This window comes from Drosophila obscura, unplaced genomic scaffold (assembly GCF_018151105.1).
Source record: "Drosophila obscura isolate BZ-5 IFL unplaced genomic scaffold, ASM1815110v1 contig_96, whole genome shotgun sequence".
Taxonomy (NCBI): Eukaryota; Metazoa; Arthropoda; class Insecta; order Diptera; family Drosophilidae; genus Drosophila; species Drosophila obscura.
Window position 1 is genome coordinate 819803 of NW_024542890.1, and position 138994 is coordinate 958796.

Sequence of the window (138994 nt, forward strand, 5' to 3'; positions counted from 1 at the left end):
CACACGAACACAGACAGAGCCATGCGGTGCCAAAATCTTTTGCGCCACTTGCATATCACACACATGAACATACACAGTCGAATGCATACATATGTTCGGGAGAAGCCGCTCTGGCACGTACGCCATGTCAAGTTGTGTTGTTCTCTTTATGTTGTACCCACGGTGTGCCAGAAAGGGGGGTTAGGTAGGGTAGATGGAGCGCTCTCTTTCACAACGCGCTCTTTAAGCTGAGTGCTGCTGCCGCTACTTCCGTTTCTACAGCCACAAAGAAACGAACCGAACCGAGCCGAGCAGAGCCGAACAAGAGACGGCGAGCATCGTTTTCTCTCTTTTACTCTCTTTTTCTCTGCCTAAAATGTTGCTAGAAAATGTCCACAAGGTATGTACATACCACACAGACGTTGCACAGCAACATTCAAGCAGAATTGGAAAACATTTTAATACGCGCCCAACCGGTTTTAAAGCAACATGAGTCGGAAACATGCAAGAAATGGGCATATTGTAGCCCGGAAAAATGGTCTCACAATTGTTTTCGCCGCGGACGTGTGCACAACACAACCTTGTCGAATTTTTTTCTGAATTCAGAAATCTCCGTTGATTATATCCCACTAAAAACTATCCATATCGGCAGTGGGGAAACTCGGGGTCGCGACAACAACAGAAGCAAACAGAACTAATGTCGGAGCTTTCCTAAATCGCAACCCTTTCGAGTGTGCTTCGGTGTTCGCCGTCCAAATCAAGAACAGTTGCAATAATAAGGCGACAGACGAGAGGAAGAGATGTTTTTGTTGTTTTTTTTTCCCCGTTTTGAATGACTTTTTTTTGTGCCAAAAAGAAAAACAAATAGAGATTCAAAAGTCCTGGATTATTTTGAATTTCTGCAAATCAAATAACCAATAGCAATAACAGAAAAAATAAGGGGAAGACGCAGCAGCAGAACGCTAACCTAACGGTAACAAACAGCAAAGTGAAATCTCAAGCAAAATACAAAAAAAAAACACTCGCAAGCAACGGCGCCTCTTGCTCCCCACTCAGACTGAAGAAGCAGCAGCAAGCAGCACAGCATCAGAGGAGCTTAGCTCATTTGCGTGTTGCAAAAAGTTGCTTCCTCCCAAATAAAAACAAACAAAAGCAAAAAAAAACCAAAAACGCCTTTGAAAAATTTGTGGTTTGCCTTGTCAGCATATTTGTTGCAGTATAAAGTCGCTTGCAACAGCAATAGCATCAGCAGCAAAGCAGGCGATAAACCAAAACATAATCAAAAGTCTTCAGCAGAGAAAGAGCGACTCTGCACGCTCAACACACACTCGTAAACACATATAGCGAGAGCAATAAAAACGCACAATGACCTTGCCAACCAATACAAACGTCGCAGCGAACGGCGGCAGCGGCAGTGGCAGTGGCAGCGGCAGCGACGATGACTCGGACATGTTCGGCCCGCCACGCTGCTCCCCCCCGATGGGCCATCACCATCATCGATCGCGCGTGCCGATGATCTCGCCGAAGCTACGTCAGCGCGAGGAGCGCAAGCGGATCCTACAGCTCTGCGCCCACAAAATGGAGCGCATCAAGGACTCGGAGACGAATCTGCGGCGCAGCGTCTGCATCAACAACACCTACTGTCGCCTCAACGACGAACTGCGACGCGAGAAGCAGCTGCGTCACCTGCAGAATCTTCCCAGGTTAGTGTCTAGTAGCATATCATACACACACGCCAGCAGACATGTACACATAAAGGTAGGCGGCGTACTTTTAGGTGTACGCCTCATGATGAACTTTCAACCTTTGCCAGGTGCTTGTGTATATGTCTGCGCGTGTGTCTGATGGGGGGGTTCCTGTGGCTGCAGGAGGTGGCAACTGCCCTTTTCAGCAGTGTCTAATCACAGACCAATGGCCAGGCAGCATTTAAACGGACAGATATCGAAAGTGAGATGATTTCGAACTGCCACTTAGTTGTAGGTAGGACCAGGACCTGCTGTAAATCGATGAAAGGTTCAACTGACATTTCTGTCTAATCTTATTATTGTTGCTGTGTGCAGCAGTAGTTCCGTGAGCCGTGTTACATCAGTGAGATGATGAACAATCGATGGATATAATATAACCTAGCACATAATTGAATTCGAAAATTGTTTTTCGAAGGAATGTTTAACTAAATGTCGCTGGCGCACTTCAGCAATAATTCTACTGCAGTATTATTAAAAGGGTTTTCCAGCGGTTAATTTTCGATGTTGTAAGTGTTGAATAATGACGGCAAGTGGCACTTCTTGAACTTATTGCTTGGGCATTTTGCAAGACTATTTCAACATGGTTGTTTCGTCGCAATACATAATTAAATGTACGGGTTTCCATCTCTGTCTCAAATCGTTATGTACAACGCAAGGTTTCCATAACGTTATATTTATTCATGGAATACTCCTGTTGGGATTACTATTGCTCCCGCGGACAGTGGATGTCGGATGATGCAACTGCTTAGTTAGCCGCTTTGAAACCGTAAACGGCTTGGGCAGTAAACCAAACCCGATTTACCACACCACAGTAGTATATGGCTTCCACAAGGACTTGTGTTCCTCTGCCACCAGCCTTCTTCCTCTTCTCTTCTCTTTCACCCATCCTATCCCATCCCATCCCATTCCACTACCAATGCTTTTCCGTCTCCCATTCACCTTAGTCGAGTATTGCAAAGTTGCAGCAACAACGGACAAACAATCGGACAAACACAAACGAATACAGAAACACACAAAAAAAAAAACATTCACAGGCACAGACACAGACATTCGTTTACACACACACACAAACACTCACACAACGGTGGTGGCAGCGACAGCGGCGGCATATTTTCATAGCGAGGAAACATTGAGGCCAAGCTCAGGCCGTCAGCCAAAGGCAATTCGAGCAAAGAAGTACGGGCAAAGCAAAAGCAAAATAAAAAAGCAAAGACAGGGCAAAGCCAAGCATAAGCAAGACAAAGGCGAAGCCGAAGCCACATAGACATTGCAATATACATATAAACAAGAATGATGAAAATCAAAGAAAAGTCAAAGCAAAGACACGCCGAAGCAATGGGCAAGACATGGGTATTGGGTATGACACAAAAATAAAACCAAAGACAAACCAATTAAGAAAGAGAAGAGCAAACACAAACGCAACATGTACATACGTATGTATGTATGTACAAAATACCAAAGGAAAACCAAAACTACTTAAATGTTACTTCAAAGTAAAAACAAAGTCAGAGGGAGGGTGCACTACAGCAAAAGCAAAAGCGAAAAAAAGACAAACTACTAAAGAAGGAGAGCAAAGACACACCGAAGTAAAAGCAAAGTGAAGACACACAAAATCGGACAGAGAAAAAAGTCAAGCAAAAACCAAGCTCGTAATCACACGAAACAAAACCAAAAAAAGACCATCAACTAAATAAAACCACAAACAGGCAACGAAAAAAAAAATAAAATGAAAAGCAGGCCTCAACAATTGAGAAAAGTTGTGCGTTTCTTGAAATGCTTGGTATTCATGTGCTGTGTTTTATATGTACATACATACATACATATGTATGTATGTATGCTACGATCTGAAACAGGGCCAATCGTACAATAAAAGTAGTAGTATGTAGGTACTGTGACCTGTGACCAAGAATCAAGAAAGGACAGGAACCAAATGCAAACGAAATGCACATCATACATCCATATGTATGTACGTATATATGTACATATGAATGTCGTTTTCAAACCCTATTAGAGATGGGATCCTGCTTATTGCCATATTACTTCAGACTGAGTCCAAATGATTTCATATATGCATATCCCTCCCTATTGCCTTGTATAGTGGGCATAGGAAAGTGTGCTCCTGCTGCCCTGTCGCTGTGTGCCTATTGTCTGTTGGTGCCATTAACGGATCTCATTTTCGAAGGTGCTGCTCCATTTCCTAATCAGGAATCCCCCCGCAAATATTGTGTAATACTTTCTGCAGAGTTCACATAGAACTTACATATGTGTGTGTGTACATAAATTGATGACAAACGATACTCGCGAATAGTGAGTCATCAGACGTCTGTGATTATTAGTTCCGTTTTGTGGTCGTGTAGGCTCGTGCTTTGAAAGCCTGGTCCGCGGTCCATCTCTAGCAACTACACAACATTTATGCACATACATACATACATACATATGTATATCACATGGATGTTATTTTGTTTTACTTTGAATGTGTCTATCTTTCTGTATGTGTGTGTGTGTGTGTGCGCGCGCTAAAGAAGCGTAGCGCTGGTTGAAGTAATCGGAATCACGTTCCACTTGCAAAAAAAAGCAACCACAATAATAGCAGCAACCACTGACACCAGGCAGCAGCGGCGCTCTCTTAGCCAAATCGCAGCATTGGCAGCACCACTGAACCTTCACACACACACACACACACACACATATACACACGCCCGTCTGAAAGGATTCGAAACCTTCATATTCTTTGCTTAGTAGTGGTCTTTAGGTGATAGTTAATTTCTTTTTAAGCGTATTTAATAAAAGAGATACAAATATGTGCATATGTATGTATAAACAGAAAAAAAAACACACTCGCATCGCACACACACGAACACGAAGTGAGCATAAGTGTGCCTGCCCTGCCTGTGTATCATTATATTTTTGTCTTGTCTTTTATGCACGTCCGCCGCCGTCGTCGTCGTCGTCGTCGTCGGTGTCGGTGTCGATCTCTGCTTCTTCTCTGCGTCTCTGCGCTGCAGCTGCTAAAACATTTTGGCCCACTCGCAGTTGTTGGCGCTCTGCTGGCAGAGCATAAACAGCAAAAGCAGCAGCGTAGCTTTTTGAAATTTTTCATTTAGAATCGTTTCATTTCCTTTACCGTTAACTTTCATTCACTGATTGCTGCTGCTGCTGCTGCGTACTTGTAACTTCCTATTGTGATTCAGCTCAAGTTTCTTCCGCCACGAATTCTTTTTTCGTCTTCATATTCGACGTGTTCTATTCCTTCTTCCCCATATTCCTTAGTCCTTGCTGCTTTCTCCAGCATATCCTTTGGCTGCAGCTTCGCCTTAAATTCTTTGGTCTCTTTTGATTCCTGCTATTCTGCTTCCTTGCCTTCCTCTTATTCTTTTTCATACTCTTCCCCTTTACACGACTTTGCCCTCATATTCTGCTGGTTCTGCTCTTGCTCACGCACTTCAATGGCGGTGGAAAAATTGTGCACTAGTGGCGCTTAACACCCCCTGACCGCCCCTACGCCGCCGCAAAACTGCTTGCACACAACACCTGCTGTTCTTGTCCGCCTGTCGCCCCCTCTATCTCTCATATTTATACTTATGTATGTACATCCATATGTACATTATCTAGCAGCAGCAACAGTGGCAGTGGCCACCTTTGGCTTTCTTTTCTCGTTCGCGCGCCGCCAAACGACGGAGAAAACAAACAACAAAATGCCGTTACACACGCTTTAAGCTCGGTTTTGTTTTTGCTTTTGCAAAGTTAATTCCACCCCGCCTTTCCTTTTGGACAATGCCTCTCTTGTCACGACTGTCTGTGCCTCTCCCTTTCTCTCTGCCACTGGCACTGCCACTGCCACAGGCAGCGCGCGCTCTTTCTCAGACAGCGACGCTGCGGTGTTCGTGCGTTGGGTTTCCGTTTATTCCGTTTATTTTGTATACCCTGGACTCTTGTCGAGTACAAGAAGGGTATGTATGTACATATGTACATATGTATGCCTGTGACCTCCAGAATTAAATAATGTAATTATGTATGTATTGTAACATAATGTTCTCCATCACTGCCCCCTTAAATACAGCCCTGTCTGTCTCTTTTTTGTTTATGTATAAATGCATGGATCTCATTAATCCTGAAACTGTGGGAAATCTTTTACTTGGCTGATTTGGATCAAATTTTGATACTTAATTGTTATAAAAATATGTACATGTATATATGTATTTTCTGACTTGAAGTAGTTGCTACTTTATAATTGAAAGACTCTGTCTGTGGTGTTTAGCTTGTTGTCTTTTTTTCTCTCGTTTTTCTTTGTTTGACATTTGTTTGCACCCCACCCCCTTTTGGAAAATGCATATTCAGGCTGATGTCTTTATTAGCTTGTAGATTTCATCCAGCAATCGATAAATTAATTACATAAAGTGGAGAAATCGGAAGTGGAGAGCCAGAAGTTGAGAAACGTGGAATGGATCGAATCGCATGTTCCATTTGAGTGCTTAAGTAATTAACTTTGACGGTAAAAAAAGAGTTGGAGTTGTCGTTGATATAATATGATGATCGAGTAATCGAAATGTTTTTTTATTTTGATTTGTCGATATCTTTGGATATCGGTTGCACAGTTTCAGCGCCTTTTTCTCTAAAACAATCCTTATACCCTATACATATGTCCGTCCAGCATAGCATTTAGTGAATACCTCCTCTATAGAGTATAGAGTCCTATATCTTGCAAAAACCCGATTCTCAAACCAAAAATTATGGGCTAAAACGCTTCAAAGAGCGCTAAGAAACAACATCAGCAGCAGCGAGACGCTCTTATTCAATCGCTTACCGAATTTCCTCCAATCTTTAGCTGTGCTCTGCACTGCTTTATCCATCACCACTCACCCACCCCATCTCTTTCAGCACACAACAAACTGTCCAGAGCCGCTCACCACCTAGCTCTTCCTCTCCCACTTCCACTCCCACTCACACTCACACTTCTTCCACTCTTTTGTGCTCTATGCTCTTTGGCACTCACACACTGCCACTGGCACTGGCACCACTCACCCATAGACGACAGCTTTTTGTGTAACCCACTCAGGCCGCCCCATTTTGCGGCGTCGTCGTAATAATTTCGCGACTGCGATGACGTTTTTATAGTTTTTGTTGTTGTTCGTGCAGCTTTTTCTTTTTCTGTTTCTGTTTCTGTTTTGTGTTGTGTGTTATCTTTTCTGTCGCTGTCGCTGCGGCTGTGTCGTGTCTCTCCTGTTGTCTCACTCTGTCATCGCCAGGCGATGCAAAGAAGTGATTGTTGTTGCTGTTCATCTCATCTCATCTATTCGGTAACATCCCTCCACCCCCCGCTCACACCAGTGCACACAACACTTGATGGAAGGGGAAACCTTATCTCGCTCTGCCTCGCAACAACTGCATTGAGTGAAATATTTAGAACAATTCGATGATACAACCGCCGTCTGTGACTGGGGTGGAATGGAGGATAGATAAAAATAGCGAGAAGGAAGCTGCGACTGAGAACTGGTTTTGTTTTGATTTGTTATTGTTGTTGTAATCGGTAATCGGTAATCGTGAAGTGTTTTGTGTGTCCAAAATAGATCAGATGTTCTTCTTTATGAACAGCTGGTACTTTAAGAGGCTACATACATACATATGTACATACATATAACAGGTACTAGCTAGTAGCTACCAAGATTCGTTGCGATTTGACAACTATTATTGCTTTGGCATTCTTTTTTGGGTGTATTCCCCACTGTTTTATTCCCATTCCCATTCCCGGCTGGGCTGGACCTCCCCCCCTAGCCAGGGGATACGCACTTTTCACTTTTCACTCTCACTCGATTACCTCTCCATCGAAATAGCGTAAATATGTACATACATACATACATACATGTACATGTATGTGTACACGAAATGCAACTGATGATGATTAAGTCATGGAGGCAGTGAAAAGATTAAAAGCTGTGGGGGATATATAGAGGGGCGGGGCTGGTTGAGGGCAAGCGACTGGCCTGTCGTCAAGGTTTTCCATTTTTTCTTATTTTGAATTGGATCCATCTCCGTAACACATTGCAAACGAAGCGTCTGGAAACGAAGCGGAACGCTGAGCACTTTGGAAAACTTCGAAATGAAGTTGCCTTTGACACGAAGCCAGCGCCCAACAGCACCCGCCTATCCTGCGTGGCTGCAATCCTCATTTTAGCTCTCCTTCGCCCTACTCCCAAATTGGAATTCCCATTCCCCCATTCCCCCCTTCCCACCATTTTTTTTCCGCATACAGTGAAAGCGTGCGTCGCTCGCTCACTCGCGCAATGACCCCCAACAGCGTCCTACATTCGCGATTTACCCTCGCACCGCACCGCACCAGAACGTTGCTGCCTGCAAGCCGCTGTCTGCCTGACATCCCTACCCGCATTCTCTTCCCCCACACCCCACCCCACCCCTTCTTTTTCCCACTACCCTTTGTGCTTGTGCTTCTCTTTTCTTTGCTTTTGTACACTTGTCGTTTGACGACAGCATTTCGTCTTGCTTTTCCCGACTCTCACTCTTAGTACTTCTGCTTCCTAGCCCCCCACTGGCTTCGTGGGGGGGTGGGGTAGGATAGGGTAGGGGTAGGGTACTTCCGAAAACTCACTCCCATTCCCCATGCCTAACCCACAGTACTTACAAATAATGCTGCTGCCGAACCTCAATGGCAGTACCAAACTCTCACTAGCACCCCCTCTCTAAACGCACTCCTCCGCCCCTCATTTTGATCTCTCCTCCACACATGTACATACATACATACATATGTAGGTATGTATGTGTAATTGCCGCCTAGAAAGCCTCGCTTGCAAGCTTTGCTTTGCTTTGCCTTGCTCGCCTTCCCGTCCTGCCTTTTCCAGCAGAAATTCCAAAAATTCGTTTCGATTAATCAAAGCCCAAACAAAGGTAGGGTAGAGAGGGAGGAAACGGTTAAAGAGCCTTGAACTGAAAACCCCTTAAATAAAAATAGGGTGGGGGCGTAAAAACAAACATAAGCCACGAAAGGTTGACCAAGGGTGCTGCAAGCGGAAGAGGATGAGGAGAAGGAAGAGAGAGAGGTTAACGCGTATTAAGTATGCCCCAATTTCAGCTTTGATTGGCGGGAAACAGAGTGCTGTGCTGGGCAGAGGCAGTGGTCTAGGGGGGGGGAGGAGGAGCGGAGAAGCAAAACGACGGCATATTTAACCGACAACCATCGAAAACGTGCACAAAACGAAAACACAGATAAGACGGACCAGACGGGGGGACACATAGACGACGGCGAACCGCGCGAAGGACAAATAATGAAAAGTGTGTTCTCTAGCTATCCCAAACCATCCCCCACCGCACCACCGCACCACACCGCTCCACTCCACCTAAGGATTGGCCAGTTGTCGCCTGCTTATCGGTCGCACGCCTCATACCCACATGCACATACACACAGACAGGCAAAGGCACACGAACATGCATGCTGTGGGTCTGTGTCTGTCTGTCTGTCTGTCTGCCTGTCTGCCTCTCCCAATGTCAAAGAGAGTCGAAAAATGTAGCCGATTGGTTTCTGTACGCAAGTGTCTCTCTACTGCCATCTCCCTTACTCGGCCCCACGAACAGACACATACCCATTTCCATTCCCATGCCGATGGCTTATTACGTCACGATCTACAATGTGGTTGGCGTCTTTGGAGATTATACATACATACATACATACATACATACATATGTACATGACTTGTGGGCTGTGAGCTGTGGGCTGTGGGCTGTGGGCTGTGGGTTGGGTGTATTCCTCATATCTGACTCATTCAGGATGATCTCTTCTATTATAATCTCATAAAAACCACAAAAGCAAATGCTAAATGATGGGAGGGTGAGGAAGGGGGAATGGGGAATGTGTTTGTGTGTCAGTTCGTAGAATTATGCGCTGAGAATACAAAGTTTGTTCTGGCTGAAGGCTAGCGGCTGTCGCGGAGATAATGAAGTTGATTTTACCAGATCTAGAACCTAGATCCACTCGCTATAATCTCTTTGTAGTCTCACCTCATCTCACCTCTCCCTAATTCAATTTTACTCACCATACTTAGGTAAAGACCCCCCGCTAGACCACCCCCCACCACCCCCGCATTCACAGACTCTACCGCTGCCACTGTGGGCCACTTGTGCAATGCCATGCTGGCGTCTCTATTCACCTTCATTCCGCTCCTCGGCAATCCCGCTACCCTCTCGGCCCCACACTCTCCTGCTTTGGTCTGCCTTTTGGCACCTCATTTGGTCAGTCAGCTGCGCTCCTCTTCGTCTGCGTCTTCGTCTATTATGACCCCCCCTCCCCAACCATCTACATACATACATACATACATACATATGTAGAGCTTCTCGTTGTGGGCTTCGACAGTGGCTTCAATTTCGAGTTGTTGCTCTTGCTGCTGCCGCTTCGGTTGCTCCCATTTTCGTTTGGCCAACAACAAGCATTAAACGCAACAAAAGCAACAATGAAACTAACATACTTTTTTTCACTTGCTGGCTCGCTGGCTCCGCTGGCTGCTGGTGTCTGGCCCCTCCACCTGGGCCACCACCTGGAGGGGTCTCTCTTACACTGTCTTTGGCATTGCCAAGAGAGTGGCTCACATCATAGTCGCCGCTCTCTTTCTCTCCGCTCTCCGCTCTCTTTGTGTCACGCATTGAAAGTGGCTGAAGAAAATATGCAATTCGATTATGGGGAATGCCTCCCTCTTCTATGCCCCTCTTTCCTATCTGTTCCCTCTTCGTTTACCTCTAGCTGTCTTCTTCTTCTTCTTATGCCGCTTCCCCCCCGCCTGTACACGGATTCTGTTGTACGCTTTCTGGTTTTTTTTTTTTTGGTTTCTATAAGCCGAGCAATTTTTGTTTTGTTTTCGTATTTCACTGTTGCTTTTGGTTTTGCTTCTTCCTCTGTTTCGTTTTGTTGCTGCACAGATTCCTTCATACTTTCGCTTTTTTTTTCTTGTTGTGTTTTGTTGTTGTTTCGCTACACACCTACATATGTATGTATGCATGTATTGCCTTCGCTTCCACTTTCCTTCAGCCCACCCTTGAAGCGCGTACCCATGGCATACACCAGCGCTCCCGCGCCCGCTCCTCTCTGCTGCCACATTATTTCTGTCAGTTATTGCTTGTGTTGTAACTGTTGTTGCTGCTGCTGTTTCTGCTGCTTCGCTTTAATAGTCAAAATTGACATGCTCTGGTGCGCATTTTAATGCGTGCTCACCCCACCACCCCACCACCCCACCACCTGACCCCCAGCCCTCTTCCATAGCATACCCACCTGCCACCCAACACCCGCCACCCTGCCACCCTGCCACCTATCAGCGCGACTGTTTCTTCCACCTTCTTTGAACAATATTATTTTGTGGGTGTTTCCCTTACTTCTGGCTTCCCTGGCGATTTTCTTCGTAGAAAACGGGACTCATCCCGAATCACGCGCTTCATTCTAAATTAATGTGTCCGTTCGCCAATGGGAAACTTGTACAGAGAATTTGCATCATTGGAGTATGTAGATTAAGTCGATGTAATTATAGCAACTGTCATATAATAGATCCATTGGCCAGCAGGAGAGTATCAACAACGTCGAAGCGCCGAGGTTGCCTTTTCTTTGCTCTGTTACTTTGGATTTTTCCACCTCCCCGGCTCTATGTGTATATGGGGAGGGTTGGAGGTGTGGAATCGCTTGGTAGACAGTTGTTGCTGTTGGCTTTTATTGAAAGAGAAATTAACTGAAATTTACTTCGCTGCTGGTCACCAAAGCCACGGACGGCAGTGCCACACACAGTTGGCCCAGTTAATTAAGAGCGGAGACGACCCCAAACTTCGCTTGCAACCATGGTCCCATGGCCCCATGGCCCCATGGCCCCATGGCCCCATTACCGCTCACCCCTTAGCCCAGAGTCCTTACCAAAGAATCAAATAAACGGAGCTGATGTCAGGCTTCCAGCTTGCTGGGAGGGTGTGCTGACAATGTTTATGGGAAGAAGGGACAGGGACAGGGACGTTGATTGATTAGAGGAAACGATTGATGGGCTATCGACTTTTGTAGAAATATACTATATGTATGTACTATGTATGGGATATGGGATATGCGATGCTCGAGGAATTATTTAATAATCGATAAGAACTACGATAGATGTTCCATATCAGATTAATACCTGAAGACTTTCGGGAGATTGGAAATCGGAAAAGGGTTCTTCCTTCCTTCAATTGAGATTGAAGCAGAAGCCGCAAAATTGCAGCCGTGAAATTTCCCCCCATGTTTTCTGTGTGTGTTTTGTGCCCAACTCTTGACTAACTTTCCCTTCACTTTCTCTCTCTTTCTGTGCAGAACTGACGGCCGAAGTCCGGAATTGGCGCGTGAGAATCTCTTCCAGCCAAACATGGACGATGCCAAGCCGAACAACAGCAACAGCAGCAGCAGCAGCAACATCAACAGCAACGCCAAATCCCAATACGGGGACTGCTCTTCCACGGGCCGCACCATGTGCTCCATCGAAAACCAGCCGATGCGCCAGCAGCCGGCCACGCCCGCCTCTGTCGCCGCCGCTGCCGCGCAATCCGACACGGCGGCGGTCCGGAAGCGAAATCTGTCCAGCAGCAATCTGGTGAACGACCTGGAGATACTCGACCGCGAGCTGAGCGCCATCAATGCGCCCATGCTGCTCATTGACCCGGAGATCACCCAGGGGGCGGAGCAACTGGAGAAGGCCTCCCTGTCCGCTTCCCGCAAGCGAATGAGGAGCAACAGCATCAGCGAGGACGAAAGCGACCGGCTGGTGCGGGAAGCCCTATCCCAGTTCTACATACCGCCGCAGCGCCTCATCTCCGCTATCGAGGACTGCCCCCTGGACGTCGTCGGACTGGGCATGGGCATGGGCATGGGTATGGGCGTCGGCATGGGTATGGGCATGGGCATGGGCATGGGCATGGGAATGGGCATGGGCATTGGATCGGGCGCTGGCGCCTCCATGGACAGTCCGAGCAGCAAGCGCAACAAGCTGTCCGTTGACCACCACCACCATCACCATCTGGAGCTGGTCGACTTCGACATGAACCAGAACCAGAAGGACTTTGAAGTGATAATGGATGCCCTGCGCCTGGGCACGCCCACGTCTCCCAGCGGCGCCAGTGACTCGTGCGGCCAGGCGGCCATGATGAGCGAGTCGGCGAGTGTGTTTCACAATCTGGTGGTCACCTCGCTGGAGACATGAAAGTATCAGTAATCGCTCTGGAAGATGACGACAAGTACGCAGAGGAGCGGAGAGCGTAGAGCAGAGAGCGGAGGAGCAGGCAAAGGGTTACGTTATGTAAGGCACACTTACTCAAGCGGTACACCCGTGAGGGTGTATACGTACACACACACACACACACACACACACACACTCTAGGTTACTACTATCAACTAGTGAGAGCGAGCGAGATGCCATTATGACTCATTGCGAGCAAATGGTGGCGCCACAGAGAGAGAGAGCGAGCCAGCCACGAGCAGGCGGCATCTCGCGGATTGTACAAAGAAACATCAAAAATTGTATAAGATTAATCAAAGAAAAAGCGTTAAAGAAATGGAAAGCAGGAAGAGATAACTACATATAAAGAGAACAAAGAACAAATGGAGACAACAAATGAAAAAAGAGTATAACAAAAATCAAAGAATTTGTAGTCAAAATGCAAAGAAAGAGAAAAAAAATACAAAAAACAAAAAAACAAACAAAAAACAAAACAAAAACATACAAATTATTTTTTTAAAGAGAGCAACAGAATTGTAAGCTTCACTGTATATCTCCTTATACATACACATACACACATATGTATATACATACATACATACATACATATGTAAATATATATATTCATGTAGATAAGAAAATAGTTTGTTTCCGTTTTGGTTACGCAGAGAGCTCCATTCAGCATCAACTTCCGATCAAAAACTTCAAACAATCAATCAAAGGTCAAGCACATTCCAGGCTATGCCCAGTAGATTCTCCGCTTCCCTTTCTTTGCACCCATTTTCCACACACTGACATTTCCCTGGAGTCTCTCGCATATTACCTGAACTAAACTGAATTTTGTTCCGAACACTCATTTCATAAATTAAAAATTATTTTATGCAACATTATTTGTATACATCTCAAGGATATATACATAAATACATATGTATGTTTAGGCATAGAAGACGTTCTCCTAGTCACTAAATTTAAACGAAAGAGAACAGTTTTCGTTGAGAAACCCACAAAATTTCCACAAAAAAAAACAAAACAAAAAAAAAACAATAAATGGTTTCAATTGTGTAAATTACAACAAAAAAGATAAAGAATTTTTGGTTCGAATTGGTTTAGTTTTAATCTACTATTTCCTCCAATTTTTAAACAAAAAATCATCACAAGATTGAGTATATGTAAAGCAAAATGTTTGAGGACACCTGCAACAATGTTGATTAAAAATAGCAATTTAACAATTAAAAAACAACAAACACACAAGCAAACAAAAAAAAAACACAAAAAAGTGCAATTAGAATTTTTTTAAATATGGAAGCAAGCCTCAAAACAAACATACAAAAAAAATTGAGAAAGAAAACCAACAAAAGTGCATTCAAAAAAAGATTTAAGATTTAAGCGAAAATCAAGCAAATTAACAACAAATATGAACATAATCTTAAGATATATTAATTCTTACACAAAAATTAAGCAACAATATTTATAAGGTAAAGAAACAAACATTTTTTTTTTCGAAAAAAAGTGAGATGGCTGTGATAGAATATTTAAGTTTTTTTGACTAAAGAAAAAGGGAAACAACCACAAAATGTTATTAAAAGAAAAAAAGATAACAAACCACGAAAAATAATATAAAAAAAATTTAAATGCAGAAAATCATGAATATTATGATATATATGTATAAAATTAACATTTATTATTAGTATTAGTGAACAAACAAAATATTTCTAAAGAGCAAGAGGCAGAAACGGGAGAGTTGCACTTTCTTTCCGAGAGAAGAGACAGAGAGAATCTAATCTCTCTCTTGTGCAACTTTCGCTCGCCTGGCTTTCATTGATTTTATATACATACATACATAATGTATACAGATATGTATATAAATAATCTTTCCTTTTTTTTTTTGCGAATTTTCTATTAGTTGCCTCGCCTCGCCTAAGCTTTCGTTTTCGTTTCTCTATTCCGCGGTTTTTTCGCGTTTGTTTTCATTTTACGTCTTCGCATCGGCTCTGTTCCCTCATGAATGTTAAGGGTATAAAGAGAAGATGCACCGAATGGGGGAGCTCATCTTAGGCTGAGAGAAAAAACTAGCAACCCCATACGAGTGCTCGAAGAACAGTTAAAGTTCCATGGAGCGGACCGACTGCCAGGGGTATACATAGTATCAGGGACATGAACCCTAGAGAACCATAGCCCCCAAACTCTGATTCAATTTATCTCTGTTACCTATTGAAATATTTTGTTTAATTAAGTTTTTTTTTATAATTCTACAATTATGCTTTACTATTAGATACGATTACAACTATTAATATTATTTTGTGTTATTAACTAGCAGAATTACTTAGCCTATGTACGTACAACTAGAGTGAACCTTATGCATATGTATTTCCATTTTTAGTTAATATTCCTATACACGCTATACACATACATATGGTACTCTGACCGATCACCTATATTGATCGTGTTGTGGATCCACTAAGCATTCAAAACCCTGCGCTGCAACGGCAAAATAAATTATAAAAAAACAACAAAAAATTACCAAAAAAAAAAAGAAATGCATTTTTTAATTTCTTTAATGTTTAGTTGGATATTGAATATATTATTGAATTATCGTTTTCTCCACTCGATTGTTGGTAGACTTGTGCTTTTCCACGTATTATTCTTTCATGCTTACCCAATTTTAGCATATATAATTTTCTTGTTTGCTTATGTTTTTCTGATTTTGCATCATTCCGTTTCCCAGTTAAGTTTTCTGCCTCATGGGGTCTTCTTTTATGTGAGCGAAATCATTGCGTTATCGTTTCCCTGGCGCTCGCTATGTGAGATCATCCGATCATCCGTTGCGGTTGTCTGCGGCTGCTGACCTAGCTCAGGGCTAAGCTGGTTACTTTTGTATTGCTTATACATTTTTGGGGGTCAACATTTATTGAAGAGCAAAGTGAGCAACAAAACAAAGCACACAATAACACACACTCGCACTGAAATGTTCCGTTGACTGCATTCCGTTCCGTTTTTAAATATATTATAAAGCAGCTCCGGTTTTTAATTTCGTAAAAACCTATCGATTTACTTGTGACAAGTTTTACAAATATCGCACAATTTGATGCTCCCGTTTTCGCAAAAAGCGGATTATTTTTTTTTTTAACGGACAAAGTTTTTCGCATTGAAATGAAAAGTAAATGGCATTTTATAAAACAAAACAAAAAAGATAGCTTATTGATGCATTAAAATTTAATTGACACTATTACCAGAGCAATTTTTAGCTTGCGCCTATTTGTGCTTCAAAAATGTTCTCTGAAATAATGCTATGAAACATCAGAAAAAAATATCTGTTACACATAGCAGGGGATTTTGTGGGAACAGTACACTAAATTGTAGTTTGCGAAGATTGCGAAACGGGAGCACCTGAAATTCAAAAAGGTGGAACACGGAGCTACCCTGTATGATTTCTATATCCCTTTCGAGGGCATTAAAATTTTAACCTGAAGCTTGCCACACAATCATTCCCTTAGTCGTAGTTTTAGTAGATTCTGAGACCATGGGAAAGACAGATCTGCAAAAAAATCTTTAGCTTCGGCCTCCAAAGTTAGCCTTCCTTGTTTTTGTTGTTGTTGCTCTATTCCGCTTTGAATGCCAAATTTTTGGATCGCTGGGCGAGCAACGAACTCTGGTTTATAGATAGGTCTCTAGCCTCGGTTTTTGGCCAATGTCGCGCTCGTTCATCGCACTCCCCCATCGCACCTCGAGCTTGAACCCCATTTGGGAGGAGAGCTTCGTTGTTTGGCATTGAGCCTCAGCAGTCAGCAGTCTGCGTTCTCGGAAAAATATCTATAAATTCCATGCTGTTGGATCTGCATATGTACATACATATGTATGTATTTTTGTGTGTCTACTTTATTCAATGGGGGGATCTTCTGAAGGTAAAAACGGTACGGTGCGTCAAATTCGATGAGAGAATCCAAATGATATATATATGTATATATGTACATATATACATCAATGCGATACGGTACATAAAACTGCCAATAATATATGTAATTAGCTCCAACACTGGTCCAAACGAATCAATGATCGATTTAAATTAAAATTGCTTAACAAATCCCAATAGATAACTTAAATAATCCGCTAGTGGCCTTATTCGATAGATTGTCGTTAGCGTTCATTCGATATCAGACTTCATTCTATCAAATCAATCACTTAATTAATCTCATGGTAAATGCGCTTAATCTATTAAAGGTTCCACCAATGGCCTTATGTGTGTAAGTATTAAATAATTGTTACTGGATACTGTTAGTTGGATAGCTGCGCTCGCCTTGTGCGATTAATTCATTTAATCTGGACCCGTGATTGGCGTTATCCGATATTAGATGCTTTCGATTATCCACTCCACCCACCTCAAGCCCAGAAATTCCGAAACGCATTTTATCAAGATACCGTTACAGTCTCGAATCGATCCGGGGAGGGGACAGACAGACAGACGTTCGTTTTCCAGAAGGTGCACCATTGAGGGAACAAAGAGCCTGACTTAAGCCTAAGACTTATGATTTGCCAACTGAATAATACCTCTTAATCTATGGACCAGTCGCTAGAACATACATATGTACATACATACACTCACACATATGCATGTGTATGCATATCGATTTATAATTAATTTGTTTATTGATAGAAAATAATATCAAAAATAAAAGACGCGCAAGCTGAGACTTGAACAAATTATCCTTTTCGTCTTGTTTGGAGAAAACATTCATTCTGCAAATGATTTAGCTACGAAGCGATAAATATAGTATTTATATATGTATACATACAATATAATTATATACATATGTATATATGTACACCTGTAGAGCTATGTATGTAGTTATTGCTGATTTAAGGATACATAAGTGCTTTTTAAAGAAATATATAGACCGCAAGAAACGGAGAAATCAAGAAAGGGCTGGGAAAGGGGGACAAGGAACAAATGTACATACATGAATATGTATGTATGCATGTACATGCGTACTGAATATACAAAACATCCACACTCACACATAAGAAATACATACATACATACATAGAGGATAGATCGTATTTATATATGATACATATACATACATACATATATACATAATTGTACTCATTTATTATCAGTTGCTTTTAGTGTGATAATTCATTAGCGAAGGACGCAAGAGAAGGATTTGCAAATAAACTATAAGAAAACCATAAACAAATTCCATGTATTTCATTTAACTAGTGCTTTACGCTCACACGTCTACCTCTTGGGAGCATTTTTATCTTGAGATCTACGTTAAATGAACGCAACTTTTGAACCGACAAAGTCTGCCGCAAGGATGTGCATCCTGGAGAACGAGGATTCTGTAACGCAGAATGGAGAAGGTAATGCGATTAATTAGGGACAATTGGGCGGTTTACAACTAAAAATAAACTTGGGGATTGGAATTTATTAGATTATCCAGAGATACAGAGATTTGCATTAAAGGCGGGCGAGCTATCAAATGATCGATGAAGGACAGTTAATTGACTAACCAGCATTAATAACCGAGTCCATTACACGAGTTTTTCCTCAGGAAAAACATCAAATTTTTCGTGAAAGATTAATCTTGGGGCAGAAGGTTTGATGATATTTTTTTTTTATATGAATAATTTTTTGTCAAAGACATGGTAAGGGTTTGAAAACTGGAATTTTGGTTTTTGAAGCTATTTTTCAATTTTTGGTATTATTTATTATTATTCGCCAATAAGTTAAACAATAATCCTTAAGTTGGCTAAACGAACCTTTTGCTATTTTGAAAAGATAATTAAAACAGCTAGAAGTTAACAGATAAAAGGTATTCGTGATTTCAGGTAACCCTTATGGGGATATAAAGCATTGAAATGCAAAAATGATGATTTATGTATGTACATGATAATTCGTTGCTTTGTTTTGTTCCCAATTGGTTCGAAATAAATATTGGAACCATAGGTATTTTATAGTTATTTTTCATTTCGAAGGTTTAGTTAACGCATTTTGCTAAAGTACTCCTAGATTTTATTTGAATATGCTTATCAAGCAAAGTAAGGCACCTAAAAAAAGTTGGAACTGTATATAGGGGTTTTTTTTGCTACCAGTGTTTTTTTTTTTCTAAAGAAAATTTAGTAATAGACACCAACAAGAAAGTCGTGCTAATTGCGTTTCAATGTTTATTATATACAGACGAATATTTAGCTGTACTCACAATCTGTTGTGACGGCTTAAATTCTAGCTGTTTTAATTATCTTTTCAAGTACAAACTGTAGCACCAGCTGTAAGATGCGTAGAAAGCTTTAGTGGGACAAGCTAGCTTACCTCTAGAAGAAAAAGATTAAATAAGATTATGATCCAGACCTTGTGATTCAGAAGCGTGGGTGGGATAGGAAAAGAAAACGCCTAGAACTTCTTTAAAAAAATTTAAAGTCCCCATATATCAGAAAAAGTCGGTTTGCATCCTTGAGGAAAAAAAAAGTTTGTTATTTTGTCGAAAAGAGAAAAACATTATTAAAGAGCACTGCATCGTTGCTAGCCTCACCAGCGATGGAATGAATGCAGCGATGGAATGAAATTCGTAAGTCATCATATTAATGCTTTGTTCTAGATTTTCTTTATCCATACATCAACGTTTAACCTACATACATATGTACATATCCATCTTTATTGATTTACCTATTATTCTGGTCTTTAGTTTTGAAACCATGTAATTTATTGAGAAAATATATTGAGGATTTGTTTTGAGAAATATGGAGTATACGAATTGTAATGGGGTATTGAGAAAAGGAACATATAACACATGAGGGCTAACGCTTAAATAATGAACAGTAGCTAACATGGTTGGGTGGGTAACGCGGAGTCCATACACCTGACTCAAAGCGGCAATGCATATTGCATTTCAACTTAAAGTTCAACACCTAATAACGGCCAGGTTAGCACAAAATCTCTTGTGATTGAAGCAACTAGAACAACAGAAAGATCAAAAATATATATACTTTATGGGGTCGGAAATGTTTCCTTCTCTGCGTAACACACATCCACTTTTACCACAAATCTAATATACCCATTAACTCTTTTTGAGTACGGGTATAAAAATAGTCCAGATAGTCTTTCTCTCTATTGCCCACCTGACAAGAGTGGTACCTTGCCCTAAAGCTGGCCCTGGGAAAAGCATCCCTTTTCAAAAATTCACTTTGTGATTGGGAATGAGGTGCGAAATAACTTACATTTTGTTCTCTTCAACTTTATTGCTTTTATTTCTCTATAATGCCATAACGAAATTCTCTTAGTAAGAAGAGCCTTGACTGCAAGGAGCTTTCTGGAACACGCTCTGACAGCTGAAAACGTAGTTCTTGGGACAGGGCTGAGCGGGAATGGAGACCGCGGATGGAGATCCTCCGTAGCCGGCCGAGGCGGATCCGTAAGCAGTTCTCGCTGAGCCCAGCATATCTCCCATGCGGGCGTAGCCAGAGTATTTCGGTGCGGAATACGCTGGAGCGGCTGGTGCTGAATAGCTTGGAGCCGCAGGCGCTGAATAACTTGGAGCGGTTGGTGCTGAATAGCTTGGAGCAGCAGCTGCTGAATAACTTGGAGCCGCAGGCGCTGAATAGCTAGGACCCGCAGGTGCCGAATAGCTTTGAGCTGCAGGTGCTGAATAACTTGGAGCGGCTGGTGCTGAGTAGCTTGATGATGCGGGGGCCGAGTATGATGACGGTGCTGATGATGAATAAGAAGACTTGGGTGCTGAATAACTTGGAGCGGCAGGTGCTGAATAGCTAGGACCCGCAGGCGCTGAATAACTTGGAGCGGCTGGTGCTGAATAATTGGAACCCGCAGGTGCTGAATAGCTTGGAGCCGGCAGGTGCTGAATAACTTGGAGCGGCTGGCGCTGAATAGCTTGTGAGCGGGGGCCGAGTCTGATGACGGTGCTGATGATGAAGAAGGCTTGGTGCTGAATAACTTGGAGCCGCAGGTGCTGAATAGCTAGGACCCGCAGGCGCTGAATAACTTGGAGCGGCTGGTGCTGAATAGCTTGGAGTGGCAGGTACTGAATAGCTTGGAGCGGCAGGGGCTGAATAGCTTGATGATGCGGGGGCCGAGTATGATGACGGAGCTGATGATGAATAAGAAGACTTGGGTGCTGAATAGCTTGGACCGGCAGGTGCTGAATAGCTAGGACCCGCAGGCGCTGAATAGCTTGGAGCGGCTGGTGCTGAATAACTTGGAGCGGCTGGTGCTGAATAGCTTGGAGCGGCAGGTGCTGAATAACTTGGAGCCGCAGGCGCTGAATAGCTAGGACCCGCAGGTGCCGAATAGCTTTGAGCTGCAGGTGCTGAATAACTTGGAGCGGCTGGTGCTGAGTAGCTTGATGATGCGGGGGCCGAGTATGATGACGGTGCTGATGATGAATAAGAAGACTTGGGTGCTGAATAACTTGGAGCGGCAGGTGCTGAATAGCTTGAAGCAGCAGGTGCTGAATAGCTTGGAGCCGCAGGCGCTGAATAACTTTGAGTGGCCGGTGCGGAATAACTTGGAGCGGCAGGTGCTGAATAGCTTGGAGCAGCAGGTGCTGAATAGCTAGGACCCGCAGGCGCTGAATAACTTGGAGCGGCTGGTGCTGAATAACTTGGAGCGGCAGGTGCTGAATAGCTTGGAGCAGCAGGTGCTGAATAGCTTGATGATGCGGGGGCCGAGTATGATGACGGTGCTGATGATGAATAAGAAGACTTGGGTGCCGAATAACTTGGAGCGGCAGGTGCTGAATAGCTAGGACCCGCAGGCGCTGAATAACTTTGAGTGGCCGGTGCTGAATAACTTTGAGTGGCCGGGGCTGAATAGCTTGGAGCTGCAGGTGCTGAATAGCTTGGAGCCGCAGGTGCTGAATAGCTTGGAGCCGCAGGTGCTGAGTAGCTAGATTGAGAATTGTAGATTACGGGTGCGGCATATGCTTGAGCAGGAATTGACGACGATCGCGCGGGACGTTCATCGAACTCGGTTTCGGGGATGGGCAAGTCCTCGAAGTCCTGCCGATAATAGTCGGACAGGGACTCCGCTGAGGCCAGGGCCAACAGGCATCCGATTGCCAGGAGTGATGGAAGACGCGGTCCGCACATGCTCGTTGGTCGATCTAAAAATGTAAACTGAAATCAGGTGGCAAGGCAGTTCTTATATGAACAAAAAGCGAACAATTCAGCAAAAATTTCGAAATCTCGAAAATTTCGCAAGTGAAAATCTGGCTTGATTATATTTAAATTCGCTAGAATCGATCATTTTTCAAAGTCATTTCACTTCAAACAATAATGGTTGACTCGGCGTTTCGGTACAAAATCACAAGTAGACCAGTTTCATACCCTGTTAGTTATTCATATGAGAACGTGGGTATGCTGCGAATGGTGACTGACATGCATATTTACATTCGAAATATGAGTATAAAATAATATTACCTCAAAACTTAGAAAACTGTTTTTCGAAACTTCCACGTACATTTTTAAACATTGTGAGCCCGAAAAAAGTGCATTTAGTATTTGTATTCTTCATCATTCATTTAAAGCTTAGCCAAATACACATTAAATCTGCAGTTTATTAAAAGATTATCGCTTACATTTCCCAAGAAATTATATATTTAATATGATCATGATTTTTCTGATCATACAAAATTATGCATTTAGAGAATACAGAATATTTGTAGGGTGTATTTTTCTTCTGCTCTTTGTGTTTGTTTTTCATTATAAATGAGTAGTTGCATGACCGATCCAAGAATTGTTGAACAGGTAAAAAGCAGACAACGTAAAAATATGCTTTCTCTGTGTCAGCAATATGTTCATACATATATGTACATATATGTATGTATGCACATAAATATGTGTGCACGTAAAAATATTTAAATCGGTCAGTGTTGGAATGCTGAGGCGTCAATATGTGGGTTAAATTATTGTCTTCAACAAAACTTTTTCATTTACATTTTCAATTAAGCGAAAAAAAGAATTTTTAAATAAACATTCAAAGTTAGGCGCCTTAAGCCAATATTTTGCAGCTCTGTTCTTATATCGTTATGTCATCGATATGCTTTGGCCGTTTTTTTTAAAGTATTATTTTATAAATAAATGTATATAATAATTATAAATAATTCGATAAAAAGGAGCCCTCAAAGTTAGCCAATCTTGTAGAAAATTGATTTATCTATCGGATAAAATTATATGTTCAATAAATTATATCAAAATTGTTGAGTATGATTTCCGATCATTACCGAGAACGCTTAACCCATTGTCGACCAGTGAGTATTTTAATGTACGCAGGAACATTATGAAACTGTTTTTCCGCGGTTTTATTCAAGGTGTTCAACTGTTTAAATAGAGCGGGGCTAATTTAGATTTTTTTCTCCTCGGTATATATCTGAATCAGATCGGATCATAATTATAGCAAGAAAAAAAATTAATTTAATTTTCAGTTGCTTCCCCAGCCTCCTCCTGCAAGAGGCTACTCATTCTCTTTCTCGCTCGCACACACTCTGCCCTGGGAAGTGCGCGAGCGCCCTCTAGCGGAGATGTATAATCTAAATGGTATATGTAGGATCTAAATTTTAGATGTATAATATACAAAGTAGATGTAGATAACAGATGCAGCAAAAAAATGCAATATGTAACATTTTTTTTTTTAATTCAATAATTCTAAAAAATCATAAGCTCAAAAATGTATATACTGACTGAGTACGGGTATATGTAAGTAGAGTCGCGTCCCCAGAAGCGACTCACACGTTCCTTCTCGTTATATATTATTTTTAAACATTTCTTTGTATAGTTTGTGGGAGTTCTTCTTTAAACCATGAAAACCCTAGAAGTTCTTCTCCAGCAGTATCTTAATGGCCCCAGGGGTAATGTCACAATAATGTCGTATGATAATAATACAATCAGTTTAAAGCATTTTATTTAAGGATTTTATGTATATTTTTACCTTCTTGCACAACCATAACATATTTGCGCCAAAATTTGATTTTTGATCTACATATTTTTGTTGTTATTAGGATATAAAACATTTCGTACTCCATAAAAATTTTGTTGTTATGTAGCAAATGTGTAGTTACCGTGTAGTTACCATGTAAAAAAGGGAAATATTGGATGACCTTCTCTGTTTAAACCTTAGTTTTAAGGAATCCAGTAAAAGGTAGTTATTAATATTATCCAATCTTGTAGAAAATCGATTCATCAATCGGATAAAATTATATGTTTAGTGGTGAGATTTCTAACTAGCTTTTAATATGTAATCGAATATCAACATTGAGAAATATGATATTCCTCGGTATACTTACGGTATATTATGAAAATGGAAAGGTATAATTCGGTATATTTCTGAGTTTCATGCGGTATATTCTATCACACATCAACACGTCAACGATTTCTTCTTCTTCATCGCTCAACACCTGAACGTCGGCGCGACTCTTTCGCCTAAGTGTTAAATTATTGATGTGCTTTGCGGATCTTCAATTGACATAAAACATTCGTTTCCAATCGACGCACACATCCCACAGACTCTACTGTCTGACGACTCAGGCCAACCAAAACCGACACGTAAGTAAAAACTACTTTAAAAAAGCGATACGATTGAATCGGAACAGTGTGAGGGAGAGTGAGCGGAGCGGTGTTCCGACAGCTGCTTGCGTTGCAAAAGAGAAAAAAAAAAGAAAAAGAGTAAAAGAATAGCGCAAGAAGTAGGTGGAAATAAATAAAAAGGTTATTGCTCTCCCCATCCATGTGGTTAAGTCTGCATAAATTTATAATTTTTGTAATTCCGTGCAGAAAAATGGAGCTGCTAGCGAGTCCGGGCCGCTCGTCGCTCACACAGATTTCCATGCTGTGTGTCGTTGCCGTTCTTGTGGGTGTGCTGCATCTGCCCTCTGCCCAGTCGGCTGCTGTTATGTCCGTGGATTTGGGCACAGAGTGGATGAAGGTGGGCGTCGTCTCGCCGGGTGTGCCCATGGAGATTGCTCTGAACCCTGAGTCCAAGCGCAAGACGCCGGCCATAATCGCATTGCGCGATGGCGCTCGCACCGTTGGTGAGGATGCCCAGACCATTGGCATTCGTGATCCGTCTTCGGCATACGGCTATTTGCTGGATCTACTCGGCAAGACCATCGATAATCCCATTGTGGACCTTTACCGGTAAGTGGTTGCCTCTGTTTGTGTTTGCTTTTGCTTATGTGTGCGTGTGTACGTGTGTGCGGCTTTTGGGCCACGTCAGTGCTTAAGGGCCGTGATAGCTTGAATGACGATGGGATTGATTGTGAATGATTGCCAGCCTTAGAGGAAACTTTTTAATGGAACTTTTTTCCGACAACCACAGAAAACGCTTCCCCTACTACAACATTGTCGGCGATCCGGAACGCAATACGGTGGTGTTCAAGAAAAGCGACACCGAGGAGTTCTCCGTGGAAGAGCTCGTCGCCCAAATGTTGGTCAAGGCCAAGGAGTACGCCCAAATATCGACACAGCAGTCAATAGCCGAGTGTGTCCTCACTGTGCCCGGCTACTTTGGCCAGGCTGAGCGGGAGGCTTTGCTGGCCGCCGCACAACTGGCCAACCTTAAGGTGCTGCAGCTTATTAACGATTACGCGGCGGTGGCCCTCAACTACGGGGTCTTCCATCGCGGCGAGATCAACGAGACGGCCCAGTACTATCTGTTCTACGACATGGGTGCCTACAAGACGTCAGCGGCTGTCGTGAGCTACCAGCTGGTGAAGGACAAGCAGACTAAGGAGACGAATCCCGTGGTGCAGGTGCTGGGCGTGGGATTCGATCGCACGCTGGGCGGTCTGGAGATACAGCTGCGATTGCGCGACTATCTGGCCACCGAGTTCAATGCGCTGAAGAAGACCAAGACGGATGTGACCAAAAGCCCCCGAGCCCTGGCTAAGCTTTTCAAGGAGGCTGGTCGGCTGAAGAATGTGCTGTCAGCTAACAACGACCACTATGCCCAGATTGAGAACCTCCTGGAGGACATTGACTTCAAGCTGCCGGTGTCTCGCGAGAAGCTGGAGGAGATCTGTGCGGATCTATGGCCACGCACCACCAAGCCTCTAGAGCAGGCCCTTGCCTCGTCCAATCTCAGCCTCGACCTGATCCATCAAGTGATTCTGTTCGGTGGTGGCACGCGCGTGCCCCGTGTCCAGGAGACCATCAAGGCTCTGATCAAGCAGGAGCTGGGCAAGAATCTTAATGCCGACGAGTCGGCCACCATGGGGGCTGTTTACAAGGCGGCCGATCTATCCGCGGGCTTCAAGGTAAAGAAGTTTGTCGTCAAGGACGCCGTACTCTATCCCCTCCAAGTGGTCTTCGACAGCGTGGCCGCAGATGGCGTTTCTGCGAAGAAGGTTAAGCGAGTCCTGTTCGGATTGATGAATCCCTATCCCCAGAAGAAGGTGATCACCTTCAACAAGCACTCGGACGACTTTGAGTTCTTTGTGAACTATGGCGACCTGGACCGCTACAGCCAGGAGACGGTCGCATTCATCGGCAGCTTGAACATTACGCGCGTGGAAATCAGGCAGGTCAAGGAACTGCTGGAGAGTTTGAAGAAGGACCTGGTCGAGAACAAGGGAATTAAGGCATATTTCGAGCTCAACGACTCGGGCATCGTCCGCTGCACCGGCGTCGAATATATCTACGACAAGCAGAAGCCAGACGACGCCGACGAAGACAGCACCTTGGCCAAGCTGGGCAGTACCATCAGCAAGCTTTTCACCAAGAAATCCGACACGGCGGACGACTCAACCGATGACATCAAGGACGAGGCTGGGCCCGAGGAGGCAACGGCAGGAGCAGGCGCTGGCGCAGGTGAAACTCCCAAGACAGAAGACAGCCAGACTGAGAAGCCTGCTGAGGCTGAGCAGAAGGATAATGAGAAGGAGAAGAAGACTGCGGACTCTGACCCAGAGGGCGAGGCCAAGGAGAAGCCGGGCGCCATTAAGCTGGTAACCGTTAAGGCTCCCGTGGCCCACAGCACCCATGTGCTGTTTGTGGCCAATCTTTCCGGGCCCGCCTACGACAGCTCGCTGGCCAAGCTGACGGCCATCAACAAGATCGAGGAGGCGCGTGTGCGCCTCGAGTCCGCCTTCAACTCCCTCGAGTCGCACATCATCGAGGTGCAGCAGAAGCTGAGTGAGAATAGCTATGAGAGCTGTGCTACTGCAAAGGAAAAGGAGAAGCTCCTGGCCGAATGCAGCAGGCTCTCCGAGTGGCTGTACGAGGATCTCGAGGATCCCAAGGCGGAGATCTACGAGGACAAGCTGCACGAGCTCAAGAAGCTCTCGAATGTCTTCCTCGCCCGTCACTGGGAGCACGAAGAACGGCCCGAGGCCACCAAGGCCCTTAAGGGCATGCTCGACGGCGCCGAGAAGTTCCTGGTCACCGCCCGTAACCTCACCAAGGACACCAATCCCGAGAAAGACGTGTACACCCAAGTGGAGATCGACACCCTCGCCAAGGCCATCGAAGAGAGCAGTGCCTGGCTCAAGACTGAGACTGCCGCCCAAAAGAAGCTCCCACGCAATGCCGACATTCGCCTGTCCGTCAAAGAAATCACCGCCAAGATGAGCCTGCTGGACCGCGAGGTCAAGTATCTGGTGAACAAAATCAAGATCTGGAAGCCCAAGGTCGCCGACAAGGACAAGAAACCCAAAGAGACTGACAAAGAGAAGGAGAAGAAGGAGGGAGAGGCTGCAGGCAGCGGTTATGGAGAGCAAACCAAGGAGAACTCTGGGCAGCAGCCAGAGGACGCCGAGCCGGAGGTCACACCCACGCCCACAGTTGAATCCAAGACACCACACAGTGAACTCTAAACCAAGCCCGACGACACAAGGGTAGATAAAGGCAGGGCGCGAAGTGCTGGGAGAGACCTGGCGATTAATGGATGTTCGTAATGCACATAGGGCGGGGGCTGCGGGACGCCGCTGACCGAATGGGTCAACGGAAGGAACTGGCAAACAGGATGCGGAAGCGAACTTCAGGGGGATTCGAAAATCTAATACATTTCTAATTTTTGGGGGGTAGGGGATCCGATCGGTCCATGTCTCCGGACCACAACATTTCGCGCCAGGCAAGAATTATTTCTACGGTTTTTTTGTATTCAAATTAGCTAAAGTCGGGGTTTAATTATGCTAATCTATCTCTAATCTAATAAAACAAAACAAAAACACAAAATTTAAAATGTAACAAACGAAATCCAATTCCAAACCATTCCGTTGTGCTCTTAAGCTAGTCCTTTTTCGATCTGCGATATGTGCATGTTTAGATGTATATATGCATGTATGAATATTATACTCGTTCTGTATGTATTTATGTACGTTATCTATCCCAAGGAGTAGACGAATGGGACGGGAAAGTAGAAGGTGGTATGTAGGGGATGGGATAAACAAGAGGCGACACAACTAGGACACAAGCTCAAAAATAATAAATCTGAAACCGAAGTAGTACTTTGTATTCGTTCTTTTATTTTCTTCGATATCCTCTCCTTTCAGTGTATTTTATAGATGCAATTGCCCGTACCGTAATAGCTGTTACATGAAGGAAAATAATATGTACATATATTGGTTCCCTACCCTAAATAAACGTTTGAATATTTCCACAATGATTCACGTTGCGCCTGGCCACACCATACAATTTCTGCGAGCTGCAAAAGTGATTTTGTCACTAAAAAGTGACGCTGCATCCCTAGTCCGACGTCCCGCGGAGAAATTTCAGCGATAAATTGCTGCGAACTATCGATAGTGGCAGTGCAGCCCTAGTTATTACACATCTCAATAAGCAAACGTCCGCGGAGGAAATTACAATTCCGAGAAATTGCAGTTGTGCCAAAATACTTACACATATGGCAGACGATATCGTTATACAAAGTGCAATATCAAACACCCAATCAACGAATAATTGACAAAAGCTAGAACCAAAAACACTAACATGCCAAGTAAATAATAACAACAAGAAATCCGTATCACCCGAGCGCAGGAGTCCACAGCTGCTAACTACAGCCTCCACGTAATATCACCACATAATTTACGAATATATTTGTGCAATCTAGCTGAATTTTAAGCCTACATGCATATATACTACATAAGTGTTTCCCGATTAAACACAGGTAAATGTATTCCAATTAGCTGAGGTTGCTGGGCTGCTTTCGTAAAACAATCGATAGTGGCATATGAATCGATGGGGGAAGTGGCAGAATTTTGGGGCCGTGTGTGACTGGCTGGTGCGATAGCACATCTCTATGATCAGGTCGTCTTGTTGTCGGGGTGGTGCAAAGGTAAAGCGGGCGGACGTGCGTGGAACTTCGTATAATACATTTTGTTGGTGTGTGCGTGAATTATTTTGTTTTTTCTTTTTTTTGTACAATTTTTCTTGGCCTGTGCTAGTGGGCTTTAGTTACATATTTTTGGCCCGTTGTAATACTCTGGGCGTTTTGGAAATTACTCGAACTGGTTGTGCTAAACTCTCGGGGTGCGTGAAAGGAGTTACTGTTTCTTTTTGTGTGTCTGCTGCTACGCCGTGTTCTTGCGGATGCAAGAGAATGCCAATAAAACGCAAACAAAGGAGTTCTGTGCTTTTCCATCTCTCTCGTTGTCTGCGGAGTGGATGGGATTGATGGGAGTGGGGGCATTTGGCAAAAGCTAGTTTTGGAGTGCATCAGAGACATAATATTGATAAATAATTAAAGGCTATTTACAAATTGAGTGTACCCATCTGTGCGTGTGTGTGTGTATGCAATGTTGAAAACCAATGGAAAAAAGGTTATGCATGATACGGCACGACAGCAGCTGGCTTCTCAGCTGCCGCAAGCGCACAGTGGAGCCTCGAAGAGATTTTGACAGTCTGCGAGATATGTATGTTTGCTTGTTTGTGGGTGTGTGTGTGTGTGTGTGTGACCACAGTGGCGGGGCTGAGACCGAACTGGCTGCCAGACTTTCAATTCCTCTTTGGGACGGATTTTCTTTCGCCATCATTTTTCTATCCCATCAGACTGTCGTGGCTTTGAGCTTTCGTCGGGCATTTTCAAAGTTTATTTTTCCTGTAACAATTGCGATTTTGTCTGAAACGAAGTTTGGATTCGGTCCGCAGCCAAAAAATTATCTCTGTATTTACATATGTACATATGTATGCACATACATACATTCATATGAATGTAGTTACAATATCAAAGAAAAAGTCAGAGAAAGAAAGACTCCAGCGAGAGCAACATTTTTTTCTGGCACAATTTGTTTGATTGTTTATAAGTTCAGTTTTTTTTTTAACTTTCTGCTCGATCATTGCGTAGGTTAGGCCTGCTTAATGTGCGAAAGAGAAAGAGGTAACACCATGGTACTGTGTGTTTATGTGCGAGAGTCCAGTGCAATGACAAGTGTATGTGTGTTTGTGTGCGTGTGCTTGGGTGTACGCAACTGTTGTTTTTGTTATTACAGAAATTAAAACTGAAGCGATAGAAACTATTAGCTAGAGTGAAACACGTGCTTACCCATCTCACTCTCTCTCTATCTATTTCTCTGTCTTATTTTACTTATACCTAAGAAACGCGCAGAGTTCGAATTGAAGCCGGGACCAGGACATTGGTCAAAGTCAAAGCTGTGTAACGAAAGGCGAGCCGCAAGGAAGCAGCAAAATCAAAGTGCAAAAAACTGAACGCCAAAAGAAGAGAGACGCACACACACACACAAGAGCGCATGCTGTGCGCCGCAGGAGAGGAAGAAGAAGTAGCCGCAGCATCAGTGTGAGTGCCGAAGCGTACAGTGGTGCAGAGGCCGGAGAGGAGTAAACAAAAGTGGAGCAGGACAGCGACTGTTAAGGAGACGGAGACGAACCAGCAACCAGCAAACAACTGCTATAATCTACCTCCGAACGATAACAAAACAACACTGCAGCAATTACAGCAATAAAGAGTTTAAAAAACTAAGAAAAAAACAACGAACAGAGCTGTCACCATTGTTGTTGTAATTTAGTAGGAACCAGCGCCAGCGCCGAAACGCCATCTATCGCCGACCATCCGCAGCCTCATCGCACACAGGGCGAAAGCGACACAGACGACGAAAAACGGCGAGAGCAGCGGCAGTTGTGTATGAGAGAAGGAGGAGAACCAGCAGAAGGCTGAACTCGAACGGTGTTGTTTGGTGTGGTGTGGTGCGGTGAGATAAGTAAGGTGAGGAGCAAGGGAGTCGAGTAGCCGGGCCACAAACAATAATTTCTGCTACGACAGCAAGTAAAAAATACAACTATCTGCGTCAACGACTGCTTCTGCGAATGCGACTGCGACTTTTGGCTTTCTTTCGTTGTTGTCTTCCATTGTAGTGTGCGTTGTGTGCTGCTGTCATCGTTGATTCCGCGTCCATACCCGTACCTGGGGGACAGCAGCTCCTCCATTGTGGGAGCGAGCAGAAACTACAGACAGCCCACAGCAGCACCATCGGACCAAATCAGACTAGACCAATTGCCTTGCCCGCCAATATGGCGTGCCTTAACACCTTAAAGCAGGAAATCAAAACTCTGGAGAAGATCTTCCCGAAGAATCACGAACGCTTTCAGATACTCAACTCCAGCGTCGACGAGCTCTTGTGCAGGTTCATCGATAAGAACGGAAAGCGTTACGACATCCATGCGAATATAACGGTAAGTTCAACTCTTTGAAACACCCTTCTTATCATCCCATCATCATCATCATCGCAATTCCTTACGCACTCCTCCGCCGCGGGGTCGACCCACTTATCTGTATCGTAGATTGGTAGCCGTATCTTTCACCCTAGTCCTACGGAACGACTGGCCCCTGGCTAGACTATGGTGTGAGTCTCTTATTGTCCGGTTTTCTACTTACATTCCATTGCCCAATGGTGCGCTTATCCAAGCTTGGATCTTTTGTGTACTCTTCCATGTACACTCCATATTGTGTGTATATATCACATTCTATAGTCCGCTCTCAGTGTCTATGGGGTAGAACGGCACACAGTGGAGAAACCTACTACGCACAGAAGATAACTCTACAGACGCTGGAGGGTACTTCACCACTCATCAGCCACTAAAGTTTTGTCCGAAAGGTTCTCCTTATGGTTCACTGAAAACCGAATACCAGAAAGATCTCTTCTGTACTTATCAGCCTAACATTGTTTTATCCGGAATATATCCTTTGGTTTGCTACGATTTCTGGTGACAAATTTCTACATAGTATCCACCGTGGTGGTATAATTAGCGCAGTACTTATCGATATTGGTAGTAGATTTGATCTCTGATCAAGTTGTCCTGTTGATCAAGTATTTATCATGATTGTTGATCAATGGTAATGGAAATAATATTTTACTGATACTCTCTCCTCGTATTGATAGAAATTCGACACCAAAATCTTGATAGAAGAATCGATAGCAGTTTTGGGCCAATTTGAGAGCTGATTTATTTTGAACGGCCTGTAAGCAAACCAATAACGTCTACGCTTAAAGCGTGGATCAATTTGACACATTTGGAAACACAAACACTTCAAATAAATGAACATGAAACACACATACTCGTATGTACATAAATATTTAACTGCAATCAAATTGTAGGCATCCCTGAAATTTCTCAATGTCTGACAATAAATTGAGAATCTCGTCAATGATTGATAGCGGGAGAAAAACAAGCAGCCTGTCTAAAAAGAAAGTGATCTGTAACATACATATGTACATATGTACAAACTACAATAATTGGCATCGACACATTCAATCAATATGCTATCTCCGTTCCCAGGAACTCTATCCTCTCTCCATACATCCGTCTAGACTGCCAATGCTGGGGTCGGGTCGTCTTCTCTCTTCTTCCGGCGCGTTTCTTTATCGATTCGCGTTGATATCTTTCTTCTTGTCTTTTCTTGGTTTTTGTATGCTTACACATATACATACATAAATATGTATGTACATTTCTGCGTGGGTGTGCTTATTCCTTTATTCCCACGCTGACCAGTGAAAGAGCGAGCGGGATAGAAAATAGTCGTTGCCCTCTGACCATCCGCTCCATATCCATATCCTGTCTCGCTCTATCGGCTGTTTCCTCTTTGGGCCAGTCCTTGCCTTTGCCGCAGGAGTAAAGAGTGGCTGGCATGCTCTCTCCAGTGCTCATCGACGGCCCACGATACCTTCATAAGTTATGATTCATTGCACCCGATCGGCGCTCTCCGAGCGTTCCCCTGCGCCCCCAGACTTTTGCCTGTGTTGTCTGTGCAGTGCTCTCGGCTTGGTTCAACGATCTAATTAAAGGTTATAATTTTGTTCTGGCTGCTATTTCCCTTTCTTGTTTGTTCTCGTTATTTCTTCCTCTCTCTCTCTCTCCTCTCTATCTGTCTCTCTTTTTGGCAACGTTTGGCATGACGATTGCTTATTCACGATTCCACCTGGAGAGAGAGAGAGAGAGAGCGCGAGTTGAACAAACATGCAATGGGGAGGCCTTGACCCACCCCAAGCAACAACATCAGTGTTCCCCATACCCCCACATCATACCCCACACTCATGTAGATTCAAATGCGATATATATGTAGATAAATAATATCATTGATATATATCCCCATCCAACCACAGGAAACGTATCCATCATCGCCGCCAGTGTGGTTTGCCGAGAGCGAGGAGACGAGCGTCACCAATGCTGTTCAAATACTTAGCAATACAAATGGTCGTGATAATCACGTGATCAATCAGGTAAAGGTGTCCCGCCCCGCCAGGAATAGGAACATTCATAAACATTCATAATTCCCCCATTCCCCCAAATCGATATGTTGCAGGTTGGCATATTGCTGCGCGAGCTGTGCCGATTACACAACGTTCCACTGCCACCCGATGTAGACAATTTAACGTTGCCATTGCAAACGCCACCGCCATCGGCTTCCCCGCTGCGCTGCGAACAGAGGAAAATGGGGTCGCATGGGGGCAACGAGGAGACCGACTCCGATCAGGACGAGATCGAGGATCCCATCGGCGAGAGCGAACAGGAGAGCGAGGGCGACGAAGATTTGCCATTGGAAATGGATGATGTACGGAGTACAAATAAGGTGCGCGGCGAAGCTCAGTTGCTCCCAGAGCAGGACAGAGCAGATTCTAATCAGTATTCGGATCATTGCAGAAAGATGACATGGAAGTGGAGCACTTAGCGACCCTCGAAAGACTGCGTCAAAGTCAAAGACAAGACTATTTAAAAGTAGGTTGCCGTTGGCGTTGGGCTGGTGTGCTGCTGCTTGATTGTGGCACTGATTAGACATACTCACTGTTTTCCCCTTTTGATCTGCTATGATTCAGGGTTCCGTTTCGGGTTCCGTACAGGCAACCGATCGCCTAATGAAGGAACTACGTGATATTTATCGATCGGACGCCTTCAAGAAGAACATGTATTTGATTGAGCTGGTGAATGACTCGATCTACGAGTGGAACATCCGCCTCAAGTCTGTGGACCCCGACAGTCCGCTGCACAGTGATCTACTAATGCTCAAGGAGAAGGAGGGCAAGGACAGCATACTCCTCAACATCCTTTTCAAGGAGACCTATCCCTTTGAGCCACCCTTTGTCCGCGTCGTGCACCCAATCATCTCAGGTTCAATCAATTTCACAGTTTAGGGGCCACAGAAGAACTACAATTCGATTTTTTTTAATATGCAGGTGGATATGTGCTCATCGGCGGCGCCATTTGCATGGAGCTGCTGACCAAACAGGGATGGAGCTCAGCCTACACTGTCGAGGCGGTGATCATGCAGATAGCCGCCACCCTCGTCAAGGGCAAGGCGCGGATACAGTTTGGGGCCACTAAGGTAGGCAGTATGTTGTCTTTCGCCAGGAGATAATGAAATAATCCTTTTAGTCTCATCATGAACAGGCACTGACCCAAGGCCAGTACAGCCTGGCAAGAGCCCAGCAAAGCTTCAAGTCCCTTGTGCAGATACACGAGAAGAATGGTAAGAAAATTGCTTGCTTGGCTGCTTGGGAAGAGTCACAATTAAAACAATTCCATTCCGACCATGTGCAGGTTGGTTCACACCGCCCAAGGAGGATGGCTAAGGCGGTTCAGTTTAGTCCGGACTCGCATCTACACACCATTACCACCACCAGCACCACGACCACAAAAAACAGCATCAGCACACACATCTTTTGCCCCCCTCCCCTTTTTCTGGCACACACAGTTTTTGATCAGTTGTTGATTAGATGAGCCCTAAGATAAACAGACGGACGGAAGTCTCCAAACAATTATGTGTATTTTCTTTATGTATAGCAAATCTTATATTTATATCCAACTGCCTATATAATTTGATACGTGTCTGTGGACTTTTGTGTTTCAAGTGCACCCACCCATCCACATCCATGTGTATATGTCATGTGTGAGTGAACACGGGTATAAATGGATCTGTGTAAGCGGTGAGCCAAAAATCGGACGCAACTTCAGCAAAAGTAGCAGCGACGGCGCAAGGAATCCTTTGGTCCCAGTCCTTGCCTAGCCCCGAATCCATGCCAATCTCTCTATCATCATGATGGTGTGTCTTGTATAGAGTGTTGGAAGAACAGGCGGAACGCAGGAGGAACAGAGTGCAACATACATGCAAAGGCAATATGTATCTGTTATGTATATGAATGTAATTTGTAATTTAATTGTAAATGCAGTGGCTCCTCGATTTTCATTTCCGCTTACACTCATTTCTTCCACCCACACACACACACACACACACATACATACACATACACAATTGTGGAGCCACAAAAATAACCAGAAACAAACAAACACTGATCCTCCCCCACTCGCCCATCATATTTGTAACTAGTTAAGTCGTATGTCCTGATTGTAATCTTATTTAGTTTAACAAATTTTGTGTAATCATATAAAATTCTCTCTACTGGCTGGCGGCGATCGGTGCGAGCAGCATTGAGAAGTAAGGCACAGATCTAGCGCGATAGATATATATATATATATACATATACCTATAAAAAAAAAACACACACACACACATACATAAATATACATATAAATATACAAATATATATATATATTTACATGTACTAAGTGTAAGCTAAAACGTAAAACAACAACAGAACTATGATGCGTCGCAACTTCAAGTGTAAATTCGTCTTTCCAAATAATCGTACCATAAAATAAAATAAAATAAAGTAAACCTACAGTTAATCTAAATATACATTTAGATACGAGTAAAGCTAACATGTACATGTACATGCATATGTAGATTCATTCGATGGGAGAAGGAGCCACCAGCAACCAGCAGAGAAAGTAAACGAAGTAGAATCGTATAGTAATCGCAGAATATTAATAAACGCAAAGTTAAATCGAGGGCTGAGCAGTTTGGTTGCCTCCTCCATTATAACTCTGATTTTTTATTATTCCCACGACGGCGTACAAAATTGAATTGTACATTACGAATCGGCAATTGGCAAACAACATGAATTGTTCATTTTAAGTATGTATTTAATAAAAAACAAAACACAATATAATCTGGGCTTCTTTCACTTTAAACTTAATAATTATTCCTTAAATGTCTAAGCGTGGAACGTGGACTCCACCTCCACTGGATGATCCATCAACCATTGTCAAACCAATGGTCGGTCCCCTATGATCCCCGTCTCCAACTGGAGAAGCAGAGGCACTCAAAGGCTAAGTTGTTCTCTGCATTTCCCTTTCTTCACGCTGTCAATCGACATAGATCACGTACTTCTCGGCGCGCGCGGACGGTTGCATCCTGGCTTCCCTTGGTGCGGCTATTCGCGTCTTCGGCCTGTCGCTGTCGTTCAGGGAGACGCCAATGATCGTGTCCATGGCTCCCTTCAGCTGGAGCATCTCGACAGTGAGGGCGATTTCCGCCTGGACAGCGGTAGACAATCGTTGCAGCGCTTCCATAACCTTAAGACTGTACGACACACAACTGCCCTCGAATACATCGAGGACGGTATTGGCGGCATTCATGAGCGGACGCATAAAACGGATTTCGCCCATGTGTGTGCAGAGGAAATCGATAAACTGGATGAGAACTGCGTCAGTCCGTTCGGTGAGTGCTTTGTCCAGGGCCCGGCGTTGAAGCAGCTCTGTGATGACGGCCACAGTGTTTTCTGGGTGCTTTTCCACCTGACGAGGTACAAGAACCTCGTCCAGGGCCTTTTTGAAGTTGAACTTGCGGAGATGAACGTCAAAGGTCTGTAGTTTTGTGCTCTTGACCCTGTCTTTGATTGTGTGGTCCACCACTTGCGAGGTATCCGGTCGTATCAGCTTCTTGACGAGCTTTTTCCTTTCCTTAGCGGCATGACTCACCCGGATCTTGTTCAGGTGACTCGGTTTGTTTTCGACGATCATGCGCTTGATCGAGATGAGACCATCCACCATGCCGGCCACCACCGCCTGATCTGCGCCGGCCACGGCCAGACTCACCACGGCATTGGGATAGGTAAGCGTGTGGACGGTCTTGTAGGTGGTGGTGTCGTAGATCTTAACATGACGATCCAGCCCGCCGGAGAACAGACGGCGCCCGTCAGTGCCCAGGCGCAGGCAGGTCACGGTCTTGTGGTGTTGCGACATCATCGTGAGCAGCCGGCAGCCGCTGATGAGGTCCCAGACACGCACCTGGTTGCCGCCAGCGCTGATGAATATGGATCCGTTTGGCATGAAGAGAAGCGACTCCACCGGGCTGCCATGGTTCAGGGTACGCTGGATGGCGTTCTCTGCGCGCGTGTCGTACAGATTAATTTTACCATCGTAGCCGCCGGAGACGAACATGTTGCCCGCCACCGGATGCATGGCCCCAGCACGAATGTAGTCCGTGTGAGCATCGTTGTAGGTCTTCACCACCTTTTCGTTGGACACGTCCCACAGGCGCACCGACTTGTCGTCGCAGAAGCTAGTCAGTTGCAGTTTGTCGTTGGTGAAGAAGGTTCGATGCACAGGCGCCTTATGTCCCTTAAAAATTCGCAGGATGTTCCGACTGGTGGTGTCGAAGAGCTTCACATGGCCTTCTTCGTCACCGGCCGCCAATAGCCGGCCATCTTGACGAAACGTCGCACCATAGGCGGTCTTCTGGAACCTTGATAGGTTCTTCACCACCAGCTTGGTGACCAAATTGTAGATTTGAACGCGCACCGAGCACGTCACGACAAAGTTATCCGGCTCGCTGGGGCTGAAGTCTAAATAGTCGATTGTGTTGCACTCCTTGAGGAACTCTGGTTTCTACAATACAATCAAAATTACACTTGTTGGTTCTGTGGATTGGAAAGGTTTGTCTCCGTAGTCTCGACTACATTACCTCTAGCCTTTCCCAATATATTGTGTCGGGCGTCTCTACTTGTGCCCGCTGCTGATATCTTCTGATATTGAGTGCATAAAACCGGCTGTCCATTCTGATAGTTTTAATTTCGCGTGCAGCGATCGCACGTGTTCCGTTCCAGAATCCCTTAATTAGTGATGGGTCATTCATGCATTCATTTGATACCATAATATTATTTGTATACGGAACATCTTCGATACTATCTAAGAAAGTGGCAAGGTGTGGGACATAGAGAGGGAACGGAATCCAACGAGCTGTTTGTGTGTTGCACTTCTTCATGGCGATTACAATCATTTTGTAAGGGTAAAGTTATAGCTTAAATTGGATACATACATAGCTGTGCATAGTTTCTTTGCGAGTTTTTGGGAATTTGAATAACATATCAATATAATGTCGTATCGGTTTGACCCTCCTCTCTGGTCACACTCTGAGAGTCGATTGCAGTAGCATACCGATAGGCGGTACATCGATAGCTGGCCAAACACATGTTAGCAACAACAAATCTCACACCACTCACACCCACTGCAACGAAACGACAACAACAGTGACAGTGGTCCCCACATCATATGGTCGCTCCCCTAAACATTCCTAATTGGTATTTGGATCTGCTTCAATTTGTGACTGGGACTGGGACTGGCCAGAGAGCAATTGTGCGCCAAGTGCGTGGTGTGACAATAATACAGACCAGAGTTGCACGAGCGGAAGCACAGTTTGTTTTGGGCTAATCTTTGCGAAATCGGCTTGTGGCCGGTACCGTTTCTGATCTCGTACCCGATTCCGTTCTCATTCCGCACCCGGCTGCCTATTAGAATAGGAATAATAAATTCGTTTTTAATTGAAATTTATTTGTTGTGATGGCTCTGCTAGTGGGGCCTCCGTAATAGCCTCGCCTCTCGTCCAAGGCTGGATTCTTTAATTAACCGAAGCCGGAGCCCCTCTAGGCCAGGCCTCAGGGAATTGAGCAGCCGAATGTTAATTGAAAGCAATCAATGTGCTTCTACATTCGAATCAAACGACAGCGATCAACAAGACCAAACGGAAGCAGCCAGGAAGCTGGACAAGAGCACTGAGAAAGCCAGAGGAAAAGAGCCCCCACAGCGCTAGTGCAATGGAGGACGACATGGATGTCGACCTTAACAATGAGAAGAGAGTGCTCTGCGAGAAGATCATTCGCGATATAAACGCAGTCTTCCTCAAGGACGCCGATCTGTAAGTTCAAAATTCTCGGCCCTCGGGTGCATCCGAGCGGCCCCTTACGCCCCTTACGCCCCTTACGCCCCTCACTCAATTATCACTCATTGCAATTGCGTCGTAGGGCGTCGTTCGAGATAATACCGAAGGAGACGAACTGCAACAAGTCGCCAGTGGTGCATGTGGAGCACAATCTGGGCCTGGAGTCGTGGTGCGCCCAGCATGTCTATGACCACGCCCACCGTACCCTCATATCGCACCGCCGACAGACGTCGCAGCAGCAGCTGCGCACGCTCCAGCAGCAGCAGCAAAGCGATGCCCTGGCTAAGTATATAAATGTGGCGCTGCTCATCAATCCGGACGTGACCACATTCTGGCACATCCGCCGCCAGCTGGTGCAAAAGAACCGGCTCAGCATAAACAAGGAGCTGCAGTTCTCGGCCCTCGTCCTCTCCGTCAAGCCAAAGTCGAACGAGGCGTTCGCCTACCGCCGCTGGCTCTACTCGTTCCAAAGTAAGTGCATTCAACACTCGGAGAGTCAGCTGAGAAGGTTTCCTAATCGATTTGATTTGCAGGCGCCGATGCAATTGACTGGCCCAACGAAATCAGCATCTGCGAGCGGTCCGCCGATCGGTGTGCCAGCAACTATCACGCCTGGTCCCATCGCCACTGGGTGTTGCGGAGCGGCCCCTGCCTGCTCCAGTCGGAGCTGATGCGAACGGATAAGTTCCTGCGCAAGCATATCAGCGACTACAGCTGCTATCATTATCGCCAGGTGCTGCTCGGTCGCGCCTACGAGCTCTGCTTCTTCATGCCCAGCGAAGAGTCCCAGCCGCAGCTGTCCAGTCTCCTCGAGCTTCTAGCCGAGTACGGACTGCACTGCGAGCCGAATACCGAGGCCCTGATCCAACTGATGCTGCCCAACATGAACCGCAGCGCTGTCAGTGGCCAGCGGTTGCGCTCCTTCCTATACTGCTGCAACGTGGCTGCCTACGACATGCGCCTGTGCATGGAGCAGCGGGCTCTGTACGGACCGCGCGACTGTTTTGAGCTGCACCGCCGTGCCGCGCTCAAGTTCATCGTGGAGCATTGCGTTCGCCTGCAAATGGGGCTGACTGACGGCCACTGCCACCTTGCGACCGACCATGCGACGGCGGCCAACGAGTCACAGCTGCAGTCACAACTGGACAAGTTTGACTATGGAACGCATCCCTTCCTGGAGGCGGTGCGGCAGGCCGAGTCGGCGCTGGGCGGCAAGCATCAGCGCTGGTGTAACCTGCATCTCAACTTTGGCTACCCGGTAGCGGAGGCTCCTCGGCGGGACTAGGACTAGCCCATAAGGGCCCCACACCCTCCCCCTTCCACCCGCTCAAAACGTCGTTGTAAAGCTCAAAATTTTGGATCATCACTACCTTGTGTGTGTGTGTGTATGTGTGTGTAGATACATACATACATACACACATACATAGATAGTTACTCTGCTATTACTTGGATTATCCACTGTGTACCCCAAAGACAAACGTCTGAAAATCATGACAACTGCATTTCGATAGCTGTTATACCGCATCTCGTGTTACCGTATTCCCCCAACCCCCCGCGTTACATACACATACCTACATACATATTATAATCTGTGTTTGGCAGTGCCGCCGCCACAGTCGGTCGATCGATCTAATCTAAATGTTCAAGTTATCCCATTATTGTATGCACGTGTTTGTTAGCCAATTTGCAGATAGTTTTAAATAAAATTAAATCAACAGACGGACAACTGCTTAGAGGGGGCTTTCCACTCATACCCCCCAGCCCACCACCTGTATTCAGTGGGTGATTGTGAGGCGTGGGCTGGGGCTGGGGCTTCGCTTCAATTCGCTTCGTGCAAATATTTAAGGCTGAGAGGGTGGTGGGTGGTGCCCAGCATCAATCAGTTGTGCGCATGTCAGTGCGAAGGAAGGCGATGCCAACGAAAGGCACGAGATGACAGCCGCTAACAGGAGCAGCAGCAGCAGAAGCAGAAGCAGCAGCAGCATTAATTTCCCGTGTTCAGTATATTCTTGGAGTAGTTTGCGTGAGGCTGAGAGCGCGGCACCACCAAGGAGACCAAAGAGTTTTGTCCCGTCCTGTCCCTGCCCTCTTCTGTGCTGTGCTGTTCTGTTCTGTTTGTGCTTGTGTCTGTGTTGAACGGAACTGAATCTGAATCTGAGTGGAATGACCCTCGGTTTTTCGGCTATTGAGGTTCTTCTTGTTCTTTTTGTTGCTTGTGTGGTGCAGTGGGGGGCTTATAAACAATTTCGCTGACCCACAAAGTGAGCCCCCAGTGAAGTGCGGCAACAGGGCCCAGCCCAGCTCAGCGAGAACCCGAAACCCAGAACCTAGAGCTCAAGTGCAGATGTGCCAGCGGCGGCCCTGAAAAGTGAACTTCAACCAATATCGAGAAGGTCTCTACTATATACATATATGTACCTATATACATATGTACATATGGAGCTACTACATGTACATAATACCCTATACGTACGTACCACGTACCCTAGATATGCATGCATGGGAGCAGAGCAGAGCTCGGAGGAAGGTTGTTCTTCCTTTAAATATTCATATTCTTTATTTATTTAAAATTTTACGTACAATTTTACATTTGTTGTTGTTCCTTTTGTGGCCTTCCTTCACCTGTACCTCTGGGCTGGGGCGAGCCCTGGGCCGCGCCGCCCCCCCAAGGGCGTGTGGCATAGAATCGCAACTGCGCCACAATTGAGGGCGCTGGGTGGGCCGTAGGCCATGGGCCCTGCGCCTCTGGGAGGGACGTAGATAACGGGTGCTAGCTCAGGACGATAAAAAAGAACTAAGACTTCTTATGAGATGATTATTAGCTCAAAATATGCTCACAGTGGGTGCCCGGAGTGGGTCCAGCTCCAGGTACAGGTCCAGGTCCAGAAACCTTGAGGTCAAGAATAACTAATTTCGCCTGTCATGTTGTCTCTGTCTGTGACTGTGTTTGTGTACAGTGTACATGTATGAATGGTGTGTGTGTCCATGTATGGGTGTATCGGTGTACACTGAATGCATGCGTGGGCGGTGTGCACATGTGTAGATAACTCAAAACGGGGGGACATACCTGATGATATGATGTGTGCATGTACATATGTACAAGTGGGGAAAAGAGGTCATATACATATATGTATGGGAGTATGTATGGGAGACGTATGCGGGTATTGGGGGTGCGAGATCCTTCCAAAAATCATCCATTTACTCTCGATATTTCATTCCCAGGGATAAGTATCGAATGATTGGGCTGAATTTCGTGTTCGCGCAGCACCAGAAATAGTCAAGAGAAATCTTGAGGCGGGCAATGAACCCGCCGCCAATGCCAATGCAGCGCAAAAAGTAATTAAATCAGCGCATCGCATCGCACCGCACACAGACAAAAACGCAGAGCAGAGGATTAGGATGCTTGTGCTGTGTGAGCAGCGGCAGTGGCAGTGGCAGCGGCAGCCATGACCACGCACACCACAACGGGGACGAATACGAAAAAAGCGACACCGACACCGACAGTGACAGTGAAGGTGACGAGCAGCATTCAGCCAGCGAGACAGCTTCGCATTGCATGGGGACATGCCAGCACCGCCTCACGAGCCGTTTCCGGCACGTTCGGACGCCAGTGATTCATCCTGAGCTGCATTGGAACTAACAGTCAGTCCGACTCCCGCTCCCGCACTCCCGCTCACTCACTTTCTCTCTCTGATTCCGAATCGGATTTGCATAAAATTGAAGCGAAGTCACGCCACAGACCGATAACATTAAGAGAAGGCGACGAAATCACAGCGATCGGCCGCGATGGGCAGCCTGCCGAATCTGCACGAGCTGGAGGCGGCCGAGCGCAAGCGTGAGAAGCGTAGGGAGTACGAACTGCTGCTGGAGCAGCGGGCCAGGGACACCAGCAGGGAGCGTGAGCGTCTCTCCGCATTCGCCCAGCAGCGCAAGGTGAGTCCATACCGTTAATCGTTCGTTGACTATCGATAGCTTGAAAATCGATCCTTGTCGATCGTTACTCATTTATGGAATCTTTATCCCACTATGTCTTGTATTTATCCATTTACTTATTTCCTTTTTCCTGCAGCAATCTTCGTACAATGCCTACGTCATGGCCGGATTGGGAGTTGGCGGCGGCTCGCTGAGTCTTTCGACCGCCGGAACTGGGAACGGAGATCTGCCCATCGCCAATGGAGCTGCTGCCGCGAAATCGGAGGCCATGGCCTGCAGCACGGCGACAACAACGACGGCAACCACAACGACCAGCACGTTCAGCGGCTTTGCCATGCTGGGGCTGACCACGAAGAGGATTACAACGCACTCGCACCACCAGCACGTCCCTCCGCATCAGCACCAGCATCAACACCAGCATCAGCATCTGCATCAGCATCGCCACTCGCTAACCACCAGGCATCGGGTGCTGCGTACCCGCAGCTCGGGTGGAGCCCAGAACGTTTGGGATGACCAGATGATGGAGGTGAGTGGATGGTGTGGTGTGGTCTGTCCGCCTCCCTGCTGGCACTCGTCATTTATTAATAGAATCAGTGCTCTCCGGGTAATGGGTATTGAGTGTGGTGTGACCGCCCCCGCGTTGCACGCGTCACAGTCGGAATCGGATTCAGATTGAGCTTCTGCTTCTGCTTCAATTGTGCTCAATGTCAACAAAGAGGACGGACTGTGACTGTGACTGTGAGTGGGACTCGGAATCAGACTCGGACCCAGAGCAGGAGGCAGATGCAGGAGGCAAGAGGCAGGAGGCAGAGGCAAATCCCGCAAATGTCAGAGCATGAAAACGGATTATTTTCCCCAGTTGCACAACAAATAATTAAGTGAGTCCAGTCCCGTCCAGTCCAGTCCAGTCCCCCATGTTGCCGGCTCTGTCAACTGTAATTAAAGTGCCGGGGTGTGTGGGTGTGTGTGTGTGTGTGTGGGTGGACACGCAGTCATATCGACGGGTGGACTGTGGATGGGTGGTGTGGGTGGCCTTGGCCTAAGCCCAAGGCTGTGTGTGCTGCAGGCTGTGTGTGGCTGCACTGGGTGCCGGAAGCAGCTTGTGAGGATTAGCGGGCGTTGTCAGGCGCAAAGCTCCGCTGAGCCGCGTAATCCTTCGCGCCCCGTATGGCTCTTGTTTAACGCTTGATTTATTTATTCATTTATGTTCCAGGCGCACTTCGCCGCGTACTCTCCCTCGCCGGTATCCACGCGCTCGCACCGCATCAATCCGGTGTCCTCGTACCAGGTGCAGGCGACGCTGGCGGCCTCACGGCGCCGCGAGTCGATCAACAGCTCGATCGGCGCCACCTCCATACGGCGGCTGATCACGCTGAACAACCGGAACTGCCGACACCGTGTGCCGGCCCACGTGCGCCAAAAGGTGTGGCGCCAGTTCAGCTGCCTAGCCATCGCCCACGGCCTGATGAACGCCGTGCTGCTGCCGATGATGGCCCTGCAGGGCTCCAATGCGGTGTGGCACCACCGCGAGCAGTGGCTGCCCATCGGCCCGGACATCGGGTCGCTGCTGCTCAGCACCCTGTTCCTGCTGGCCGCCGGCATGTGCCTGCCCAGCGCCTGGCTGATGCGCCGCTACGGCTACACGCCGCTCCTGGCGGCCAACTACCTGGCGGTGATGCTCTTCGTACTGTCGCACATTTACGCCTCCATTTACACGCTGCTGCCGGCCTACCTGCTGCTGGGGCTCACCATCAGCGGCGCCAATGGCTGCAAGGCGGCCCTCATCGTCCACTTCGGTGGGAGGCTGAGCTGCTCCCAGGCCGCCTGCGAGCAGCAGGCGCAGGCCGCCGTGGACGTGCTGAACGAGGAGCACAAGATGTTCTGCAACCGGGAGCAGAAGGTGCGACGCTTGGCCCGTTGGTTCCGCGCCTCCCAGGACCTAGGCCTGATCGTGGGTGCCCTGTTGGCCTCGCTGCTGCTCGTGTGCAACGGCAGCGACTGGAGTTGCTCCGGAGCGGGGGACACGCGCAATGGGACTGCGACTGTGGCCGCGGCCGCGACTGCCCCCCAGCTGCGGGACTTCTTTAACCGGAATGAGCACGGCGAGCGGATTTGCGGGGCAGACATGTGTCCGCTGAGGGTGCAGACACCGCTGGCCGCGGATTGGGCCAACGAGACCGAATCCAGCTCCGCGCAGCGCTCCATCTACGTGGGGTTCATCGAGAGCGGCGCCCGGGCTGGTGGCCAGTCGCTGCTGTGGCTTTACGTGCTCTTCTCCCTGGTATCGCTGATGCTTTCGCTGGTGGCGGTGGTGGGCAAGGTGCAAGGGGCCGCCTCCACGGGCGCGTCGCGACAGGAGAGGGGCTCGGGCTTCAGCAGGGACGTCAGCATCACGGACACGCTGCTCTTCGCTGGACCGCTGGCCTACTTCGTGGGCACGGAGCAGGCCTACATGCTGGGCGACTTCCTGCGAGCCTTCGTCTCCTGCTCGCTGGGCATCGGCATGATAGCTGGCGCCATGGTTGGCATGGGACTGATGCAGCTGATCGTCTCCTGCACGCTCAGCATGCTCCTGCGGCACGTCAAGCGCATCGTGGTGATCTGTAGGTATCCGAGCCGAGTGTCGTCTTTGAGTGCGTCCCCGCTCACGCCTGCTTCTCCTTCTGCTTCTCATTCTCATTTCAGTGGCCGGATTCTTCTTCCACTCCTGCCTGCTGCTCGCGCTCTCCAGCTGGAAGCCGTCGAACGACGACAGCGCTCTGTTCTACGTAATAGCCGCCTCATGGGGCGCCTGCAACGGCATGTGGGAGACTCTGCTCCTCTCGCTGGTCACCCTCAACCATGCGAACCATGTGACCGAGGTGTCGGCGCCGCTGCAGGCCCTCCGCTTCCTGGGCCTGGGCATCACCTTCGCCGGGCACGGCTTCCTCTGCGAGTCGCTGAAGATCATCGCTCTGGTGGTGCTGCTGGTGATCAGCGTGCCGCCCTACGCCACGCTCGAGATCCGTCTGGAGGCCCAGCGCAAGGCCACGCTCATCAGCTTATGACGGAGCATCTTCAGCTAGTCCCGACGCCAGCGGCGGGGCACCGTGGCCCGCACCCACACCATGTGAGGGCGGCTTAACCAGGTCCGACGGACTGGCGCCGACCGGACCACCACCGCCACCACCCCCGACCTGATCGAGTTGAGACCCATCAGTATTGAAAGAGAGACAAGAGTCAGGGTACATTTCAGTATTTCCTTGGCGCTCTGAGAGGCAGCAGCCGAGGAGGGCACTCGGCACGCGCTCCCCCCTGCATCCAGGACGGACTCTCGCCCATTGAGTCCCCAGTTAGAGTTCGTTCGTACGACTAGACACTAAGATTGATCGTATATACAATACATTACATGTACATATATAAATGTTGGACTGGGTAAGGGGGGGATTCGTGTCCACCCCATCCATTCTGTCCCATCTGTGTGCATTCTTAACTGTAGCATTTGCCAGTGCCAATAATGTTGTTCCATGTCCGTAAATTTGTGTACTGTACTACATACATACATACTTACTACTCGTGTATCTATCAAATAGAGAGCTTTGTGTGGTTTCTTCCGTGGTGGGTGTCCAGCTGTGGATAGCTATGCGATGTGTGCATATGCTCCAGCTGCTGCAGCAAGCCGCCAATATAGCCAATAGTTTAAGAGATAATACGATCTGATACAATACGATACGATACGATATACTACATATGTATGTAATATGAAATGATATGATATGATATGATATGATGTCTATGCTTATGTCTATGTAGTTGTAATCTGCCGCAGGAGAGGAGACGAGAGGAGAGGAGGGCATTGGCTAACTATGGCAGCTACGCGTACCACAAACCAAAACCCAGTGTATTCCTCTGACGTGACGTAGTCTCTAAGTGTATTTACGATTACGATAGGTATACCGATCCGCCGCCGACCGACCCTTGGATGTTGTTCATGTGGTATATGTACATACAAACATACATACAGACATGTGCATGCAGGTGCATAATGGAAGCACCGATTCGTGGCCATCTTTTGGCCTTACTAATATTATCCATCAGCATCAGCATTACCCATAACCCATATCCCATATCCCATACCATGCCCGATTCCAATTCCCATTTCCAGATTTAGATCTAAATATGTATGTATATGTAGCTTTTGGGTGGTGTAGCAACAGCTGTTATTGATGTAACAAGGTGAAATCCTAAGGTCTAAGAACAATGTTAACATTTTGAGAATTTGTAACCATTTTGCGACCGTTGATAGATTGGAATGCGATTTCATGCATCGGCAAGTGTGTGTGTGAGTGGGTGGGAGGGAGGGGGGTGTATACATGTACACAAACACGTGCATATATAAAAGTATACCCATAAGTAAATAATAATAATAATTTTTTTTGTCTTAGCAGAGGTGTCAGCTGCATGCATATTGAACATTGAATATTGAATACGGGGAATATTATTGTGAATAAACTAAACACAAGTCTCAAACAAGTTAAACTAGAAAGCTCCGCTCCGGGCAGTGATAGCCCAACCCGATGAGAGCCAGAAGCCACCACTGGTCGCTGGTCGCTGGTCGCTGCGCTCTACAACAATATACACACATACATATACACCTACATATATATACATACATACATATGTAAATGTACAATGTACATGTACATACATGCTTGGATGTGTATTATATTATACTATATGCATATAGATGTCTGATACAGTATTCCAATAAAGTATCTATAAATGTTGTTCGCGGCAAGTGTATTCCGACTTCGACTTCGATGCCAATTCCATGGAATCGCAGACCCCAGATCGAGACGGTAATGAAAACGGACACTCAGCCCGCCACAGCCAGCTTTACTCAATTATATTTACCTGAGATGAGAGCAAGTAGCTAGTCGTTCGCTCTCTCGCTTTCGCGCTCTCTCGCCGATCGTAGCGTGAAAAGTCAGTGACGAAGAGATTGCTCGCAGTGAGCGTTGTTAGTGTTTGGACAGTGTTTGCGTGTGCTTATGTGTGTTTGTGTTTGTGTGTGTGTGGGCTCGTTAGCTTAATCAATTGAGCGGGAACGAGAATGGGAATGGGGTTGGTTGCGGGTACGGGTACGGGTACGACTACGGGTACGAGTACGAGTACTTAGTTGGCGATTGTTGCCGCCGGAGCAAAGACGTATATACATCATGGCTACGGCTAGAAGTTGCCGCATCGATTCCGCCTGGAGCGACAAGCTGCAGGAGCTGCTGGCCTGGTTCGAGAGCAATCCGAATCTACCCGAAAAGATTGGTAAGGTTCGCCGAGCAGTGGGTCCGTTACGGTCCGATTAGCTACCAGTGACCAGTGGCCAGTGGCCCGGACTGATAGCCATTGGCGTGTCTAGAGTCTAGACTCTAGACGGTGCAGGCACAGAAATTAATGGCAGCGCAATAACCCAATAGATACGCCCCACACACTCAGACACACACTTAAACCTTGCAGCGCCATTAGCCATTAGACATTGGCAGGGGTGGGGGGGCCCCAGGCAATAAATGCTCGCGCCAAAGGTCGTGCGCATACTCGGGCACGTTCTTGATCCGCTCAAATTATAAAGTTGCCATTAAGCTACAGATACAGATACTTACCCCAATTTCATTTGAATTTCGATTTGGTCCAGAGCCGATTGTGATGCTGCGGTTCCTAAAGTGCGTGCAGTACGACGTGGAGAAGACGAAACCTCTGGTGGAGCTCAACTACAGCATGCGGAACAAGCATGCGCACCTGTTCATCGACCGCAACATGGACGATGAGATGACGGCCAAGGGTTTGCGAGTCTCGTAAGTGCTGAAGCGGAAGGGAAAACCAACCATCGTTAGACACGACTGCCGCTCTGCGTGTGTCAGAGTGGGAGAAGATGATGGGGAGTGATGGGGATGGAGAGATACGAGAGAAATCAACCAATCCGATCCAATTTGCTTTGTTCGCAGTGATTTGCTGATACTTCCGGGCCTGACGCCAGAGGGGAACAAGCTGCTCTTCTTCCGCATGGCGGACATGGATCCACACACGGTACGGCGAGTACTCTACCTCCACCTGCAATGATCCATGGATCAATATCCTCATGGCTCTCTTGGTATCTATTGGCAGCGCAACTCCGTGGAGGAAACCAAAATCTTCTTCATGATGAGCGACGCTCGCTTCACGCTGCCGGATGTAGAGCCAAAGGTGGGGGAGGAGGGGCGCGACCTGGACGAGTCGGACATTGCGGATGGAGACGTGCAGATAGTCGACATCGAGGGATACACGCTCCGGCATCTGGCCTACATATCGATCTTCGTTCTGCGCATCTACATGAAGTTCCTGCAGGAGGCATACCCCTCGCGACTGCGGGCCATGCACGTAATCAACTGCCCCTCGTATCTGGATCGCCTCATCTCCATGATGTCCCCCTTTCTGCGGGAGGAAGTGCGCAATTTGGTACGACCAATGGAGTCTACTATTCTCAGTATCTATATTTACTATGCATAATCTGTGACTGTCCCCATTGCAGATCCATTACCACACCGAGGGCATGGAGAGTCTGTACCGGCAAGTGCCTAAGGATATGTTGCCCGAGGAGTATGGGGGGAAGGCTGGCACCATTGCCGAGCTCAAGGCCGGGGGGATACAGTCCATCAAGGAGAAGAGGTAAGCTGCACAGAGCAGAGCCCTTCAAGCTTCCGAGGCGTCTAGCTGCATCTCATTCCCCTCTCCTCTCCGCCAGCGCTTACCTGAATGATGAGCGTTACTGGAAGGTAACGTCGCTGAGCAAAAGTCGCTGGTCCTGGTTTTGAGGAGGAGGACCCAACTCTCTGCAGATGGTTCAATGGTCAATGTCGTGATATTCAAATGTGATCAATGAGCGCAGCCACGCCACCCACTCGGAGCCACGGACACATACATACATGTATGTCGCGGCATGCTATGATTAGCTAATATTTCTTTTTCGTACAAAATGGTCCTTTGTTTCGTATCCAAGTGAGCGCTGAAAATACAATACCCTCTCTCTCTCTCTGTGTTTAGGTGAAATATAATCAGTTCATATTTAACCCTTCAACGCAACGTAACTGTTTTTATTTCGCTAAATTTCGTCGTGTACATTTCCTTTCTATTTCCTTTCGCAAAATTATTCAATGGCTGCCTCCGATAGCGATAACGATAACTATAGCATGGACTTCATCGTTAGAGCACTTGGCATTTGGCCTACTGGAGTCCAGGCCCACTCCGCCACATTGGCGCCCCTCCAGGACAGTCTAAAGAACACGGTCATAATTATGAGCATAGTGGACTTGTGCCTCCGCTTGAAGGATTTCGTGCTGAACGGTGTGCACTCATCGGTGGTGTGTAATCCGGAGCTGCTGCTCGGATCGCTGATACTCACAATGTTGAAGCTGCGGCTGGCAATCCTCGCCGGGGACTACGTGATGTTGGGTGTCTACGTCGTTGGAACCATCTTCCACATTGCTCATATGGCCTTTGTCTTCAAGTTTGTGCCCTTGAGCCAGAAGAATACTCTTGGAAAAAAGTGCCTCGCTGCTGGGGCAACAATCGCGGTGCTGATGTGCTACTCGGTGCAGGATGATTCGACTATGCTTGAGACCCGCTTGGGCTACATTGTGCTGGCCACCATCATCGTAAGCCATGCGATGAAGACGCTTTACAAGTGGGACACACCGTCGCAGGCTACCAGCATCTGGACGATCTCGCTTCTGACGCCCATTGCCTGGGTGGCCTATGGGCTCGCCACAGCCAACATACTGACTGTAAGCCAGAATGCACTGATGTTCGCCTTTAACCTGATGAATCGATACCGGTATCGTCCCCACTTGTCGCTGCGATACGCCTTAACCTTCAGCGATTGGCGGGCTGCTCATGGCTCTCGAGTATCTCTTACTTCCGATGGTTCAACCGAGTCACTCCGCCCTACTTCCCCTTGCTCCTCACGTCTAAATGTTCCACCCCACGATGATTAACTCACCAAATGAGCCGTCAAATTGCGACATCGGTTTGGACCTAATGGCCTTCATTTAGTGTAAGATCGGGCCCAATGATGACCATACAGAACAGGTAACTACAATGACGAAGCCGCATTATTCCAATAATCGATATCCAGCCGTTCCATTTGGTTTCGGTTTCGGCTTGACATTTATATTCAGAACACGACCAGGCGATTAGGCAGATTTCGGCACAGATTGAGCTCCAACAGAAGCTGCACTTGGCGTAGCCTGTACTGGGCCCGGCTGGAGGAGCGGCGCAAGTCATATTTAGGCACTATTAAGCGGTGGCCAAATGCCGGACAAAAGCAATTAAAAAATTACGTGTTTAATCGCCTACGCAACAGCAACAGAAGTAACAGCAATCAATATTTCAGTTCCAATAGATATGATATGTATAGGAAATCAATCCACAGACCACGCCAGTTGTCCGCCAGGCTCCAAGCATAACACAACGCAACACAACGGTCTGCCAACGGAAGAGGAGCCCGCCACCCTGACCACCGATACTACAGGATAGCCATCGATACCAGATACCCGTACCGATACCCCAATCGATAGCAAGTCGAAACGAAGCAATGAGCGCCGAAAGCGAGAACGGTACACAGCTGAGACGCGATCTGAACGAACTGGTTGAGTGGTTCCATCAAAATGAGAAGCTGCCGCAAGAGATTGGTAAGGAAACCTGCAGAGAAAGCTGCGCCAAGGTGTAAAAACAAGGCAGTGCCGCCAATGCAGTGTCAATATGGGAGAAGTGCTACACACGCCAGTCCCCACGGCGTCATAGGTTGGAGATGGACCTACCCACCGGCCACCACCCATACCTAGCAGACCCAGCACGTCCATAAGTCTTAATGAGGTCGTTAGTAGGCATAGCAGCACCATCAACATCAACATCAACATTGCGATGCCCAGCTCGCGTTACGTCATTGACGGATAAACTCAATAATGCTGGGCTACCGTTCACAGATCCCCTGCTGCTGCGGCGCTTCTACCAGTGCATGTACGGAGACGTTGAGGAGACCAAGAAGCTAATCGAGGTGAACTATTCCCTGCGCAACCGTCATCCCCATCTGTTCATCAAGCGGGATCCACTGGACGACGACAGCCAGCGAACCTTTGATTATGCGTAAGCACTAAGGCTGCAGAAGGAAGGATGTGCGATAGTGGCCGGTGATTGATAGATGGTATATGTGTATGTATATATTTCAGGGACATACTGCCGCTCCCAGGCCTCACGCCGGATGGCTACAAGGTGTCCCTGTACTGCTTCCGGGAGTTCGAGGCCACAAAGGTGAACAATCTGCGCAGTTCGCGCTGCCGTCACCACAACTGAGAGACTCTACTCCACAGATGCATCACACCGAAGATACGCGCGCCTTCTTCATGGTCGCCGACTGTCGCTTCATCACGCCGGACGATTCAGCCCGACCGGGCATCCTCTCCGAAGGCGAGGTCCAGATCTTTGACATGAAGGGGACCACCATGCGCCACATATCGCGCCTAACCATCAGCACGCTACGCGCATACATAAAGTTCCTTCAGCTGGCCTTTCCCGTTCGTCTACGGGCCATTCACATGGTCAACTGTCCATCGTATCTCGATAGAATCGTGAGCGTGGTAAAGCCCTTCATCAGCGACGAGGTTTTCAAGTTGGTACGTTTCGTCAAAGATTCTCACTGGCGTGGCATAATACGAAAGAAATTCCGTTCCAGATACGCTTTCATACAGTCAGCATGGAATCGCTGTACGCCTTTGTGCCACGGGAAATGCTTCCGGAGGAGTACGGGGGCTCGGCCGGATCGCTGGACACGCTGCGAACCCAAACCAAGCAGGCCTTGGTCGAGCATCGGTGGGTTTTGTGATCAGCCATAGAAAATCGGCAATAATTTTCACCCATTTCAGCGATTATCTGATGAACCCTAACCACTGGCTGGTGGAGAAGTCTGAGAAGCGTAACGGTCATTCATGGAGAATTTTCCGATAAATTCAAAATTTGAGGCCTAATTTTGTTTTCCCCTAAATTTTTATAAGTGGGCGTCCAGCCATGCAATTGTATAAATGGTATATTAAACGGATGTTTTGCAAGTTCCTACGGAAACAATATCAACGTTTATTTTTGTTATTTTCGTAATTTATTTCGCCCACACGGCCTGGTTCGGCTATCAGTTTAGGGGAACCAGTGAACTAGTTCGCGGAATCACATATGCTCTATCATATATTTATATCACTTAAACAGCATGTTTGTCACATAATGATTTTATATCTGACAGTTCGACTTGATTCCGTTGGAGTACGGAGGAATATGATCATTAATTAAATATCTGACAAAACTTAATTTACAATATTAAGTATCGAACAAAAGTATCGACACTTATATTATCGTTGCCGAAATATAAATACATATTAGAAAAAATACACTTTTCGATATATCGATAAGCATATACATTCAAGTTCTCATCCCTACTTTGTCTGTGGCATTTATTTGGCGAATTGGTGCAATTGTTGAAATAAGTTAGGAAACACACATTTAAAGGCGGACATGGAGCGGCCACAGAAGATGCCCAAGGTGGCCAAGGTGAGTGTCAACGGCGCGCGCCAATATGTGCAGTGGATTTCACCATTTTGTTGTTGGTTGTAGGTGAAGAACAAGGCGCCGGCCGAGGTGCAGATCACGGCAGAGCAGCTGTTGCGCGAAGCCAAGGAGCGTGACCTGGAGATCCTGCCGCCACCGCCCAAACAGAAGATCTCCGATCCAGCCGAATTGGCCGACTACCAGCAGAGGAAGCGGAAGACGTTCGAGGACAATCTGCGCAAGAACCGCATGGTAGTCAGCCACTGGATCAAGTACGCGCAATGGGAGGAGCAGCAGCAGGAGATCCAGCGGGCCCGTTCCATCTGGGAGCGCGCCCTGGACAACGAGCACCGCAACGTCACCATCTGGCTCAAGTACGCCGAGATGGAAATGAAAAACAAACAGGTGAACCATGCGCGCAACCTGTGGGACCGGGCCGTGACCATCATGCCGCGGGTGAATCAGTACTGGTACAAGTACACCTACATGGAGGAGATGCTGGAGAATGTGGCCGGGGCACGGCAGGTCTTCGAACGCTGGATGGAGTGGCAACCAGAGGAGCAGGCCTGGCAGACGTACGTGAACTTCGAGCTGCGCTACAAGGAGATTGACCGGGCGCGCGAGGTCTACGAGCGATTCGTCTATGTTCATCCGGACGTCAAGAACTGGATCAAGTTTGCCCGCTTTGAGGAGTCGCATGGCTTCATCCATGGGTCGCGGCGCGTATTCGAGAGGGCTGTGGAGTTCTTTGGTGACGAGTACATCGAGGAGCGCCTCTTCATCGCTTTCGCGCGTTTCGAGGAAGGCCAGAAGGAGCACGACCGCGCCCGCATCATCTACAAGTACGCTCTTGACCATCTGCCCAAGGAGCGCACCAAGGAGCTGTTCAAGGCCTACACGATACACGAAAAGAAGTACGGTGACCGCGACGGCATCGAGGACGTCATCGTCTCCAAGCGAAAGTACCAGTACGAGCAGGAGGTGGCCGCCAATCCCACCAATTACGATGCCTGGTTCGATTACCTACGTCTGATCGAGGCCGATGGCGATAAAGACCTCATCCGGGACACCTACGAGCGGGCCATCGCCAACGTTCCGCCAGCCAATGAGAAGAACTACTGGCGTCGCTACATCTACCTCTGGATAAACTACGCCCTCTACGAGGAGCTGGAGGCGGAGGACACGGAGCGGACGCGCCAAATCTACAAGACCTGCCTCGACCTAATGCCCCACAAGCAGTTCACCTTCAGCAAGGTCTGGCTGCTCTACGCCCAATTCGAGATCCGTTGCAAGGAGCTGCAGAGGGCCCGCAAGACGCTCGGCTTCGCCATCGGTATGTGTCCCCGGGACAAGCTGTTCCGGGGCTACATCGATCTGGAGATCCAGCTGCGAGAATTCGAGCGCTGTCGCCTGCTCTACGAGAAGTTCCTCGAATTCGGACCGGAGAACTGCGTCACCTGGATGAAATTCGCCGAGCTGGAGAACCTCCTGGGAGACACGGAGCGGGCGAGGGCCATCTTCGAGCTGGCAGTTCATCAGCCTCGTCTCGACATGCCGGAGCTGCTTTGGAAGGCCTTCATCGACTTCGAGGTGGCCCTTGGCGAAACGGAGCTGGCGCGCCAGCTGTACGAGCGTCTCCTGGAACGCACTCAGCACGTCAAGGTCTGGATGTCGTTTGCCAAGTTCGAGATGGGCCTCAACCACGGCGACAACGGGACCGATGCCGGGCTCAATGTGCGCCTCGCACGCCGCGTCTATGAGCGGGCCAACGATATGCTCCGCCAGCTGGGCGACAAGGAGTCGCGCGTCCTTCTGCTGGAGGCCTGGCGCGACTTCGAGCGGGATGCCAACGATGGCCAGTGCCTGCAGAAGGTGCTCGAAAAGATGCCGCGTCGCATCAAGAAGCGACAGAAGATCGTCTCCGACGATGGCGTAGAGGAGGGCTGGGAGGAAGTCTTTGACTACATTTTCCCCGAGGACGAAATGGCGCGACCCAACCTCAAGCTCCTGGCCGCTGCCAAGATGTGGAAGAAACAGAAGGACGTGCCCGACGAAGATCCAGTACCTGCCCCTGCCGAAGTAACGCAGGAGGAAGGCTGATATTTATTTTCTTTTCCTTTCCCCTAATTCCACTTTGCATTAAAGTTCAACCTCTTCCATATGGAGAGCATCTAACCCACACAGGCATCTGATTCTTTGTTATTGTGTGGTGCTGGTGGGTTTATGGATATGTCCAAGTCGTGGTACCACGGCCATGCGGGGATACTCAAGCTCTTATTGCTCCATTGCCTTGCCGAGTTTATTGTCATTTTTCCCCAGATGCTTTCAATGCAAAGGAGGCATTGCCAAACTTATTATCTGTACTATGTACACATCTGTACGTATTTTTATACCCGTACTCAAAAAGAGTTAATGGGTATATTAGATTTGTGGTAAAAGTGGATGTGTGCAACGCAGAGAAGGAAACGTTTCCGACCCCATAAAGTATATATATTCTTGATCAGCATCAATAGCCGAGTCTATATAGCCATGTCCGTCCGTCTGTCCGTCCGTCCGTCTTGATGAGCGCCTGGATCTCAGAGACTATAAGAGCTAGAGAAACCAAATTTGGTTTCCAGACTCATGTGATATCACACTGCTACAAGTGTATTTCAAAATTTCGCCCCGCCCCCTTCCGCCCCCACAAAGGACGAAAATCTGTGGCAGGCACAGTTTTAAAGATACGATAAAACTAAAACCGCAGTATCGTAGAGAATGCCCATATCTACCAGATTGCCGAATCTGAATCAGATCGGATCATAATTATAGCCAGAATGAAGAAATTAATTTTCAGTTGCTTCCCCTCCCCCTCCTTTCCACAATCGACAACGCAACTCATTTTTCTTCTCGCTCGCACACTCTGCCGCGTTCAGTGCGCGAGCAACCCCTAGCGGAGGAGATGTAGAATCTAATTGGAACATGTACAATCTACATGTTAGATGTAGAATATACATTGTATATGTAGATGTAGATAGCATATGTAGCAAAAAAATGTAAAATGTAAAATTTTTTTTTTTCTAAAATTCTTTAAAATCATAAGCTCAAAAATGTATATACTGACTGAGTACGGGTATAAGTAGAGTCGCGTCCCCAGAAGCGACTCACACGTTCCTTCTCGTTTCTTTAGGCCCAAGAGGCTCCAAGCCGAAGACTGTAGCGCGTGGATCCCAGGCAGAAACGCAGACCTTCTCCCACCCAATAGACTGAAGAATGCAGCCGCATGACGCACGACACGTGTGACCGAAACGGTCGCGTACATGCAGGAAAGATACTTCTTCCGCGAGTGGCATCTTAGTCTAAGTACTTTAGGCAGACGAATGGAATTAGTAGTGGATATAATTAGTCGATCTACAAAGCGGAAAGACAAAAGAACAACAATATATATAGTTTCCAGTGGATCTAATAGGAATATTGCAGTTTAAGGAGCCCCACAGGACAGGACAGAGCTAACTACGTGACCCCGCTTCAAGTTATGCATACAAATTAGACCAAGCTTTGTTCTACGCTTAGCTGAGGATTACTGAGAGCAATCTATGTATTAGGGTTATATGGCAATCTTATACTTATACTTGCATACCCGAAGCAAAAACTTTTTGGTTTGACTGATACTACGTACACATACATATGGTATGTGGTGCTGGTATACTTTCTACTGAGGTCTCCATAAACAAGAGCTCTTTATAAGCCCAATGGACGCCCATGGAGTCATGGAGATCATCAACCAATTGGATCATCAATTCGCTCAAGAGAACTACAACAGAGGGAGCCGCCAACAAAGGGATGGAACGATGAAATTTCATTTATTTGCGTTCCCCATATTTCTCATATCCATTATCCATCAAGCTATTCTCATTTATCAGATCAGCCATTTTACTGTGGCCAGCATCAGGATTCTTGTTAGAAAACATTTGTTGTCTTTGCTCCACGAGAAAGCTAAAACCACATACATTTCGTGTGCATGATCAGGCACTTTGATGCTCGACTGGAGTTTCGCAGATTTTTTTGGTTTTCTGTTGTGGTTGGACTGCTCTAAAATTAATACAGCCTACCGAACGTAACACAATTTGAATTGTATTTGTTGCATGCTTTCCAAATGGGTTAATCATTTATGTTCAAAAACAAACAAAACAAAAGATACGACCAATCTGGTTTCCAAGGTATCTAGACTTTATTTCTTGCTTTATATTGAAAGCTCTCCCCACCCTTATCGCAAGGGATATGGGGAAACTTTTACTGGTAAAGACAAACTGTAAATAAGATAAAAAGGGAAGCATCAGTGCGAACTCACAGGATTTTTTAAAATAAACCCGTCCAAAGTGTGTAATATAACTTAATTAAAAGATTAAAAATGCACAAGATCAAAAGGTTTTTCAAAGTATGATCATACTCTAGGTCTATATGCTTTTCCAGCATATTTCCCATTTTTGTATCCATTCCAAAAATTAGGATTAGGCTTTGTCGCATATGCAAGCACGAAACATTTACTAAGGACTACATACATAAATCCATAAGACAGGGTGGGTGAGGGAGCAATTAGAGGCCTAATTCATGGATTTAAACTGCACATGCACCCTTACGTTGGGGTCGATTGTGAGCAAACGCGGCACCCATCTTGTGCATAGCTTTTTCATGTCCAATTTTTCGGTCAATATGCGATGTACAGCTCTTTTTGAAATGCCTACACAGTCAGCTAACTCCCGAACTGTAAATCGCCGATCATCAAACATACATTTAATAATTTTTGCCACCATTTCTGATGTGACCTCATTTGGTCGCCCATTACGATGTTAATTTTCTCAGCTCGAAGGGCATCTCTGCCATAACTCTGCCACCCAATATTTTATTTTTGTAAACGAAGGAGCAGAATCACCTTGGGTAGAATCCAGCTCTCATATAGCTTTCAGATAAAAGTATTTAGTCACAAAACGATGACCAATTCTGTTAATGTTTGCAAATCAATTCAGAGCGTTCTCTATTAAAATAGACCGAAAGAAAACTATGCCATATCAATTTATATATCTAAACAAATATTAAAATCATATTTTCTATTATAAGTATCTCCTGTTAAGAAAGATCATTCATGATACATTTTATACCTAATTAAGTACTTGAAGCTCATATCTCATATCTGAAAAAATGCAAGAAAAATGGCCCAACATCAGCTAGCGGTATAGTTTTTATCTTTTATTAGCCCAAGAAAGTATTGTCCCGTGCGAATGTAATGAGACTTAATTTTAAAAAAATAAAATAAAAAATGTTTGCCTACAATTCCAAACCAATGTCAAGAGAAATCAATGCACAACATTTCAAAACTAGTCGTAGAGTTCGTTTGAATCGGCATTTGAGCCGTAGACCGCGAAAACCATTTATGTTTTTATCCCGTTTGAATAAATACCTTGGAATTTTGCATTTGGATTTTAACCTTTGCACCAATTTAAGATCGAATTAAGAGCTACACATAAGCTAAGCCATTTATATTTACTTTATTCGCTCTAAATGTGTTGCCTATTTGGTCGAAGTGCAATGAGAAATAAAGCCTTGCATTAATAACAATATTATAACAATTATTGCAATGTAGGATTCATCCTGCTACAAGGCTACAGTTTTGTAAATAAATAAAGTATATACCGCTAGGTGCTACAATTTGTATTTTCAAAACTGCTTGGAAACTGCCCTAAATTGTTGCTCTCAACTCTGCCACTTGCCGGATGGAGGATTGGAAATATGTGTGTATATTGAGGATAATTATAGAAGAGGATTGTGCCCTCTCCGGTGTGTTCTCCCTTGATCCCTTCCAGTTGTCGCATCCTCACTTGGACCTCAGCAGGAGTGTGAATGTGGAGTAGGCAAAGTGCATGACCTTGTAAATGGGTTTAAATGTTAAATAAATGGATGTATGAGGGATGTATGAGGGGCAGCACCAAGGGGCGGGAGTACGTACCCTCTTAAAGGTCTCCAGGGTGAGGGGGATGTAGCTGCCGGCGAGTATCAGCGATGGTCGCTGGGCCCGGGCCAGGGTGAAGAGGAGGTCGCGCCTGAAGCGGGGCAGCTGCTCGACCCAGTTGCACGCGTAGAAGGCGTGGCAGAGGGCCTCGCTCTGCGTGCGCATCTGGTCGCCGAAGTAGCAGATGACGAACACCTCCAGGGTGACGGCCACGAAGAAGATGACCGAGAGGATCATGGCCAGCCGGTCGTCGGCATCGGCAACGTACAGAAAGTGCATGGCCACCGTGCACTGGACGACGACGGAGCACGCGAACTGGGCCATGCAGGGCACGGACAGGATTTGCTGGATGATGGTGTGCATCCGGTGGATGAGCGTCAGGTCCTGGATGCAGCCTAGCAGCTGATCGTAGCTCTGGCGATCGGTCCGGCATCCGCAGCCGATCCGGCCCACCCTCACCTCCAAGGCCCTCATGTGGCCGGTGAGCAGGCAGAGGTAGGCCGGCGGATACGAGTCGTTGGCGCAGTTCTGCACCGCCTGCACGATCAGGGCGAACAGCTGGTACACGTAGATCCCCACATACGCCTCGTCCGAGTCGCTCCAGTCCACCCCGAACCATGCCGGGTAGAGCAACTGGCGGCTCCTGGCGAGGGCCACTCGGACGCAGCTGAGCGAGGTGCCGCACACGAAGATCCATGCAAAGGTGCGGAATGTGTTCCGGGCCGTCCTTACGGCCTGAAGGAGGGTGCACAGCTCGTCGCGATTGCCGATCGCCTGGGCCCGGCAGTCCAGTTGCTGGATCAGCGAGCGGATCTCGCGCAGGTGGTGGCGCACCAGGAACACGTTCCCGAACTTCAGGTTGGCCGCTATGTCCGTGATGGTGATGGTCAGGTTCTCGCACAGCTCCTTCATGCTGTGCGTGAGGATGAGCCGGGCCAGCAGGCTCAGAGGAAAGAGCAGAGTGACCATCAGGTTCAGCCCGATCGAGTAGGTCCGGTAGAGGCGTTTCGAGATGCCTGCCGGACGGATCAGGCCGGTCAGCTGCCACACCCGCCAGTGATAGTCCACGGCGCTGTGGGTGTCCAGTTGGGGCTCTTTTTCAGGCCCGGGCTGCATCGTTGTCCGTTGTCCTGCTCCTGGTCGACTCTTGGTCTGGCTGTTCGGCCGGGGCTTATATTTGATGTGGTGTGATGTGGCCATGCAATTTGGCTAAGTGCAGATGTCATTATGGCTGTTTACGCAATTGCCGGTTACGTTACGAATGTTGGCCAAAAGTTCCGTTCGCTAAGTGGCTGGGAAAGTGGCCAAAAGGAAGGCACACCCACACCCACACCCACACACCCTCCCCTCCACACCAATGAAAAACTCTCAGTGGGGTTATTTTTGTTTCAGTTTTCAGTTTCAATTGAAATCTCTATTTCTTGGAATTCGTTTCCTTATCGTGGGTACGGGGACGGTGACAGTGACAGGGACAGGGACAGGGACAGGCGCGAGACAATTACAGTTTCGACCATTTCTTATGGGTTCCGCCCACGCCAGTGCGTGTGGGATGGATGGATGGATGGATGGGTATGTGTTCTCTCTATGTGTAAATATTAACCAACAGTTAGGATCTACGTACACGTAATTGTGCCTGTCTATTTACAAGAGGTTGCATTTACGGCTAATATCGCTAGTTGGGCAGGTAGTAGGTATTGGAAGATACAAGGGCAAGGCTGCACTGGGGCTCTGACTGTGGCTGGGGCATAGAACAAAGGACAAAGGACAAAGAAAAAACTAAAGACCAATCCGTGAATGCACTCAGTCGCAAATCATATTTACATGGTGATCTTAATTTGTGATTTCTAAGAGCGAACCTAAAAATACAATCAAGGAGTTCAGTTCAGTTCCTGGTATACATGCAGTGGGACAGGTGGGGCAGGGTCGGGATCTGTCTACTTTTATCGCTAATTCGTTTCGTTTCGTTTTGTTTCTTTCGCTCCACGCGACCAGCAGCATGCTCTTCGGGGGGAGGGGAATAATAATATTAATAATAATAATAAATATGGCTATACTCGCAGATGCCATACACGTACAATGCATGCATGAATATATGTGTACGTGTATGTGTATGTGTCTGTGTGTATATCTGGGTGTACTCGTATTATTGCTCATCTCATGGACAATGCGACTCCGCTGACGCAATCAAAAACTTATTGTGACGAGACGAGACGAGACCTGACAGTCAACAACATTGGGCAGGGCAGGGCAGGGCCGGGCAGTGCAGCGTAAGGTAAGGTAGGGTAGTGTCGGGTATCATCATCGTTTTGCTGCATGCAGCGTGCTCTATCTCGCTTTCGGTGCGGCTCCGGCACTCGATCACTCCGTCAGAGGCAGCGTAGCTCTTTGGTGAGGCCAGATGGGGAGATGAAGAAATTCAGTGTTTAGTTTCGGGCTCGTTTTCAATTCATTTGTCAGACTTCTTTTTGCTGTTGCTGTATTGTTGATTGGCTCTCCCAGTCGTTCCATTGCGCATTTGTTGGTCCGCCTACAGACTTGGAGTGGCTGCATCGTGGGCGGCATTCTGATTCTGATTGGGATTCGGATTTGTGTTTTTTTCCTTTTCTTTGTCTTTGTCTGATTTGGCGTCCTGCAGAAGAATTTAATAAATCATTAAGAAAATCAATTGCAGGTATTCAATTCGATGCTTACCTTGGCCATAACAGAGGCCGCCTCCTGCTTCAGATAGTCCTCGCGCGCACCCTCGTACAGCTCCACGAACTTATCGCGCTGCAACTTGAACTGGGCGAAGAGCTCGTCGTCCTTGTTGCCCTTCAGGCGGTTCTCGATGTCCACCTTTTTGTCGTGCTCCCCGCGGATCTGCTCCGTGACCCAGGGCTTGTCCAGCGGATACTGATTCACCATGTTCTTCAGCGTCTTGATGGTGCTCTTCCCCTTGACCACCTGCTTGATCAGCACCGGATTCGGCTTCTTGATCCTGCCGCCGTTTGGGCCCCCATTCATGTTCATTCCCCCGCCGAAGGGTCCCCCGGGCACCATGCCACGCGGCGGCATGCGAGGACCCATCAAGTGCATGGGGTGACCGCCCATCATGTGCATGGGAGCACCGCGACCGTTGTGCCGCATGAAGTGAGGCGGCGGCGGTGGCCCTCCCATCGGTGGCATGGGGCAGCGCATTGCCATGGGCGGCACCATCTGTGGCGGATAAGGCATCGGTGGAAAGGGCGGCATTGGCATTGGCCCTCCGCAGCGTGGTCCTGGGCCCGGTCCCGGTCTCATCGGACCCATGAGGGGCATCATGTGGTGTGGACAACCGTGGCTTGGGGGCGGTCTGTTAAAGCCACCGCCACCGCCGCCGTTGAAGCGATGTTGGGGATGAAATCGCTGCTTGGGAGGCCATTTGTGGCTGCCTTCGCCATTTCCGTTTGCGTGTGCATTTCCGTTCAGATGTCCTGGGAAGGATTGCTGCAGCGGCAGTTGGTGCTTGCTCTTGGGCTGCTGTTTAACCTTGAGTGGCTTCTTCCTGCCCATCTCCCAGGCGGCAGACTGGGCGGAACTGGCATTGGCCTTGGCCTTGGGCTGGGCTGTCGGAGTGGCAGTGGCTTGGTGTCTGCCGGGTACCGGACCGGTATGGGAGTGGGGCTGTGCAGCCGGACGGGCAGGAGGCTGGCACTGGGTCGCTGAACCGGCTGCAGGCTTGGTCGGTGGTGCGGCCGTGGGGCTATTGAAGTCTATGTAGAGTGGGTCGCTGGGCATCTGGCACGATGAGTACATCATTTGATTGGCGTTGCTCCCGGCCCCAGGTGCCCCACGAAAAGGTTTTCTGTACGGAGCGGCGGCGGCACGAGCATTGTGAGAGTACTGCAGGTGCTGGCTCTGATTTTGATACATTGCCCGGTGCTGCTGATTGTTATTTTTGGACACCATTTAACGAGCAAAACGAATTGGACGCGGCTGGGCCACACAGGAACGATCCCCAGTTAGGATCACACTTAATATTTGTTAGTACACGTACTGCTTACAATTAAATAAAACATTTATCCAGTTCTTTTTTGACAGGTTACGAATTTGAGAGCAATTTAGTGATGACAAAACCATTCCACAAGCAGTTGCGATGTATATCGATGCATGCATCGATAGTATATGTTCTTATCGCCAGAAGCTTGTATCGATCTATCGGTTCAGTGTCATAGCTATTGTCCTACACGTGCAAGAAATTTCGTTTCAATGTTTGAAAAACATTGAACATTAAAACAATAAATCCAGTCTTTTCGACTTATAGCCAAAATATATATTACACATAAATGTTTACTGCGTCATAAAAATGGGCAAAAAAGTTCACAATGCCAAAGCGCGGCAAAATCCACAAACAATTGTGGACAATTCCGCAGCTAAAAAGGTCGAGTATTCCCATCAAAATCACATCACTCGCATTGCTGACTGACCAACCTTTGCAGATACAAATAGATGTGGACTCTGTGGCCGGTGGCAGGGACAGGGGCATCGGTGCTGGCTACGATGAGGCCAATGCCTTGGTGCTGCCCTCACAGAAACGCGCCACCAAGACCATAGTTGAGAAGGCGCAGTATGTGAAAATCCTGACGAAGAAGCAGCGCAAGCACCTGCAGGCGATTGTGGACAAGAAGAAGAAAAAGGAAGGCGTGAGTAAAGCACAGATGCCACAGTCTGTCCCACAATATAAATGTAACATATCCGCCCGTGCACTTGCAGCGCGCCCAGCTGCTGGAAGATTTGGCCACTGTACAGATACCCGACGCTGAGCTGCAGCAGTACACATCCATCAGCCAGGTGCAGACGGTGGGCCTGAAGCGCCTGCAAACTCTGGACGACTACTTGGCCAAGAAGAAGGAGCGGCAGGCTCAGGTGCAGGCCGAGAAAACACCCGGAAGTCGTGTGAATGCCATCAAGGGGGCAGCCAAGCGTAAACTGCTTACCGAGGAGCAGGAGGAGCTTGATGCCAAGCGAAAGAATCCAAATATAGTTGGCCTAAATGCAGACGACGAAGAGGAGAGTGAGAGTGCCTCTTCGAGTGACGATGATGATGAGCCTGCAGCAGAACCTCCATCAGAGCCTGCAGGTGGCCCCACTCCATCGGAAACAGTGCCCATTCCCGTACCGGTGAGCACACCCAAGAGAGAAGGCCCGAAACCCGTTGCTGTTCCTGCCACACCTAAATGCACCCATCAAACAGTTTACGTGCCCGTGAACCGCTTGGACAAAGTGCAGGAGGCGCGTCTGCGCTTGCCCATCCTCGCGGAGGAGCAGCAGGTGATGGAGACGATCAACGAGAATCCCATTGTGATTGTAGCCGGTGCAACGGGCTCCGGAAAGACGACCCAGCTGCCGCAGTTCCTGTACGAGGCGGGCTATGCCCAGCACAAGATGATCGGCGTGACTGAGCCGCGGCGCGTGGCCGCCATAGCCATGTCGAAGCGTGTGGCCCACGAGATGAATCTGTCCGAGCGCGAGGTGTCCTACCTCATCCGTTTCGAGGGCAACGTGAGTCCGGCCACGCGCATCAAGTTCATGACGGACGGCGTCCTGATGAAGGAGATCGAGAGCGACTTCCTGCTCAACAAGTACTCGGTGATTATCCTGGACGAGGCGCACGAGCGCAGCATCTACACGGACATCCTCGTGGGGCTGCTGTCGCGCATAGTTCCCCTGCGCCACAAGCGCGGCAGTCCCCTGAAGCTCATAATCATGTCTGCCACGCTCCGCGTGAGCGACTTCACCGAGAACACGCGGCTGTTCAAGCAGCCCCCGCCGCTGATCAACGTGGAGTGCCGCCAGTTCCCCGTGACCATCCACTTCCAGAAGCGCACCCCCGACGACTACGTGGCGGAGGCATACCGCAAGGCCCTGAAGATACACAACCAGCTGCCCGAGGGCGGCATCCTCATCTTCGTGACTGGCCAGCAGGAGGTCAATCAGCTCGTGCGCAAGCTGCGCCGCACTTTCCCCTATCGTCCCCCCACAACCCAAGGCCAGACAGCGGCAAAGGAGCAGCTACAAGACGAATCTGGGGAGGACCAGCCCAAGGAGCTGGAGCTGGAGTTCGATATGAAGCGTGTGATCCGCAATATCCGAAAGTCCAAGAAGAAGTTCCTCGCGCAGATGTCGCTGCCGAAGATCAACCTGGACGACTACAAGCTGCCCGGCGACGACACCGAGGCGGACATGCACGAGCAGGGGGACTCGGATCACGACTGGGATGACGAGGAGGGTGCCCTGTCCGCAGAGGACCAGGATGACGACGACGGACTGGGAGTCGCAGAGGCGTCCGGCATGCCCTCCGGCCCGAAGCAGCCGCTCTGGGTGCTGCCCCTCTACTCGCTGCTCTCCTCGGAGAAGCAGAACCGAATCTTCCAGCCCGTGCCCGAGGGCTGCCGCCTGTGCGTGGTCAGCACGAATGTGGCCGAGACCTCGCTGACCATTCCCCACGTCAAATACGTCGTAGACTGCGGCCGCCAGAAGACGCGACTCTACGACAAGCTGACCGGCGTCAGCGCCTTCGTGGTCACCTACACGTCCAAGGCCTCGGCGGAGCAGCGGGCTGGCAGGGCGGGCCGCATCAGCGCCGGCCACTGCTACCGGCTGTACTCCAGCTCCGTGTTCGAGCACCAGTTCATGGAATTCGGCCTGCCGGATATCCAGCAGAAGCCCGTCGACGACCTGATGCTGCAGATGCGCGCCATGGGCATCGACCGCGTCGTCCACTTCCCCTTCCCCACGCCGCCCGACCACATCCAGCTGCAAGCCGCCGAGCAGCGTCTCACTGTCCTGGGCGCCCTGAAGGGCTCGCCCGGCGACGCCAAGGATCTGCCTCCGGCAGTGACTCCGCTGGGAAAGATCATCTCCCGCTTCCCGGTGGCCCCGCGCTTCGGCAAGATGCTGGCCCTCTCCCACCAGCAAGGCCTGCTGCCCTACACCGTGTGCCTGGTGGCCGCACTGTCCGTGCAGGAGGTGCTGCAGGAGACGGGCGTGCAGCGGACCGAGGACGTGGCCCCCAGGGCTAACAAGTTCCACGAAAAGCGCCAGCGCTGGGCGGCCAGCGGCAACTTCCAGCTGCTCGGAGATCCCATGGTCCTCCTGCGGGCTGTGGGAGCGGCAGAGTATGCCGGCTCGAGGGGCCAGCTGCCCGAGTTCTGCGCCACCAACGGACTGCGCCAAAAGGCGATCAGCGAGGTGCGCAAGCTGCGCGTCCAGCTGACCAACGAGATCAACCTGAACGTCAGCGGGGTGGAGCTGAGCGTGGATCCCCAGCTGAAGCCGCCCAGCGATGCGCAGGCCCGCTTTCTTCGCCAGATACTGCTGGCGGGCATGGGGGATCGAGTGGCGCGCAAGATGCCGCTGGCCGAGATCCCCGACAAGGAGGAACGGCGACGGCTGAAGTACGCCTACAACTGCGCCGACATGGTCGATCCCGCCTTCCTGCACGCCTCCTCCGTGCTCAAGCAGAAGACGCCCGAGTGGATCATCTACCAGGAGGCGTACGAGCTGCGGCATGATGACTCCGAGAAGATGTTCCTGCGCGGCATCACCGCCATCGAGCCGGAATGGCTGCTCCTCTATGTCCCTCTGCTGTGCAACATGCGCGAGGTGCGCGACGATCCGCCGCCGCGCTTCGAGTCCTCGTCGGGCAAGCTCTTCTGCTTCGTGGAGGCCACGTTCGGCAAGGCTGGCTGGCCGCTCCCTCTATGCGAGATCGAGATGCCGCTCAGCGAGAAAGCCTGCTGGTGAGTGTCCCTCCTGCTGTCCCGTCCATCCAGAATTTCCCCCAGATATTAACCGAGATATGTCCCCGCAGTTACTTTGGCATGTTCCTGCTGGCGGGTGACATCTGTCCCCGGCTGGCCGAGTTCAAGGGCAAGCTGAGGGTCACGCCCGCCACACTCATCAAGAGCTGGTCCAACCTCAACGACAAGGTGCTGCGCTTCAAGCGCGCCCTCATCAACAAGGAGATCCACACCCGCCAGGCCCTGCACGAGCACTGGGCGCGGGATCCGAACTGTGAGTAGCAGCCTCTGCAGGATGTCAGATGCCAATAAATGCATTTCGCTAATTCCTTTGTGTACTTCCAGTCCTGTTGGAGGAGTACCACGGCCTGCTGTACGATGTGGCCCTGAGCGAACTGACTTCCCTGTGGCCACCACTGCCCCAGGCCCAGGCCCAGCCACAGCCACAGCCCCTGCCAACCACCTGAGAACAGACGAGAGAATGGGCTGTTTTGTATAACAAGTTTCATTATATTTTATTTATTTAATTGATGTACATATATATATACCATATATGTATAGTTTTGTGTATATTATATACATAAATATGAAATTTATTTTAAATGAAACTAAAAAAAAAACTGTAATGGGTTGTGAGGGGGGGGGGGGGAGAGAGGAATGGGGGAATATAATCCATTTTCATACATATGCCAGTATGTAGTACATATATACTAGGTATGTACGTATGTATGCATGTGTATATAGAAATATTCACTCTGTGTTCGTATTTGTTTTTTTTTTTTGTATTTTGTTGGGTGTCTGCAAGAGATTTGGCTAATTGATTAGGGTTACACATCCATGTAGTAGTGCATCTCTATGCATCCACATCCATGCGGATCGGATATCGAATATCGTATATCGATCGATCAATTCAGAATTTGGCTGAGAAACGTTAACTTTGTTCACTTTGCTCCACTCCACTCCACTCACTATTTACAGGTACAAGATCTCTCTCTCTCTCTCTCCCTTTCTCTCTTTACGGATCTCTTCGGCTGGAATTGGGTTTAGGATTCTGCGATTGCTGTGCCCAAAGCTCTGCCCTAGTTGATGATATATATTATATGTGTATAGTGGATATATATTTACATATACTATGTATGTATGTATTTAGGTGTAATATAATATAGATAAGAGTGAGTGTTTCATTCTTCCATTGGCTAGTATAATTTAATTTGTAATTGTAATTAATCCCCTTTAATCGGTAATCATCGATCATCGATCATCAATCAGTAGGTGTTTCATGTTCAAGTTTCAGGCTTCCTTCCGTTTGCTATACAACATACAGACATACATATACACGTATATAAATATATATATATGTAGGTACAACTTATGGTTATTATTATATACAGATGCCATCATCCGCCATCCCATCCATCATCATCATCATCCTCCAGAAGGAGGCTAGAGATATGAGTAGGAGCGAAACTTTCAAGGGTTATTCTGGTTACACACACACACACATACTACATTTATATATACAAATCTACATACACATATGCGGTGTGTAGAAAAAATCAGTCTAATATATTAAGGCAACGTGAGAGCTTTCATTCCACTGTCCACTTTCTCCTCCTACCACCTACCCCACCTACTTACTACTCCTTGCTTGCTACCGCCTCGACGCTTACTTACACCTAGGAGTTGTGTGTGTGTGTGTTTTGTTCGCTATACATATGTATGTATATATTTACTATGTGGTCTTGTAACTCGAATCGCTTCACTTCACTTCACTGCACTTCATCCATGATTCCAGCTCCATCTATGCTCAGTGGTTTCCTTAGTTTGTATTTGGGATGATCTTCTCTTCTATCTATTTTGGTACGCTTTGTGTGTGTGTGTGTGGGTGTGTATGGAGTGTGATGGGGAGGGGGAAGTTCTTTAACATTCAAGTTTAAACTATATTTATGCATATTATGTGTATGTATTTTTTATATATATATAAATTCTTTGTTTAGTTTTGCTTAATATCTGTATGAAGTATATATTGGCTAGCAAAGGGGAGAAGAACAACAACAAAAATATATAAAAAAAAAACATACATACTCGTATGTATGTACACGAGTATGAATGTATGTATGTATGTATGAGAAGCATTTGGTTTTTGTTTTTGGGGCTATAACAATTATTAGTTAAATATTTCTTAGAAACTGATTCAATTTCAGGCAAAGATCTTCAATCTTCCCAATGCCTCGGTCTCTGCCTCTGCCTCTTCCACATTTGCGCTCTTCTCTTTTGTGTGTTTGTTGTTTTTGTTTTTGCTATTTGTATGTATATATATATATATATATATTGAATATAGTATGTATATGTTTAGGGTATATGTTCTATATAACTTGTTCGGTAATACTAAAAATGTAATTGTTTGTTGGTATTTCTATAGAATTATTGTTACTCCTGCCACTGCTACATCCTTTCCTTTCCTTTCCATTCCTTTCCATCCCTCCTCTTATGCTCTTAATAATTTCTAGTTAATAATTCATAATCATAATTATTGTAAATTTGTTTGTGCATACATATATACCATATACATACACATGTAGGTATAGTAGTAGTACACATAAGCATATCTAGGGTTAAATAGAGATGTTGGTGAAAAAGCTAATCAAACCTTTGTATATACACACAGGATACAAGGGGGGATACATGGGATACACGCCCATGAATCTCACTCTCTCTCTCCCTGTCCCTGATCCTATCTACACATTATACATATATATATATATATATAATATATATCTATATTCTATCTATATAGTGGGCATACACATACATGCATATGTACTCTATCTATCTATCTATCTATCTATCTATCTATCTATATCTATGTATATATGTATAGTTGTTGTATATATCAAATATGAAGAATACATACTATATATATATATATATATATACACTCGATATCGGTAACCGTTAACCATAATTACACTAAACGCAGTCGTTTTATAAACTTTACTTTGATTTCTTGGAAGTGCTTCTCAATTGTTGTTGTTTCTGTTGCTGTTGACGTTGTCGCATCGATTGCTGGGACTCTTGCTCCTTGCTCCTGGCTCCAAATTCCACACACACACACACACACACTCTCTCTCTCTCTCTCTCTCCCTCTGATATGTATTAAGGGAGTGTCTGTGTGGGGGGAGGGGTCGTGTCTGCTTGGCAAACAAATGCAAATCTTTATAGATATATGTATGTATAGTCATGTGTGTCCACGATCCTTGGTGCATCCCTTAGACTGTTGTCCCGTTCCCGTTATCCATCTCCATCTCCAACTCCAACTCCATTTCATTCTCTTCTCTCTTTGGCTCCTCCGACTGTGCCGCCTTCGTCTCCGCATTGTCCACCGACTCCTTTTGTGGGCTGGGACTCCTCTTCGCTTCTTCCTCTTCTTCTTCGCTTTCCTCTGTGCCCCTTTCTGTGGCAGTGGCTGCGGCTGGGGCTGGGGCAGTGGCCGGGGCAGGTGCAGGGCTTGAGGCAGGAGAGGCTGTTGTGGAAGGTGAGGAGGGTGTGCCACTGGGTGGCATCTCCTCCTCTGGCTTTTCCACAGTCACCTCCTCCCAGTTCCAGTTTCGCCACATCCGGCTCATCCAGTTCCCTATCAGGTTGGTCGGCATGTTCCTCCATCCCCTGCGGCGGCTCCTCTTGCGCCTGGGCCTGGGCCTGGACTTGATCAGCGTCCTCCTGTTCTTGGTGCTCCTGGGCCGCGGCTGCCTCGTCCAGCTTCTGGAGCAGTTCCGGCGACAGCTCTCCAACGTAATCGAATCCCTCGAAGGCGTCCGGTACCGTGGACCCAGAGCCGGCAGCTGCCGCCTGCTTCCGCTTGTCTGCCATGAGCTTCCACATGCTCAGGAGGGTGTTGAAGTTCATCAGGTCGATGGCGGAGTGGGGTCCGGTGGCTGGCCCAGGACCGAGGCCAGGCAGGCCACGGCCGGATGCGGAGGGCGTGCTCTCGTCCTCGGAGCTGCTGCTGCTCACGGCACGGATTTTGGCCTTGTGCGACTTGCTGGAGGAGTCACATGCACCTGCTCCTGCTGCTGTCCCTGCTGCTGCTGTCCCTGCTCCGGCACCTGCACCGGCCGACGAAGACGAACGCCCTCTGATGATGGGGGTGAACCCGGAGAGCTTCAGCAGCATGTTGTACTCGTGGAACTCGCGCTGGATGGAGCTGCGCCGCGAGTTGGCCATCTCATCGGAGCTGCTCACTATCTGGTTGTACTCCCGCAGGCCCAGCTCCTCGACGGGCACGTAGTGCTCCCCGATCTCGACGAGGTACACGCAGCGGTTCACGTGCGAGCGGAAGCGCACGTCCTTGTGGTTGGGCGCCCAGCAGTGGACCACATGGCCCACCATCCCTGCACTGGGCTCCCAGTCCTTCCACGAGAGGCGGCCCCCATTGTTGCGCATCAGTTCGCTCGGCCACACGACGGCTCCAACCACGTCCAGACAGTCGTAGATCTGCAAAGGGGATTGGAGATCAGTACAGTACGCACCTGCACCCCCTGCCACCCCGCCGCTGTCCCTCACTTACCCCCGTTTCGTCCACTATGATCACCTTCTTGAAGATCTCTATGCGCGGCTTCCGAGTCTGCCCGGATCCAATGGCCAATGGTCCCGTTCCCGTTGCCGCTCCCGTACCAGTAGCCGTTCCGGTTCCAGCAGCTGGTGCAACTCCCACTCCCACTCCAGGTGCTGGTACCGCAGTAGGTGCCGTTCCCGACTCGGGAACGTTCAGCGGCGCAGAGGTGAGGCAGATGGGGCCCTTCGTCTTGCGGGGATAGTCCCCCGGCGTGGTTATGATGTTGCCTATGGCCAGTCCAAGGCTGCCCGAGGAAGAGGACAGCTTGCCGCTGCGCGGACTCGGCTCGTGGTCCAGCTGCGTGTGTGGCATGGCCAGCTCCTTGCCCGCCTCCGATCCTCCCGCTGGTCCTTCGCCACTGGCTATGGGCAGGGTGGCCCTTCGCTCGTGATCCCTGCCCCTGCTGCTGCTGCTGCTGCTGGTTCCCATCTGCTGGAGCTGGCTCCTGCCGCGCACCCCTGCTGCTGCTGCTGCTGGCCCTGATGCTGGTGCCGATGGTGGAGCCCAGGCCCAGGCCCAAGCCAGAGCCCGAGCCCGATCCCGAGCTGGAGGTGGCTGTCGCTGCCGTTTCCTGGTCGCGTTCCCGGTTCAGCAGGCCCGCAATGAGGGTGGTCGAGGTGGGCTTGACGGGCATCACGGCCAGGCCGCCGCGCACCACCGCCAGGCTGTCGCTCACGTAGCTGCCGTTGTGGGTGGCGAGGGAGCCCGGCAGCCCGTTGCCGGAGCGGACGCCGTAGTAGCTGTTCACGGTGAGGGTGTTGTACAGCGGGGCAGAGATGAAGACGGGCGCCAGCTCTCCGGACTCGCCGCCCGTGCTGCTGGCGGTGCCAGGAGCAGCCACACCCAGTCCCACGCCCACACCCACACCCACACCGGATCCGGCGGAAGCTCCCACGGCAGTGGCCGTTGAGGTGGCACCCACCACGCTGCCTCCGCTCCCAAAGTTGCAGGTGGCCCCCATCTGGAGGGGATTCTGCTGCTGCTGTTGCTGCAGCTGCTGCTGCTGCTGGGCAGAGTTCTGCTCGAGGGCCGAGCCGGAGCTGCAGCCTTGGCGGCACCGCTCGCGGATGCGGTGCCACCAGCCGAGGACCGTCTGCCGGATGGTCTCCAGCGTGATGGCCCCGCCGATGATCTGGCAGAGCTGGGCGTTGGTGTCCGCGTAGGAGGTGGTCAGGGGCGACACGTAGATGGGGTAGCCGATGGGCTGGTCGCAGCTCGAGTTGATGATGTTGCGCAGGGCCTGCTTGGCGTTCTGTATGCTGCCCCGCTCTGGGTTGCGGTTGCGCAGGTAGATCAGCTCCTGCTGCTGGCCCGCCCACAGGCCGCGGACGCACTCGCGGTTCAGCTTGATCACGCGGAAGCTGAGGAAGCGCTTCGTCAGCCGGATGATGCGGTACTCGTCCGAGCCGTCCTCCATCACGTGGCGCAGGGCCAGCAGGTTGGGCGCGCCGCGCAGCACGGCGCTGCGCCACACCGGATCCGCCTCGTGCGAGATCACCAGCTCCTTGGAGCAGTTGTCGATGGCCTCGTAGAGGGCGTGCGGGTCGAGGAACTCGTCCGGGTTCGTGATGTGGTCCTGCTGCAGCTTGAGCGCCATCTTCACCGCCGGCGCCACCACCGAGTGCAGCAGCTCCATGTCCGCGAAGACCCACTCGTCGCGCGGCGACGTGATCCGGAAGTCGCCCTTGAACAGGGCGTGCAGGCCGTGCAGAAAGAACTCCACCCCCGACATGGAGCTGTGCGAGGCGGTGGCCAGGGAGCGGCGGGCCAGCAGGCCCAGCGCCAGGCACAGGGACACCAGCGGCGCGTCCTTGCCCACGCTGGCCAGCTTCACTTTCAGCGGAGGGACCGGCCTCTCTCTCTCCCGCTCCCTCTCTGCCGTCGTCGCTAGCTCCTCCTTGCGCAGCGTCTTGCCGCTGGGCGTCGTCATGATGCAGGTGGCGCCTCCTGGTCCCTGGAGTCCGGTGCCAGGCGTCACTGCGGCGGTGGTCGTGCTCGTGCTCGTGGTCGTCGCCTTGGCCAGCTTCACGAACACGTTCTGGTCCCTGTAGGTGACGTAGCCGCCGAGCCCGGGCGCACTCTCCGAGGTCTGGCGCGAGATGTTGGCAAAGCTGTGCGATCCGCTCAGCTGATCCCCGCCAGCAACCACTCCCGCACCCGCTCCCGCTCCCGCGGCACTTGCTCCACTTGCACCGCCACCTGCGTCCTGGTTGGCACTTTTCTGGGACTGGGACTGCGACTGGGACTGCGACTGGGCCTGTGTCTGGGTCCTTCCTCCGCCGCTGCGCAGCTGCTGCTGGGACTGCGACTTGGACTGGCCGGGGCCCGTTCCCGCAGAGCCCCCGTGCGAGGAGAGATTCGGCGTGCTCTTCGAGTCGTTGTGGGCGGGCGTTGAGTTGGCCTGAGTCTGTGGCTGTGGCTGATGCGGATGCTGAGGGACTGCCTGCGCTGCAGCTGCAGGGGTGGTTGGCGGGGGCGCCGCTGCTGCGGCTGCTGCTGCTGGGGCTGCTGCTGTTGCTGGTGTGGCCATGGAGGAGGAGGAGGCGGTGGCCGCATCTCGGCGCATGTCCACGCAGTAGTTGATCCACTTGAGGTACACGTAGCAGAAGCTGGAGCGCGTGATGCCGACGGCGCGGAAGTCAAAGTCCTCGTCCAGGTTGAAGTTGAAGACGGGATCGAGGTCGACGAACTGGCGGCCCAGCGTGTGCTGCAGCGCGTCCTGGATGGGGCCCGAGGCCAGCCACTGCTCCAGCTTGGGGTTCCGCACCACGTAGTAGATGATGCTCTTGATGTAGTAGGTGATGAGCACCTTGCGGTACTCGAACACCTGGAGGGTGGCGCTGGCCAGGTTGTCCGATATGGAGTAGCCCTCGATGACGTACTGGGCGGCGACCACCTGCCACGCGAGCCAGCGGGTCGAGAACATGGCGTTGGCGCTGAGCAGGCGCGGCAGGTGGCCGGGGTCGCAGCAGCAGCAGCCGTCGTTGTCCTCCACATCCTCGGTGATGGCCTCCACCTCCCGCTGCTGGCAGTAGGTGCCCCGGAACTCCAGTCCGCGCATCTGGAACGTGCACAGGCCGTTGCCCAGCTCGATGATGTGCACCAGACAGTTGAGATCATCCGAGGCGAGCACTGCAAAGGGCCACAGAGATTCCAGTTAGAGAGAGAGGAGAGCGGGGGCACGGGGGCACGGGGACACGGGGGCCACTTACCGAAACAATCGCCTTGATTGACATTCCCCCAGCGACCCATGAGCAGGTCCCCGCAGAGGGAGTGCTGCAGGGAGCGGGTGAGGTGCTCGTAGAAGATGCTGTTCAGATTGTTGTCGTCCGCCCCCAGGTCGCGCTCCAGCTGCGAGCTGAGCCGCGTGTTGGAGTGGTCGATGCGGCGCGTGTTGTAGTCCCGCTCCCAGAACTTGATCGGGCGCACGTACGAGGTGAGGAAGATGGCGCTGCCCAGGAACGGATTGAGCGGCGTCGACAGCAGCGCCGAGATGCCCGCCTGCAGGAAGAGCATCGCCGAGTGGGGCACACTGAATGGCTGGGCGAAGGCGTGGAACGCAGAGCCCCACGTTATCTGCCAGGGCGCGATGTAGGTGACAATGAACTGCAGCTGCAAGCCCAACAGAACAAAAAGAGAGGGAGGCAGTTAAGGTTAAGAGGTTAAGGTTAAGGTTTCTCCTTCCCTTGCTGCTCTCACCTTTAGCAGAAAGTCACAGCACTTGCGGAAGGCCAGCGACACGAAGAAGTAGTCGATGATGAAGGTCTCTGTGGCCATGGCAAAGTCAATGCGGAACAGCAGCACCGTGAAGATGATGATCAGGTATTGGTTTGTCGGATCCGAGTACGCGTTCCTCACAACTACAAAGGGGGGAGAGAGAGGGAGAGAGAGACACACAGATTAGAGAGAGATGGATGATGCACGGAGAATGGAGGATGGGAGTACTCACATTTTAGGGCGCAAATGGAGACGATGAGGGTGCCCCAGGGCAGGCCGAACTTCTCGACAATCAGCTGGGAGTCGGCGGTGAGCGAGGAGATGGCCAGCAGGGGGAAGAGCACATTGCGCTCGAGCACACTCAGGTAGATGTAGAGCTTCTCGAACCACATGATCTTCGGGGCATTGGTCACCTCGAACTGGCCGAACTCCCGCTGCCGAAGCAGAGGGCGGGCGAAGCAGAGCCAGGGCATGTGCTTGCGCATCTGGGGCACGGCGTAGTGGAGCAGGAAGCCCAGCACGCCGATGAACACGTACAGCACCACGTTGAGGTCCGGCTGGAGCACCGTGAACACGGTGCTGCAGTGCAGCCCCAGGACACTGACCCCCAGCAGCGTCATCACGACCAGGTCGTTCTTCAGTCGCGTCGTCACCGTCGCCTGCAGCTTCCTTGGCAGCGGATCGGGCAGGTCGTTCCCGCTGCCACTGCCGCTGCCACTGCCACTTCCGCTGCTGTTGCTCCGGCCGCCGCCGCTGCTGCTGCTGCTCCTGTCGCTGGCCTCCGTGTTGCAGTTGGTGGGTTGCTGCTGCTCCTGCTGCTGCTGCTGCTGCTGGTGCTTCCCCTCGCCATGTGTCGTCGTCTGGTGGTCTCCATCCTCAGCATCCTCTCCCTCCACTTCCCTGCCCGTCGCCGTGCCAGCCCCAGCGGTCAGGGTGGACATGTCTGCGGGATTGGTGGCCGACGATGAAGACATTTTGTCCTCGGCCTCCTCCGCTGTGGCAAGCTTTGGCTCGTGGCACTGCGAGTCCCTCATTTCATGCTCCTGCTGGGGCATATCTTGATCCTGATCCTGCTGCTGCTGCTGCTGCTGCTGAAGGCCTTCCCTAGGAGCTGCATCTGCCTCTGTCTCCGCCTCGTTGCCGGCCTCGCCTTGTGCTATCGAGGCACACGAACTGGAAGCGGTGATGGCCCGCTTGCTGCTGCTCCCGATCTGCTGGCTGCTGCCCAGTGAGGAGGCCTTCGACTTGCTCTGCATTTCCTGCTCCTGCTCCTGCTCCTCATCCAGCTCCTGCTGCTGCTGTTGCTGCTGCGGATCATCCGCCTCATCCGGCTGCTTGTCAAGCGTGCTCAGCTCGAACTGCTCCTCGTGCGGCGGCTCCTCCTCCCTTGCCTTTGCTTTGTCCTCCGCTTGCTGTCTCTTCCGCTTGGGTGTGCTGGTGGGCAGCTGGATGGCGGTGGCGGTGGCGGTGCCAGCAGTGGGCGCAGCATTGGGCGCAGCAGTGTGGACATGGCTCAGCTCCTGCTCCTCCGGCTGCTGCTCGTCATCGTCGTCGTCGTCGTCATCGCGATACGTGCTGACGATGCAGGTCTTGATGAGGCGCCACAGGTGGCTGAAGTCGCTGGCGCAGCGCGACAGATGGTAGCCCAGGGGGATGAGCATGGCGCAGAATATCGAGAACAGGATGTACTGGGTGCCGCGCTGCTCGTCCAGCGCCCCGTACAGGGGTCCGTACAGGAGCATGAGGGCCAGGACGGAGCGCACGACGCACAGAAAGGAACCTTGAATAAGAGAGGATTAAAGTGAGAGCGGGGCTAGGGGTAGGGGTAGGGTGGGGGCTACTTACCGAGCAGACTGCTGGCCGCATTCCCGCCAAAGACGTGCATGTCGACCTGCTCCAGGAGGTACATGAGGAAGGTGTTGATTTGGGGGCACAGCCCCACCGAGAAGATGATGGGGAAGCACAGCAGCAGGACGTACAGCGTCTGCAGCAGCAGCCCGACCAGGTCCGCGGGCGAGTAGTGGACCCCGAAGAAGGTGAGCGGGTCGGGCGGCCGCGCGACGTAGTCCGTGTCGAGGCGCTTCAGCAGCAGCAGCAGGCCCCCGCACAGGCAGAAGTAGATGGCGCGGGAGTAGGCCACCGTCTTGTTGAAGCCGTGAACCGGCGAGGCCGCGTCCGGCTGGACGCTCTTCACGAGCGAGTACTGGGCGCCAGCGATCACCGAGCAGAAGAGCAGGGCGCACAGATCCTTGTAGTGGTCGTGCTGGAGGATGGCCGCCCCCAGGCAGGCGACCAGGGTGCACAGCACGCTGGCCAGGAGCACGTGCAGCCAGTGGAGGTCGCGGTCGAAGAGCGCCAGCAGCTCCAGCCGGTCCATGGCGATCTTGAACTCGCGCTCCTGGCCGAACCAATTGAAGCGGTACTTGTAGAAGCTCTTCGGGGCAGCCGGCTTCTCCGCCGCGGACAGCAGGCAGGCGGGCCGCCAGTAGTCGCAGTAGGGCGCAAAGTGCCCGTCCACGTTCAGCATCGGCTGGCTCATGTGGCCGATGTGGCTGATCTGGTTGCTGGGGTGGTTGGACAGGCCCAGGGCCTGGAGCACACCGCCGCCACCACCTGCGCCGCCGCCTCCGCCACCTCCTCCTCCTCCTCCCATGCCGCCGCCGCCAGATGCGCCCACTCCAGAGGCAGCTTCGTGGAGGCTGGCATTGGCCGCGACGGCGTCGTGCAACTGCTGGAGCGCATCGCTCCGGATCACGTTGATCAGCCCCTGCACGGAGAAGGCGGTGGTGGAGGCGTGCCGCGAGGAGGGGCCGCCGCCCATGAGCATGCCCAGGGTGGTGCCGGGCTGCGGCTGCGGCAGCGGCAGCGGCTGCGAGCTGCACGAGGAGGAGGCGTTGGTCACCTGCGAGTGGGAGTGCGAGTGCGTGTTGGAGTTGGCCTCGGCGGCGGCCGCCAGCTGCTCGCACATGAGCTTCGCGTCCAGCCGCAGCTTGTCGCGCGCGAGGGCCCGCTCGATGTGGGTCATGTGCTCCACGGAGCTGGCCGCCGGGTAGGTGCCCTGGAGGGCCTGGATGGCGTCCTGGTAGAACTGAAAGTGGGCGCTGGACATGTTCGGCGGCACGAGGCTGCTGCTGGCCGGGATGGGGGTGCCGTCCGAGGAGATGCCCGCGATGGGCCGCCCGCGCTCGTCCACAGCCCCGCCGTGCATCAGCCAGAGCATCTTGTGGATGTCCGCCGTGAGGCTGTCCGTCAGGCTGATGCTGTGCGTCGAGTTCGATGAGGAGGAGTTGCGCGAGGCGGCGGCCGCCTGCAGCTTCGACTGCGACTTGACCAGGGACATCGTTGGCTCGTTGCCGGCCATCGGGCCCGCGGCGTCGTGTTGCTCCGACCCCAGTCCCAGGCCCAGTCCCACGAGGCGGCGGCGTCGCAGCTCGTCCACCTCCCGGTACTTGACCACCTTGGGTATGGCCCCCAGGCTCTTGGCCGCCATCTTCGAGGTGCAGGGCTGCTCCTCGTCCAGCTCCAGGACACTCGCCTGCTGATGATGCTCCATGCCCATGCCGGCCAGCAGCTGGTCCTTCGAGCTGGCACTCACCTGCTCGCAGTCGCTGGAGGGACAGCCCGAGTCCGCCTCGCTGCGTATGGGCATGGGCTGGCCGGCTGGATGCGGAGGCGGATGGGCTGGATGGCCCTGAGCCGCCGACAGATGCCCCAACGACGTCGCACATCCAGAGGCGGAGGCGGAGAGGAGGAGGTGCCCCCACCGGGCTGGGTGAGCTCTTGGCGCAGAATCTTGTCCGCCACGATCTCCCGCAGCGTGGCCTGCTGCCGGTTGCGCTCGCTGAGCAGCGGCGACCGGGAGCCCGTGTTGTTGTCCGTCTCCTCGTCCTCGTCGTCGCCAGCAGTGGCTCCTGCTCCTACACGCCAATCCCAGTCCCATTCCCAGTCCCTCCGCTGGAGCCAGTTTACGGTGGAAATGGTGGTGATGGTGATGATGGTGCTGGTGGTGCTGCGAGGAGGAGGAGCCAGAGGCAGAGGCAGAGATGTCGCAGCCCTTGAGGTGATCGTCCAGCTGGCTGTGCGTCTGCTGCAGCTCCGTGAGTATGTGCTCCAGGTTGTCGTCGAAGTCCTTGAAGACATCATCATCGTCGTCCGCCAGGATCCCGCCCACATCCGACTCGGCGCTGCGGTGGGTCTGGCTGCAGCCGAGGGCGCGGGTCCGTCGCCTAATTGGCACGTCGTCCAGCTCGTCGTCATCGCATTCGGCATTATCGTTGCCATGGCCATGCCCATGGCCATTCTCCTGCCGATGCCGATGCACATGTCCTGGCTGCTGCTGCTCCTCGTGGCCGATCTTCTCGCTCTCCGAATGCTCCACTATGGGGTAGACGGGGGCGTCGCCGGAGAGGAGGGCTGTCGTGGATCCGCAGGCACTTGAGCTGCCAAAGAAGAGACTGCTGCAGGTGCTTCCTCCTGCCGCTCCTCCGCTTGGTGCTCCTCCCGCTGGGTGGCCAGCGTCCGCATAGCCCTGCGAGGTGTAGAGGTTCAGGTGCTGGTTCCGGACGAGGCTCTTGCTCGGCGGGGGCAGCGGATTCCGCATCTGCTGCTGGCCCGAGATGGCCTCCACGCTGTTGGGATGCGGACTCAGGTTGGACACCGACGGCTGCGGACAGAGAACTTCGAGGGCGGTGCTCTTGATCCTCCGCACGCCGCCCGTCTGCTGGCCCCCACCACTGCCTCCGCCGCCTCCTCCTACTCCGGCAGTCGCTCCTGCGGACGAGTGGCCCGCTCCTCCTCCACCCGAGAGCAGGGCCGACTTGGAGGCCTGTCCGCTGTACTTGGGATGGTAGCTGGTGGCATTGGAATGTCGTCGTCCCTTCATACCCGCAGCAGATCCACCGGCGGCCACTCCGCCAGACCCACCTGCGACTCCTCCGCTTCCGGTGGATCCTCGAGTGGGATCGGGCGGAGCAACACCCCCACCCGCCAGCTGGAGCGCCGACATGGTGCTGGTGGGGTCCTTGCGGATGATGGCCCCGCCGCCCAGGTGGTGGTGCAGGTGGTGATGATGGTGGTAGCGATGGTGCAGGTGGGAGCGGCGGAACGTCGGCAGGTGCGGCTGCTCGATGCCCAGATCCGATTTGGTATAGCTGTCGTCCTCCAGGTACACATCCGACGAGGAATCTGCAACGAGGGGATCACACATTGGATTAGCGATTAGCGATTAGGGATTGGGGATGAGGGATGAGGGCCTACCTAGTATCCAGGACTGGAGGGCACGGGTGCAGGCGTCGGACACTCCGCCGCTGCCCAAGTTGCGGGCCAGGCCCAGCTCCATGTCCTCGACGTCGTTGGGGCCACTGTTGCCGCCGATCACGGCCAGGGCGCCAATGCTGCTGGCCGCGTTCTGGTGCTGGTGCTGGAGGATGGGCTGGAAGAGGCCGCCGCCGCCGCGGCTCTGGTGGCTTTGGTGCTTCAGGCGCTCGTCGTGGGTCTCGGAGCTGCGGTGCCGCTGCAGGCGCGACGATCGGCCCGGATTGGAGCCGGGATTGGCGTGTGGGGCAATCACCACCACCGCTGTAGAGGCGCCAGCGGTGTCTCCGCCTCCGCCTCCGCCGCCACCTCCAGTTCCAGCTCCAGCTGGGGTGCTGGCTATGAAATGCTGGCGGGAACTGCAACTGCCGCTGGCCTGGCCACGGGCCTTGCCCGCCGGCTGCGAGTGCAGGAAGGAGGGGGCAGCTGTGGCTATCGTGTCCGACTGGTTGCGCAACAGCCTGTGGTCGTGGGAGATGGTGGCGGCGGCTGCCGCGGCGTCCAGGCTGCTCTGGCGCTCCAGGCGACGTCGGTGGCGGCGACTGAAGACCTCGGAGCACTTGCGGGAGAGGTGCCCCGTGCGGATGTTCGTGGGAGCGGACACTCCTCCGCCAGCTGCTAGGGCTACAGCTCCGCATCCGGATCGTGGCACCATGCTGCTGCTGTCGCCGCCGCTGCTGGCACCGCCGTCGGCGCTACCAGCACTGCTTCCGGCCGCCTCCACCACCTCGGGATAGACGGTGAGGTATTTGCTAAAGAGATCTGCCTGGACTGCGGCACTGGTGGCGGCGCTGGCGCTCCGAATTGATTTTGTGACGCTGGCGGAGCCGGCCAGAGACTGCTGGTCCTGCTGGCTGCCGCCTGACAGCATGGATGGGGCATAGAACATGAGCTCGATGGACTCTGAGCTGTTCTTGCGATGCACATCGACCTTGAGATCTGCAAGCAAACGACAAGGTTGAGCCAAAGTTGAGTCCGATGTGGTGCTGTGGTGCGTGGTGGGTGCGTGCTGGGACTCACCAATGATACTATTCACGTTGTCAATGGACATGATGCTGTTCTCCTCGCTCGCCTCATTGATGGCCTGTTCGACGGAGATGCGCGAGCCGCCAGGCCGTATTACCTTCATTTCGATGCCACCTTCGTCGTCGTGCCGGGGCTCCGTCTCCTTGGTCACCTTGAAGAACTGGCTCTTCAGGTTCACCTCGGACATGGTCTGCGCCCGATCGTACAGCCGGTGCAGGGCCAGGTTGGCCAGCTTCACCATCAGAATGGTGAGGCTGGTGATCACGCAGTACAGGCACCATGTCAGCCAAGTGCTCGGGAAATACTACAGAGACGGAATGCGGAGGAGTACAGATGTGGAGAACAGTTCAAGGCCATTCTTTGGAGACTTACCAAGTACGCCACAAAGGGCGAACAGACCAGATACAGCCAGAGATACAGGTGCACCACGTTGCAGAAGACGCCCTGATGCGGATCGTAGAAGTAGCCGCCGGTCAGCGAGGCCCACACGCCTTGGCGCAGTATCTCCAAGGTCTGCGAACCCATGGTGGCCTATACTGCATCTCTATTGTTCCCCGCACAGCTTCGCCAGTGGGCTGTAGCTGCGGCTGCGGCTGGTGCTGAGGTACGCCTGGGGCGGGGCCGGGGCCTGCCTGGGCCGGTTACAGGGTCGGGTATCCACACTGAGCCGTCCCTGGTCGCTGGTCGTTGAAAGCGGATATGGATGTGGCTGCAGCTGCAACTACAACTGCAACTGCGCCTGCAACTGCGACTGCGACGGTGCTAGCTGTCACTGTTGTTGTTGTTGATGTATGTATGGGGATGCGGATGCTCTTTCGTCGATTTCCTTAGTCAGAATTCGTCAGAAGTCTGTTTGTTTGTTGGTTTTCCTGATTAAGCAGGGGGCAGGGCTGGCACTGCCACTGTCACTGGCACTGGCAGGAGGGCTGGCAAGCAAGGGGATGGCTGATGGCTGGCTGGCTGGCTGGAACGGCACTTGAATGGGCACGGGGACGAAGGCGTTGCTGTGGTTGCCTTGGAGAGGGGGGAAAGCGAATGCAATGCTGATACTGGTGCTATGGTGCTATGGAGCTATGGCCGGGGGCTCCGCTGGACGAGGATGATGACAACGGCTCAAACGCGAATGTGAAATGCAGCAGCGAACGAACAAAATCAAAAATCTCATCCAATCTTGTAATTTTTTCTTTTGTTTTACTTTTCTTTTCTTTTTTCGCAAAGTATTAGAGGTGGCAAACTATCGATGGCAAGTGCTGTGCTGCTGCTGCTGCTGCTTCTGCTTCCCGTTGTTATTATTGCTGTTGTTGCTCCATCGAGTGATTTCTCATATCTTGTCTGATAGCTAGAGGTGGGGCGCATATGCATATGCCGACGGACGACAACTGGTTGCTATCGATAGAAGAGCATTGCATTGCGATACAAGCAGAGCAGCCAACTATCGCTTTCGCTATTTGTGCGCTCCAACCTATCGAACTGTTATCAAAATCAAATTAAAAAATATTCATTTATTTAATCCGTTATGTATTGATCGTCGCCATAGCCACACTTAATCTGCGTTCTAAACTATAAAAAAAAATACAAAAAAAAAAAGCAAATACAAATATTGCAGGCTAGAACTAATTAAATCACAAATGAGAAACCCGAAAAGCATCTAGGGCGCGCTTAGTTTATTTTGGTTTTGGTTCACGTAAAGATCAGTCTGTGGGTGGCGCTGTGGGTCCCGGCACTCGGTGCAGGCGCCGCATAGTCAGCGCTCCTCACTGCTGCTCGCGTCGCCGCCGATAAAGTCGTCCCGTCCCTTGTGCTCGTAGTTGTGGTGGTGGTGGATGTGCTCCTCTTCCTCCTCTTCCACCTCCGGCACCTCCACTGGCACCGCGTGGTGGTTCTGGTGCTGGTGCTGGTACTCATGGTGGTCGTGGTGGTCGTGATGGTCGTGGTGGTCGTGGTGGTCGTGCTTCTCGTGATGGTGTACCAGCTCCTTGGTCTGGTGGATCTGGATGGGACGATGGTCCTCGTGGATGACCTTCTTCTCCTCCTTCAGAACGAGGGGCTTGTGGTGGTGGTGCACGTGTTTCACCACCGTGTGGATGTGCTTCTCGATTTTCTTGTGAATCGGCACGTGTATCACAATCTTCTTCTTCTTCTGTTGGCTACTGCAAGTAGGGAGTGATAGGTGAGTGCCCCTTCGAGCCCGGCCCCCCAGCCCCCATCCGGCTTCGATATATACCCGGCATTCGTTTCCTGAACACACACAAAGAGCAGAACCATCGCTATCACGACAGCCATCCTCAGAAGCTGCAAAGAAAGAGCGTTATAATCCTTTGTCCTTTGTCCTCCGTGCGATCTCCCGATCTCTCGATCTCTGGCTTACCACGCTACGATTATCCATGCCGCTTGATTTTTGTTCCGAATGCGGCGTTGAAGACTCTGACGATGTGCCCGCTGCGAAGGCTCCAAGTGCTCTGGTTGCTGGCCCCATGCAACTATTTAATTTATATATTACCCGTCAGCCCGTCAGCCGATGGGGCTGGGCTGGAATGTGGCGTTGGGCTGGAGGAATGCCCGGCGCCAGTTGGTTTCGCTTCCGTGCCGCAGCACCGAACCAACATCCAAGCTATGCCTATCGCTATGGCTGCGGCTAGGGTGGTATGGGGGTATGGTTAGGCGCATGCGCACGCGCACGCGTCGCGATCCACTAAAACCCACAAATTCCATTGTAGATGTGGCCGTGTCATGGATTGTGGGTGGTTTCTCGCCACTGCAGATTCCTCAAAGCGGTCTGGCCGCACTCCGCTGACACCCTACCACTCGAGGAGAGCGATCCCCGGCTCTCCGATGGGATCTTCAACCAGAAATGTCAGATTATATCAGCATGGATATGGGGATGGGACTCGGATTCAGTGCCCTGCAAATAACGTCACAGGGCATGGGGGATTCGGTGAAGTTGTTTCCCCACTGCTTTTATTTGTTTATTTTTCGTTATTTTGTTTCTTTCCTTCGGCTGTGTGTTGTGTGCGAACTTCTTCGCTCACGCAGACGGAAGGCACGGAGGCCTGCACCTGCACCCGAGCGAGCCCCAGCTGAAGCTCCGCTCAGCTCAGCTAAAACTCAGTCAACGGAAATAAGCTAAGCTGAAGTGCGGTATGTGCTTAATACCTACCTAGATATGTTGCATTGTGCAGCCCGCGTTAAATACATACATGTACATGGCTGGTGCTGTAGAAAACCCAGTACCACGTAACAAACAGATCGCATGCTCGTTGGGGCCCGACTATTATGCAATCGTACAGTGGATTATTTAATTTCTCAGGTATTACTCCGTTTGAAATGCGATCATTGCAAGAATTTGAATACTCATCGATATCACTTATCGATAGGACCAGATGTTTGGCAGAGAGTGAGAGAGAAGGGAAAGCAAAGCATGTTAGAATGTTGGAGCCCAGAAAGCAAAAGCAGAAGAAGCAGCAGCAGCAGCAGAGAGCAGCAGAAGAAGAAGCAGCCGAAGAAGGGAGAAGAATAAGCTGCGAAACAACAACACAACGACAAAATCGTCACCGCTGCTGGCGCACTCTGGATGAGTGTGTGCCCCCCAATTGGAATCGGAATCGGAATCTTTCTGTCAGTATTCAAAAGTCGGGCAAGCAAGTTGGGGCGCAGCTGCACAAGCGACGACGGCCAGAGCGAAAAGCAAACGTACAAAAGTAAATAGCGGCAGCACCTACATATTTACATACACATGTGCATATGAATATACATACATATGTACACACTGTCGAGCGTATTCCGTAAATTAGTTGTTGATTTGATAGTCGAGAACGGGAAAGAGAACCGCCAGCAGAACCCAAACAGTTTTTTTTTTTATTATTTATTGACTTATTTTCATTTTCTTATATTTTTTTATTGTTTCGTTTTGTATCTGTGAACGTGAACTGAACCCATTGTCGCTGTCAGTCGCTCAATGCGAGTGTGTGTTGGTGTTGTGATTAATAATTCGTGCGAAGAGATGAAAAAGAGCCAGAACAGAAGCACAATCAGAAGCGGAATATGCAACCATAAAAATTACTGAGACAATTGAATAACTGTGAATGTAAAAGGCAGCAAACGTGCCCCCTCTACCTCTTCGTGTGTGTTTGTACACAGCCCAAAGATTTGCCCTAAATATTCATACACTAGCGTTTACGTACATATCTGTATGTATGTAACTATCTATGTACACGCGGTGTAGCGGCAACTATTGGAGCATGTGTGTGTGTGTGTGTGTGCTGGAAGAGGAGCGCGCATGGGGACGCACGCGTGCATTGCTGTTGTGCCTGCACCCTCCGAACAACGATCGTTTCCCCCCCACAATGTTTGGCCACAGCTGCAATCAGGCGACTCCCTAGTGCATCCCCCATGAAGTCATTTGTTGCATTAATAAACGAAAAGCGGTGCCTGCCCCCCCTGGCTGAGCGGCACTTGAAGAGCTTCCCTTCCCTCTGAGCGGTTCGCCTTGAGGCGAATCAGATAGTTTCACATCGGGCGGGGATCAGTCGCTGGCTGCCGTGACCCTCGATCGGATGAACCTGTTCCGCTGTCGCCATCGGTGGTGGCCTGGCCTATCGGTTGCAACAGTTTGTTGGCCATAAATGGTTATAGGCGAACAGCCCCAAGTCAATAAACCCCAGCCCACATATTATTTGCGGCGGCTGTGGCTGTTATTCATTTATGAATTTCGAGCTGCCCGAATGGCGAAAATCAATCGAACGCAAAATTCCATAAGTGGCAGGCGAGCATCACAAAGTATTTCTAGAAATAGTACAAACATACGTTCATACATATGTATGTACAAACATACATATATTTAGATATTTACACATGGCAGTGTCGGGCGTGAAAAAGGTTCCAGAGATCCGGAAATATATACCCACAGATATACCAGAGCTTCTGGAGAACGGAGGAAAGGCAGCCAACAGAGAGAGCCAATAGAAGACCTGTCCACTAGCCTACCCCACGCACTATTCTATTCCCCACGGCCCCACCTCAGGAGGAAATCGCATTTTCAATGTCTTTTGGCTGGGATTTCACTTTCTGGTTCCACATTTCCCACTTTTCATTGTACACCATTGCCAATTATTTGAGTGGTCAGCCGCCAGCCAGGAAGGGACTGAAGCACGCAAAGGGTGCGGACCCACAGTTCCACCAAGTTGGGGCTAATGCGTCACGTCACCAATAATACGGGTGTATAATCGTATCTGTGTGTTGTTGCAGTCTGGCCATCGATATCCCTCTGCCTTAGCATGAGCTCACAAGATGCGTCATCGTTAAATCCAAACAAACGGACAAACGAACGAACGAACAGACCCCAAAACAGACCAAACAGAACCACACCACTAGCAAAAGCACACTCGGAGCGAAAAGATTGAGATATTGTTGAGTGGGGGAATTGATTATTAACGCGCATCGAAGTCCCCATCTGGATATCGGTATGAGTAAGGAAATCTTGTTGGAAGAGTGTTCATTGGATTCGTGGATTTCTTGCCTGCCTGATTACGGATAGGTCCGGAATCCACACAGAGATAACCTCTTGGGATGTCTGTCTTATCTTTTTCTTGAAGAATTCTTCGCTTTGCTTTGCTGATTTCAATGTTTTCTTTATTTTCAGAATACAAAAACACACAAAAGCTGCCCCATAAAAGAGATACAGAGAGAGAGAGAGAGAGAGAGCGCTACAGGTAGAGAATTATACATACATACCTTGATATAAACAAAATCTCAATAAGAGGAAGAAGACCGAAGCCAAAATGCCCGTCTTCCACACAAAAACCATCGAAAGCATATTGGATCCTGTCGCCCAGCAGGTAAGACATACATATCTGGGAGAGGGGTCCTCCAGGTTGAGGTTTGAAATGTAATTTCAAGTAAATTTCACACAATTAGCTATAACCAATTGTCCAAATTGGCGCCCAAGAAGGTAAAGTTCAATATGTATACCCATACATACATTCATGCATATGTACATATGTACATATTTACATAGATAGCGAAGCATTTTCCTTTCCTTTGAAAGTATCCAAAATCGATCCATCGATAGTTCGTGCATTACGCTTCCTTCCCAGTGTGTGTGTTTTTATTTTCACCTGCCACCGTAGCCCATCGACGCACTGCATCTGTGTGGCATATGTTGGATGTTATGCTAAATATACCTACACAAGTCAACCTCACCACCCACCCTACACCCTTCTCCTCATCAACATGCACACTCGTGCATACAGATATATGTACATATTCCATGTATGTGTATCTATTTATTTATGTAGATATATATTTATGTATATTTCCATCATGCGATGAAAAAAACTTGAAAGACCTTACTCTGTCTCTAGATCTTTCAATACCCTTGGAGAGTATATTTGCCAAGTCAAAGATCGTCCCTACATGTACTTTCTATCTATCTATGTAATTTTTTTCGGTTGAAACATTTAACAAATGATGCTACACAGATGATGCTGATTCCCTTGCTACATTTACTGACTGCCAATTTACCGTTCAATTTAAATCAGCTGTTTCTGTTCAGTTTTTTAAGCAGTAAAATATTCTATCCCAATCCCAAAATCGTACTACATGCACCAGTAAGTCGACGTAATTCAAAATATGTATTAGAAAATGCTCCAATCTATATTCGTCTTAAACGCGGACTTCAAGTCCCATCTAAACTGCAAGACACAGCGCGCACACCGTATTTAGCTTAGCAAAATAATACTTTTAATGTATCGAAATTAGATGTCTTCATTCTACTATGTAAACATGTATATTAATTACCATATCTTATGCGAATCGATGTGACATGATATCGAACGATGTGAAAGGGTATTAATAGCTTCGACTCGACTTCGACTTTCGTTATTGCTGGGGCCGTTACTTAACGGATCTAAAAATAGATGAGGTGGAAATAATAAATGTTGATCAGAAGCCAGCTAACCTGAGCCTGAGGACAGGCAGAATTTTAATTTAATAACGCTACAAATGAAAATGGAAAATCGAGCAAAGCAAAGCACAAGAACAAGCAGAGGCAAATAGGAAAACAAACCAGACGAGCAGATCGGTGAGAGACGTGGTAGGAGGGTGGTGGACGACGATATTTGGCCGAGTTCCAAAAATAGCAGCATAAAATACGTTTAAAGAATCCAACAACAAAGCATCAAAATAAAAACATTTACGACGAGCAAACCATGAAATCATAGCAAAATTTGGACACAGAGACGTAGCAAGAAGGGGTGCGCCACAGCTGAGGTGAGGTGCGAAGAATTGGACAAAGGTGTAGGTGTAGGTACAGGCACAGGCACAGGCACAGGCGCATACTCGATCTTTGCCCAAAAGTAGCGATCAAAATAGTAGCAACATGTGCCCAACAAATGTAATAAAATGCATATTGATATATTGAAATACAAGACTCTCAATCAAATTTGTAGGCGTCATGCAGGATGATCAGTTCCACTGATCGTTCGTTGGCGGCTGTACGATGTAATGCCCGGTTGGATAAAAATATTGTGCAGTGTGATCAATTTTGGAGGAGTAATGTACAAATAGAACTACAGCTAAATTTCTAAAAATTTCCATTACGATCGTACATATTTTTTGGCTCGAATAAAACGAACATAAACCATAGTTCAGAAGCGTAAAATATCCAAAAATACATAAAAATATACAAATAGTTGCATTTTTTGGGGGGAACTCGATTTCGTTGCATAGTGTAATAGGCAGTTATCGTACAATAGTTAACTGCTTATTACACTATGCAACAAAATTGATTTTTTTTAGAGGGAACGAGAAAAACTCTTTATTGGGGCTTATAAATCTGCTAATGATATATATTTCTATTATTTATTCAGAGGTTAGCTTGCGTTTTTCAATATGCCAAAATCTCCCGAAATGTTCCCGTTACATACTGTTTGCATTGAATTCATTAATTAATGATTAATTAATCAGAAAGAGTCGGTTGGATTCTAAAGTTTGGTTGGCTGTTGCATAGAGTTACGCGTGAGCGTCGCCCAGCAGAGCCACTTAGAACCTTAGTTAATATCTTAATCAAAGATACTTGTCCTACAACTTCAACCACGAGTCTGTTTTCCACCGCTGTGTGCATCACTGTGGGTGTACATAGGTGTAGGTGTAGGTGTGGGTGTGGGCATATTGGCTTATGCCACTACGGATGCGGATGAGTGAGGATTGTGGTCTGAAAACCGTGCCAAAAAGCAAACCCAGGGCATTAGTCACCATCCGCTCGGTAGTTGCTGGGTGTATGGCGGTGGCGGCAGTGGGGTTGCTTCGCGGCTGCCAAACAAATGAATTAAAAATGATCATTCAGCACATCAATCAACACATTGATACAACAGATTCGAGCATATACATATATATGTACATATGTATTAACATAAATAAATATTTACATATATGAGCATACGTATAGCGTGTATAATTAGACGGAGAATGGCCGATGGAGGCGTCTGTTGGTGGAGAGGCCTGCCAGACGGCGCTTTAATTACACAATTAATTAATTAGAGGGAAATTGGTTCCAATTGCCTGCCCAAGAAAGAGGAGAAGCACAAGCACAAGCAGAAGCAGAAGGGTCTGGGGCAGCCGTTAAGCAGATTTAAGTCCGTGTAATCCCCACCACAGAACTCGCCCCCAGCGAATCTCCCAATCCCATGTAGTACAACAGCTTAGGCTGGTGCTCAGCTTGGTTCCGATTAGTTGAGCTTAATGGAGAGATTAGTCTGGGAGACAATGGCCATGTCGTCGCTGTGCTGTCTAAAAATATAAGTGGCCAAAACGCCCACCGTCTAACGCCAGACCGGTGACCTTACCATGCCGTGCAACATGTGGTGCCACATTGTTGGGGCCACCCACGCGTCTCAGACCAATCTATAGCGAAATTTATCTCATTATCTAAATCTGTGAATGGACAGTGACGCTGTTGAGCGGCTCGCTGACAAATCGGAGTGGGTTTGCGCGGGGTGCTAATGATCCACAGCTCCCGCACCGAACTCCGTATTTTGTCTAATTTTCATCTAACAACAGTTGATAATTCCAAACCGAAACACGGTTTCACACTGAACGGTAATAGTCACGATTCGAACCCCCATTCATCAATATACACGAACAAACATAAACGGCCCCTCGGGGAGTTTCGGCAGAGTTTCGGCAGAGGGTTGATACACATACCTACTTATTGTAAATTCGTGAAAGAGAAGGAGAAGTAGGATATGACCTGGCTTAACTGCATGATCGGAAACAGATTCCCCCCCATGGTCGACCCACTTTCAGTCACTCTCATTGATCAACATTCCCTCTGGCTGATCAGTAATCGTCCTTGAACAATCTCCCCCCGCCCCTTACTGGGCTGTAGCTCCACATTGCATAAATCGATACAAAGCTGAACTGATCTGCTGATCTGCTACCCATAGTGACATCATACAGACATTCCCCCCTCATCTGACAACAGCTCGTCTGATAAATCAGAATCTAAATAATTTGTCCGAGTGGACAAGTTGATGGCGTCATCAATGATCTTCAATAGAAATTAGATAACACTCTGTACACAATGTAGATCAATCGACAGAGCTGTGTGAATCAGAAAGCAGCAGATCTTCTCCCTCAAGGAGCCCCATTTTGTTCTCCTCACCATCCACCGCAGACATGGTCGAGAGATCTGTGTGTTTTAGCCTATTGAGTAATGAGTTTTATTTATTTTGTATCCCTTCTCCCATCCACGTATGTAGGTATCCCGCTTGGTCATCCTGCACGAGGAGGCCGAGGATGGCAACGCGATGCCCGATCTCAGCCGGCCGGTGCAGGTGGTGTCGGCGGCCGTGGCCAACCTGGTGAAGGTTGGGCGGGAGACGATCAACAGCTCGGACGACAAGATACTGCGGCAGGACATGCCCTCGGCATTGCACCGCGTGGAGGGTGCCTCGCAGCTGCTGGAAGAGGCTTCGGACATGTTGCGAGCCGACCCCTACTCGGGGCCGGCGCGCAAGAAGCTTATTGAGGGGAGCCGCGGCATTCTGCAGGGCACCTCCTCGCTGCTGCTATGCTTCGACGAGAGCGAGGTGCGCAAGATCATTCAGGAGTGCAAGATGGTGCTGGACTACCTGGCCGTGGCCGAGGTGATCACTACCATGGAGCAGCTGGTGCAGTTCCTCAAGGACCTCTCGCCCTGCCTCAGCAAGGTGTCGCGCGAGGTGGGCGGCCGCGAGAAGGAGCTCACCCACCAGGTGCACAGCGAGATTCTGGTGCGATGCCTCGAGCAGGTCAAGACCCTGGCCCCCATCCTCATCTGCAGCATGAAGGTCTACATCCACATCGTCGAGCAGCAGGGCAAGGGGGCCGAGGAGGCAGCCGAGAACCGCAACTACCTGGCCGCCAGGATGAGCGACGAGCTGCAGGAGATCATCCGCGTGCTGCAGCTGACCACCTACGACGAGGACACCAGCGAGCTGGACAACCTCACCGTGCTCAAGAAGCTCTCCAACGCCATCAGCAACAAGATGGAGCTGGCCAACGAGTGGCTCTCCAATCCCTATGCGCTGCGCGGCGGCGTCGGAGAGAAGGCTCTGCGTCAGGTGATCGACAACGCCAATGAGATATCCGAGCGCTGCCTGCCCCAGGACTCCTATCCCATCCGCAAGCTGGCTGACGAGATAACCGCCATGGCCAACGGCCTCTGCGAGCTGCGCCAGGAGGGCAAGGGCAGCTCCCCCCAGGCCGAGTCCCTGGCCCGAGGCATCCGCGAACGCCTTGGCGAGCTGCAGGGCCTCGTCCACCAGGCCGTGCTTGGCGTGGACAAGGCTGGCGTCCAGCAGACGGCCCACACCATCCAGGGTCGCTTGGAGCAGGCCGTGAAGTGGCTGCAACACCCAGAGATCAACGACGGCGGCCTCGGGGAGCGGGCCATCAACCTGATCGTGGAGGAGGGCCGCAAGGTGGCCGAGGGCTGCCCCGGTCATCAGAAGGCCGAAATCATGCAGCTCTGCGACGAAGTGGAGCGCCTCAAGCGCCAGGCAGCCGGCTCCGGTCCGGCCGCCAAACAGGCGGCCAAGCAGCTCACCCAGAAGCTCTACGAGCTGAAGGCGGCCATCCAGAACGCGCTCGTCAACCGCATCGTGCAGGACTTTATGGACGTCAGCACACCGCTTAAGCAGTTCACGGAGGCGGTCATGCTGCCGGAGGGAACGCCGGGCCGGGAGCAGAACTTTAACCAGAAGTCCAATAACTTGCAGGCCTTCAGCGATCGCGCGTCGAAGACCTCGCGGATGGTGGCCGCTGGCGGAGCGTGCGGAAACAAGAAGATTGCCGAGATCCTGCTCTCGTCCGCCGCCCAGGTGGACTCGCTCACGCCGCAGTTGATCAGCGCCGGTCGCATACGGATGAACTATCCGGCCAGCAAGGCTGCCGACGAGCACCTGCAGAACCTCAAGCAGCAGTATGCGGACACAGTGCTGCGCATGCGCACGCTCTGCGACCAGGCCACGGACCCGGCCGACTTTATCAAGACCTCCGAGGAGCACATGCAGGTGTACGCGAAGCTGTGCGAGGACGCCATTCACGCTCGCCAGCCCCAGAAGATGGTGGACAACACTTCAAACATCGCCCGGCTCATCAACCGTGTTCTGCTGGTGGCCAAGCAGGAGGCGGACAACTCCGAGGATCCAGTCTTCACCGAGCGCCTTAATGCCGCCGCCAACAGGCTCGAGCGCTCCCTGCCCGCCATGGTCGGCGATGCCAAGCTAGTGGCAACCAACATAGCCGATCCGGCGGCGGCCGCTGCCTGGAAGAATTCCTTCCAGCGCCTTCTTGGGGACGTGCGCGAGGTGCGCGACGCCATTGCGCCGCCTCAGCCGCCACCGCTGCCCACATCCCTGCCGCCGCCCATTCCGGAGCTGAGTGCCCTGCACCTGTCCAATCAGAGTGGTAAGTGGTGGCACAGACCGTACATTGGATCATAGAGTGGCTTTAATTTCATGCCAAAATCGTTCTAGCCGAACGGGCGCCGCCTCGTCCACCACTGCCCAGGGAAGGACTCGCCCCAGTGCGGCCGCCGCCGCCGGAGACGGATGACGAGGACGAGGGCGTCTTCCGCACCATGCCGCATGCCAATCAGCCCATTCTGGTAAGAAAAGGATTGAAAGAAGAGCTGAACAAAAATTATTAAGTGATTCTATCGTCCATTTGTAGATTGCCGCCAGGGGGCTACATCAAGAGGTGCGTCAGTGGTCGTCCAAGGACAACGAGATCATTGCGGCCGCCAAGCGCATGGCCATACTGATGGCCCGTCTCAGCGAACTGGTGCTCTCGGACTCGCGCGGCAGCAAGCGGGAACTGATTGCAACGGCCAAGAAGATCGCCGAGGCCTCCGAGGACGTGACGCGGCTCGCCAAGGAGCTGGCGCGCCAGTGCACGGACCGACGCATACGTACCAATCTGCTGCAGGTGTGCGAGCGTATCCCCACCATCGGCACGCAGCTTAAGATCCTCTCCACTGTGAAGGCCACCATGCTGGGAGCCCAGGGCTCAGACGAGGACCGCGAAGCCACCGAAATGCTAGTGGGCAATGCCCAGAATCTGATGCAAAGTGTAAGTTGATTGTCTCTCTTTCTTTCTCTCTGTCGCTGACTCTCTTTATTTCGTGTTGCAGGTGAAGGAGACGGTGCGTGCCGCTGAGGGAGCTAGCATCAAGATCCGCTCGGATCAGACCAGCAATCGGCTGCAATGGGTGCGTCGCCAGCCCTGGTACCAGTACTAGGGGCATGACCGGGAGGTCTGGAGCGGATGAAGGACCACCTGCCACGTGCCTTGTGTAACATAAAAAACTAAAACTAAACTTAAAGAGTTCTACTTCTATATTAAATGTTAATCCCCTAACCTAATCTGTTCCCCTGCAACACAGATATGTAAAGTGTCTTAACTATTTATTATGTGCTCGACTCCTGGCACCTGCTCCCCGTTCCCCGTTCCCCGCTGCCCGCTCCTATTCTTATTTCTTTTCGATAATTGTAAAATTAATTATTAAGCGTGCAATAAATCAAACAATCAAAAAGAGAGTACGTAAAGGGGAAATAAAAAAAAAAACTAGAGGAAACAGAGGCAGACCGACTTAAGTGAATTATATACACATACATATGTACTATAGGGAGTCCCTCCATGCTGGTACACGCTGTTTCGCGATTATATCTTTATCTATATATATATTTCTTGTATTTGTAGGATACTAACAAAAGCATTTAAAGAATAACTCACCAGCCCAAGCCCTGTTTTTTCGAAATGCTTGTGTTCAACAATAACTTACTAAAATTCCTAAAATAGTATACATATAAAATATGCAACAGAGAGTCATCGATCAGAGATCACATTTGCTATCCAACCGAACAAGGCCAATAACACGTATCCGATGAGACCGATGTGTGTGTCATGTTCAATATAAGAAGAAATATATACTAAAACTGATAATGAATATGAAGCGTTGAATAAATATGTTAATACAATGGGAAACTTTTAACCACAATAATTAAAAATAGGTATTAACTTACATATGTATGTATGTACATACAACAATAGACTTCTTGTTTTACCCTTACAAGGTAGTATTTTATTTTAAAAGGAAAGTAAGGAGACTCACTGGGCAGCCGTAATATAAATAGATATAAAGAGGCGAAAGAACGGCCGTGAGTAATTACACTACTCGACATAATCGAACTTTTATTTTCCTCAAGGATCCAACCCGACCTTTTCTGATAGATATAGAACTTTAAAATTAAAAAAAAATTTTTTTTAATTAAAACAGCTAGAAGTTAAGATCAAACACTTTTTGATTTCAGCTTACCGTCTGGGAAATATAAAGCGTTGAAATCCAAAAATTATGATTTTTGTGCGGTATTTTTTACGAAATTTTGACTTTAAAAACTCAGGAAAAGTCGAAAAAAAAAGTATATCCTGTGTCCTCTATTTTTCGTGTATAGTTGCATTAATTAAGTATTGCTCATTAAATTCTATGGAAAATTCGTTAACCAAACCTAAAAAACTAACAAAAAATACCTTTTGGAAAGTTGCGGGCCCAACTGCCTGGTACCTGATCGCGTTCCTTTGGTATGAAATGTTGTTGAAAGTTACTTTTTTGGTTATACCCAATCTCTTGGGTAGAGATCAATAACTCGAGAATAAGAAGACAGTTCCGTTTGAGACTTTCTGACATTGAGTTGGGGAATTCATTATCATATCCTATGTTCTAATATAAAAAAGATATAAAAAGAACAAATTTACGCGATAAAAACTGACAATGGACGTAATATGATTAAGGCAGTTGAGCTACTGAGTGATTTCTCGGGATCAGAAGATGCCACTAACGGGTGTAATAGATCAGATGAGAATTTGCATGATGAGGCACTGCTGAAGGAAGCTAAAATATTTTCAATATCCTCCATTAAATGTGCAGCACATACTTTGCAGCTTGCTGCAAAAGATTTTCTAAAACACTTGGAGTCCGAAGAGTATATTGAGAAAGCACGGAAAATTATCAAGATTCTCAGAACTTATTCATACAGGTGCGTTTTTATAAAACCATCTTTCATATTTCAAATAATTCATTTTGATTTTCAAAGGGGTTTAATTATGGCAAAGTCATTGCCAAAACCAGAACTGGATGTTGCTACTCGCTGGAACTCAACGTTTTCAATGCTAAAAACATTATTGAAGTTTGAAGAGTTTTGTGAAGAGCTCGTTAATAGTCCAATCAAGCTGACTTCATCTGATTGGGATGAAATCAAAACACTCGTGAGCATCTGCATACTGCGCCACGCTTAAACTGCAGAGTACAGCTGTGGTTAGAGCTGAAACTTGCAGTCGGAGCTACAAAATATTTCCAAAGCCCAATATTACACCAGTGATATCCAAAACAGAGAGAAAGCCTTGATGGAAAATCATGTGGTCGTCTGCAGCATTTATTTAGATCCTAGAATATGATGAGTATTGCAGCAAACTCCCTTAACACTTATGCTCGCTAGGGTTCACCTTAAACAACTTATGCTAAGAATATATAATGTGGACCAAAACGTAAATAAATATCTAACGACTATCGTATATACTTACAGTGCTTAAATTTGCTATTTTATATTATTTATACAGATTAACCACGTATCATCCCCATGCATTGGCAACTCACAGCCATCAACATCTTCTCAGGCAGCGAACACAGATTTTCATGAAACAAATACCTGCTCTCTCTCTTTCAGATGACGATGAGGAAGATGAAGTAATTGACAAGAAATTGCAAATATGTAGCTTATCTAGAAATTGTCAATTATAGCCCAAAGCCAATTGATGTAAATTCTAATATGCAATATTGGGAAACAACAAAATTCAAGTATCCTAATTTATATCAACTGGTCAAAGTTGTGCATTCTGCTCCTGCAACGCAAGTCAGTGAGGAAAGAGCGTTTTTTTCCCTCCGATTGATATTATCGGATCTGAGGGGCAACCTGTCTTCGCAGTCTTTAGAGAAGCTACTTTTTGTAAAATTAAATATATAAATAAGTAAAATTATTAAAAAAATTTTGTTTTAAAAACACTTTTTCTCAAGAATTTTGTTTCATAAAAAAAAATAATTGTTATGGATTGTCTTTTCTTACTGAGTAAGAATAAATATAATATTTTCATTTATTCCCTAAGGAAAAGTCGAAATTACAACTTACAAATTACAAAGAATAATGATTATTTTTTAGTTATAAAATATAACTCAAAACTAATCATTATGTTGTGAGTGAGCCAATAAAAATTAAAACTATTCATTATTGTATACTTTTTTGAATAAAACTTATAATGATTACAGTCCCTGCTAAAAAATTACTGATTGTTGTATGGGTTAAGGAATGAAATCCCATATCTCAGATATTTCTCCTTTTCTGTATTGAAATATGATTAGGTAGACGCGACAAGATCCAATTTGTGTAGACCTGCACTTGTGAGAATATAAAGGAAACATTTGACCTGAACAGGTATCCTACCTCATATTGGGTATAACCAAAAAAGTAACTTTCAACATTTTATACCAAAGGAACGCGATCAGGTACCAAATGTACAACCCTTTTTCGTTTGCTTTGTTCCCAATTGGCAGTTGGGCCCGCAACTTTCCAAAAGGTATTTTTTGTTCATTTTTTTTAATTTTTTATGTTTTGTTAACGGAATTTAGCTCCAAAGTTTCTGCTTTGTGGGGGCGGAAGGGGGCGGGGCGAAATTTTGAAATACACTTGTAGCAGTGTGATGTCACATGAGTCTGGAAACCAAATTTGGTTACCCTAACTCTTATAGTCTCTGAGATCCAGGCGCTCAACAAGACGGACGGACGGACGGACAGACGGACATACGGACATAGCTATATCGACTCGTCTATTGATGCTGATCAAGAATATATATACTTTATGGGGTCGTAAACGTTTCCTTCTCTGCGTTACACACATCCACTTTTACCAAAAATCTAATATAACCCTTAACTCTTTTTTGAGTACGGGTATAAAAAAGTTATAGAAGTTAGGTTGTTGTTGCTATCTCGTTTCGTTTTGGTATATTTTAAAAAAAAAAGTTTTTTTTTAAAAAACCCTGTCATAGTCCTTTGTTGCGAACATACGAAAAAACGCACTCACACAACACACAACCAAGTGCTCAAACACGGACAACACAACGCACACATAGAAAAATAAAAAAACCACATCGAAAATCCACGATAAAAATTTCGTGTGCTTTTCACAAGATGGTTGCATCTTACGCATCTTGTTGTGTTATAGAATCTTTGATAGAACCATTCTTTGTGGAATCGGTTCCACTAAGCCTGCCAGGGAAGAAGTGAAGAACCAGTTCTATGTTGCAACCACTTCTACAAGGTCCGACTGGGCTGCTGTACACGCACACAAACGCACTGCAAACCTGTGCGTGTATGTGCCGACCACTGTACTAGAGTTAGGTGAAAAAAAGAAACGCTACGTCTGAAAAAAGCTTAAAGAAAGGACGGCGCGCGAGGCCGGTGTTGCCGGCGGTGGCAGTTCCGAGGCAGGAGCCAGTGGCGCAGGAGGTCCTGGAGGAGTTTGCGGAGGAGGTGGACCTGGTGGAGGAGCTTGCGCAGCAGGTGGCGCGGGAGCAAGGACGTCAGGTCAGGACTCACGTCGTGACAAGAGGTTGCCCACAGGGATCCATTCATATGGAACATCTTGATGTACGTGTTGCTCCAGCGCTTGGAGCCACTTGCTCATACATACTCAGCGCGTATGCCGACGACCTGCTCCTCCTCATCGAGGGAAACGCCCGTACAGAGCTCGAGCGAAAAGGAGAGGAACTAATGTCCATCGTAGGCGGTTGGGGGAGTTGAAGCCGGCGTTGCCGTTTCAACTAGCAAAACTGCGATCATGCCCCTCAAGGGCATACTTAGACGTCCGCCATTGGTACGGTTTGCTGGAGCAAGCCTGCCATATAAGCGCGAGTATCGTTACCTTGCACTATGGGGAAAATTCCAATTTTTCGGGTATTAATTAATAACTTTTAAACTAAGCAAGATTTTTCGATGCGGTTTTTTGATTTATGCTATGTACACCCCTAGAAACATTTTTGGAAAAAGTAGGCGTGTTACCGCCCACAAATTAAAAAAAAAAAATTTTTTTTTTATAATATTAAAAATTTGAATATTTTTATTAATATTTATTGACTATAATACTCCTTTATACATAAAAATAAAGTTTTACTTTTGGAAAAACTTAATTTTTATGAAATTCAGGAGCTAAAGAAACAATAGTTAATATTAATAGAAATTTTCTTAGTTTTTTTTCTTAATTAATCTTCGAATCCTCAAAAGTTGGATATGGGCCTTCAATTTCACATAATAAGAGGATTTAACGAGAAGGAACGTGCGAGTCGCTTCTGGGGACGCGACTCTACTTATACCCGTACTCAGTCAGCATAAACATTTTTAAGCATATGATTTTTTAGAATTTTAGAATTAAAAAAAAAATTTTACATTTAACATTTTTTTGCTACATCTGATATCTACATCTACAATGTATATTATACATCTAACATGTAGATTGTACATGTTCCAATTAGATTCTACATCTCCTCCGCTAGGGGTTGCTCGCGCACTGAACGCGGCAGAGTGTGCGAGCGAGAAGGAAAATGACTTGCTTGAATGCGTCAGAGGGGGAAGGGGAAGCAACTGAAAATTAATTTCTTCATTCTGGCTATAATTATGATCCGATCTGATTCAGATTCGGCAGTCTGGTAGATATGGGCATTCTCTACGACACTGCGTTTTTAGTTTTATCGTATCTTTAAAATTGTGGCTGCCACAGATTTTCGTCCTTTGTGGAGGCGGAAGGGGGCGGGGCGAAATTTTGAAATACACTTGTAACAGTGGGATATCACATGAGTCTGGAAACCAAATTTGGTTGCCCTAGCTCTTATAGTCTCTGAGATCTAGGCGCTCATCGAGACAGACAGACAGACAGACGGACAGACGGACAGACAGACATGGCTCTATCGACTCGGCTATTGATGCTGATCAAGAATATATATACTTTATGGGGTCGGAAACGTTTCCTTCTCTGCGTTACACACATCCACTTTTACCACAAATCTAATATACCCCTTAACTCTTTTTTGAGTACGGGTATAAAAAATCCAGAATCGCATTTTCTTGATTGCATTTGCCTTTTTCCTTGCGCCATACATCAAACAGCTGCGCGTTTGAAAACTCGAAGTCGAATATTTTAGCTTAAATTTGCTATTTTATATTATTTATACAGATTAACCACGTATCATCCCCATGCATTGGCAACTCACAGCCATCAACATCTTCTCAGGCAGAGAACACAGATTTTCATGAAACAAATACCTGCTCTCTCCTAAACGAATTTCTCAATTCTATTGAGGTAGTTTCAGATTACGATGAGGAAGATGAAGTAATTGACAAGAAATTGCAAATATGTAGCTTATCTAGAAATTGAAATAGCCCAAAGCCATTGATGTAAATTATAATATTATGCAATATTGGGAAACAACAAAATTCAAGTATCCTAATTTATATCAACTGGTCAAAGTTGTGCATTCTGCTCCTGCAACGCAAGTCAGTGAGGAAAGAGCGTTTTTTTCCCTCCGATTGATATTATCGGATCTGAGGGGCAACCTGTCTTCGGAGTCTTTAGAGAAGCTACTTTTTGTAAAATTAAATATATAAATAAGTAAAATTATTAAAAAAATTTTGTTTTAAAAACACTTTTTCTCAAGAATTTTGTTTCATAAAAAAAAATAATTGTTATGGATTGTCTTTTCTTACTGAGTAAGAATAAATATAATATTTTCATTTATTCCCTAAGGAAAAGTCGAAATTACAACTTACAAATTACAAAGAATAATGATTATTTTTTAGTTATAAAATATAACTCAAAACTAATCATTATGTTGTGAGTGAGCCAATAAAATTAAAACTATTCATTATTGTATACTTTTTTGAATAAAACTTATAATGATTACAGTCCCTGCTAAAAAATTACTGATTGTTGTATGGGTTAAGGAATGAAATCCCATATCTCAGATATTTCTCCTTTTCTGTATTGAAATATGAATAGGTAGACGCGACAAGATCCAATTTGTGTAGACCTGCACTTGTGAGAATATAAAGGAAACATTTGACCTGAGCAGGTATCCTACCTCATATTGGGTATAACCAAAAAAGTAACTTTCAACATTTTATACCAAAGGAACGCGATCAGGTACCAAATGTACAACCCTTTTTCGTTTGCTTTGTTCCGAATTGGCAGTTGGGCCCGCAACTTTCCAAAAGGTATTTTTTGTTCATTTTTTTTAATTTTTTATGTTTTGTTAACGGAATTTAGCTCCAAAGTTTCTGCTTTGTGAGGGCGAAAGGGGGCGGGGCGAAATTTTGAAATACACTTGTAGCAGTGTGATGTCACATGAGTCTGGAAACCAAATTTGGTTACCCTAACTCTTATAGTCTCTGAGATCCAGGCGCTCAACAAGACGGACGGACGGACGGACAGACGGACATACGGACATAGCTATATCGACTCGTCTATTGATGCTGATCAAGAATATATATACTTTATGGGGTCGTAAACGTTTCCTTCTCTGCGTTACACACATCCACTTTTACCAAAAATCTAATATAACCCTTAACTCTTTTTTGAGTACGGGTATAAAAAGTTATAAGTTATTTTGTTGCGTTTTCTTTTGTCCTTTGTTGCGAACATACGAAAAAACGCACTCACACAACACACAACCAAGTGCTCAAACACGGACAACACAACGCACACATAGAAAAATAAAAAAACCACATCGAAAATCCACGATAAAAATGTCGTGTGCTTTTCACAAGATGGTTGCATCTTACGCATCTTGTTGTGTTATAGAATCTTTGATAGAACCATTCTTTGTGGAATCGGTTCCACTAAGCCTGCCAGGAAGAAGTGAAGAACCAGTTCTAGTTGCAACCACTTCTACAAGGTCCGACTGGGCTGCTGTACACGCACACAAACGCACTGCAAACCTGTGCGTGTATGTGCCGACCACTGTACTAGAGTTAGGTGAAAAAAAGAAACGCTACGTCTGAAAAAAGCTTAAAGAAAGGACGGCGCGCGAGGCCGGTGTTGCCGGCGGTGGCAGTTCCGAGGCAGGAGCCAGTGGCGCAGGAGGTCCTGGAGGAGTTTGCGGAGGAGGTGGACCTGGTGGAGGAGCTTGCGCAGCAGGTGGCGCGGGAGCAAGGACGTCAGGTCAGGACTCACGTCGTGACAAGAGGTTGCCCACAGGGATCCATTCATATGGAACATCTTGATGTACGTGTTGCTCCAGCGCTTGGAGCCACTTGCTCATACATACTCAGCGCGTATGCCGACGACCTGCTCCTCCTCATCGAGGGAAACGCCCGTACAGAGCTCGAGCGAAAGGAGAGGAACTAATGTCCATCGTAGGCGGTTGGGGGAGTTGAAGCCGGCGTTGCCGTTTCAACTAGCAAAACTGCGATCATGCCCCTCAAGGGCATACTTAGACGTCCGCCATTGGTACGGTTTGCTGGAGCAAGCCTGCCATATAAGCGCGAGTATCGTTACCTTGCACTATGGGGAAAATTCCAATTTTTGGGTATTAATTAATAACTTTTAAACTAAGCAAGATTTTTCGATGCGGTTTTTTGATTTATGCTATGTACACCCCTAGAAACATTTTTGGAAAAAGTAGGCGTGTTACCGCCCACAAATTAAAAAAAAAATAATTTTTTTTTTTATAATATTAAAAATTGGAATATTTTTATTAATATTTATTGACTATAATACTCCTTTATACATAAAAATAAAGTTTTACTTTTGGAAAAACTTAATTTTTATGAAATTCAGGAGCTAAAGAAACAATAGTTAATATTAATAGAAATTTTCTTAGTTTTTTTCTTAATTAATCTTCGAAATCCTCAAAAGTTGGATATGGGCCTTCAATTTCACATAATAAGAGGATTTAACGAGAAGGAACGTGCGAGTCGCTTCTGGGACGCGACTCTACTTATTCCCGTACTCAGTCAGTATAAGCATATGATTTTTTAGAATTTTAGAATTAAAAAAAAAATTTTACATTTAACATTTTTTTGCTACATCTGATATCTACATCTACAATGTATATTATACATCTAACATGTAGATTGTACATGTTCCATTCTACATCTCCTCCGCTAGGGGTTGCTGCGCACTGAACGCGGCAGAGTGTGCGAGCGAGAAGGAAAATGACTTGCTTGAATGCGTCAGAGGGGGAGGGGAAGCAACTGAAAATTAATTTCTTCATTCTGGCTATAATTATGATCCGATCTGATTCAGATTCGGCAGTCTGGTAGATATGGGCATTCTCTACGACACTGCGTTTTTAGTTTTATCGTATCTTTAAAATTGTGGCTGCCACAGATTTTCGTCTTTGTGGAGGCGGAAGGGGGCGGGGCGAAATTTTGAAATACGCTTGTAACGTGGGATATCACATGAGTCTGGAAACCAAATTTGGTTGCCCTAGCTCTTATAGTCTCTAAGATCTAGGCGCTCATCGAGACAGACAGACAGACAGACGGACAGACGGACAGACAGACATGGCTCTATCGACTCGGCTATTGATGCTGATCAAGAATATATATACTTTATGGGGTCGGAAACGTTTCCTTCTCTGCGTTACACACATCCACTTTTACCACAAATCTAATATACCCCTTAACTCTTTTTTGAGTACGGGTATAAAAAATCCAGAATCGCATTTTCTTGATTGCATTTGCCTTTTCCTTGCGCCATACATCAAACAGCTGCGCGTTTGAAAACTCGAAGTCCGCTGCAAAAAATTAATTTGCGCAGATAGTGCGCAAAATTGCGCATTTAGACAAACTGCCTTTAAATCAAAATTATTAGCTCTACGACATACAATTGGACGTACACTTGTCAACCCTAATTCTTTTTATACCCGTACTCAAAAAAGAGTTAAGGGGTATATTAGATTTGTGGTAAAAGTGGATGTGTGTAACGCAGAGAAGGAAAATTTTCCGACCCCATAAAGTATATATATTCTTGATCAGCATCAATAGCCGAGTCGATATAGCTATGTCTGTCTGTCTGTCTGTCTGTCTGTCTGTCTCGATGAGCGCCTAGATCTCAGAGACTATAAGAGCTAGGGCAACCAAATTTGGTTTTCAGACTCATGTGATATCCCACTGCTACAAGTGTATTTCAAAATTTCGCCCCGCCCCTTCCGCCCCCACAAAGGACGAAAATCTGTGGCAGGCACATTTTTAAAGATACGATAAAACTAAAAACGCAGTATCGTAGAGAATGCCCATACCTACCAGACTGCCGAATCTGAATCAGATCGGATCATAATTATAGCCAGAATGAAGAAATTAATTTTCAGTTGCTTCCCCTGTCCCCCCTCCCGACGACGACAACGAAACTCATTTTCCTTCTCGCTCGCACACTCTGCCGCGTTCAGTGCGCGAGCAACCCCTAGCGGAGGATATGTAGAATCTAAATGGAGCATGTACATTGTACAATCTACATGTTAGATGTAGAATATACATTGTAGATGTAGATGTAGATATCAGATGTAGCAAAAAAATGTAAAATGTAAAATTTTTTTTTTTTTTAATTCTATAAAATCATAAGCTCATAAATGTATATACTGACTGAGTACGGGTAAAAGTAGAGTCGTGTCCCCAGAAACGACTCACACGTTCCTTCTCGTCTTATATGTCTCCACGAACTTGAAATATATTTCCAAAAAATGTGCTTTGAGAACGTTTCCTACTTTTACAAAATATTAATAGAACACGCACAACAACAAAGTATTAGTACAACCATTACATAGTTAAAACCCGTGTGATTGCTATCCTTTTTAAATTTTACAAAAAGAATGTTTCGCGTTTGAATAGTGGCATTTTGAAAATAGGCTGCAAAAATATTGCAATCTTAAAGCAAGTGCTTTTCTACAGCAACAGCTGACTTTAACAGCTGTTAGACTTAACAGTGCTATGTTATATAACATTTTTGGTATTGGACTATACAGTTTGAAGTTTTCTTAATATGTTACCAAAAAAAAAAACCAATTTTAATACTTTGAGAAAATGACTAAATACCCGAAAAATGGGAATTTTCCCCATAGTGCCTTGGCAACACGCATCACGGGCTTGCGTGATAGGCTGACTGGCGTCGTAGGGGCATTGTCTCGCGTACTTCGGGTCGACTGGGGTCTCAGTCCCCGCGCAAAGCGGACAATATATGCCGGACTCATGGTGCCCTGTGTACTATTTGGTTCCTCAGTTTGATCTGTCGTGACGAGGCTCCAGGAGGCACCTGCTTGCGTGCCAAAGGACTATCCTGATGCCGCGACTAGATGAATACATGCTGAGCGAGTGGCAACGCAGATGGGATGGGACTTCCCAGGTCGGGTTACGCAGCGCTTTATTCCGAACGCAAGCTTCGTCTACAGCGAGCCGAGGTTTGGCTTCACGCTGCGCGCTGGATTCCTGCTGACTGGCCATGGATCGCCGAATGCATGAGAGAAGCCGAAGCGAGATGCCTGCATATCTATGCGACGCAGAGCGCGGAGCGCAGAGGCAAAGACTATACAATACCAAGATGCTGCGTCAGGAGCAAATGCTCGTTTAATTTTCGTTTGACGCTTCATTTTACGGGCGCGCGGTGTATTTCTTCCATTCTCCTTTATAGCCATATGACATTAGATTTTGCTAACTGACTAGCTGGAAATGCCTGCAATCAGAGCGAGAGAACTATATGCGTCAAGCTGGCTGTCCAGTTGAGCTGGGAGCAGCGCTGCGGCAGAATTTATCGAAAATTTTACTTTGCGGATACAATTTTGCTGGCTTGGTGTCTGTGTTCTGCTGGAATACATCATTGTGTGTCAAGTATTGCCTCAGTTGTTCTACTAAAAGCCATTAAACGTGTCTAGAGACGGCTACGAACAATAATGTTGCATTTTGTCTCTAGTGCAGGGCTCGGCACGGCCCTATCCAATGGGTGCGGGACAAGCGCTGCTGCTGCGCTGCCGGTACACCGACAGTATAAAAAAGCAGCGGCGCTTCGTATGGCTTCGGCAATGCGACTTCGGCACTTGTTGTCTCGTTTTCACACCAGATACAGAACGAAAATGGCAGCAGTTGCTGATCAGCCGTCATCAATGTGAGACCACGCTACGCAACTACTGAAATATACACTGAGACAAAAAATGTTCGATGGGAATTGGGAAAACAAATTTTTCTTTGTCCAAATATGGATGGCGATGCGCAATGCACAATTTGCGATTGTGTTGCGTACCGCTGTAATTTATATGTCATTGAAAGACATTACAATTTAAACCATATTGATTATAACTTAATAAGGGGGATTAAACTTTTGTTTTCCTTGAAAGTTTCAACACGAAATAATTGCAGCATCAACCACAAATAGATTCGTGCAGTGTAAAGCAAGAAACCGGTTTCGGCGTAGGCATCTTCGTGTTTTAGCTACGCACACAAGCGCACTTCACTGTATGGGTGCCGAGCCCTGCTCTAGTGCTATCCGTCTCTACGCAGCAAAACTGTACGTCTAATGCAGAGGCCGGCAGCGTCGTATGCTATGTGCATAGGAAAAAATGTCGGGCAGCGGTTTGTGGTGGTTTTGTTATTCTTCCCGGCTTAATATTCTGCTCGCCTGCCTCAGCGGCAGATACCATGAGTCAATTTGTTTTCAGAAGTATCATGTAATGAACAAGACCTCGGTGCGACACTTTATGATTTTTTCAGCGCAAATTACACTGAAAGAAAAATGTTCAACACTACATGGGAAGATGGGTTTTTCTTCTTTGAAAATATGGAAGGCGAGGCGCAATGCTTGATTTGCCAATATATACCAAGTCGTTGCGCATTATTTTTTATTGAAAGGCACCACAATATTAAACATTCTCAGTACAAAAAACATATAGGGACTGAGCGTGCTTTGAAATTATGGGAGTTCAAAGCAAAATTTTTTCTTACATATGTTGCACCGAAAATTGAAGTAACGCACCGCCATATGTTTGAAAACGTTCCAGCTGCTATATTGAAATCTTCATATATCGTAGCTGTTGCATTAGCCAGACAATGTCGCCCCTTTACAGGCCTTAAAACATTAATGTTGGATGTTTTGCATGGCTTAGATGCAGAACAAAAAGGCAATCGGGTTACATGATTTTTCATTTTCCGTTGAACTAGCAGATCTAGAAACCGCATTACGTGAAGTGCTTGTCCAATTACGGAATTATGCTAGCGGTCCGTTGGAAACCGGACAACATTTTTGGGTAGGGATTGATGATAAAAAGTATCCGCATCTCAAAGCTGAGATGTATAGGCTCTACTCAATGTTTGGTACGAAATAAGACTGCGAGACGACACACTAATTAAGTTTTGTTGTTGCTAAGTATTTTCTTCACTTATTTGTTTTTTTTGTTACTACTCTTTAGTTTTTTTATTGAGTTGTTTATGATTTTTTCTTTTTAAGTTATTTTATTTATATTATATTATGTTTGTTTATGATTTTTTATTTTGTTTGGCACAAAACATCTTGCTTTATCTGAAATATATTTTTACAGTGCAAAGCAATAAAATTTTTGCCTTCGGGTGGCCCTAGCACAATCGTTCGGGTGACGCAGCGGAAGAAAAGCATTCGTGTGCCCTTCGTGTCTGTTGTCTTTGCATACAAACGCACCAAAAAAATGTATTAAAAAGTCGTTTTTTATTTTTATGTTTTCAGCCGATATGGTAACGCTCTATCGGGTTACTGATCGCATGGGGATCGCAGTGGGCGCACTTGTATGGAAGAATGCGACAAAAATACCCTGTAGTACGAGTCAGCGATGTGTAAGCAACTCGATGACATAATCGATGATCTGCCATACGATGGGCTGTTTACTTTAACACAGGGATGTCCTAGGAACATATTCGATGACATAGTAAGCGAGAACTAACCGAAAGTAAGGCCTTAGTAAGCGATGAATTTCTCCTTAAAAGTGAGGCCTTAATAAGCGATGAATTTCCCTTAAAAAGTAAGGCCTTAATAAGCGATGAATTTCCCTTAAAAAGTAAGGCCTTAATAAGCGATGAATTTCCCTTAAAAAGTAAGGCCCTCATAAGCGATGTATTTAACTAAAAACTTTGGCTATTTAAGGAAAAGGCATGGGTAAATTCTGTTTTAAAATATTAAATTTATTTTATTTATTGTTTTTTTATACAAATCTAGATTCACATTTTTGTGCTGTGTGTTATTTTTTCCACAGAACCTTTTTAGTTTTGTTGATTTGCTCATGTTCGTAATGCCGTCGTGCTCATTCCGGCCACTTTAACTGAATCGCCTTTAATATAAGATGGGTTAATTAAAATATTTTTATTCGAAATTTCTAAAATCTGTTAAATTTGTTAACAATGCTTTCAGTAGATCAGCAGTGCATTTGCGCCAAAAACAAAACACCCGCCAAGACTCAAGACTCGCAAGAACCACTCGGGTGGTTATTTCTGTTTTCGTTGTTGGAAATGAAAAATTTCGTGCAAAATGCATATAATTTCGCAACCTCACTATTTTTAATTAAATGAAACACTGCACTTAATTTTGCCCAAAATTAACAAAACCTGCGTCTCACTTTTCACCGCACAATTCTAACAACGTTGTCGACTCCGACGGCAAAACCGAATTCTGTTACGGCACGCGTCGTAACAGAATGAAAAAGAACGAGAAGGAACGTGTGAGTCGTTTCTGGGGACACGACTCTATTATACCCGTACTCAGTCAGTATATACAGCTTATGATTTTGTAGAATTTTGGAAAAAAAAAAAATTTTACATTTTACATTTTTTTGCTATATCTGCTATCTACATCTACATATACAATGTCTATTCTACATCTAACATGTAGATTGTACGTGTTCCATTTAGATTCTACATCTCCTCCGCTAGGGGTTGCTCGCGCACTGAACGCGGCAGAGTGTGCGAGCGAGAAAGAGAATCAGTAGCGTCAGCAGCGCTGGAGAAGGAGAGGGAACCAACAGAAAATTCATTTCTTCATTCTGGCTATAATTATGATCCGATCTGATTCAGATTCGGCAATCTGGTAGATATGGTTATTTTCTACGATACTGCGCTTTCAGTTTTATCGTATCTTTAAAATTGTGGCTGCCACAGATTTTCGTTCTTTGTGGGGGCGGAAGGGGGCGGGGCGAAATTTTGAAATACACTTGTAGCAGTGTGATATCACATGAGTCTGGAAAACAAATTTGGTTGCCCTAGCTCTTATAGTCTCTAAATCCAGGCGTCAAACAAGACGGACAGACGGACAGACGGTCAGACGGACAGACGGACAGACAGACATGGCTCTATCGACTCGGCTATTGATGCTGATCAAGAATATATATACTTTATGGGGTCGGAAACGTTTCCTTCTCTGCGTTACACACATCCACTTTTACCACAAATCTAATATACCCCTTAACTCTTTTTTGAGTACGGGTATAAAAAAGACCGAAGCGTCGATCGCGACGTCGACGTCATATTCTACTCGGCGCAGAGGCAGAGAAAAAAATCCTGAATGGCGCGTAGTTGACATTTTTCATCGCTCACTTCGCTGCAGAACAGGTAGCAGCAGAACAGGCAGCAGCAGAGTGCCCCGCTGTCCCGTCCCGCTATTAGCTGCGATTATTGCGCAGAATCGAAGCGTATAAAACGATCAAAAAAGGATGAGTATGAGGCTAAATGCAAACTGTTGGCTAAGCCAACAGTTTGTATTTATTGCGCACACTCCACTCACAAGCCTTACATTTCACTGCAACACGACTGCGGTGATGGGCTCTGGAATCAGGCGCCGCTGATTAGGATTCCGGGCCTTGAGCAGTCATGAGTCGCGAGTTTGAGGAGCATGTAAGCATACAATTTATAGAAAAAAAAACAACATAATTTTCATTCCTCTTCCACGCAGACATGCTTTTATTTCTGGAGTTCGTTAAACTAGACTTTTAAGGAACTACCATGGAGACCACATCACACGGGTGAGCAATAAACGATGCAGGCTCTGACCCCGGTGGTATTTTGTGATTACGTTGAGTCACCTTTTGTCTTATTTGCTTCGAAATACGTCCGACCTTTGACCGTAATTATAATCATATTTCGTTCGAGGATACTTCACATTGACTATGTATATTTTCCAGTTATATTGCCAGAGTCTTTGGAATATACGATTTTCCCAGAAGTTGAAGTGTTTGAAGGACTGTTTTATCAGATTTGTAGCTTTGCCTTCAGTAACACCTGTAACTACTTCCTTTTACAGTTTATGGGCGACGATGCCCAGCAAGGGGCGACGGGTATTTCTTGCATTCTCCTTTAGGCTAGCATTTGCCTCTGCTTTCGGCTTCGTCAATGCCTCGGCCCGCGTTGAGTCCAGCGACAGAATACACCAACAAAATATGAAGTTTGACGACGGGACTAGGTCCAGGGCCGGATTAGCAGTTGCCTAGGGCCCACCCTAGGGCTAACAGAAAAATTTGTTGAAAAAACAAAACTCCAAATAATGAATAAAATATATAATAGCCACTGAGAAAAATACAAAATAGCATGCAACGTATTCGAACCCGGTAAATGATTTCGTTTCTCAACTCATAAAAAGGTTTCCGTCTCGAAAATCGTCCGCTTAGCACAAGTACGCACACATACGCACTTGCTGGTTCTGTGTGTACTCACACATGCAAGCGGATTCTATTTTTAGATTCGTACGCTCTCAAATTTGTGCGAGCGAGATGGCGCGAATTTCGTCGCTGGCCGAAAAATTGTCTTGCATATGGCAATTGAAATGTATGAGCGTTACGCATCTTATACTTATATTGTCTTTGGTTACGGCACGTGTCGTAACAGAAAGAAACAAAGAAAAAAAAAAATTTTGGTCTGACCGACGCGTCGACGTCATATTCTGCTCGTCTGCCGCAGCGGCAGAGAAAAAATCCTGAATGACGCGTAGTTGACATTGTCATCGCTTACTTCTGGTACTGCAGGGTTATTTCTCTGCCGCTGCGAAAGCCGAGCAATTGTGCATACACGAATGCTTCTCTGCCGCTGAGGCAAGCGAGCAGAATATGAAGCCGTTTGTGCATAGCCCGAAGCATGTTTCTCTGCCGCTACGTCAGTGGGGCAGAATTTTCTCTACCGCTACGTCTGCAGCGCAGAATAACGAAACCACACGAAGTCTTTACGCTGTACGTGTGCCGACTGCGCTGCCCGAAATTTTGTTCCTATGCACAGTAGAGTTGGGTAAAGAGTGTTCACTTTACTGAACAAGTTCAGTTTCTCACTTTTAAGTGAGTGAACAACTCGCTCACTTTGCTCAGTTGCTCATTTGTTCACTCAGTTGTTCACTTGCTCACTCAGTTGTTCACTTGTTCAGTTGTTCACTCAGTTGTTCACTTGTTCAGTTGTTCAGTTGTTCCCTGTTCAGTGGTTCACTCAGTTCAATGCTTTGTTTTTCAAACATTTGTTAATTTTCCCCATACATGCAAATAGATGTACATATGTATGAATAAGTATGTTTAGCAAAACCCCCCACCCAAATATTAAAGAATATCGGATAACAATACATAAAAGTAAGAATATTTTATTAAGAAAAAAAAGGCAAAAAAAAAGTTTATTCATGTATTTCAATACGGTAGGAATATTTAATAAAAAATAAAAATAAAAAATGTAGCCGTTAACTGAACAGAATTTGTATCAAAAACGCAGTTTAAGTTCGATTTGGGATCATTTTGAGCATTTGGACGACCAAAAGGCCAAGTGTAACATCTGCAAATAGCCATATGACATTAGACTTGCTAACTGACTAGCTGAAAAAAATAAAGATGGCCTTATGGGAAATGCCTTCAGTCAGAGCGAGAGAACTATATGCGTCAAGCTGGCTGTCCAGTTGAGCTGGGAGAAGCGCTGCGGCAGAATTTATCGAAAATTTTACTTTGCGGATACAATTATGCTGGCTTGGTGTCTGTGTTCTGCTGGAAAACATCATTGTGTGTCAAGTAGTGCCTTAGTTGTTCTACTAAAAGCCATTTGACGTTTCTAGAGACTGCTACGAACAATAATGTTGCATTTTGTCTCTAGTGCTATCCCTCTCTACGCAGCAAAATTGTCTAAGTCTAATGTCATATGGCTAAAAGTAATTTTGTCTTGTGTATCGCAGAGTAATCTTGAACAGGGAACAACTGAACAAGTGAGTGAACAGGGAACAACTGAACAAGTGAGTCAACAGGGAACAACCAAAGACAATATAAGTATAAGATGCGGAACGCTCATACATTTCAATTGCCATATGCAAGACAATTTTTCGGCCAGCGACGAAATTCGCGCCATCTCGCTCGCACAAATTTGAGAGCGTACGAATCTAAAAATAGAATCCGCTTGCATGTGTAAGTACACACAGAACAGCAAGTGCGTATGTGTGCGTACTTGTGCTAAGCGGACGATTTTCGAGACGGAAACCTTTTTATGAGTTGAGAAACGAAATTATATACCGGCGTTGAATACGTCGCATCCTGAATACCCTAATGGCAATTATTCCAATGTGATTCATGGAATTTCATGTATTAAATATATTATGTATTTTTATATATGTATATCCGATCATCATTATCGAATATACCATCTTAAAATAAATTATCGTTGAAGGGATATACATATACAATATAACAGTTTTTTAATATTGGGGTGGTAAGCGTCTTGCAAAATTAACTTACACTTATAAAGTGAAGGGTATATTTCGACAGCGCTGTAAAAAACGTATGCATGTGCACCAGAGAACGGCATTGGGTGATTGCAAATAAGTTTACACAAAAAAATCACCCGATTAAACTGACTCGGCGTTGACGGATACACACTTGCATGCGCACATATTTCCAGATGATTTTAAATCACTCAAGCTTTGCCTTCTTTTATTCTGGCTGAGTTTATTCATGCTCGTTCGTTTTTCGGGTGTTTCGGGTGTCTGTTACTTCGGCTCAGCAATGAGCCAATACGATTATAAGCAAAGACGCAAATGAGTAAACTCAGCTCGTATGATTTTATTCAAGTGAAGGAACGGTCGGCACACATACATGCACAATGTGTCTAATTGCTTTTGTATGCGTAAAACGACGAAATAATGTTATTCTATTGCTGCTGACAGTGGTGGAAAAAGAAATGCAAAATATAAATCAAATAAAATGAGTAACGAAATATTTATTTTTATATTTTCTTAGAAGTAAAATAAGGAACAATTTTTTATAATTATCTTTTGATTTAAGCAGTTAAAGTTTAAAATTTGTATAGTAAGAGTACAGGAATATAAGGCTATCTATGGATTTTGGGCCAAGACGGTTTCTTTTCTCCGTTATTATATTCCCAGCTAAGGAAAATTCTCGTTCTGCTGCTGCACTACTTGCTGGGATTGAATGAACCTTAAGGGCCAATTTTGAGAGATTTGGATATACTTGTTCATTAATTTTCCACCATTTTAAAACATCAAATTCATCTGTTATTTCCACATTTTCTTTACAATATTTTTCTATTTCATCGGCAGGTGTTTTCAATGTTGTCAGTAATGATTTTTGTAGCAAATAAGGGAAAAAAAATTGAGTGTCTGGATTATTGGATTGATTAGAAAACGCAATGCTCGTGTCTAATGAATTGCTGTTTTCAGGAAAAGAAAATTCGAGAATGGAATCAGAATTTTGGGTAGATGGACTAGTTGGAATAGACCAGGTTGATGACTGTGGAGATATAAATGATCGCTCAATTTGGGAAACACAGAATTGAATAATTTCCTCCTTATCTGATGCTTGCATATTTAATGCAGGAGGAAATAAAAAAAAGCAGTTTTATGCCAAAGCGTTAAATTTGGAATCCAAGTGTCATCAACATTATGCAAAATTGTTTCTTTTAAAGACGCTATGGATGGTACATCTGTTGGATTAGGTGTACATATAAGCTTAACTTTTTCAATAGATGGTACAACGAAACATAGAGAGGGTGAACTGCAAAGCTGTAATTTCTTAAATATAACTTCAAAATCACTGCAAAGGTTAACTAGCTGTTGAAGGGTTGAAATACATATAAGTAATAATCTTTGGCTCTCGTGCTTCTCCTTAAGGATTTCATTAATGTTAAACCAATTGTCTACTATTGACTTAAACATAGTGAAATTTGAGTTCCAGCGTGTAGGGCACTGATTTTTTAGCGAGGTCTTCAAGTGATGCTGTAAGTTGGCTTTTTTGAAATACTTAACAATTTTTTTGCAAGCCTCTGAAAGTACGGTTAGCTCCGACGATTCCTTAAAAGCATGTTCCAGTATATTCGCAAATAAATGGCAGCTGCAGTTTAAACGAATGTTGTTTTCCAAAGCTTTTACAACGTTGGAGCCTCTGTCTGTTACAAACATTATTTTGTCCATATTGGTTATCCCAAACTAGAAAACAAAGAGTTCAACTTGCTTTGAATGTTAGCACCAGTTGAGCGCTGAAAATCCATAGACTTCATTCCCAAAATGATGTCAAACAGTTTCAAATCTTTTTGGAAGTGCAGCGTTATTCCCAAAAAGTTTCTGTGCACATAATTATCTGTCCACAAATCAATTGTAGCAGAAGCTCCACCGCTATGCACAATATCGGCAATTTCTTCTTTAACTTGTTTTTTCTTTTCCTCTGCAATTTTATGTGTTGCTCTTGAAATTGTCGTGGCATCAGGCAGAAGGTTTTCCATGTCAACGGCGTCTCCATATTTAGCTCCCATTTCTATAAAAAATTGAGCAAGCTTTGCAAATCCAGCTCCGTTAATAGCTGAAAATGGTTGGCAATCCTCAGTAACCCAAGTTACGCAGGCATCTATGGCGGCCTTCTTATCTTCTGCCGTAATAATTTTAACACTTTTTTTCGTCTTGAGGGCTATGCAACATTTATGTCGGCTTAAATTTGAAGAGTTCTTCGCCGATTTCTTTAAAAGGTTGTTGCACGACCGACAGTAAAGATATTTATCCAAAACAGTTCCATCTTCTTTAATAATGTCTGCCAAAATGTTCCAGATTACGCTTCTTCCCTTTTGTCGCAGTGACAAGGTGTACGCATTTTTTTTAACTTGCTCTAGAACAAATGATTCGTCTGCCATTGTCTCAAAAATCTCACTAAGCGACCGAACTGAAAACGAGACATTCCAAAGGAATTTTTTGCGAGAGGAGGCCCGAAGACCTTGTCGGCTGGAAATTTTCACCGCTCGGCTCTTCGGGCCAAATCCGTCTGCGTCGACTTTGCATGTATGCGTGTAAACGTTTTCACATACATGTTGGATATGATTGTATTGTACACGAAGCTGAGATTTGTGTGAGTGTGAATGAGCTGAGTTTCCCAACTGAAACAAGACATTCCAAAGGAATTTTTTGCGAGAGGAGCCCGAAGACCTTGTTGGCTGGAAATTTTTACCGCTCGGCTCTTCGGGCCAAATCCGTCTGCGTCGACTTTGCATGTATGCGTGTAAACCTTTTCACATACATGTTGGATATGATTGTATTGTACACGAAGCTGAGATTTGTGTGAGTGTGAATGAGCTGAGTTTCCCAACTGAAAACAAGACATTCCAAAGGAATTTTTTGCGAGAGGAGCCCGAAGACCTTGTCGGCTGGAAATTTTCACCGCTCGGCTCTTCGGGCCAAATCCGTCTGCGTCGACTTTGCATGTATGCGTGTAAACCTTTTCACATACATGTTGGATATGATTGTATTGTACACGAAGCTGAGATTTGTGTGAGTGTGAATGAGCTGAGTTTCCCAACTAAAACAAGACATTCCAAAGGAATTTTTTGCGAGAGGAGCCCGAAGACCTTGTCGGCTGGAAATTTTTACCGCTCGGCTCTTCGGGCCAAATCCGTCTGCGTCGACTTTGCATGTATGCGTGTAAACCTTTTCACATACATGTTGGATATGATTGTATTGTACACGAAGCTGAGATTTGTGTGAGTGAGTAAGAATTGATGCGAACGAGGCGATTGCCAGCACAAGCTGAGTTTATTCAACACTGAGTATTTTTGAGTGATTATATATGAGTACACCAAGAAACACCCTAAGCAAGAAAGTGATCCGAACGAAGCGTCTGACAGCGCAAGTTGAGTTTATTCAACGCTGAGTAATTTTGAACGATTGCATGTGAGCAAAAACTTTAGCTCATGAGTAAATCAAGAAATATGTGATTTTTGCAGTTCTCTGATGTGCACACATACAGTCGTCGCGACGACTCGGCTCGGCTGTCGCATCGGCAAAGAACCAACTTCGTGTGCCTTCGTATGCTGTATAGCAACAAAAGCGCGGCTGGCTCTAGAGCGCTCTCTCCCTCTAAAAAATTTCAAGAGAGCCTGGAGCCAGCTCTAGAGCCAGCCCCGAAAATTCGTGTGCAGAAATTTCGTATGGCGTTACCCCTTTTTTTTTTTTTTTTTTTTTGGAACTGAACAAGTGAACAACTGAACAAAAATTGAGTGAACATGTTCAGTTCACTCAGTGAAGTGAACAGCTCATTTTTGTTCACTCACTCATGAGCAACCCAACTCTAATGCACAGTGCATACGACGCTGCCGGCCTCAGCTATACAATACCAAGATGCTGCATGAAGCGGGCCATCCACGATCGAATTTGTTCGGAAAACATGTTGGGTTCGAATCGTTGGTGGTAGTGTTCGGGTAGTAATTTCGAGTTCGATGTTGTGTTCGAAGAGAATAGAAATTATTCTATCTTCGTTGTGTACGTGCCAACATGTTCGTCTACGGATGGCAATTTTTGCACGAACATCATTTGTAAACATTTTTGCTTGAGTGAACACCTTCATTTAAAATGTCAAAACAATTTTTGCAAGAATTTATAGATTATTATAAATAAGATTTAGATTTATTATATATTTATTTATTTATATTGCCATTAAGGCAATTACTGTCTCGGTGTCCGCTGAAATGTTGACTCGTTGACAAATGTAAACAAAATGATGTTTGCGAGAAATGTTCGCACTCGTTCGCACTTAAGGCCTGTCTCCAGCACCGCGGAAAATCGCGGCAAGGAATTTTCTAGTTATTCCGTGAGGGTGTGGAACATAGCTAATACAGGGTTGATGAATCAGCTGTGTTTTGTAAACAGAGGCAACTGTAAAATTCTGCTAAAATTAAAAAAGGAAAAATATGCACTCTGATGATGAAGTGATTGTGTTGGTGGCGGCATATATTGTTGCAAAACAAAAAAGAATAATTTTCATCTCTCTTTTTGGTTTTGCGGACATCTTGCCTTTTGCCTACATCTTGCACCATTCACTTCAGGAAGAATTGTAAAGTATATATTCCTGAGCTGGGTATCACCTGTTCGCTCAGTCCACACACGGTCCCGATAGGCAACTATCGATATAAATCTGTGGATTCCGCTCGTGTTGCTGGATACACACTCCACGAATACGTAAACGAAACATTCCTGTCACAGTTTTTTTTATATGAAGTTTGACAGGAATTTTTCGATTCCGCAGTGCTGGTTACTATGCTTTACCGGTACCGCCCCATGGACAGAGGTAGCGCGCGGGGTTTCAATTCTCTTTTCGGCTATGCTTCGTCTCTGAACGCGAGCCCGCTGTCTATCACCTTTGTCTGTTCCTAAGAAAAGAGCCGAGTGAGCTCGAGACCGCTCAGCAGATTGATAAATTATAAAGTGAAAAAGGGTTCAATACATTTTTGTACATTTCATATCATATCTCTGCTCATATCTCTGAAACTAAAATTATCTTGAAAATTAGATTCGCTAAAGCTCAGGAAAATTTTCTATTAGATTTGTAAATTTATTTTATTCAAAGCGTTCATAAAATATTTTTTTAATTTTGCCACCTCTTTTCGGCTAGGTACACAGTGTAAATACACACAATACAAACAAATAACAACTTTAAAACCAAACTCGACCTATTCAGGACCGCATCAACCCTCAACCGGGCCATGGGCCACCATTTGGGGGCCTTCATTTTTCATTTGAAATAAAAACTTATAATTTTACATTTATTTGATTATTTTGTATTTTTCTCAGTGGTTATTATATATTTTATTCATTATTTGAAGTTTTGTTTTTTCAACAAATTTTTCTGTTAGCCCTAGGGTGGGCCCTAGGCAACTGCTAATTCGGCCCTGGACCTAGTCCCGTCATCAGACTTCATATTTTGTTGGTGTATTCCAGCGATGCCCAGGTCCAATTGCACGCGAGCCCTTTTTGTTTTTGTAATTGGCCTCAGCATAGGAAACCAATTCTTGTATGCATACACAGTTTGTGTTTTGTCTCTTCTCTGATTGGTGTTACCGACTTTTGTTATGATTTTGTTGTTGTCTTTTCTTCGAGATTGCACTGTTCCCTTATTCGTATTTTTGATTTTGTTTGAGAGTATTGGTGAGTGCTCTGCCGTAAGCTGATTTTGGGCACCCCTGTTATAATTTATCAAGTGCGCATCTAACATGTAGATTACACATGTACCATTTAGATTATACATCTCCTCCGCTAGAAGGCGCTCGCGTACATAACGAGGCAGAGTATGCGAGCGAAAAAGAGAATCAGTAGCGTGTTTCATTCAGGGGGGGAGATGGGTGAAGCAACTGAAAATAAATTTCTTTATTCTGGCTACAATTATGATCCGATCTGATTCAGATGCGGCAATCTGGTAGATATGGGCATTCTCTACGATACTGCGTTTTCAGTTTTATCGTATCTTTAAAATTGTGCCTGCCAAAGATTTTCGTCCTTTGTGGGGGCGAAAACTTTTCCAGGACCTCCTGCGCCACTGGCTCCTGCCTCGGAGCTGCCACCGCCGGCAACACCGGCCGCGCTCGCCCCTGCTCCTGTACAGCCTGTGGAGGCTGACGGACAGCGCGCGGGGCTGCTTCAAAGAAGCGCAAATGGGCTTCTGCTTCAATCACAAAAACACTCGAGACCGCGACCGAATCTGCATCCCGGGACTGCGCCACCAACGCCGCCGACGCCAGGACACCGCGCAGCCTCTCCCGCGCTACATCCACGGTCTGTGGCATTGCCGAACTCAGCATAAGGCGGAATATATTCTGATGATCGATTTTTAAACTCTCACTACAAAGCTTGTCTACGCGTGTATGTGTGTGGACGCCATGTTCCCACCGTTGAAATTAAAACGAGAAGGAACGTTGTGAGTTGCCGTGGACGCGACTCTACGTTTATACCCGTACTCAGTTAGTATATATGTGAGCTTATAATTTATGTATTTAACATATTCTATATATTTTATACGTAAGCGCCGCTCGAATTAGCTACCAATTTAATATATTAATATATATTTAATATAACTAATATATAATTTATATATTAAACTGGAACCCAGGGAAACCACGGGGAGGCCATCGCGAAGCAATGGGGTCACTCTAGGTAAAACATAATCTTGGGGACCTACGAGTCGACTTTAGCTGCTGTTAAAAGCATTTTAAGCTCCATATTCCCCACAAAAATATAAAAGTAGGATACAATCCTTCGTTAAAAACAAAATAATTTAAAAATGCGTAAAAAAAATATAACAAATAAAATAAACAAAATAATACAAATAAAAATAAAAGACCTTAAAAAAATTAAAGAATTAAAAACATAACTAAAGTACGAATTAATATTACGCTTAAATATACAAAATATACAATATTAACACTAATGCCTGCTAACTAATCTGCTGCCTCCCTAACATTAACTAAAATTCCACTATGATAACTATACACAGGCTCAAAGGTGCGCGCATTGGCCCTGCTATCGGAAATGTTTGAAAACGCTCAGTCAGTATGGGTATTGCAATTGGTTGTGGACGAGTCCAAACCTAACAAACACCTAAAATTCCTTTCTAAAAGGAATTCATAAATTTCCCTACAGCAACCAGAACGAGAATGCAGGCATAAATTAAAATCACCTAACACTAGAGAATTGCTACCTAATAACGGAAAACGCTGAACTTAGTCCTTAAATTCTTGTTCAAACTTTGGCAACGGATAACTGGGGGTTCTGTAAATAACAATTAAGCCGACAGATTTGTACTTAAACAAAGCATACACAAAGGAAACAGCAATCGATCACTTTCAACAAAACTAAAGTGATCTAAATGATCATTCCTAACAAATATTAGAATGCCTCTTTTCGGTCTAGCTCCGCTGGCTACGGACTGGCAATCTAACCGCACTGCTGTGGAATAGCCAGGAATATTATAAGCTTAATTTGAGTAAGTGGAAGCCTCAACAAAGAAAATATTAAATTCGGACGGATTGAGTAAACAATCGAAGTGGGTGTGAAGTAACTTAGCGGAACGTAAGCTCTCCATCTCTCTCGCGACAGGACAGTTCTGCTTGGGTTTTGGGGGGAATGAAAGGCCCAATATGTCTGTATATTTTCTATTTGGACAGTTCCATGACAGTTGAATAGTTTTACAATTTTGTACCTGCTTTTTCGTGGTGTCATTTCTTTTTGGTGTAAAATGGATATGTTTTTCTGCTGCTGTTCGACTTGAGTGTTTGAAATTAAATATGTATTACTTCTGCTCTACTGCTGCTGTTGCTGTTCTGGTTGGTGGATCCTTAAAAGTGGATCCTAGCTTGTCTCTCCCATTCGTATCACTTGTGTGTTTCGACAGGTTGGAAAGAAATTAGAATTAGAACAAATGCAAATCTGATCGATGATTTCATGAGCCCGTGTATGAATTCCCTCATCCTGATGGCTTAGCAGGCTCTCAATTTTGGCCAGACCTCCACACAGTGCAACAAAGTTGGCCACCGTCTTCACATGTGAGTCGGCGGCCGTTTTGAGCATATTGTCTAATATCAACGAGCGCGGATTTGGATGAGGGTTATTCACCAATTGAACAACCTTTATGGGAAAGTAAGATTCGAATCGTTTTAGCTGTGTTTTATGGGTGTATTTAATCAAATCGCTGGATAAATTGTGAGTGATTTTGATTCCGTTGAAAGATCAGTATGTGTCACCACGGAATGGAATTGAGGTGATTTTCCAGGGAAGTGATTTCTGTGGCACCCCTGATAAAGTCCATTCGCACTGCTAGCCCTACTGCAAGCTACATACAATGCTTCTCTTTGCATATTGTAGGAAGTGTGGACGACAACTTTGCTGTATGTAGCTCACTGACTCTTATGAATAGTTATAGCTTCTGTAGCTTCAACCGGAAATTGTAGTGGTATTGAAAACTCGTTGTGGTTTTCTGAATTGGTGTCTATGAAGATTCGTTACTATGGCTGCGTTAACTCCTACGCTTTCTTCGAGAACATGAGCTAAGATCTGTCTGCATTAAAACACCAGTGGCTCCGTTAACAAGGCCGTCTGATGTATCATATATTTAGCCGTGGTTTTGAGAACCAATGAAGTACACAAACCTTGTGTATTCGAAGTTTTGAAACTCTTAACAGCCTCTAGATATTTAGTTTTTATATCAGGGGTAAGATGTAAGATGTTCGGCTTTGATGCAGTCTAAAGCTATGATAGCTTCTCCCTATTGTAACTTTCGCATCGCATCCTTGGAGCTTGCCCCCCGCTGGTGCAAGGTTTGTCATCTCGCTGTCGCATAATCTATGTAAGTTCGAAAAACTTGAGGCCATCCCAGAGACTAGAGCCAACTACAGCACTGTATGTATTATGCGCACCTGATGAGGATTTGAATATCCAACGATTACTTACTGTACATAACTGCCTTAGATCGCGGAACACGATAACAGAAATGCCACCAAAAGGACTTTCGTGCCTTGAAAAAATATTTGCTTTAGGAGCCTATCCAAATATGAAAACATTTTTTCACCGACTATAGAAATCTCGTCAATTATAAGAAGTTTAAGATCAATAAATCTTGAACGCTAGGTATTTAATAAATCTGGACCCAATTGTTTAAAGGCATGGTTGGATTGATTGAGGGGTAATGAAAACGTTGAGTGAAGTGTGGCACCTCCAATACCAAAAGCAGCTTTTCCTGTGGGAGCACACAGAAGAACTTTTACAGTATTTGGGTCAGATCCTGGTATACGATTAAGCTCCTGAGAAATGGTCTGAATGGTAGATATTGTTCTACTCTTGCCGACGCCTGCGCCGCCACCTACAAACTCATAAAAAAGTGCCTTATCTCTCACATTATGAAGAAAATGTGTAAGATAAGTTTTTTGCTTTAAATTAAGCGATCTAATCATATTGGCTAAATCAGTGAGGAAACAAACGTGGGAAGCTTAATTAATCGAATACTCCTATCTGGATCCGTTGCCTGGCCATTCAATTTTACAACATTTATTTCATAACCTATTTCAGGAATCGCTAAAGCTCTAAATTCCTCATCAATTGCCTCATCACCTGCCTCACCTGCATTTTCTACCCTATTGGCTTCGGCTTCCATGGCCCTCCTAAGCACTTCTTCTAAATCTGCTAATGCATTGTATTTTTGGAAATTTGAAATAGCTAATTCCTGATGATCCCTAGAAACATTCTCACAATTCCTGCTCACTAACTCTGCCTCTTCATCTCTCCACGGATAAAACAGCATCACTAGTCCTCTAAAATAGTTCGACCTATCTGTGTTTATATTAAACCTCATATATTTTAAAATCGAAGGCTTGGTCCGTACCCTAATAAAAACACTACTATCGCGGAGAGGGAAATATACTTCTACTAGGACCTCATTTTCTTCGTCCTCTTCATCATCATTTTGGCCAGTTCTTTTTTTGCTTTTAGAAAATTCATAATTTGCTACAAAATCGGCTAAACGCAGGCCCTCAAGAAAAGCTGGTCTTTGTTCATACCGCTCCAGCAATCCTTTGATGAATATGTCAGTGGAATCCTGTTTCATATTTTGAAGGTTGCTTGTGGATTTGAGCATTCGAACTCGTTGCTCTGGAGGGAATGTATTTACTTGAACACATTTGTTGCTGGTTCCGGACAACGGAATGCCTAGACAACAGTATACGGCTTCCTGAGCAGATATCTCAGTGCCAGAAATAAATTTATGACCAATGTGCTGTAGCTTTTCTCTGATCGTGTAATTGCCCCCTTAAACTTCGCTTACCGCCGCGCGCATAAGATTTGAAATACCCCTTTGGGAACGCATAAGGGTCCAAAATGTATTGGATATCCATATTGGCCCTTTGCATTGAAAGAATGTGTTTATTACAGAGGCCGGCAGCGTCGTATCACTAAGCAAACAACACATAGAGGCGTCAAATCGACTAAAAACTGCCTGCATACAATTTTTGGACGATTGGCTCCCAGGCCTTCGGGTCGGGAGCCGATAGCCTCGGCAGGGCACTCGGCTCTCTCCGGCTTGAGCTGAGAGAGAGCGCCTTTGCAGCTGTGTTGAATATAACCCGTGTGCGTGTGTAGCTATACTTGAATGTGTGTTCTCTGACTCATGACGGGATGCGAAAGCTACCCTGCAGTACCAGAAGTGAGCGATGACAAATGTCAACTACGCGTCATTCAGGATTTTTTCTCTGCCGCTGCAACAGACGAGTACAATATGACGTCGACGTCGCGATAGACGCGTCGGTCAGACCAAACTCTTTTTTTTCTTTGTTTCTTTCTGTTACGACTCGTGCCGTAACAGAATTCGGTTTTGCCGTCGGCGTCGACAACGCTGTTAGAATTGTCGGTGAAAGTGAGACGCATTTTGGGCAAAATTATTTCAGGTAAGTGCAGTGTTTCATTTAATTAAAAATAGTCTATTGTGCGTTGTAAAAAATGAAGAAAATGTGATTGCGAAATTAAATGCGTTTTGGACGAAATTTTTCATATTCCAACAACGAAAACAAAAAAAAAACCGAGGGTCTTGAGTCGAACAGGTACATATCTATCTAGCGGGTGTTTTGTTTTTGGCGCAAATGCACTGCTGATCTACTGAGAGCATTGTTAACATATTGAAATATATTTTAATTAACCCATCTTATTTTAAAGGCGATTCAGTTGAAGTGCCCGGGACCGGCCTTACGAACATGAGAAAATCAAAAAAACTAAGAAGGTTCTGTGGAAAAAAGAACACACTGCACAAAAATGTGAATATGTATACATTTTTATAAGAAAACAATAAATAAAAGAAATTTAATATTTTAAAACAGAATTTACCCATGCCTTTTTCATCAAAAAATCAAAATTTTTTACTTAAATACATCACTTATTAGGGCCTTACTTTTTAAGGGAAATTCATCGCTTATTAAGGCCTTACTTTTCAAGGGAAATTCATCGCTTATTAAGGCCTTACTTTTTAAGGGAAATTCATCGCTTATTAAGGCCTGACTTTCGGCTAATTCTCGCTTACTATGTCATAAACAGCCCATCGTATGGCAGGTCATCGCTTATGTCATCGAGCTGCATGACATTGGCATCGATGTGTGGTTGCTTACACATCGCTTACCCGTACTGCAGGGTCGTGTGCGTGCATTGCTAAATGCATGTGTTGTGTACTCGGCCGCGGCTTGCGCTGTAGACACGACAAAATATTTATCAATTCTTATTTTCCGAAACCGTCTTTGTTTTGAGTTTTCAGGTTACGTAAATGTGTGTGTGTCATGTATTCTCACATACTGTGCTTGTATGTGGGTTCTACAATTTTTGGCCTTCGTAAATACCTCGGCCCGTGTCGAGTCGAGTGACAGAATACACCAACAAAATATGAAGTCTGACGACGGTAATAGGTCCAGGGCCGGATTAGCAGTTGCCTAGGATAGCAGAAAAATTTTGTTGAAAAAACAAAACTCCAAATAATCAATAAAAAATATAATAGCTACTGAGAAAAATACATAATAAAGGAGGGCCTCCAGATTGATGGTTGCCCAGGGCCCGGTTGAGGGTTGATCCGGCCCTGAATAGGTCGAGTTTGGTTTTAAAGCAGTGGCCGGCAGAGTCGTATGCACTGTGAATAGGAAAAAATTTCAGGCAGCGCAGTCGGCACACGTACAGCGTAAAGACTTCGTGTGGCGTTATTCTTCTTTGTCAGGTGCTTGAGAAGTTTCGGGAGGCTCTGTTACTTCTTCACTTTCCGGTGGTGGTTCATTTTCACTTTCCGTTTGTTCATTTGTGGTTTGTGGTTCACTTGCACTTTTAGTGCATAATTTATGTGGGACTATTTGCAGTTCCTTATTGCACGTGTGCTTTCTCTTATATTTTGCACAAAAGCCACATTACAGGCAAATGTATTTTTTAAGGCTGGCAATGCACATTTTTAAGTTCTCTTTCCGCCTCTCCGTAGATATCTTATGGCTTACTCCACAAATAATGCAGCCATGCCTTAAGTTCTGCGCCCTTTTAAATCCCGGAGGTGCCCAACAGCCTCTGGGCACTCTCCACCAGGGGATGCCGCGTATAAAACAGACGCATTTCCCCTGCATTCGATTATCGGGCTGCAGGGGTGGACAAGTGTGGTCAAAAAAACACATTGGTGGGTATATCATTTGTTCCGACCTTTAAAACCTCGCGATACCTATAATCGAAATACCTAGCACAAGTAACTGGATCTGCCCTTATAAGACGCGCCTTTTCATCCTAAACTAAACTAATTGCCTCCTGTTCGAAACTTTATCATTCTATCTACGTTTTTTTTGAACAAGCAACTCTGGCCACCGCGTTTCAGCAGCAGACAGAGTGATGAAAAAATCGGCAGGCCGAACTGACGAATCATGGCCATAACCTTCTTTTCTTCATCCTCCCAGTGTGCCGGTGACGAGCGAATATTGCGAAGAACCCTATATCCCTCATCGTGGTTAATAAGTCCCCCTATGAAATTCTCATTAAGAGCGATGGCTGCCGTTACTGCACCGGAAGTGCTCCGCTTACGTAAGCAGATTGAAATGTTACTGCGAATCTTAATGAGTTCCAACTTCGTAATTGAAAAACAGTTTATCAGTTCACAACCCTCCTATCTACATTCGAAGCTCTGATCTAACTATGGTTGTATAACTTTCTGAGCATGGTCTCTTGACACCTGCGTAAATGGTGGGAAAGGATAACTCTTCCGAGTCAATATCTAGGATCTTAGCCTTCGCCTGGTGCTAGGATGGCTTCTAATACGGCAGCGTCTGCCTGAGATGCTAAAATTGAACTATACGGATAAATTTAGACATCCATTCCTCGTTAACTTAAACATCATGCTTTATATAAATCTGTGGTAACTAAATAACTGAGAGCCCATAAACTAAAGGTTAATGGTTCAGGTGGAGCTGAACAACCTAGGCTTCATAGAAAGCACGTGGAAGCTTTTTCACGTCTTCGTCTATCGAAATAGGAACGTTTACCACTGCTCCTTTAATGGCATTTTGGCCTCGCGATCCGTCTAATAGTCTCATAATTATCATAAATGGAAGTCCAGGAGAAATCAGTCGTTCCTTAATTTAGTAAGCCCCGTTAAATAGTCGGTCAGTATGGGGAAATCTAATCAATTTTTGAAGAAAAGCTTAGGTTTTTTACGTTGTTTTATGTTGCTGTGACATGTTCTGCAGAATTTTAATGTTAGTCAGTAGAAAGGAATTCTAAAAGGCTTTCAAGAGCGAAAATTGCAGCACAAAACTCGCAATTATCTAAAAAGTGCGTTTCATACAAATTTGCTGGGACCACAGGCCTTTACAACAAAGGCAAACCTGATCAGGACCCAGCTTTAAATTCCTATTATAGACTACTTTAGAGCTTTAGGCCACTAAGCCTAATTCTGGCCCATCTGGGAGATATTTTTCTTTCCTGCTGCATTCGGAAGGCGCTTTTAAGTTTTGCTCAATCCTATAGCTGCTATCGCTATCGTGTGGACCGACGCACTGTATCGGCCTCTTGCTCCTCACGAATGTGCGTCCGTTTGTCTTGATATGTTGTCATTTGTCCCTCTGAAGACCTATAGTCCAAATCCTATCTGTGTGGACCGAAGCACAGTATGGCCGCTGCTCCTCACAATTGTGCGTCTGTTCGTCAATGCTGGCAGTTATGCCTGCTCTGTAGCCCATACCAAAGACAATATAAATAATATAAAGTAATGAATACGTCCATCCTGAATACCCTAATGGCAATTATTCAATGTGATTCATGGAATTTCAGATTAAATATATTATGTATTTTTATATACACATATGATCATAATAATAGGTACACGTTGCAAATTTTCAATTCACATCAGTTTTATCGTACTTATGAGTTGAAAACAAAATTTTTTGTATTTTTTGTTTGTCAATATGTGGCAACTCTTTGACAAAAAAATTAAATAGGTGAACCCCCTAATAACAGAGCTTTTACCGAAAATGTGAGTTGACCACACACTTTGGCTGATCAATATAATAGGTACAGTGTCAGTAATTCTTCAATATTAAGTAAATAATTTGAGAATTCTTGCTTTGGCCGTTTAAGGTAAATTTCATTTAACTAAAGTCAAAACATAAACAAATAATTATTTTTTCCACAAGATGGGTCGAAATTCCCATTGTACAGAGGAGGAAGCCCGATTGGCTCTTAGTCTGAGAAAAGAAGGCAAATCTCTTCGTGCCATTGCCAAATTAATGCAAAGATCTCATAACGTTAAAAATGCATTAAAAAGGAAAAGTAGTCAGGAAACGCGGGGAAGACCACAGAAAACAAGCATAACACTTGACCACTACATTATATCTCTGAGCAAAAAGGACCCATTTAAGTCGTCAAAGGCTATTGCAGCAGAAATCGGACAAGAAGTTAGTGCTCCAACAATCCGTAGACGGCTACAACAAGCCAACCTTCCGGGGAGAATAGCAAGAAAGGTTCCACTTATGCGCAAAAAAAATATAGCCATGAGGCTAACTTTTTCTAAACTTCATAAAGACTGGGTAGGATGCGACGGCGAGAAAAAGTGGAGAAACATTTTGTGGAGCGACGAAACAAAAATAAATTTATTTGGGAATGATTGTGAAAGGAATGTACGACGCCCTAAAGGAAAGGAATTTGATCCACGCTTCACCAAAAAAACTGTCAAACATGGAGGTGGCAATATAATGATATGGGGCTGCTTCTCCTGGTACGGCGTAGGTCCACTTTTCCAGACAACGAACAAAATGAACGCTGAGGAATACAAGTCTATAGTGGAGAGTGCTATGTTACCTTATGCTGAAGAAAATATGCCTTTGCGTTGGGTATTTCAACAAGATAAACCCAAAGCACACATCAAGGCTTTTGACCAACTTTTTTGAGGAACATAAAATTGACGTTTTAAAGTGGCCTATCAATCTCCCGACTTAAATCCAATTGAAAACTTGTGGGGAAATTAAAAAAAAAATTAGCCAAGTTTTCATTTCAAAAAGCATAAATTATGGGAGGGCGTCCAAAAATTGTGGTATGAGACACCTATAGAAACCTGCAGGCGCTTATAAAAGTATGCAAAGAGAATTATAAAGGTGTCCAAAAATAGAGGTGGATACACTGGATATTAACTAGTATTAACTAATAAAGCCAAAAAAAAAAATTAAATATTCAGCAACATTTTTATCCTGAGAACACTTGAAGTGTACCTATTATTTTGATCAGCCTGACATCGACTTTAAAATACAAATGGATCTCTTTTCATTTATAACATTATCATATACTATAAAAAGCTTTTATTAATGAAAAAAAATACTTAAAGAATAAGTGGGAACAAATTTACTCAAATATCAAATAAAACTGTTTTCTATTATGATAAAGTTCACGTAGATGTGTGTACCTATTATTATGATCATGTGTGTATGTATATCCGATCATCATTATCGAATGTACCATCTTAAAATAAATTATCGTTGGAGGGATATACATATACAATATAACAGTTTTTTAATATTGGGGTGGTAAGCGTCTTGCCTTCGTATGCTGTATGCATACAAGAGAGCGGCTGGCTCTAGAGCGCTCTCTCTCTCTCTAAAAAATTTCAAGAGAGCCTGGAGCCAGCTCTAGAGCCAGCATCAAAAATTCGTGTGCAGAAATTTCGTATGGCGTTACGCATCTTATACTTATATTGTCTTTGCCTATACCGTTGGCTCTGTCTCCGTCTGAGGCAGTTGCCTAGGGCCTCCAAATAATGAATAATGTGCCCCCAGATTTGTGGGCCGGCCCTGAAAAGTTCGGAAGAATGCAAAAACAACTACGTTGCTTGGGCATGAGTCAGCACATTGATGCTCGACTCGAGTTTGGTTTTAACGATTTTTGTTTTGTTTTTTTTTCGTTTTGGTTTGGTTTTTTGGTTGCTGGGGACGCGACTCTACTTATACCCGTACATACTAGGCAGTAAATACATATGCGAGCTTATAATTTGTGTATTTAACCTATACTATATATTTTATACGTAAGCGCCGCTGAAAAAGCTACCAATTTAATATATTAATATATATTTAATATAACTCATATATATTTAATATATTAAATTGGTACCCAGGAACACCGCGGAGGGCCATCGCGAAGAAATGGGGTCACACTAGCCAAAACATAATCTTCGGGACCTACGAGTCGACTTGAGCTGCTTTTAAAAGCATTTTAAGCTCCATATTCCCCAAAAAATTTAAAAGTAGGATCCAATCCTTCGCTAAAAACAAAAAAAATGTAACAAATAAAATGAACAAAACAATACAAATAAAAATAAAAGACCTTAAACAAATTAAAGAATTAAAAACATAACTAAAGTACGAATTAATATACGCTAAATATACAAAATATACAATATTAACACTTATGCCTGCTAACTAATCTGCTTCCACTATGATAACTATACACAGTCTCAAAGGTGCGCGCGGTGGCCCTGCTATCGGAAATGTTTGAAAACGCTCAGTCAATATGGGTATTACAATTGGTTGTGGACGAGTCCAAACCTAACAAACACCTAAAATTCCTTTCTAAAAGGATCAATTTCATAAATTTCCCTACAGCAACCAGAACGAGAATGCAGGCATAAATTAAAATCACCTAACACTAGAGAATTGCTACCTAAAAACGGAAAACGCTGAACTTAGTCCTTAAATTCTGTCAAACTTTGGCAACGGATAACTGGGGGTTCTGTAAATAACAATAAGCCGACAGATTTGTACTTAAACAAAGCATACACAAAGGAAACAGCAATCGATCACTTTCAACAAAACTAAAGTGATCTAAATGATCATTCCTAACAAATATTAGAATGCCTCTTTTCGGTCTAGCTCCGCTGGCTACGGACTGGCAATTTAACCGCACTGCTGTGGAATAGCCAGGAATATTATAAGCTTCATTTGAGTAAGTGGAAGCCTCAACAAAGAAAATATTAAATTCGGACGGATTGAGTAAACAATCGAAGTGGGTGTGAAGTAACTTAGCTGAACGTAAGCTCTCCATCTCTCTCGCGACAGGACAGTTCTGCTTGGGTTTTGGGGGAATGAAAGGCCCAATATGTCTGTATAGTTTCTATTTGGACAGTTCCAGACAGTTGAACAGTTTTACAATTTTGTACCTGCTTTTTCGTGGTGTCATTTCTTTTTGGTGTAAAATGGATATGTTTTTTCTGTGTTTTTCTGCTGCTGTTCGACTTGAGTGTTTGAAATTAAATATGTATTACTTCTGCTCTACTGCTGCTGTTGCTGTTCTGGTTGGTGGATCCTTAAAAGTGGATCCTAGCTTGTCTCTCCCATTCGTATCACTTGTGTGTTTCGACCTGTTGGAAAGAAATTAGAATTAGAACAAATACAAATCTGATCGATGATTTCATGAGCCCGTGTATGAATTCCCTCATCCTGATGGCTTAGCTGGCTCTCAATTTTGGCCAGACCTTCACACAGTGCAACAAAGTTGGCCACCGTCTTCACATGTGAGTCGGCGGCCGTTTTAAGCATATTGTCTAATATCAACGAGCGCGGATTTGGATGAGGGTTAATCACCAATTGAACAACCTTTATGGGAAAGTAAGATTCGAATCGTTTTAGGTGTGTTTTATGGGTGTATTTAATCAAATCGCTGGATAAATTGTGAGTGATTTTGATTCCGCTGAAAGATCAGTATGTGTCACCGCGGAATGGAATTGAGGTGATTTTCCAGGGAAGTGATTTCTGTGGCACCCCTGAGAAAGTCCATTCGCACTGCTAGCCCTACTGCAAGCTACATACAATGCTTCTCTTTGCATATTGGAGGAAGTGTGGACGACAACTTTGCTGTATGTAGCTCACTGACTCTTATAAATAGTTATAGCTTCTGCAGCTACAACCGGAAATTGTTTACGGTTAGTAACCTGTCGGTGGTATTGAAAACTCTTTGTGGTTTTCTGAATTGGTGTCTATGAAGATTCGTTACTATGGCTGCGTTAACTCCTACGCTTTTTTCGAGAAAATGAGCTAAGATCTGTCTGCATTAAAACACCAGTGGCTCCGTTAACAAGGCCGTCTGATGTATCATATATTAGCCGTGGTTTTGAGAACCAATGAAGTACACAAACCTTGTGTATTCGAAGTTTTGAAACTCTTAACAGCCTCTAGATATTTAGTTTTTATATCTGGGGTAAGATTTAAGATGTTCGGCTTTGATGCAGTCTAAAGCTATGATAGCTTCTCCCTATTGTAACTTTCGCATCGCATCTCTTGGAGCTTGACTGCCGTCAACTACAAATAATACAGACACTTTGGCCGCCGTATTAGTGCGATTGCAAAAGGTTTGTCATCTCGCTGTATAACTGTAAGTTCGAAAAACTTGAAGCCATCCCAGAGACTAGAGCCAACTACAGCACTGTATGTATTATGCGCACCTGATGAGGATTTGAATATCCAACGATCACCTACTGGACATAACTGCCTTAGATCGCCGAACACGATAACAGAAATGCCACCAAAAGGACTTTCATGCCTTGAAAATATTTGCTTTAGGAGCCTATCCAAATATGAAAACATTTTTTCACCGTCCATAGAAATCTCGGCCATTATAAGAAGTTTAAGATTAATCTGATTAATTTAATAAATCTGGACCCAATTGTTTAAAGGCATGGTTGGATTGATTGAGGGGTAATGAAAACGTTGAGTGAAGTGTGGCACCTCCAATACCAAATGCAGCTTTTCCTGTGGGAGCACACAGAAGAACTTTTACATATTTGGGTCAGATCCTGGTATACGATTAAGCTCCTGAGAAATGGTCTGAATGGTAGATATTGTTCTCTCTTGCCGACGCCTGCGCCGCCACCTACAAACCATAAAAAAGTGCCTTATCTCTCACATTATGAAGAAAATGTGTAAGATACGTTTTTTGCTTTAAATTAAGCGATCTAATCATATTGGCTAAATCAGTGAGGAAACAAACGTGGGAAGCTTAATTAATCGAATACTCCTATCTGGATCCGCTGCCTGGCCATTTAATTTACAACATTTATTAATAACCTATTCAGGAATCGCTAAAGCTCTAAATTCCTCATCAATTGCCTCATCACCTGCATTTTCTACCCTATTGGCTTCGGCTTCCATGGCCCTCCTAAGCACTTCTTCTAAATCTGCTAATGCATTGTATTTTGGAAATTTGAAATAGCTAATTCCTGATGATCCCTAGAAACATTCTCACAATTCCTGCTCACTAACTCTGCCTCTTCATCTCTCCACGGATAAAACAGCATCACTAGTCCTCTAAAATAGTTCGACCTATCTGTGTTTATATTAAACCTCATATATTTTAAAATCGAAGGCTTGGTCCGTACCCTAATAAAAACACTACTATCGCGGAGAGGGAAATATACTTCTACTAGGACCTCATTTTCTCGTCCTCTTCATCATCATTTTGGCCAGTTCTTTTTTTGCTTTTAGAAAATTCATAATTGCTACAAAATCGGCTAAACGCAGGCCCTCAAGAAAAGCTGGTCTTTGTTCATACCGCTCCAGCAATCCTTTGATGAATATGTCAGTGGAATCCTGTTTCATATTTTGAAGGTTGCTTGTGGATTTGAGCATTCGAACTCGTTGCTCTGGAGGGAATGTATTTACTTGAACACATTTGTTGCTGGTTCCGGACAACGGAATGCCTAGACAACAGTATACGGCTTCCTGAGCAGATATCTCAGTGCCAGAAATAAATTTATGACCAATGTGCTGTAGCTTTTCTCTGATCGTGTAATTGCCCCCTTAAACTTCGCTTACCGCCCGCGCATAAGATTTGAAATACCCTTTGGGAACGCATAAGGGTCCAAAATGTATTGGATATCCATATTGGCCCTTTGCATTGAAAGAATGTGTTTATTACAGAGGCCGGCAGCGTCGTATCACTAAGCAAACAACACATAGAGGCGTCAAATCGACTAAAAACTGCCTGCATACAATTTTTGGACGATTGGCTCCCAGGCCTTCGGGTCGGGAGCCGATAGCCTCGGCAGGGCACTCGGCTCTCTCCGGCTTGAGCTGAGAGAGAGCGCCTTTGCAGCTGTGTCGAATATAAACCGTGTGCGTGTGTAGCTATACTTGAATGTGTGTTCTCTGACTCATGACGGGATGCGAAAGCTAGATGAGCATTGCAAATGCATGTGTGTACTCAGACACGACAAAATATTTATCAATTCTTATTTTCCGAAACCGTCTTTGTTTTGAGTTTTCAGGTTACGTAAATGTGTGTGTGTCATGTATTCTCACATACTGTGCTTGTATGTGGGTTCTACAATTTTGGCCTTCGTAAATACCTCGGCCCGTGTCGAGTCGAGTGACAGAATACACCAACAAAATATGAAGTCTGACGACGGTAATAGGTCCAGGCCGGATTAGCAGTTGCCTAGGATAGCAGAAAAATTTTGTTGAAAAAACAAAACTCCAAATAATAATAAAAAATATAATAGCCACTGAGAAAAATACATAATAAAGGAGGGCCTCCAGATTGATGGTGCCCAGGCCCGGTTGAGGGTTGATCCGGCCCTGAATAGGTCGAGTTTGGTTTTAAAGCAGTGGCCGGCAGAGTCGTATGCACTGTGAATAGGAAAAAATTTCAGGCAGCGCAGTCGGCACACGTACAGCGTAAAGACTTCGTGTGGCGTTATTCTTCTTTGTCAGGTGCTTGAGAAGTTTCGGGAGGCTCTGTTACTTCTTCACTTTCCGGTGGTGGTTCATTTTCACTTTCGTTTGTTCATTTGTGGTTTGTGGTTCACTTGCACTTTTAGTGCATAATTTATGTGGGACTATTTGCAGTTCCTTATTGCACGTGTGCTTTCTCTTATATTTTGCACAAAAGCCACATTACAGGCAAATGTATTTTTAAGGCTGGCAATGCACATTTTTAAGTTCTCTTCCGCCTCTCCGTAGATATCTTATGGCTACTCCACAAATAATCAGCCATGCCTAAGTCTGCGCCCTTTTAATCCCGGAGGTGCCCAACAGCCCTGGGCACTCTCCACCAGGGATGCCGCGTATAAAACAGACCTCCCTGCATATTATCGGGCTAGGGTGGACAAGTGTGGTCAAAAAAACACATTGGTGGGTATATCATTTGTTCCGACCTTTAAAACCTCGCGATACCTATAATCGAAATACCTAGCACAAGTAACTGGATCTGCCCTTATAAGACGCGCCTTTTCATCCTAAACTAAACTAATTGCCTCCTGTTCGAACTTTATCATTCTATCTACGTTTTTTTTTGAGCAGAACAAGCAACTCTGGCCACCGCGTTTCAGCAGCAGACAGAGTGATGAAAAAAGTCGGCAGGCCGAACTGACGAATCATGGCCATAACCTTCTTTTCTTCATCCTCCCAGTGTGCCGGTGACGAGCGAATATTGCGAAGAACCCTATATCCCTCATCGTGGTTAATAAGTCCCCCTATGAAATTCTCATTAAGAGCGATGGCTGCCGTTACTACACCGGAAGTGCTCCGCTTACGTAAGCAGATTGAAATGTTACTGCGAATCTTAATGAGTTCCAACTTCTTGTAATTGAAAAACAGTTTATCAGTTCTACAACCTCTCCTATCTACATTTCGAAGCTCTGATCTAACTATGGTTGTATAACTTTCTGAGCATGGTCTCTTGACACCTGCGTAAATGGTGGGAAAGGATAACTCTTCCGAGTCAATATCTAGGATCTTAGCCTTCGCCTGATGCTAGGATGGCTTCTAATACGGCAGCGTCTGCCTGAGATGCTAAAATTGAACTATATCGGATCTAAATTTAGACATCCATTCCTCGTTAACTTAAACATCATGCTTTTTATATAAATCTGTGGTAACTAAATAACTGAGAGCCTCATAAACTTTTAAAGGTCTAATGGTTCAGGTGGAGCTGAACAACCTAGGCTTCATGGAAAGCACGTGGAAGCTTTTTCACGTCTTCGTCTATCGAAATAGGAACGTTTACCACTGCTCCTTTAATGGCATTTTGGCCTCGCGATCCGTCTAATAGTCTCATAATTATCATAAATGGAAGTCCAGGAGAAATCAGTCGTTCCTCTAATTTAGTAAGCCCCGTTAAATAGTCGGTCAGTATGGGGAAATCTAATCAATTTTTGAAGAAAAGCTTAGGTTTTTTACGTTTACGTTTTTACGTTTTAATGTTAGTCAGTCAGAAAGGAATTCTAAAAGGCTTTCAAGAGCGAAAATTGCAGCACAAAACTCGCAATTATCTTTTAAAAAGTTGCGTTTCATTTTACAAATTTGCTTGGGGACCCACAGGCCTTTACAACAAAGGCAAACCTGATCAGGACCCAGCTTTAAATTCCTATTATAGACTACTTTTAGAGCTTTTAGGCCACTAAGCCTAATTCTGGGTCCTATCTGGGCCCTATCCTGGGAGATATTTTCTCTTTCCTGCTGCATTCGGAAGGCGTTTTTTAAGTTTTGCTCAATCCTATAGCTGCTATCGCTATCGTGTGGACCGACGCACTGTATCGGCCTCTTGCTCCTCACGTCTAATCTGTGCGTCCGTTTGTCTTTGTATATGTTGTGCTGTATTTTGTCCCTGCGTTGAAGACCTATAGTCCAAGTCCTGTCTTCGTGTGGACCGACGCACAGTATAGGCCGCTTGCTTCTGTCGTGTACTAAGCTGGTCTACTCCTCAGTCTATGTTTCGTACAGGCTGATCGCGTGTCCGTGTGGATCGACGAACAGCATATGGCCCTTGTCGTATGTCCTACAGTACCCTGTCTCTCCTCAATAGAGTCGTCTGCCGGCTCCCCCAGCGCTTTACCTAAAACCTGCCTAGGGGGGACGGGTGGAGTGGAATTAGCAGGGGTAGGGGTAGGGTCCGTCTCTGGTCCACTTTTCTGGCTATTTTCCCACTGTTGAACAAAGTCACTGAAGTTGAACTGCTACTGCTGCAGCCTCGGCCTCGGCCAGCACACTGTTAGACGGCGACATGGGTACTGTATGGGCTGTATCCACGTCCATATCCTCAATGTCCATTCCTGTTTGGTGATGATGATCGGATCGGGACGAGGGGGAGTCATCATAGGGCGTATGATGGCTGCTGGTTCCTATCAGAACCTGAATGTTCTACATTTTCCTAATGGTCCCTTTTTAATCTGTATTTCAATCTGCGTCTCTGAGACTGTTGAGAAGCAGATTGCCTATTCCTACGTGGCATTTTAAAATTTAAATTTAAAAATAATAAAAATAAATATTTAAATATATTATATAATATACATACATATGACATATATATGTAAATATATATATTAATTGATAATAAATAAAATAAAATAATAATATAAAAATATAAAATATATAATAATACAATGATATTAATAATAATAATATAATATAGTATAATAATAATATATAATTAATATTAGTTGATAATGTAAAAATATAAAATAAGAATGTATGATAATATAATATAAAACGAGAAGGAACGTGCGAGTCGCTTCTGGGGACGCGAGTCTACTTATACCCGTACTCAGTCAGCATATACATGAGCATATTTTGAGCATATGATTTTTTAGAATTTAAGAATTTAAAAAACATTTTACATTTTACATTTTTTTGCTACATATGTTATCTACATCTACATATATTATGTATATTATACATGTACCATTTAAATTCTACATCTCCTCCGCTAGGGGTTGCTCGCGCACTGAACGCGGCAGAGTGTGCGAGCGAGAAGGAAAATGAGTTGCGTTGTCGTTTGCAGGAGGGGGCAGAGAAAGCAACAGAAAATTAATTTCTTCATTTTGGCTATAATTTTGATCCGATCTGATTCAGATTCGGCAGTCTGGTAGATATGGGTATTCTCCACGATACTGTGTCTGTGCCTGCCACAGATTTTCGTCCTTTGTGGGGGCGAAAGGGGGCGGGGCGAAATTTTGAAATACACTTGTAGCAGTGTGATATCACATGAGTCTGGAAACCAAATTTGGGTACCCTAACTCTTATAGTCTCTGAGATCCAGGCGCTCAACAAGACGGACGGACGGACGGACGGACAGACAGACATGGCTATATCGACTCGGCTTTTGATGCTGAGCAAGAATGTATATACTTTATGGGGTCGGAAACGTTTCCTTCTCTGCGTTACACACATCCACTTTTACCACAAATCTAATATACCCCTTAACTATTTTTTGAGTACGGGTATAAAAACGCAGTATTGTAGAGAATGCCCATATCTACTAGACTCCTGCCCAAAATTATACGACACCCCGAAAAGTTTAGTTTCGACCCTCGTAGGAGAAAGGGAAAGCATAATACAACAAAGTCAAGTATGTAGAATGGAAGCTTAATGAATTCTGCTTTAACTCTGATGTTGTTATCTCTTATTGCATCTCGCGTTTTCAAGTAGCGGTAAAAACAGCACAAAAGTTCGATTTTTGTTATGTCTGAAAGTGTAACAAAGCTATACGACACATTTCAATTTATTGGATTTAGTTAACATTTTATTCTTATAATGGTATATAAACAATATTTAATAATTAATAGAGCCACCTTTGCTACTTCGAAAAGTCTCTTAGGCATTGAATTCACTAAATTTGTAAGTAAGGTTTTGTCTAAAAGAGACCATTGAGCCATAATTTCGCTTTTGAGGCTTTCGGTATTCTCAAATTTGTTGTTATTGGCGTAAGCTCGCCTGGCTAAGGTACCCCAA

General features: G+C 46.5%; 16 protein-coding genes across 26 annotated transcripts; 10 read left to right on the forward strand and 6 right to left on the reverse strand.

Moving 5' to 3' along the window:
- Window positions 1-507: 507 nt before the first annotated feature.
- On the forward strand, window positions 508-13271 carry LOC111071836. The gene is made up of 2 exons (XM_022363366.2): window positions 508-1682; window positions 12043-13271. Exons 1-2 carry the CDS (start codon window positions 1345-1347, stop codon window positions 12923-12925), a joined length of 1221 nt encoding a protein of 406 aa, XP_022219058.2. The 5' UTR covers window positions 508-1344; the 3' UTR covers window positions 12926-13271.
- A 6895-nt stretch (window positions 13272-20166) lies between these two features.
- On the reverse strand, window positions 20167-22050 carry LOC111071842 (DNA-directed RNA polymerase II subunit RPB1). The gene is given in 2 exon segments (XM_041596137.1): window positions 20167-20784; window positions 20786-22050. Coding segments are annotated over 2 exon segments (1827 nt in total). The 5' UTR covers window positions 22043-22050; the 3' UTR covers window positions 20167-20214.
- Window positions 22051-24321: 2271 nt separating this feature from the next.
- On the forward strand, window positions 24322-28392 carry LOC111071838 (hypoxia up-regulated protein 1). 2 transcript variants are annotated; one of them, XM_022363368.2, is made up of 3 exons: window positions 24322-24493; window positions 24722-25084; window positions 25266-28392. In XM_022363368.2, the coding sequence occupies exons 2-3, from the start codon at window positions 24726-24728 to the stop codon at window positions 27757-27759; spliced, it is 2853 nt and encodes a 950-aa protein (XP_022219060.1). In that variant the 5' UTR covers window positions 24322-24493; window positions 24722-24725; the 3' UTR covers window positions 27760-28392. The 2 variants fall into 2 exon arrangements, with proteins under 2 accessions (XP_022219060.1, XP_022219061.1); XM_022363369.2 differs by lacking the exon at window positions 24322-24493 and adding an exon at window positions 24525-24655.
- Window positions 28393-28722: 330 nt separating this feature from the next.
- LOC111071830 (ubiquitin-conjugating enzyme E2 Q2) lies at window positions 28723-36394 on the forward strand. Of its 6 annotated transcripts, none has more exons than XM_022363357.2 (10): window positions 28723-29051; window positions 30479-31103; window positions 31161-31570; window positions 33499-33615; window positions 33699-33965; window positions 34037-34111; window positions 34210-34501; window positions 34567-34715; window positions 34766-34859; window positions 34931-36394. In XM_022363357.2, exons 3-10 carry the CDS (start codon window positions 31409-31411, stop codon window positions 34960-34962), a joined length of 1188 nt encoding a protein of 395 aa, XP_022219049.1. In that variant the 5' UTR covers window positions 28723-29051; window positions 30479-31103; window positions 31161-31408; the 3' UTR covers window positions 34963-36394. The 6 variants fall into 6 exon arrangements, with proteins under 6 accessions (XP_022219049.1, XP_022219050.1, XP_022219051.1 ...); XM_022363358.2 differs by having other exon boundaries at window positions 31253-31570; XM_022363359.2 differs by having other exon boundaries at window positions 30479-31570; window positions 34781-34859.
- On the reverse strand, window positions 36355-38347 carry LOC111071829 (U3 small nucleolar RNA-associated protein 15 homolog). The gene is made up of 2 exons (XM_022363352.2): window positions 38196-38347; window positions 36355-38119 (listed from the first exon to the last, which is right to left on the reverse strand). The coding sequence occupies exons 1-2, from the start codon at window positions 38286-38288 to the stop codon at window positions 36596-36598; spliced, it is 1617 nt and encodes a 538-aa protein (XP_022219044.1). The 5' UTR covers window positions 38289-38347; the 3' UTR covers window positions 36355-36595.
- A 371-nt stretch (window positions 38348-38718) lies between these two features.
- LOC111071828 (protein prenyltransferase alpha subunit repeat-containing protein 1) lies at window positions 38719-40754 on the forward strand. The gene is made up of 3 exons (XM_022363351.2): window positions 38719-39425; window positions 39532-39920; window positions 39983-40754. Exons 1-3 carry the CDS (start codon window positions 39325-39327, stop codon window positions 40732-40734), a joined length of 1242 nt encoding a protein of 413 aa, XP_022219043.2. The 5' UTR covers window positions 38719-39324; the 3' UTR covers window positions 40735-40754.
- A 2123-nt stretch (window positions 40755-42877) lies between these two features.
- On the forward strand, window positions 42878-47086 carry LOC111071820 (protein unc-93 homolog A). Its single transcript, XM_022363336.2, has 4 exons — window positions 42878-43382; window positions 43519-43908; window positions 44596-45985; window positions 46068-47086. Exons 1-4 carry the CDS (start codon window positions 43236-43238, stop codon window positions 46427-46429), a joined length of 2289 nt encoding a protein of 762 aa, XP_022219028.1. The 5' UTR covers window positions 42878-43235; the 3' UTR covers window positions 46430-47086.
- Window positions 47087-48529: 1443 nt separating this feature from the next.
- Window positions 48530-50468, forward strand: LOC111071823 (alpha-tocopherol transfer protein-like). The gene is made up of 6 exons (XM_022363340.2): window positions 48530-48683; window positions 49051-49210; window positions 49361-49442; window positions 49521-49850; window positions 49924-50060; window positions 50137-50468. Exons 1-6 carry the CDS (start codon window positions 48581-48583, stop codon window positions 50204-50206), a joined length of 882 nt encoding a protein of 293 aa, XP_022219032.2. The 5' UTR covers window positions 48530-48580; the 3' UTR covers window positions 50207-50468.
- Window positions 50469-50532: 64 nt separating this feature from the next.
- Window positions 50533-53510, forward strand: LOC111071824 (alpha-tocopherol transfer protein-like). 5 transcript variants are annotated; one of them, XM_022363343.1, is made up of 8 exons: window positions 51386-51479; window positions 51569-51761; window positions 51823-52081; window positions 52376-52535; window positions 52619-52700; window positions 52760-53062; window positions 53122-53258; window positions 53312-53510. In XM_022363343.1, exons 3-8 carry the CDS (start codon window positions 51985-51987, stop codon window positions 53391-53393), a joined length of 861 nt encoding a protein of 286 aa, XP_022219035.1. In that variant the 5' UTR covers window positions 51386-51479; window positions 51569-51761; window positions 51823-51984; the 3' UTR covers window positions 53394-53510. The 5 variants fall into 5 exon arrangements, 4 of the variants coding, with proteins under 4 accessions (XP_022219035.1, XP_022219036.1, XP_022219034.1 ...); XM_022363344.1 differs by having other exon boundaries at window positions 51526-52081; XM_022363342.2 differs by lacking the exons at window positions 51386-51479; window positions 51569-51761 and having other exon boundaries at window positions 51989-52535.
- A 346-nt stretch (window positions 53511-53856) lies between these two features.
- Window positions 53857-56156, forward strand: LOC111071822 (protein crooked neck). The gene is made up of 2 exons (XM_022363339.2): window positions 53857-53984; window positions 54048-56156. The coding sequence occupies exons 1-2, from the start codon at window positions 53949-53951 to the stop codon at window positions 56079-56081; spliced, it is 2070 nt and encodes a 689-aa protein (XP_022219031.1). The 5' UTR covers window positions 53857-53948; the 3' UTR covers window positions 56082-56156.
- A 3454-nt stretch (window positions 56157-59610) lies between these two features.
- LOC111071837 (odorant receptor 2a) lies at window positions 59611-61080 on the reverse strand. The gene is made up of 2 exons (XM_022363367.2): window positions 59962-61080; window positions 59611-59880 (listed from the first exon to the last, which is right to left on the reverse strand). The coding sequence occupies exons 1-2, from the start codon at window positions 61078-61080 to the stop codon at window positions 59830-59832; spliced, it is 1170 nt and encodes a 389-aa protein (XP_022219059.2). The 3' UTR covers window positions 59611-59829.
- A 316-nt stretch (window positions 61081-61396) lies between these two features.
- On the reverse strand, window positions 61397-64050 carry LOC111071835 (DNA-binding protein K10). Its single transcript, XM_022363365.2, has 2 exons — window positions 62656-64050; window positions 61397-62593 (listed from the first exon to the last, which is right to left on the reverse strand). Exons 1-2 carry the CDS (start codon window positions 63889-63891, stop codon window positions 62492-62494), a joined length of 1338 nt encoding a protein of 445 aa, XP_022219057.1. The 5' UTR covers window positions 63892-64050; the 3' UTR covers window positions 61397-62491.
- A 91-nt stretch (window positions 64051-64141) lies between these two features.
- LOC111071834 (probable ATP-dependent RNA helicase kurz) lies at window positions 64142-68259 on the forward strand. Its single transcript, XM_022363364.2, has 5 exons — window positions 64142-64363; window positions 64422-64625; window positions 64696-67724; window positions 67796-67998; window positions 68070-68259. The coding sequence occupies exons 1-5, from the start codon at window positions 64289-64291 to the stop codon at window positions 68189-68191; spliced, it is 3633 nt and encodes a 1210-aa protein (XP_022219056.2). The 5' UTR covers window positions 64142-64288; the 3' UTR covers window positions 68192-68259.
- A 2350-nt stretch (window positions 68260-70609) lies between these two features.
- LOC111071825 (protein pecanex) lies at window positions 70610-83303 on the reverse strand. Its single transcript, XM_041596107.1, is given in 12 exon segments — window positions 70610-72218; window positions 72292-72824; window positions 72862-75471; window positions 75552-75951; window positions 76039-76199; window positions 76289-77836; window positions 77902-79708; window positions 79783-79980; window positions 79982-81240; window positions 81313-82308; window positions 82390-82699; window positions 82768-83303. Coding segments are annotated over 12 exon segments (11145 nt in total). The 5' UTR covers window positions 82921-83303; the 3' UTR covers window positions 70610-71048.
- A 708-nt stretch (window positions 83304-84011) lies between these two features.
- Window positions 84012-84678, reverse strand: LOC111071901 (histidine-rich glycoprotein). The gene is made up of 2 exons (XM_041596097.1): window positions 84620-84678; window positions 84012-84542 (listed from the first exon to the last, which is right to left on the reverse strand). Exons 1-2 carry the CDS (start codon window positions 84676-84678, stop codon window positions 84140-84142), a joined length of 462 nt encoding a protein of 153 aa, XP_041452031.1. The 3' UTR covers window positions 84012-84139.
- A 1191-nt stretch (window positions 84679-85869) lies between these two features.
- Window positions 85870-95917, forward strand: LOC111071899 (vinculin). Its single transcript, XM_022363447.2, has 6 exons — window positions 85870-86093; window positions 88034-88229; window positions 92151-94341; window positions 94410-94540; window positions 94606-95004; window positions 95066-95917. The coding sequence occupies exons 2-6, from the start codon at window positions 88173-88175 to the stop codon at window positions 95171-95173; spliced, it is 2886 nt and encodes a 961-aa protein (XP_022219139.1). The 5' UTR covers window positions 85870-86093; window positions 88034-88172; the 3' UTR covers window positions 95174-95917.
- The last annotated feature ends 43077 nt before the right edge of the window (window positions 95918-138994 follow it).

What these genes read in the sequence shown, in the direction of transcription:
- LOC111071828 (XM_022363351.2), top strand. Translation starts at nt 39,325, where the DNA reads ATGGAGGACGACATGGATGTCGACCTTAACAATGAGAAGAGAGTGCTC. An exon ending in TTCCTCAAGGACGCCGATCT is followed by an intron (nt 39,426 to 39,531) that starts GTAAGTTCAAAA and finishes ATTGCGTCGTAG; the next exon opens with GGCGTCGTTCGAGATAATAC. An exon ending in CTGGCTCTACTCGTTCCAAA is followed by an intron (nt 39,921 to 39,982) that starts GTAAGTGCATTC and finishes TTTGATTTGCAG; the next exon opens with GCGCCGATGCAATTGACTGG.
- LOC111071829 (XM_022363352.2), bottom strand. Translation starts at nt 38,288, where the DNA reads ATGGACAGCCGGTTTTATGCACTCAATATCAGAAGATATCAGCAGCGG. An exon ending in TATATTGGGAAAGGCTAGAG is followed by an intron (nt 38,120 to 38,195) that starts GTAATGTAGTCG and finishes ATTGTATTGTAG; the next exon opens with AAACCAGAGTTCCTCAAGGA.
- LOC111071836 (XM_022363366.2), top strand. Translation starts at nt 1,345, where the DNA reads ATGACCTTGCCAACCAATACAAACGTCGCAGCGAACGGCGGCAGCGGC. An exon ending in CACCTGCAGAATCTTCCCAG is followed by an intron (nt 1,683 to 12,042) that starts GTTAGTGTCTAG and finishes CTTTCTGTGCAG; the next exon opens with AACTGACGGCCGAAGTCCGG.
- LOC111071901 (XM_041596097.1), bottom strand. Translation starts at nt 84,678, where the DNA reads ATGGCTGTCGTGATAGCGATGGTTCTGCTCTTTGTGTGTGTTCAGGAA. An exon ending in GTTCAGGAAACGAATGCCGG is followed by an intron (nt 84,543 to 84,619) that starts GTATATATCGAA and finishes TACTTGCAGTAG; the next exon opens with CCAACAGAAGAAGAAGAAGA.
- LOC111071820 (XM_022363336.2), top strand. Translation starts at nt 43,236, where the DNA reads ATGGGCAGCCTGCCGAATCTGCACGAGCTGGAGGCGGCCGAGCGCAAG. An exon ending in CATTCGCCCAGCAGCGCAAG is followed by an intron (nt 43,383 to 43,518) that starts GTGAGTCCATAC and finishes TTTTTCCTGCAG; the next exon opens with CAATCTTCGTACAATGCCTA. An exon ending in CAAGCGCATCGTGGTGATCT is followed by an intron (nt 45,986 to 46,067) that starts GTAGGTATCCGA and finishes TTCTCATTTCAG; the next exon opens with TGGCCGGATTCTTCTTCCAC.
- LOC111071830 (XM_022363357.2), top strand. Translation starts at nt 31,409, where the DNA reads ATGGCGTGCCTTAACACCTTAAAGCAGGAAATCAAAACTCTGGAGAAG. An exon ending in ACATCCATGCGAATATAACG is followed by an intron (nt 31,571 to 33,498) that starts GTAAGTTCAACT and finishes ATCCAACCACAG; the next exon opens with GAAACGTATCCATCATCGCC. An exon ending in AAAGACAAGACTATTTAAAA is followed by an intron (nt 34,112 to 34,209) that starts GTAGGTTGCCGT and finishes GCTATGATTCAG; the next exon opens with GGTTCCGTTTCGGGTTCCGT.
- LOC111071835 (XM_022363365.2), bottom strand. Translation starts at nt 63,891, where the DNA reads ATGGTGTCCAAAAATAACAATCAGCAGCACCGGGCAATGTATCAAAAT. An exon ending in CGGCCTCTGTTATGGCCAAG is followed by an intron (nt 62,594 to 62,655) that starts GTAAGCATCGAA and finishes ATTCTTCTGCAG; the next exon opens with GACGCCAAATCAGACAAAGA.
- LOC111071837 (XM_022363367.2), bottom strand. Translation starts at nt 61,080, where the DNA reads ATGCAGCCCGGGCCTGAAAAAGAGCCCCAACTGGACACCCACAGCGCC. An exon ending in CCCTGGAGACCTTTAAGAGG is followed by an intron (nt 59,881 to 59,961) that starts GTACGTACTCCC and finishes CCCATTTACAAG; the next exon opens with GTCATGCACTTTGCCTACTC.
- LOC111071834 (XM_022363364.2), top strand. Translation starts at nt 64,289, where the DNA reads ATGGGCAAAAAAGTTCACAATGCCAAAGCGCGGCAAAATCCACAAACA. An exon ending in ACAATTCCGCAGCTAAAAAG is followed by an intron (nt 64,364 to 64,421) that starts GTCGAGTATTCC and finishes CAACCTTTGCAG; the next exon opens with ATACAAATAGATGTGGACTC. An exon ending in AGAAGAAGAAAAAGGAAGGC is followed by an intron (nt 64,626 to 64,695) that starts GTGAGTAAAGCA and finishes GTGCACTTGCAG; the next exon opens with CGCGCCCAGCTGCTGGAAGA.
- LOC111071838 (XM_022363368.2), top strand. Translation starts at nt 24,726, where the DNA reads ATGGAGCTGCTAGCGAGTCCGGGCCGCTCGTCGCTCACACAGATTTCC. An exon ending in CCCATTGTGGACCTTTACCG is followed by an intron (nt 25,085 to 25,265) that starts GTAAGTGGTTGC and finishes CGACAACCACAG; the next exon opens with AAAACGCTTCCCCTACTACA.
- LOC111071822 (XM_022363339.2), top strand. Translation starts at nt 53,949, where the DNA reads ATGGAGCGGCCACAGAAGATGCCCAAGGTGGCCAAG. An exon ending in AGATGCCCAAGGTGGCCAAG is followed by an intron (nt 53,985 to 54,047) that starts GTGAGTGTCAAC and finishes TGTTGGTTGTAG; the next exon opens with GTGAAGAACAAGGCGCCGGC.
- LOC111071824 (XM_022363342.2), top strand. Translation starts at nt 52,261, where the DNA reads ATGAGGTCGTTAGTAGGCATAGCAGCACCATCAACATCAACATCAACA. An exon ending in CAGCGAACCTTTGATTATGC is followed by an intron (nt 52,536 to 52,618) that starts GTAAGCACTAAG and finishes TATATATTTCAG; the next exon opens with GGACATACTGCCGCTCCCAG. An exon ending in CAGGCCTTGGTCGAGCATCG is followed by an intron (nt 53,259 to 53,311) that starts GTGGGTTTTGTG and finishes CACCCATTTCAG; the next exon opens with CGATTATCTGATGAACCCTA.
- LOC111071823 (XM_022363340.2), top strand. Translation starts at nt 48,581, where the DNA reads ATGGCTACGGCTAGAAGTTGCCGCATCGATTCCGCCTGGAGCGACAAG. An exon ending in GCCAAGGGTTTGCGAGTCTC is followed by an intron (nt 49,211 to 49,360) that starts GTAAGTGCTGAA and finishes CTTTGTTCGCAG; the next exon opens with TGATTTGCTGATACTTCCGG. An exon ending in CAGTCCATCAAGGAGAAGAG is followed by an intron (nt 50,061 to 50,136) that starts GTAAGCTGCACA and finishes CCTCTCCGCCAG; the next exon opens with CGCTTACCTGAATGATGAGC.
- LOC111071899 (XM_022363447.2), top strand. Translation starts at nt 88,173, where the DNA reads ATGCCCGTCTTCCACACAAAAACCATCGAAAGCATATTGGATCCTGTC. An exon ending in TGGATCCTGTCGCCCAGCAG is followed by an intron (nt 88,230 to 92,150) that starts GTAAGACATACA and finishes CCACGTATGTAG; the next exon opens with GTATCCCGCTTGGTCATCCT. An exon ending in CCCAGAATCTGATGCAAAGT is followed by an intron (nt 95,005 to 95,065) that starts GTAAGTTGATTG and finishes TTCGTGTTGCAG; the next exon opens with GTGAAGGAGACGGTGCGTGC.